This window comes from Canis aureus, chromosome 11, assembly GCF_053574225.1.
Source record: "Canis aureus isolate CA01 chromosome 11, VMU_Caureus_v.1.0, whole genome shotgun sequence".
NCBI lineage: Eukaryota > Metazoa > Chordata > Mammalia > Carnivora > Canidae > Canis > Canis aureus.
Window position 1 is genome coordinate 70,140,790 of NC_135621.1, and position 111,535 is coordinate 70,252,324.

The 111,535-nt window shown below is 42.1% G+C and overlaps 3 protein-coding genes, 1 long non-coding RNA gene and 1 pseudogene across 8 annotated transcripts; 2 read left to right on the top strand and 3 right to left on the bottom strand.

Moving 5' to 3' along the window:
• Nucleotides 1–881: 881 nt before the first annotated feature.
• On the bottom strand, nt 882–22,584 carry DNAAF10 (dynein axonemal assembly factor 10). The gene is made up of 8 exons (XM_077915676.1): nt 22,363–22,584; nt 15,560–15,660; nt 13,152–13,282; nt 10,706–10,807; nt 8,233–8,348; nt 7,476–7,610; nt 4,848–4,945; nt 882–1,786 (listed from the first exon to the last, which is right to left on the bottom strand). The coding sequence occupies exons 1-8, from the start codon at nt 22,543–22,545 to the stop codon at nt 1,579–1,581; spliced, it is 1,074 nt and encodes a 357-aa protein (XP_077771802.1). The 5' UTR covers nt 22,546–22,584; the 3' UTR covers nt 882–1,578.
• LOC144324317 (uncharacterized) lies at nt 12,355–18,712 on the top strand. 3 transcript variants are annotated; one of them, XR_013389859.1, is made up of 4 exons: nt 12,355–12,634; nt 13,469–13,583; nt 16,071–16,156; nt 17,352–18,712. It is a non-coding gene; the product is annotated as an uncharacterized LOC144324317 (long non-coding RNA). The 3 variants fall into 3 exon arrangements; XR_013389860.1 differs by lacking the exon at nt 16,071–16,156 and having other exon boundaries at nt 12,365–12,634; XR_013389861.1 differs by lacking the exons at nt 16,071–16,156; nt 17,352–18,712 and adding an exon at nt 13,859–14,069 and having other exon boundaries at nt 12,365–12,634.
• A 406-nt stretch (nt 22,585–22,990) lies between the features above and the next one.
• Nucleotides 22,991–33,677, top strand: PNO1 (partner of NOB1 homolog). The gene is made up of 7 exons (XM_077915677.1): nt 22,991–23,265; nt 23,768–23,917; nt 26,486–26,569; nt 26,746–26,806; nt 27,041–27,158; nt 32,304–32,374; nt 33,230–33,677. The coding sequence occupies exons 1-7, from the start codon at nt 23,053–23,055 to the stop codon at nt 33,295–33,297; spliced, it is 765 nt and encodes a 254-aa protein (XP_077771803.1). The 5' UTR covers nt 22,991–23,052; the 3' UTR covers nt 33,298–33,677.
• A 753-nt stretch (nt 33,678–34,430) lies between these two features.
• PPP3R1 (protein phosphatase 3 regulatory subunit B, alpha) lies at nt 34,431–101,302 on the bottom strand. Of its 3 annotated transcripts, none has more exons than XM_077915678.1 (6): nt 101,163–101,302; nt 67,160–67,199; nt 48,124–48,300; nt 46,429–46,488; nt 45,323–45,507; nt 34,431–36,545 (listed from the first exon to the last, which is right to left on the bottom strand). In XM_077915678.1, the coding sequence occupies exons 1-6, from the start codon at nt 101,208–101,210 to the stop codon at nt 36,498–36,500; spliced, it is 558 nt and encodes a 185-aa protein (XP_077771804.1). In that variant the 5' UTR covers nt 101,211–101,302; the 3' UTR covers nt 34,431–36,497. The 3 variants fall into 3 exon arrangements, with proteins under 3 accessions (XP_077771804.1, XP_077771805.1, XP_077771806.1); XM_077915679.1 differs by lacking the exon at nt 101,163–101,302 and adding an exon at nt 98,911–99,023; XM_077915680.1 differs by lacking the exon at nt 101,163–101,302 and adding an exon at nt 97,424–97,638.
• On the bottom strand, nt 94,980–95,090 carry LOC144324437 (U4 spliceosomal RNA; annotated as a pseudogene).
• Nucleotides 101,303–111,535: the final 10,233 nt, after the last annotated feature.

The following is a 111,535-nucleotide window of genomic DNA, read 5'->3' on the forward strand; positions in this document are numbered from 1 at the left end:
CTCTCTGGGGCCGTCCCCCTCGGTCATTAGGCCCAGGTATCCCCGCGCCCAAGAGGGGCCCCGAGGCCCAAACTCAGAGCAGACACGTGTGCGGCATCACCAACATTTTTTATGGCACAAAGGACAATACTGCAAGGAAAACACGGAAAGGTGATTTAGGAGGCTCAGCCTCTGAATTGGGAGACATCGGAGGCACATGGTACCAAATTTATTTATGTTTTCCTTTGTAAGGATACACAAGAAAAAAACCACGTATCTAAGTTTAAAAGAACATCCAGTGAATAGTGAAGAAATGCTGAGTGATGAGAAGCGTGTATGGGCTTTGGGGGCAGCATTTGCCTTTCCCAGTGGTGGGAGATCGATCACCTTACAGTCCATGGCAGATTTAATGAAACAGAAGTAATTATTGTTCTTGACTTAAACCTAAATGCACCACCCAATACAAGTTTCCTAAAAGAGAATTCCATATTTTTTATTTTTCTTTTAAAAATGAAAAACAAAACAACCCAGCAGGTACAGGCTTTAAATTCAGTTTCAGTTTACTTCCATAATTATGACCACAGCAAAAAAACCTCTTGGGGATTTTTTTAAAAGGTCAATTTTCTGAATTTAATACTCCAAAACACTGAGTTTCCAAGCACCCATAAAGTCACAGGACTCTTACATATTAAAGTGTTTTAGGTGCTCCGACTCCTGAGTTGGGGGGGGGGACGGGAGGCTTAAGGAAGGCGTGACAAAGTGAATGCCTCTGAGCTGAGCCAAAGATCCCGTGAGCACGATGAAACCGTGGATCACAAGGTACTTACTAAGCATTCATAAAGCAAAGAAGTGATGGTGTTGGCCTTATTACTACTGTTACGTGAACAGAATCAAAGCTTCCACAGATTTCAAAAACAAATTTATTTATAAAATATATGAAAAGATTTGACAAAAAAAATAAGGCTGAAAACCCCCATAATCTTCTACATCTCAACATCACCTACCAGCCAATAAGCAAGTCTAATTTGACTCCTGTTTTTTAGGTAAAAAGAGGTCACTATAAATATTCACTTGGTAAATGATATTTCGTTTTAGGAGTCTTACAGCTGAAAACAGTTACCAAATCTAGTCTGACCATGCCATTTTGGTATTTTATAAAGTAATAGTCTGTACAGAAACTTACTGACACTGAAATATCTCAAAGTATATGAAGGTTAATTCATGGTACTTTTACTGAGACTGAACTATTTGAAACCAGGTGTTATGGTAAAATATGTAACTCTGGGGTCGAAGAACAAATTTAAAACATGTTTAAATGCAGAAAAGTACCAACTTTTTCGTAGAGATGGAGGAGAGATGAGCAGCGCCGGCTCTGGAGACAGCGGTCCCCCCACGCTGCAGCAAACCAGTCCAAGTCCAGTGGATGGAACACACCTCTCGGGGTTTCACACCCGGAGGGAGGCGGGTCTGGACGTTTGCATCTGGGGACTGTTTTCATCCGTCAAATCCAACTCTGCTAGTGAGGGCCAGAGGATCCCCGGGCACGTCCTAAATACTCTGAGCGTTCCTCCGGAAGGTTTCAGGTCCTAAGTCTTCGGATCAAATTTTATGGAGTTTTGTAACGATCAGTACTCTTACCATTTGATCAAAAGAACTGCAGATGCAGAGACCCCTTTTATCTGGACTCCAGTCGAGACTGGAAATGGGCTGGGTAGACAAGGTGACGTTCTGCAGGAGGCTGACCGAGCCCGCAACTCCCATCTCGACTCCCTCAGAATCTTTCTTTGACCGCTGAATAGGGTACTCGCTGCAAACAAGACCGGAGTGGTAAGGACAGAGATCCTAGCGTTCTCCACACCGTATTTATACACATACAGTCCAGTAGCTCCATTTTTACTTCTCTGCTGGGTACTCAAGCTGATAAGGACTTAAAGAATCTCTCCATGTTGCGTTTTATACAAATAGACACTATTTCAGCCTCAGCCTCATCCCCCAAAATATAGCTTTAAAAAAGAAATAAAGGGCTCGGTTCTACTAAAAACTTTTAAACATCATCTCTGCTCAGCTTGAGCCTGTATTCTCTTTTATTATAAAGTTCTAGGTTGACCTAGCCTTATTTATTAAACTTGCTTGGTGTTCCTGATAATCTTTTACGCAGTCCTTCTCTAGATCCGGCTTCCTGGACACCACAGGCAGCGCAAGTGCAAAGGCAAAAGCTGTAAGTAACACTTGCGGAACGTCGCCTAAGCACTTCCAGAATGAGCAGCAGACTCTGTTCCTAACTGTCGAGCTCTATGACACAGACCCAAGCCCACAGACCTTGTGTGTACCATTGCCATGGAAACGTGCTGCTAGGAGACTTTAGATCTTAAAAAAAAATCATTGCTTTAAAAAAAAAAAAAGCAATTCTAAGAACATTTTTTTTTTCAGCTGAAGAAAAATTCATAAAATAAGTAGAGCTGAAGGTTAACAACTATAAATACTATTTGGTCTAGATTTGAGAAGGGGGAAAAGAAGTTCCTAGTGAAAAACAGGAATAATCTTCCTCAGAGGGGCTCTAAAGCCTGTTTGGTACCGACCATGACATTACCTTCATTTCCTCAATGCTCATAGAGGCCAAGAGTGTGAGAGGGACAAAGCAACTCAGAAGCAGAGCAGAAACACAAGTGCTAGGCAGATCCCTACTATTCTTTCTTCTTCTTGGACCATACAACCTCTTTTGATTAAAAGGAGTAAGACATTCGGATGATGACACAGTTTACAGAATTTTTTCATGTCTCTTGGCAAAGGATGCAATTATTTAGTATTTAAAACAAAGATTTTTTAAACCTTCTATATTATCTATTAAAGTTTTAAGAATGTATATGCATGTGTGAGAGTTTTAAATACACAAAAATTGGATGAAGAAGATGTAGTATATGTAAGATGTAGTACACACACACACTAGACTACTACTCAGCCATCAGAAAAAAAAAGAAATCTTCCCATTGGGAAAGACGTGGATAGAGCTAGAGGGTGTTATGCTACATGAAGTAAGTCAATCAGAGAAAGACAATTATATGATCTCACTCATGCTGAATTTAAAAAACAGAGGATCATAGGGGAAGAGAGGAAAAAATAAGATGCAATCAGTGATGGAGACAAACCTAAGAGACTCTTAACTCTAGGAAACAAACTGAGGGTTGCTGGAGGGAAGGGGGCGGGGGGTACCTGGTGATGGGCATGAAGGAGGGCACAGACTGATGAATCAGTGACCTCTACCTCTGACACTAGTAACACATTATATTAATTGAATGTAAATAAAATTTTTAAAAAACCAAATACACACAAGAAATCTGCATGTTGGAGTCCATCCACTCAAAAAACAATCTCTGATTTAACTAGATGAGATGCTCTAGGAACTCTCAGGTACTCAGTAATTGTAGAACAACTACATTACTACCGAGGGAGACTGGCAAATGGAAAGAAAGCCAAATATCATGCTAGTTAAACCGTATCTCTTCTGCTGGTGTAGTAACAACTCCGACAGCAAAGCTCCTAACCAATCTGAAGAAAGACTAGGTATCTCTTACGATGAAGATGAAAATTCCTATTGAGATAAGCTTCAAATTTCTGATTACATACAAGACCCCACTTTATACTGTCATCAAAAATTCTAGCTGCAGAAACGTTTGCACGTCGCATGGAATGTGGCTGACAAAGGAAACTGGAAGGAGTTCTTCGGGGAAGGAGTCTGAAGAGCACGGTCCCCGCAGGATACCGATGGGCCCCGCTCGGCTCACCACGGGGCCGGAGCCCTGGGCTGGAGGCAGCGGGGAGGGACGATGGGCAGCGTACCAGGCAAAGGGAAGCCACCAGTGGGCTGTCCACCGGCCGTTCTCCCGGAATTCTTACGGCTTCTCCTCTGCTTCTCACTAACAGAAACTATACAGTCTTGACCGAAAACATTCACTCTCCGGTTTTGGTCAGCTGGATCCCTAACGCTTGAACCCTTCCCACACGCAGCCCTGTTTCTCAGACTCCCTGCTAGCTCCTAACAGCAGCTGATAAACAGACGAGTATTTCGCACATGGCAAAGTCCCAGCCGTGCTGAAGAGTGTTCTTATTCGTGTGTCGTTAATCAAACGTTACTTTTGAAATATCCTTTCATTTGTGTGTTGTTGGGTTTTTTGCCTTTAGTGATGGAGAAAGAAAAACCATTAACTCTTAACTTTTATCAGGCCTTTAAATGACCGCTGACCTGGTACGTGCCACCCGAGGGCCCCGGCACGCCGAGCAGAGCGGCAGCTGTACCTCGCCCTCGCCCTGCCCGCCGCACACAGCCCACTCGACGGCCAGGCTTTCCCTGGACGCCATCAGGGGCCTCGGCACTGTGCTGTTTCCTTCACAGCAATGGTAGGTGAACTTGGGCAAGGGAATTATCAGGATCTAAAATTAAGAATTCCAACCGTCTTCCTATTCTCAAAAGGCAGTGTTCTAGCAACCAGAATGATATTTCAAAAGCCTTTGTTCAAATGTTTCATATCAAAATTACAAAGGAAAACAAACAATGGAAACCTAGCAGAAACTATGATTTTATATCTATGAAAAGAACGATTCCTACGTTACCCTGCTATACGGAAGACACAACTAAAATGACCAATATCTTTAGTGTGTCTAAAGAATGTTAGTATTTACTAAGTGTAAAATAAGTACATTAATTTTTTTTAAAACCTGGCAAAATAACACTTACGTAATACCACTTAACTTAAAATCATATCAAAATGAACGAAGTCAAAGGAGGAAGAGAGAAAACAAAGTTCACTCTACTCCTACCTTCCGCCCACCAGTGACTTAAAAAGGAGCAACGTGCGCAGGCAGAGACTTACTACTTCCAGAGGTGAAGGCTGCCGGTGCCCCCGGCCGTCAGGAAGAGCTCTCGGTTCTGTGGCAGGTGTCGGACCTGCCACACAGTTGATTTATGGGCCTAGACAGGACAAGAGGCACACAACTAGTTTTTACATTTACATGATAAAAAAGACTGTGCAAATAGAGAAACTCTGCAGGAAAAAATTGTTTTACTAGAATTCAACTGTTATAAAAGTAGTTGAAGTATTTCCGGCACATGTCTTTGTAAGGGCTACAGAGATCACTACAGAGTCCCTCACAAAAAGCATCATTTTTCTTTATTGCTTTATGAAACAAAGTTCTGGTGGATTAAAAAAATGTTATCAGATTAAAAGTCCATATAAGTTTATAGTACCATAAGTATGCAAATCGATTTCTACACATTTAAATATCTCTAGCTCACTCTGAGGGAGAAGAAAAACTCAAAATGCAAATACATATATACTTCATCCAAAGGTGAAAAAGGTACAGGGTGAATTTTTTTTTCAAAAACAGTAGACTTTATGTTTTACAGCAGCTTCAGGTTTCCAGCAAACTGAGTGAGAACCACACAGAGTTCCCATATACAGAATGAATTTTAATTTAAAGCTCCCAGAGCCTTATCTTTATTTTATACCATCTGACTTGTCCAGGCTTCAAAATAAGGACCACAAGGACTTAAAGACGGTGTTTAAGGTCATAATAAGCCAGGGTCTTTATCAGTCATATTAAACTAAAAGACAAAAATGGCACCTGGCAGGTTAAGAGCTTGTTAGCACCTCGACAACAGCTAGTAAATCAGTGTTAATGGTGTAAGAGTCACTGCAAGGAATTTGAGAGACAGCGAGATGGTGGGCGGTGGGGGAGCAGGCAGGAAAGATGGAGGGAGCGGGAGGGAGGAAGGATTTCTGCTTGAGACCAACCAGATCTAGGTAATGCTTAGACACTTCACATTTCAGTGAGCGATTAGTCTTGGCATTTGACTGAATAGTCTTGTAAAATAAAATCCCATATTCAAGTGTAAGAGTCCTCAAGTGACTGGGTTCAAGGTGCTAAAACGTATTTCAGTTTATTTCATAGTTTAAGCTTCTCTTTTCTCTTCTGAAAACTGAATAAAAACATACACGCACAAAGCAAGAGGGGATGTGACCTCTTAAAATACACTGGCTACGGGGGCACCTGGGTGGCTCAGTGGTTAAGCGTCTGCCTTTGGCTCAGGTCGTGATCCCAGGTCCTGGGATCCAGCCCTGAGTCAGGCTTCCTGCTCAGGGGGGTCTGTTTGTCCCTCTCCCTCTGCCACTCTCCCTGCTTGTGCTCGCTCACTCATGCTCTCAAATAAATAAAATCTTAAAAACAAACAAACAAACCACTGGCTGAGAAACGTGTCACAATTGTATAAGAGCCTATTTAATAAAATGCTTTAAGCTGCTGACAGGCACTTACTATATTCTGAAATAACGAGGCAAAAGATACTGCAACTTACAGCTACGTTGTTTAAGAATTTAGTTCATCAGGCAGTGACAGCAATTTATATGCAGTAATAATAATAATTAGCAGTAATAACAAAATAAGACAAGACAGGAAGGTTTGAGAAGTGCTACTGAATCCGTGATGGAGGGAGAGGGAGCGAGAGAGTAAATGTTTAATTCCTGAGCAACTTACAAGTTTTAATCTTATGGAAACCACAAACCTGTAACGGATCTTTACTTCCACATTCAAGGAAGGTCGGAGTCACATTCCCAACCTTCCGGCAAATGACAGGGCGTTTCAGCTTGAATTTTATGCAATCCCCTTACTCCAGACTTCATCATCTTGTTTTTTTCTTTAACCAGTATTTTCCCTGTGATTTGCTTTCTTGATCTATTTTTGATGTCGTAATACTGTACGTCTCCCTCTTTTTTAAGATTTTCTTTATTCACTTATTTGACAGAGAGAGAGAACAGGGGGAGGGGCAGGGGAAGAGGGAGAAGCAGGCTCCCCGCTGAGCAGGAGCCCCCATGCAGGGCTCCATCCCAGGATCCCGGGATCACCTGAGCCGAAGGCTGATGCTTAACCGACTGAGCCACCAGGTGCCGTGGATGTTTCCTTCCAAGCTACTCAAATACGTCTGGAGCAACGTTATGGTACGTATATGTGTAAATGAGTGACTGGATAAATAATTTTTCTGAATCTACTATGTGCCCATGATTAATGCTTTGAATGATTTCACTTAATATAGCAAACCGGGATATAAAATGAAAGGAAATAACATATACATGTTGATATGTTTTGAGAAGTATATAATTAGATATGAACACAAATATTATGTATTTATTAGAAAGCATAAGGCTACATTTTGTTGATGCAGTTCTTAGCATCAGCTAGATTGTCTTGCAATTGTTCTTAAACTACAATATAAGATTCTTAGCCAACTGAGAAGCCTTTATTGTAATCAAGAAATCTAAAATTGATAAACTTTGGGAAAGTACTCTCTGCACAGAAAAACTTGTCAAGTTCCTACAGGAATGCATTAAAAATAGCTCCCTTCACATAAAGACCTGGAAGGAACCTTGGTGACTAATTCTATTTATTAGTCTAAAACAAGCTATGAACATTCCTCTTCATAGAAAGACATTTCTCTCCTAACTTACCTTTTCTGAAACAGAAGCAAAACCTTTAGTTGGATGCTGTGTCCTCATATCAAAAACATGAAATTTTCCTTCCAGTGACGTAGCTACCAATTTATTCATACTTATGTCTTTTCTGTCAAACTCCAAGCTGCACACCTGAAATAGAAAATACGTATTATTGATGGTCCAATGACTGTTATTCAGGAGGTTCTTTTAAACTAAGTCAAACAGTAAAATTACCAGTTCATGTGAAAGCATTTAAATAATCACTATATCTTTTGAGATCAATCTGGAAACCCATGGGATCTTTTACTGTTTTCATGTAACTTTATTTTCTACCGCCCAGTCAAAGCTGATTTTAAAAAACAGGAAGGAACCACATTCTTCACTAAAGGTCTACAATTCACGACCCCCAAATCTGAAAGTACTTGGGGAGGCTACTACTGTTTCAGGCTTTCCAGTATTAGCAGGCACGGGGCCCGTTACCACCTCACTTCACTATCACACGGCCTCGCCCACGGGGGTCCACACACAGGCCACGGGGGCTGGTGGCCACCAGGGACTGTCACAGCACATCTCAACGTGTGCTCACTTTCTGAAGAGAGGACCCCTGATGAGAATCATTAAATTCTCAGAGGGCTGAACAGCCCTGAAGGTTCAAAGCCATGGGCAGGGGGCTGCCCGAGATGAGCCATGAGGGGCGCTCTCCTTCTAAAGTAGTTCGGAGGTGGACAAAAGCACGCTCAGACCACCCACACAGAAGCCAAGTGTACGTTACCCCATTTTTTATGTTGGTCTCCCACCGCAAGGACATATTTCTCAGATCAAACAGTTTGATGTCGCCATTGTCATAGCCAGCACAAACAACACGCTCCTCTTGATTGTAAGCATTGCCTGGAAATCAAGACGCATTGCGGGTCTTTAGGAAGGCTCGTCTGAAGGCTGCTGAAATCACGTCGTAAAACACACATATAACTGGTACCAAATCAGACCAAAAAACCCACAAGAGGCCGAATCTCGAGTTGCCAACCCCGACGGGACGTCAGGATTATTAGGCTGGCTATCTGATACTGGTTTTTGAGTTTTTGTGTTTTTTGTTTTTTTTAAAGCCTCCCTTGCTGAGGTTCTCTAGCGAAGGGCTGACCGGTGTTCACCGGAGTCTACGTGCAAGCGCCCTTCCTTCTCTGCCCGACCCGCACGCAGCCGGGTTGGTTACGTCCAAACACAGCAGCTTTGGGTAGAAGAACTACAGCTGTGCTACGGTTGCTTTCTCTGGCAGCAACTACATTTGGACGCAAATAGAAACAACCTGAAAACTCCTTCATTTTACAAAATGTCGTCTGGTGTTCTCTTTGCACGGAAATAAATCTGAACTGGTTAAGTTAACACACTGTGATCTGTGCGTAGTTGTAGGAACGATCACAGCTGCAGTAAGACTGTAACCTGAGGTTCAACTCCTCCTGCGTGGATCCGGGGGTGCTTCTGGAGGACCTCTGGCCTCCCCTCTCCCCGCCACACACCACCAATCTGATCTTCCTCAAGTTCTGGTCACATCTCATCCCCACAAAAACTCTCAAAAGTTCACCTCCGCCTCCAACCATCTAAACACTCCTGACTTTGGAAAGGCTACTCCCGCCACGGTTTCCTTCAACATACGTTCTTGGGCACATTTCAGGCTATTCCCCAGGCTTGACATTTCCTCCCAACTTCAGTGATTCAAATACTATATATACTTGGCCTGGGGTCAAAATGTTCTTCCTCCATAGCCACCTGCCCCTCGAGATGCCTTCTATATTCATCCACACCCCTTGTCACCTTTTATCATTCCCGCCCTGTACCATCAATAGCGTAGACGTCATACCCTCTTTACTAAACTATAAGCTTCTTGAGGCAAGACTGGGAATCTCTCACCTCTGCATGTTCACACTGTTCTGCATGTACCTGACATTCATAAAAGAGATCAATTGTTTTTCAAACTTTATGTCCCAAATTTAAAACTGTACTTATGTCCCTTAGATCAAAGATGAAAGGCATTAATGGACCCACAGGTAATTACATTTTAATTATTGTATCAAATTTTAGATAATGATTCTAAATACAAATTCTGAAATTTCTCCCTAGAGTGTACATGCACTAAATTTATATATTATTGCTCATAACATACAAACACAGTAATTCCCATACAATAACTTATTTTTTTAATTGGAACTCTAAGACTTTCCTCTGATTAAATAATACTGCAATTTTTAAACAACATATAAAAGTTAAATAATTCACATATACTATTAAGTCGCACTTTTAATGCCTGTTATCTACCAAGATTATGCGAAGAAACAGAAGAAAGAACATACAGATTTCCAACTAAGTATGATCCGTATCCTTTAGGAGCAAAAATTATTTTATTATTTTATTACTTTATTTTTTTAAATTTTTGTTTATTTATGATAGTCACACAGAGAGAGAGAGAGGCGGAGACACAGGCAGAGGGAGAAGCAGGCTCCATGTAAGGAGCCCGACGTGGGATTCGATCCCGGGCCTCCAGGGTCACGCCCTGGGCCAAAGGCAGGTGCTAAACCGCTGCACCACCCAGGGATCCCAAAAATTATTTTAATTATGGCTGTCAGCAAGAGAGATACTAGGGCACACATCATTTAGTCCTACAAAGTCAATGTGCATTTTAAGTAATAGTAACAGAGGAACAGAAGTTATCAAATGATAAATAATTCTGTAATGGCATAACATGTTCTAGAAAATAACATTGTCTGTGTCGAGTATAATGTAAGATTTGTTAGGTCACCATTTGATTTTGAGACTCTGCTTAGCTCCACTAATGGCATTTGGCTCCAAACCAGGTCAACATTATCTAGTTAAACAGAAGTGTGTAATAGTAGCAAATATTTTGAGCACTTAATAATTTAAGCACAAGTCTCAGCACTTTCCATGTATTAATTCACTGAATCCTCATAATGCTATTAAGTAAATTCTATTATTAGTTCTGCTTTATAAGTGAAGAAGCTAAGGAACAGAGAGAAGCTTGGTAAGTTGCCCACTTCACTCAGCCAAGAAATAACAAAGCGAGGATTCAAACCGAGGCCCCAGAGGCTGACATTAATAAGCACCGTCTCTATCTGCCTCAATACACTATCAGAACAATCCACAAAACAGACTGTAAGGAGACTATTGGGAATTTCTTGAAGCACTGAGCTTTTCACCATCTGATACCTCAAATGCAAGGTTCTTCAATAATTTACCAAATGCCACAGTCCAACAGTCCCTCTTGTTTTCTCCTTGTACAGGTTCCATATTGGCAACAGGATCATCTTTTTGTCTTGGGTCCCACACCTTCACAGTGCCTGTCGTACATACAAGTGAGTTGGCAAAATTCAATAGTGATTGATGACATTTCTGCATTCTCTTCCTATGACTTCCTGTGTCTGTGGCGATACAACAGACCATAGAACACTCGAAGAATACTCACATATTTCTGACTTCTACTTGGGCAAGTTGTATTTAATACCAGACATAACCCCTATCTTATTGTCCGACTCGATGTCTAAGTTAATAGATACAGAAAAGCCAACAGCTGTTCTGAAGTTATCAACAAGGTATGAATGACAAAGGAAACACAAAGGTTATTAATTCAGATTATATCTTACTTTCTTTGAGCCTAAACCTAATACACTGGTTATTTAGAATAATATCAGTGTCATTTCCATTTTTTTCCATACAACCCATGTAACTGTTGGCATTTTTCTTATACAGATGAATAAACTCTAATTTTTACAGTTATGATTTCTTATATGGGGTTATAGAATACTATCTCACATACAATTAAGTTTAATTTCCCTGTGGCAACAGAGATGAGGGAAATATTAAATAAAATTAACACATACGTCTTCCCAATGCTTCTCCTTTTAATGCAAATTACAGGACTACTAACTAAACTCCTCATTGCCTATGAGAAATACAAATGCATTTAATAAAATGGCTAAGAGGCAAGTACTTGAGAGACAACAGGAAAAGGGTAAAAAATCCTTAAAAGAGATAATAAACTCAGGAAAAGGAGAGATATCCCATTAGATTTATCTCCAAGGAAAAAAATAAAGTGTGTCATTAAAAAAATTTCTCACAAATGTCACCAGAGGTTATTATATTACTCTAGAGGGTTCATACAAATTATTACGCTAGAGGGCTCATACAAATTGATAAGATTCATATGGAATTTGCAATAGTTAAATGAGCAAAGAACATAAATAGACAATTCACAAAGCAAAACTAACTGACAAATACAGAAAGTTAAATACAGAAGTTAACACAAATTGGAATGGACTATGATTTTTATCTATAAAATTGCGGGGGAGGGGGGGCCAGGAAGGAAAATCAATGCCAGTAGGGTAGACTGGAAATCCACCTCATCTATTGTAGCGTGGAATGTACACGGGTACTTTGGAAAGTCTGACAGTAAATTTTAAAAATTAAGAAAATATGCTAATTCTAAGAAAGTTATATACATGATGATACTCATTCCTTCATTATTTTAAATCCACTCGCCTAAAACAATAAACAAAAACTTAACACAAACTGAATGCTTATTAACAAAGACATGGTTAAGGACGCCTGAGCTACACCCACAGTGTAGTGACTATCACATAGTCATTAGAATGGCAGTGATGGAAACGGCAACATCTGCGTATGACAAAACACAAAATTTAAAAAGACAAAAATCATACCCACACTGACAGCTATACAAAATTGTAGATGAGGCTAGAAAGGAAAACAAATCTAAGGGTTATGCTGCTGTGGAAGACTGAATGCTAATTCTCCTTCTATATTCCATATGACTTTTATGATTAAAAGGAATAACTGATTTCTAAAACAGACACTCTGAATAAACTCTCAGAAAAATATATTTCACTTTTCTTTTAAAACAATTTCCTCATAGTCTTGAGCAGCCATTAAAAACTAGCTAAACTCACTAAGGTGCCAAGTATTTTATGAGGAAGCAAATTCTGACTCCCTTTACAGGCATTCAGAACACCTCTGAACACCAACAGACCTGTCCCCTTAGTAACCGCAGGGTGGACAAGTAAAGTTGGTGCCCTCGGATCCTTCTACAACGCTCGGTGGAGGATCACAGACCTTCGATGTTCAACCGGCTGTCAACATGACAGTTTTCACAAGTACTAATTCTGCTTTTCAAAAAAAAGAAAGTGAGGGGTGCCTGGGCAGTTCAGTGGGTTGAGCATGCAACTCTTGATTTCGACTCACGTTGTGATCTCAGGGTCGTGAGATCAAGCCTGGTGTTGGGCTCTGCACTGGGCGTGGGTGGAGGCTGCTCAGATTCTCCCTCTCCTTCCCTCCGCCCCATTACAAAAATGAAAAGCTGCCTCCCATCCTATATTGTCAGCTGCCTCAAAAACCTGTGAGGAAATTTTAAATCTTCAAGGTTCATAGGAAACAGTGGTAGTAGTTGAACTAGCTCAAAACTAAAATGGTAAGGGCTATGCCTCTGTCTCAAAACACCCAGAAGTCTGAGGCAGTTGAGGGATAAGCAATTCAACTTGCCTATTAAAAAAGTGTACCATTAGATTTAAGGAGTCAAGGCTACTGAAGAGGATTTTCTAATAGAGAAGATGAACTGTTGCACAAGGATCTAAAGAAAAAGCATTTTTAAATACACAGAATACTTTAACTTACCATCTCGGCTGCCAGTCACAATTTCAGGAGCACCTTCCCCAATTCCCAGTCCACCTACGCCATCTATGGTATTTATAATTTCTTTATGGCCCTTTACGGAATATACTGGGATCTCTGGAGCTTCCAAATTCCTAGACAACAGAACACAGCCTCTTATTTACTCCACGAGGCCCACACATTTAGTCCATTACTGAAATTTAAGAATGCACATCAAATTTAGATTTTTGTTTAAAAATAAGGGTTTAAAAAAAAAAATAAGGGTTTCAAGTATGAACATAATTTATACATTTACTTCCAATATTTTGTCTCCTCTTTAGCTACTGTCAAGTCCTCAATGAGAACTGCCATCATTCAACTTGCAACTCTAAGTCCTGAGCCCACTTAGTGATTCTTGGAGATCATCATCTAGGGCCTCTGCACATGATTTACCAGGTGAGCTTGCTAATAAATGCAGATTCCTGGGCTCCTTCCCAGACGTAATGGAGGAGGAGCCCCAAATCTTCTGACCCTTTGGTCCACTGAAGTCTAATCATCACTACTTTAAACACAGAGTAAATTCAAAGTAATTCAGAATGTTTCCAAAATAGGCCTTGCTAGTCTGATCTTGAGACCTTTTGGAGGGATAAAATATGAATAGTGTTTACTTTGCATACGTTTCCTCCTTTGTAACGTACTATTTTCTCACTACATTCCATACTATTTTCCAGATGCCTGGGTGTCTCAGTGGTTGAGCATCTATCTGCCTTCGGCTCAGGGCATGATCCTGGGGGCCTGGGATGGAGTCCTGTATCGGGCTCCCGCAGGGAGCCTGCTTCTCCCTCTGCCTGTGTCTCTGCTTCTCTTCTCTTGTGTCTCTCATGAATAAATAAATTTAAAAAATAATAAATTCCGTACTATTTTCATCTAGTTACATATTTCTTAGTGTATCATCATGCTGGTCACAATAAATGTAAGTCTGTCTAAATCTAGGTTAGTTAAGAGAGAGGAATGCAGGAAAGTACCTGCTAACTATGAGCGTCTGAGTCTCCCCGAGATGGTAGGCTCAAGTAGGTTATGTTAATATACCCCTTCTCATGCCTCCCTTTTTCCCTAGAGCCTTTAATCCACATTTTTCTTTAACAAGTCAGTTTTTGACAACTTATACTTTAAAAAAATAATAATAAATGCAGCTATTCACAAAATGTAATCCTAACTTATTACTAGATTATTATCCCAAGATTTATTAGTAAAATCTCTCTAATTAAAATTTCAGATAGCTCAACCTGGTTAAGAGATGTTTACCTTTGTAGCATCACTGTGAAAGAATCAGACTAAATAGGAGTGAGGTTCTACTTAAAAGAACTGCTTTGACAGACTTTACGACACTGCTTTTTATAACATGAAATTGTAAGATTAAACAATGATAGTAAGTCAGTAATACCTATAACTATTCTAGGAGACTCTATTAGGAAGACAGTCAACAGTTATATTTTTTGCATATTCTTATACTGAAATATGTTATTTTTAAAAATAACAATCAGACTGGCCTCTCCCGATTTCTGTGAAAGTATATGACACAGCATGTAAGAACCGGTGCATTCTGCTAAGTGCTGACTAAGCAGTTAAAGCAAAAGGAAGTTAAAATAGCTTCATTCTGTTTTATATTCTAAGAGAGATATTTCAAAGTAATTCAATTAGAAAGCAGCAGATTCTGAGTGAGAATCAAGAAAGGTCACCTTAGAAAACATGAAGCAAAGAAGATGATTTCTTCTAGAACATCACTATATACTTTAAAGAGTTAAAATAAGATATTCTTGAGAAAGAATTAAAAGGAATATCAGTTCTTGCAATTTAATTTCAATATGAGAAAATAAATCCAGGTTGAACATGAAAATTACAAGCATTTGGCATAATAATGGTTTTGTTCATTAGTAACAGGTTTATACTGATTTGCTCAACAGACGCGTTCCTGAAAAGTCGTGCTTAGATATCAACTAAAGTATTTAAAAAAATTTTAATGAGAGTTCTACATTAAAAAAATCAAAACAAAATCTCTGTGTATCATTCAGTAAGGCTAATTGTCTTGCTGACATGTAAACAATATCTAACTGTTCTGCGTTACACATGTGCAGGGAAGAGCCCTTTACATACACATACAGGGTATTAAACGCCAGCACCAAACAGCATGTGTGGAAATAAATACTGGCAACATCATTCAAAATCTAAAGAAAATTTAAAGTATTTTTAAAGAGATTTTGAATATGAAATCTAGAAACATGTATTAAAAGACAATTCTCACATTTTTATAAACAGTTAAAAGTGAACAAGAAACATTTTAAAAGTAGAATTCGCCCCTTCAGAGGAAGACCGACAAGACTTAACAAAGAAAATACCCACCTCGTGTCTTAATATTGATTAAATAATCTTACCATATATGAAGGTTTCCAGCAAAATCTCCAGTCGCTAAATATCTCTGCTGTAAAGATGTTGCACCAAATGTTCCACATTTAATGGGTTTGGCCTTTTCAATCTTGACAGAAGGGAGGGAGAGAGGATACGTTATTTATGTAAGCAGCTATTTATATAATTCATGGTATTTATGGCTCTATTATAGGACTTAAATAAGACACGTAATACAAAAGCAATTAAAACATTTTCTGATCAAAATTATCATGCTTTTCCTCTAGTCGCTTTTCTATAGTTTAAAAGTATGTGACTGTCAAAGAGAAGGAGTCTTAATTTTGCCTTTCCTCTCATCTCACTAATGAGACATTCAAATGCTGACAAGTACACCGTCTCTGGCATGGTTTGCAAATATGAAACTTTCTGCCTTTAATGTGCTGTTCTTCTTTAAGATCCTCAGTAGAAATGAGAACATAATGAAGATATTATTCTTACCAGATGGCTACAGGAACAAAAATGTTTATGTGTCTCTTGCAGTTTTCCCTGCAGAACCCTATAAACCGAGAATGTTTATGTCCCTATTCTCTCCGGGACCTTATCGATGCAGAGAGATCTGTATACACGTGAGTACCAAGGGCGCTGCTACTGGTCTTGAGTAACCAATATTTTGAAGTTTCCTTAAAAAGCAACTGCTCCCCGTACCGCACACAATCGTGTTAGTAAAACCACCACACACCGATGCACTATTTAAGAAACGAGACTGTGTTAACCACGTACAGACCGTGTCACCGAGAGGGCCCTTAGGGATGAGACCGTGCGAGCCTCCTGCCGCGGGCGAGGAGCTCGAAGCATTCAGCTCCGCACACCTGTCCAACCAGGCAGTCAACACTTTGCGTGAGCTCCTGCTGGATGCAAATTAATGAACTAGGCAGATGGGACACGAACGTGGACAGGACCGGCCACGCCCGCAAGGAGTTCCCGGGCCAAACAGCAGCTCCTATGCGACTCCCCGCACCGGCTCCCCGCACCTGCTCCCCGCACCGGCTCCCACCCCTCCGCGGGGCCTCCGCTCATCTCCCCTTACTTCTGACGCTTCCCATTCTCTGCTGCCCCCGCCCACCCCAACCCCCCTGCCGCGGCCACTGAAGCCCTTCCTGGAGTCTGCCGCTGCCTTAGACCCTAGAACTCGGGCCACGTGGGGTCAGACGAGGCCGCTACGGGACGCCCAGGGCCGGGACAGCGCGGTCCAGCGGTCCTGGTCCTGGTCCTGGCCTCCCACCTGCGTCCTGCGGCGCTGGGCTGCAGCCTCCTGGGCCAACAAGCCTCCAGCCCAAAGCTGACCTCCCCTCGGGCCCTGCGGTCCGCACAGCCCTTTGAAGATTTTCCTGCTGGTAATAAAACACCGTCCTCCCCACGCGACTTTTTTTTTTTTTTTAATTTTTATTTATTTATGATAGTCACACAGAGACAGAGAGAGGCAGAGACACAGGCAGAGGGAGAAGCAGGCTCCATGCACCGGGAGCCAGATGTGGGACTCGATCCCGGGACTCCAGGATCGCGCCCTGGGCCAAAGGCAGGCGCCAAACCGCTGCGCCAAACCGCTGCGCCACCCAGGGATCCCCCTAGGCAACCTCTTTATCTGACTCTTACCTTTTGGCCCTTTGAAACAGAGAATCTCGAGCCATGCTCTTACAACACACTGATCGTCCGGCGCCAACATAAATTCACGCACACACACACACACACACACACACACAGTTTAAAGCTGTCAATTGATAATTTTTCTCAAACTTAAGTTTTCTTGGATATCTCTTTCAGCTCGTCTGTTAGAAAGTATCAGCAAATGCACACCCGTAAGAAAACCTGGAAATGAAGATTCTGTCTTTGTTTCATGAAACTTAGGTCTGGTTACTTCACATGCTACAAAGACCACATTATGATAATGCAGCCAGATTTTTCGACTGGAAAACCCCTTCTTTGTGCAGAATTAGAACCAACTATTCCATGTTTTACAGAATCCCAAAAACAGCACCGCAGCGTTCAGAGTTCTGGCACCTGAACACGTCTGACAATCCCTACCTGAGAAAGAAAGAAACCAAACTAAGAACCGCTTTACTACAATAGATCTGTAGTAGATGTGTCCACATTTGTCATTGCACAAATTCTGAAAGTCAGTCTTCACTGGAATATAATGGAATGGAACAAATGCATCTCCATCTATAGAGGCCCCGGCTTGCAGGAGTGGCACCAAGGCCTGTGGTAGACAAAACATACAAAGCTCCTTGCAATCTCGCCATGATTCTCTGATCTTATTCCCCGCTTCTCTCCTCTCTACAACACTGCAGCCACATCTCTAGCTTTCTTGTTGCTCTTTAGACACAATAAAGTCATTTCAACCTCAGGACATTTGCACTTACTATTAACTAATGCCTGAATCGCTCTTCCCTCACATCATGAGATCTTCCTTCTCGCAATTTGGATTTCAGCTTAAATGTCACCTCCTCTTAGAGGCTTTCCCTGCTCCTCCACTCTGAAGTGGAATCCCCAAAGCACTATCACTCACCCTGTTTAATCTTCTTTACTAAGCACTTACCAATAAAAGTGTTTTATTCAATTATCTATCCCAACCTTTCTAGAATGAATACCATGAGAAGGGGGCCTCGTCCCATCTGTTAGGCAACCTTGCAGGTGCTCAACGTCTGTTGAATGAAAGTATAAAAGAGCATTAACCTCTCATTCCTAGTGCTGGGGAAAGGGCAACCACTGCTGGAGTCCATATTCCCATTTCTCCCACCACGGTTTCACATGACACACAGTTTCTGGTGTCACTTATATGCCACGATGAAAACAGCATCCATATACTCAACACACATACCAGATACCATTCTAGACGGCCCTCCAGGCTATGCCATCCCTTTTCTGTTTAACACAACTGCAAGCCAAGTATTTGGAACACTCTTTTCCAGATGAGGACACAGGCTTACTCAAGGTCCCTAGGGCCAGGGACCCCGACCCCTAAACCTGAGAGTCATGAGAAGTACCAATGGGTTGGTGAGGGAGATGGTACAGTCATGAACTGAACCTACTTTCAGACTAGTGTCCTTTAGTTTTCACCTTCACTCGAATCTTTACAAGATGTAAATATATGGTACTTACGCTTTCCTCATGTTCTCTCGTCTCCTTATACCAAAGAAAAAATAAATAGGTACTCATAGTCTGCTGTGCAAGAGTCAAATTATTTCAAAATATAAAAATATTTTAAAACCTCAAATGTATAAACCTTATCTGCATGACGATGACGACTACAGTTTGCTGAGAAGAGCTGAGCTCTGCTGACAAGCGGACTTACAGAAGCAGGGGTGTTTTCTCTTTCTAAGATGTTCATGGAGGTCATAATAGCTTTAAGAAGTAGCACTGGAGCGAAGCTAAGTTTTTTTTTTTTTAAGATTTTATTTATTTGTTCATGAGAGACACAGAGAGAGGCAGAGACACAGGCAGAGGGAGAAGCAGGCTCCCTGTGGGGGCCCGATGCGGGACTCAATCCTGGGACCCCAGGGTCATGCCCCGAGCCAAAGGCAGACACCCAACCACTGAGCCACCCAGGCGTCCTGAAGCTAAGTTTTAATAGTTCATAAAAAGGCTCCTTCTCAGCCTCTGTCAAATTATTTTACCTTTGGGGGAGAAAAAAGGTTCAAAAAATCCAATGGTTACTTACATTCTTCTTATTAGGAAAAAAAATGGCTAAAAAGATTTTACAAAATTTGTTTCACAAAGAAACTGGTATATAGTAATAACGTTCGCTGTAGGACACATCATAGATGGTCATTTTTGACATATCTGTTAGTTCTCTTTGCTGCAGTAAGCTGACATGATTAAGGCAGCCCATGATGGATAATTCCCATGAGAGCTATTTTTGTTCTGTCTGTGGGTGGGTCTAGTACAGCTTGTCAGTATTTCCTCCTCCACATCCTGGTACTACTTTAATTAACATTAAAAGTTAGTCAACCAAATGGTAACAAGCAGTAAACTCAGTGGTGCCGGGGCTAAAAAAGCAGAACTTTATTAGCTTATTATTAATTTCTGCACCATAAACATCCACAACCATGACTCCATCTTTCAGGGCCAACCCTCGTCCTTTGGGCCAATTAGAGAAAAGGTGCCCTTTATAGGATGAGGAAGTCTCACACCTGTAAAGTTTGATGAGAAAGAGACAGATTCAGCTCTCACTTGAACCCCGCAACCCTGCGTGCGATGGAACAAACAGCTCAGCCGTACAGCAGGCCCTCATTCCGTCTGTCCTTCATACCAAGGTCAGGCACACACGGACAGAGACCCATCGGCATCCCTGCCACATTTTTACCTCGGATGCACGAGCTTTGGAACACGTGACCTGAGGTGGTTCCACAATGAAGAACCAAGTGTTTCAAGAATTCACCTACCCAGTGGCAGTCAACCCTGGTACCTGTTAGAATCATCTAGCTGAAGTCTTAAAAATACTGATGTCCAGGCCTCACTCTAGTGTAGATGCAAGAGTCCCACGGCATCAGAATTCCCTAAGGTGGGACCATGGCGTGAATATTTTAAAACACACACACCCACCCCACCGACCTCCAGAACGTACTCTGCTGATCCTATGCACAGTAAGGGTTGGGAATCACCAAGCCTGTATTAAACCTACAGCCTTTCCCACTGCACCATCACAGCCAAACGTAATCCAAGTTCTTAAAAGTGTTTCTGCGCTAGTTTTATCCTCTCTTTAGAAAAAGGGATTCGTCCCTTGAGTACCTCGGCCCTTCTTCAGCATAGTGTCTTGGCATAGGTTGCCAAGAGATAGAGACAAAGGGCCCTATTTCGCCTTGTAGAGCGAGTGTAGTCCTGAAATATGCACAAATCCTACCTTCAAAGCCACAAGTCTGCAAATGCTCTCTGGTTAAATGTGACGGTAGTTGGTATCTGTTCCTAATGCTTCACCTGTAAATTTCTGTCTCCTATTCCAAGGTTTCCCAGTTGTTCAAACCCTGACACCTGTTGGTTAATGATCCATAAACCAATTATTTAAATTTTCCAAGTTACATCCTTTTACAGGTATACGTACACTCGTGCTTTTAACAGGTAATTTATTGAGCGGCTGAACCTTACAAGCCGCGCTCATGAAACACACTACCCTTACTCCCCAGGAGCTTACGACCTACTTAGAGACAAAGGGGACACAACTTCTGGAGCGGACCCTAAGTACCCGAGGAATGCAGTGTCAGGATGTGCTCCTGTGGGGATCCAGTCATCCGAACCGGACCCTAAAACAGCAACGGGTGCCTGGGGGCTAACCAGTGAACCACAGAAGACAAGGCGAAGACGACTAAGCCATGCTTAGGAACTCTGACCCAAGTACTCGGCAAGAAAAGACAAACTGAACGAGAAAACCAGCACTCGGAGAAATTTACAGTTAGACGGGATCTCATGTACCTTCTAATCCAAGCCTGCAGATCCAAACTGTATTGATCCTTTAGCTGACAGTTTAACACCTGCCTCGTCCAAGCAGATGCTCTCCAGTTGTTTTTAGTTTTTTTTTTTTTTTAAGATCTAATTTATTCATGAGACACAGAGAGAGAGGCAGACCCAGGCAGAGGGAGGAGCGGGCTCCACGCAGGGAGCCCCACGTGGGACTGGATCCCAGGACCCCGGGGTCACGCCCTGGGCCAGGCAGGTGCTCCACCGCGGAGCCCCCCGAGCCCCAGTTTCTTTTACTCTCGCAGAACCGTGTTCCTTTATGGTAGAGAATTCATGTCGGTTTGTATTTATGCATCCTCGGCCTGATTATTTAACGGATCGTGGCTCCCCCGCTGGAAAGTAAACACCCGAGAGCGGGGACGCTGTCATTCACGTGCCTGCGACACCGGACACCGGGCCAGCGCCTCCGCCACCTACGCAGGCACCTCGGCTTCTGCTTCTATCAAACAGCAGTTTAGGGCAGCCGGGGACGGGGACGGGGACGGGGACGGAGACGGGACGGGACTCAGCGGTGGACCCTGACCCGGACTCAGACCCCGACCGGGACCCCGGACCCCAACCTGGAGCCTGACCTTGACCCGGACCCGGACCTGAACCCGGACCCCGACCCGGACCCCGACCCGACCCCGACCCCGACCCGGACCTTCCACCCGGCCCTGACCCGGACCCCGACCCCGACCCGGACCCCTACCCGGCCCCGACCCGGCCCCGGACCCCGACCCGGACCGGACCCCGACCCGGACCCCAACCCGGACCCCGACCCCGACCCAGACCCCGACCCGGACCCTGACCCCGACCCGGACCCCCACCCGGACCCTGACCCGGACCCGGATCCCGACCCGGACCCCAACCCGGACCCGGACCTCTACCCGGCCCCGACCCGGACCCCGACCCGGACCGGACCCCGACCCCGACCCGGACCCTGACCCCGACCCGGACCCCCACCCGGACCCTGACCCGGACCCGGATCCCGACCCGGACCCCAACCCGGACCCGGACCCCGACCCGGACCGGACCCCGACCCCGACCCCGACCCGGACCTCTACCCGGCCCCGACCCGGACCCCGACCGGGATCGGACCCCGACCCGGACCCCGACCGGGATCGGACCCCGACCCGGACCCCTACCCGGCCCCGACCCGGACCCGGACCCCGACCGGACCCCGACCCGGACGCTGACCCCGACCCGGACCCGGACCCCCCACCCGGCCCTGACCCGGACCCGGACCCCGACCCGGGCCCCAACCCGCACCCGGACCCGGACCCCGACCCGGCCCTGACCCGGACCCGGACCCCCCCGCCCCGGTCCCCGCCGCACCCACCTCCCGCAGCAGCTTCAGGTCCCCGTGCTGGATCTCGTACAGCTGGACGACGCCGGTGCCCCGCGCGAAGTTGCCCATGGTCACAAACTTGGCGCTGCAGGGCACCCACTTGCAGTCAAACACCGTGTAGTTGAGGCCCTTCTGGATGTGGGCGATGATCTGAGGCTTCTCGAAGGCCGACATGGCGCCCCCCGCCCCGGCCCCCGGCCCCCGGCCCCACGGCCCCGCCGGCGCGCCCCGAGAGCGCTAACCGGGAAACCAGACCCCAAACAGCAACGACAGCTTCCCCCTCCCGCTCGCCGTAGCCGCCCCGGGCGCCCCGGCCGGTCGGTGTAGTCGTCCGCGGCCGTGCCTGACGCGCTGCTCAAGTCGCGGAGACGTTTCCTCCCCGACGGCACGCACTCGGCTCCCGTCTTCACTTGCTGCCTCCCGTGCACACCCACGCTGGGAGGCCCAGGGCCCCGGCTGCGGCCGGCGAAGCCAGGGCGGCGCCCCGGGAATCAGGCACGTGTTGGGGCGTCCTCCCTTCCGCCGGTCCGCTTCAGGCCCCCTGCAGGACCCCGAGGGCACGGGGCGGGGCCCTGCGGCTCGTTGGCCGACGCAGCCCCACCCCCGCGACGTGCGCCTGCGCAGTGCAGCGGCGCCCGCGTCGGGGCCGGAAGCACATGTTGGCGCCGGAGCTCCGCGGGGATGGAGGCGGAGACGGAGATGGACGCCCAGAGCGCCGCGGCCGGGGACGGCTTCACCCCGGTCGCCCGCAGGGGTGCTCGGCGGGCGAAGAAACGGCGGGCTGAGCAGCTGTCGGCGGCGGGCGAGGGCGCGGACGCGGGCCGCATGGACACGGAGGAGGCCCGGCCCGCGAAGAGGCCCGTATTCCCGCCCCTCGCCGGGGATGGAGTCCTGGTACTAGCGGGGACCGCGCGGCGGGGCCGGGGCCTGCGGGTGCTGCCGGAGCTGCGGGGCTGCTCCCGAAGGAAGTCCTTAAGATTTTGCTAATTCATGAGAGAGACAGGCGGAGGGAGAAGCAGGCGCCCTGCGGGGAGCCCGACGCGGGACTCGAACCCGGGACCTGGGGTCACGCCCTGGGCGGAAGGCGGCGCCAAGCCGCTGAGCCCGCCCCGCCCCCTCCTGTCGCTCCGCCCCTCGTCTCGTGGCCCCGCCCCTTCCACACTAGTCCCGCCCCTCGCCTCGTGGCCCCGCCCCTTCCGCACTCGCCCCGCCCCCTCGCCTCGTGGCCCCGCCCCCGCATCCCCCGGGGCATCTTTAGTGAATTCCTCCAAGCTGGGGCTCTGCGCCAGGAGGTTTTAATCCGTCGAGCCCGAGCGTCCTGGGGAAGGACGGCCCGCTCAGGGTTGCACCTGCGGCCCCCGGGGCATCTCCTGACCTGCGTGTCCTTTGATCCTAGGGTGGGAAAGAAGAAACCAGGAAGATTGCCGTCCCGGCCAACAGGTACACGCCCTTAAAAGAGAACTGGATGAAGATATTCACGCCCATCGTAGAGCACCTGGGGCTTCAGATACGGTTTAACCTGAAATCGAGGAATGTGGAAATTAGGGTAAGGAGGATGTCAGCCAGTTCCCAAATGTTCCCAAATGTGTCGGGGTCTGTTGCTCTCCTGCGGGCGGGGGTGAGAAGGCGTGAATAGACTTTGTTTAACGGGGATTTGTTTTGTTAAATGGCCACACGGAGGAGTCTTCAAAATCTGCATGCATTCAACCCAAGTAGTCGTTGGATCGGGCTGGCATCCCGCCGCCTGCAGCCCAGGGCGTGACCCCGGGTCCCCGAATCGAGTCAGCATTGGGCTCCCTGCGTGCACCTGCTTCTCCCTCTGCCTGGGTCTCTGCCTCTGTGTGTGTGTGTGTGTGTGTGTGTGTGTCTCGTGAATAAGTGAATCTTAAAAAAAAAAAAAATGGGGATCCCTGGGTGGCGCAGCAGTTTGGCGCCTGCCTTTGGCCCAGGGCGTGATCCTGGAGACCCGGGATCGAATCCCATGTCGGGCTCCCGGTGCATGGAGCCTGCTTCTCCCTCTGCCTGTGTCTCTGCCTCTCTCTCTCTCTGTGACTATCATAAATAAATAAAAAAAAATTAAAAAAAAAAATACTCGTTGCATCCATCAGGTGCATCCAAGGTCCTACCAAAATACTGACGATGCCTGTGCGTGTATCTTGATGATATTCTGCGTGGAAAGGAGACCAGGCTGGGTAAAGCGGTTGTGTCCTACACAGGAAGGAGCGTGTAAGGGACACGCGCACATACCTGCTTTCCATGGCGTCAGCTCAGAAGCTAGGCAAGGTCGACTTTGGGCTTCCTTTTCTGGGCACCAGTTTTATATATCAGAATCGATGACCAAAATTATACTTTCCATTTTTTAAGATTTTATTTATTCACGAGACACACACACAGAAAGAGAGGCAGAGACACAGGCAGAGGGAGAAGCAGGCTCCACGCAGGGAGCCCAATGTGGGACTCGATCCCGGGACGCTGGGGTCACGCCCTGGGCTGAAGGTGGACACTCAACCGCTGAGCCACCCAGCATCCTCAGGACCGCTGAAGACTCCTCTCTGCTGAACTAGAATGACGGAATAAAGCAGAGGCACTGCTTTAAGTAGTTGGTAAAGTTTAAAATCTAGAGGTTGGCAGCAGAACTCCTCTTTGTTCTCACGGTCACTTCCGTGCAGGTCCTTGTCCTTTTGTGCCAGAACGGCTTGTTTCCGCAGAGGTTTCCCTTGCTTCATTGCTTTGAACCCCCCCCCCCCCGCCCCCCGTGCTGGTGCGGGTTACTTTTCCTGGACCGCGCGGCTTTCACCCCGAGTATCTTCAAAACCTCTCAAAGGTAAGAGTTGACTTTTTTAATGACCTTGCCTTTGTAAGTAGGAATCTAAGCCCCAGGTTCATGTCACCAGCTCTTTGAGCATTTCCGGGTCCCTACCTGTGGGGGACTTTGCCGCGGGGAGCAGGCCTTCTCCCCCGTACTCTATTCCTTTGCGGCCTCAACTCCTGTCATCTCAGAGTCCAGCTCCAGTGCTCTCGCCCTTGGGATGGGCCCATGTTCCAGTCACCTCTTCAGACTGTGCCTGGCTGTCTTAGGACATGTCGCAGAGGCGTCAGTCTGGATTCCACTCACACCCGTCGGTACGGCCAGCTGCCAGGCACACGGGGTGCTTCGCATGCACAGCCCTGCGGCCTCTAGATGTGAGCAAACTGAGAGTAAAAGGAGTATGTTCATCAAGGTCCGTCACTAACAAGTGAGTCTTGATGCTGGGGGACCTTCAGGACCCCCCACGCGGACCCGTTTACTTTACCAGTGAGGAAACCTAAGACCCGGAGCATCTGTGGGACTTGCCCAGGGTCACTCACAGACGGGATGGGAGCTGGGATCTGGTTTGAGGTGTGTATCACACAACCTCGGGTAGTTTGAAATTTCTCAAATATTTGGTCTCCTCAACTACATCGGAGAATGGAGATGAAGGTTTTGGAATCAGACCTGTGTCAGAATTCTGCCTTTTTCACATTTTAGTACTTTATTTTCCTCAAATAAAAAGGGGTTTATGTTACTTAATATTCAGTGTTGTCATGGAGACTAGAGCTGTTGTGCGTAAGGCACCTTTGCGGTGCGTGTCATTGTGAGTGGTGGGGACTTTACGAGTAGCAGCTATTTCTGCAGGTATCTAATAAAGCCTTTAAGGACGAGATTCCCGCTTACACCATTCATGGTAGTGGGTCCCGCAGTTAGTGCTCTGGGAAACATGGGCGTATGACGATGATTGAAGTCAGGAGAGGAGATCAGCACTCCCAGGGGGAGAAGAGAAGAGGGGGTCCCTGAGCTGTGGGCCACTGGGCTGCCAGAGGAATCCTGCCGTTGGCCCCCGAGTCCCATGGGTTGTGGGGTGTAGTCTTCAGATGGAACTACCCAACCCTGGAGCTGGGAGCATTTCATTGTGCAAAATCAACACAGTGCTTATCTCACCAAAAACTGGGTCATAGAGGATATATTGGGGAAGGATGGTGGTTAAGGAAATTTTAATAATGAGGAAAGTCTGCCCTGGTGTTTTATTGTAATATTTTCACCTCTGGTCTTAATATGTGTGGGTTTTTTTTGTTTGTTTTTTTTTTTTTTTAACAGACTTGTAAAGAAACCAAGGATGTTAGTGCTCTAACAAAAGCAGCAGATTTTGTGAAAGCCTTTATTCTTGGGTTTCAGGTGGAGGTGAGTGACTTTGTGACATTTGAATTGGGTGCTTAAAAACACTTAGTATGAACATTTCAACGGGTTTGAGCTTTTTAAAAAAATATTTTTTGAGTCTTCTAGGTCTGGTGAATTTTAACAGTTATTCTCAGGTATGTAAACAGAAGGACTTCACAGCTTTAATTTTTATGTTGTAGGACGCGCTTGCCCTCATTAGGTTGGATGATCTCTTCCTAGAGTCTTTTGAAATTACAGATGGTGAGTCTAGGGTGGTGTTTTTCCCTTAACTGTTGTACTTTTGTACTGCTGACTTTGTATTGTAGGAGACTCTTAGCTTTCTCATGGCATCAGTTGACCTGTGTTATCGGCAGGTTCAAAAAAGTTTTTTTGCGTCTTTTAGGAGGGTTAATTCAGTTAGTGATTAAATTTCATGATGGAGTGGGTGGCGTGCTGAAGTCGCTTGCCTCCTCAGGTCTTGCTTCTCTCATTTAGTGAAGCCCCTAAAGGGAGACCACCTGTCCAGGGCAATAGGAAGAATTGCTGGCAAAGGAGGAAAAACCAAGTTCACCATAGAGAATGTGACACGGACACGGATAGTTTTGGCTGATGTGTAAGTATCTGGTCTTGAGAATATTATTGTCCTGATTTATATGTGATCTTTTGCTGGCTTCAAGGAGTCATAAAAATTGGATTTCATGCATAATGTTGCCACTGACTCTTTGCCAGTGTGCAGTTCTGGATGAAATACAGTTACTTTGGAAGCAGATTAAGTGAGTTGAGAAAAATCTCAGGAATTAAGCTTTTTTTCTCAGCAATAAAGGAAATGATTAGGGGTGCCTGGGTGGCTCAGTCGGTTGATCTTCTGCCTTCTGCTCAGGTCGCCGTCCAGGGGCCCTGGGATCGAGTCTTGCTCCGGGTTCCCTGCTCAGCAGGGAGCCTGCTTCTCCTTCTGCCCCTCCCTTCTTCGTGCTCTCTCTCTCTCTCTCTCTCAAATAAATAGAATCTTCAAAAAAGCAAAGGAAATGTTTATAATTACTATTAAAAGAAGTTACTTGACAGGTGAAGATTTAAATAGTACCCGAGGGGACCGGTACATCAGTAGGAGAGAGGAAGGAGTGGGTGTTTTAAATGCCATTGTGGGGATCCCTGGGTGGCGCAGCGGTTTGGCGCCTGCCTTTGGCCCAGGGCGCGATCCTGGAGACCCGGGATCGAATCCCACGTCGGGCTCCCGGTGCATGGAGCCTGCTTCTCCTTCTGCCTATGTCTCTGCCTCTCTCTCTCTCTCTCTGTGACTATCATAAATAAAAAAAAATTAAAAAAAAAAAAATAAGCAGCAAGCTGAATGTGGCCTGTGGTTCATAACTTACCAAGCCCTGATATATATGATATATCTTTAAAAAAAAAAAAAATAAATAAATGCCATTGTGACTTTCCTTGTAAAGAAAGAAATACATGTGCATAATTTAATAAATATTTTTAAATTCTATGTAAAGGCTTTTCACGGGAGGATGGTGAGTATTGCACGTTAGGTGAAAAGCTAGAGAGCAGCTCTATGTGAACGGAAAGGAGAGGAGCCAGGCTTAAAGTCAGGGTGCAGGAAGTCAAGCTGGGATTAGCCCCGGCGGGGCTGCAGCTGCTGCGGTGCCAGGTCGGGGCTCCTGGCAGATGGTGTGGAGGTTATATAATGCCGCCAAGTTGGGGAACGAAGCAGTTGACTGACAGGAGGAGGGACCTGCCCGCTACTAAACCCAGGAATCATTTTATTTAGAATCCTCCTATCTTTGTTCTAAACTCGGGCTCACCATTTTTTAGAACTAAGTTTTGGACTCTGGTTTACAGTGGAGGGTTAACCACACCACCACGTTGATGGCCCCCTTCCTGGAAGACAGGCTTATTGCAACCTTGGTCCTTGCGAGGCGAGCCTGGAGTTGGGAGTATGCAGCCGTGAGGAGAGCTTGTTTCGAACTAGAAATTAAAATATTTTGAAATCCACACCACATTAGAAAGTATCATATGTCACCCTGGAGACTTTTGAGGATTTAAAAATGTAACTGATGCACTGATCAAATTATGGGTCCTATGAAGTTTAAAACTTTAAGTACGTTGATGAGTGTTAATGTAAAATTAACTAGTTGAACTAGCTTTTTTAATAGCTTTACTGCAGCGTGATGTACATACAAACCACATTACCTGTTTCAGTTTCAGGCAGATGTATAGGCCGGTCTGTGATCCCACCTCAACCCCAGGCCGTCACTCATCTACCTTCTGTCATGGTTTTGCCTTTTCTAGAAATGTGTATAAATGCAAGTGCACAGGAGGATGCAGTCTTTGGTGTATGGCTTGTTTTAATTAGCTTGCTGTTTGGAGTGTCTCCGTTCCTTGGGTAGGTCAGCAGTTCTTACAACCAAATACTGGCGTGAGGTCTGCATTTTGTTCATCCATTCCCAGTGGATGGAGGTTTGGGCTGTTTGCAGTTTGGGGCCGCTAAGAATAATGGTGCTATTACCGAGTTACAAACTGAGTCACATACTACTTGAAATGGAGTGTGTGGTATGAATAAGCTAATTTGAAATCCACATGTTCAGCAACTTCCTGATAACGCTGTGACCATGACACAGACTTGCAGGCACCTGTAAGAGTTGTTTTTGATGAGTTGCTGATAACCTGGTAAACTACAGTACGATGTGAGCAGGATACTATTCCAAATAAACTCAGGGCATCAGATGGGAAGTCATGTTACTTGTGGGTCCTGAGACCTCCACTCCAGCCACCGCCCCGTCCCTTTGGTGGTTTCAGCGGCACAACTACTCACACTTACGTATGCTCGCTGTTTCCTCATCTTTCCTCTGCTATTGTCAAGAATTTTTATTTTTATCGAAATGACACGTACATGTACTTAGCAAGCCCCACATTTGTACCACCTACTCCCATTTCCTCTTCCTCAAAGGAACTAATTTCAACTCTTTTAGCTAACTTTTAAAAATCATATATCCATATTTTCAAATACCTTGTTTATATACCAGCTTCTTGACTTGTTTTTTCAGATTAACTGTTGACATTCTACTATGAAACTTGAAAATTCAGGTTTTTTTCATCTGTCCTCCCACCTCTACCCCAACTACTCAGCCGTTAAAACACCCAGTGTACTTAGCCCTCCCTGCGTTCTCCAGTACCTTGTGGGTTTTGTTAAGACCGACATGGAGTATTCCCTGGGCTGTCAGTGCTCAGCATATCACCAGCTGGGCCAGGTGGTAACTGTGATCACTCTGTCCCTTACCACCTTGTTTTCACTTGAATAGATAAATCTTGGGCCGCAGGGGTGGCTCCATTGGTTAAGCGTCTGCCTTTAGCTCAGGTCATGATCTTGGAGTCCCGGGACTGAGCGCCGCATCATGCTCCCTGCTCTGGGGAGCCTGCTTCTCCCCCTGCCCAGGTTCCCTCTCTTGCACGTGCTTGCGCTCTCTCTCACTCAGATAAGTAAATAAAATCTTTAAAGAAAAATCTTCTTTATCTGTGTGCTAATTATCTATCAGTAAAACCCATTAAAAAGCTGTATGTTGTTCTATCCTCTTGGTGTTTCCAGATGCATCAAACGTTGGAGAAATCTCTCCTGGAGCCTTTTTTCTCAGAAACACTGCTGCCCTCTCTGCCTGGCACCCACTTGGCATCCTGGGTTTCCTCTCACCTTTTGCTGTTTGAATCCCTTGGTTGTTGGATTCTTTTTCCCCCGAGTGCTCCTTATGGTTTTTTTGTTTCTCTTTTCTGATTTGATATTTGTATATATTGCAAACTGAGCACCCCCATAAGTCTGGCTAACATCCATCACCACAGTTACAAATTTGTTTTTTCTTGTGTGAAAACTTTTAAGGTTTACTCTTAGCACCTTTCCATTATGTAGACTCTACTAGGCATGCTGTATACATCACATCCCCAGGGCTTCACTTGTTTTGTAACTGGAAGCTTGTGCTGTTTGACCAACCCTGCATTCCCTTTGCCCCCGCCCCCCCGACTCCTTATTTTGATGCCGTATGTAGTCGAGGAGCTAGCTCAGCTTAGGAAGATTGTGTTTTGAGAACTTCTAGTTCCAAAGATGTCCTCTCTCCTGGCCAACCATAGAGTTCTGTTATATAAATCCCATCTGTTCAGAATTTTTGAAGACGTTGCTGTAGCCCAGCTTTCAGTGTTGCTACTAAGAGGGCCAGTGCCATCTTGATATCTGATTCTTTGAGCGAACTAGCTGGCAGTTGTATTATGTCTGAAATTTCATAGTGCTGTGTGTTAGCGTGGGTCTATTTTTATTTCTCTTACTGGGCCCTTTCAAACTAGAAACTCATTTTCTATAATTCTTAGAAATTTTCTTGAACTGCTTTGGTTTCCCTTTTTCTTTCCTTATCCTGTCTCTAATTCCTTTCTGTAACTCTGTCTTCTAATCCTTTTAGTTTTCTTAACACCGTGCCCTTGATTCACATGAAAATAGCTTCTCTACCGACTGGATTTTCTGGTCTTTGCTGTTTTCATTCTTTTCTCCTCGTAGTGTCCGTTTCTCTATCTTCACCTAGCTGGTTGTAGCCTCTTTTTCTTTTCTTTTTTTTGATCCTCAGGGTGTGCCACACGTTCAGGGGTGAGGCAGCCGAGAGCAGACTAGAAGCCCTGGTCTCCGGGCATCCCGGGGGCAGGGGGAGGATGCTGGCTGAATGTAGGCTTCACTTACATACCGATCGCCAGGCTGTTCTTCAGGGAGCCCTGGTGGATCTTTCCGTGTTTATTATTGAGCAGGTCGGGTTCCCCCAGAGAAGCATTCTCCAGGCTCTTTGCTGCCAGACTTTGAAGCCCAGTTAAGGAAGATAGTTGGGAGGTCTCAATTAAGTGTGCAAATATTTGCTTGACATTGCCTGTTTGTAACGTGGCATCCGTACCTCAGCTGTACCTGGTACCCCTGGTCCAGGCACCACATCTTTTACCTTTCCCAGGGAGCAACACCTAATAGTTGGGGGACTCCCCCCATGTCGGTAATTTTGCCAGTTACAGTGGAGAAGGTCTAGGCATCATCTTGAACAGATTTTGTCATTTTTAACCCCACTTTCAGAAATGCCTGGGCCCATCTGGGTGGGAGGGTTCTGTTTGATGTTCCCACTGCCAATTTTGGTGTCCGTTTACTGACATTTTGGAAGATGGGCTCAAAATGGCAAAATACTATATTGTCCCTCTTGAGTCAGCCAGAAGTTTCCATTGGGCCTGGATGATCCTGAGTGGTGAAGAAATTTAGATGACCTTTAGAACTTTGCAGTTGAAATCCAAATGTTTTAATGAAGTACAGGGGGACTCTGCTGGGTTCTTGATGACAGCTCTGCCAGTGTAGAATGAGGCAGATCTCTTTATTTCTTGTAAATTTCTTTCCTCATTTATAAAATGGGAATACCATCTACCTTAACAACGCTCGTGCGGATTCAGCGGGAACACATAAAGCCCTGGCCCATAAAAAGCACTCACTTGATGGTAGCTATTATTAGTCAAGAATCTTAAAATTCTTGGCTTCTTAAATTTTGTGTCTCTCCTAATTCTTATTGGGATGTAAGTTACATACCACAGACTTCTCCTTCAGAGTGATTTTTAGTGTATTTAGAGTTGTGCGACCATTACCACCATCTTTTTTTTTAGGGATCTGTGTCTAATGATTTTCCAGGGTTTCTGGATTATGGGATTTAGTTAAGGAATGCTTTTTTGTTGCTCACTCATCTCACATTCTCTCTTGCAGGAAAGTTCACATCCTTGGCTCTTTCCAAAACATCAAGATGGCAAGAACTGCCATTTGCAACCTCATCCTGGGTAAGAATAATTTATTCCTTGGCGGTTTTCTCTGGAAGGAATCTAGGGGATTTAGAACTCAAACCACATTTGCAAATCAGTTCAGGTTAAGGATGATGTTAAAGATTACAAGTAGAAACGGGTTGGCAAATGTGGGTCTAAAGTATTTTTGCTTGGATTCTGTCAGTTTGCTGGAGAAAAGGTTTATTGGGTTATGTTGCTTAAATGTTTGCTGCTTTCCCGAGGTGAAAAGCATGGAATGAAAAGCCATTCCAGAATAGCAGGCAGGCATTGTGTTTTAGGTTCCAACAAAAAGGGAGCTGCTGATCACAAGTCAACCTAATAGATGCACTTTGCCCTTTTAAAAAAAAAAAAAAAGATTTGAGCGAACAAGCGTGACTCCGTGGGTGAAGGGGGTGTGGAGGGCAGTCCTAAGCAGACTCGGCACTGAGTGCAGAGACCCAACTCACGGCTCAATCTGATGACCCTGGGATTGGGGCCACGGCCAAAACCAAGTCCGATGCTCACTCAGCCAGCCGAGCCACCCGGGCGCCCTGGTCCTATTTTCAAACTGTGCAGCAAAGCCAACAACTTCTGCCTAAGAGTTACAGGATTGTAGGAGCTTGCTCGAAATGGGATTTTCCACCAGTGCCCAGATCAGACTGACCAGCTTCCTTGTGAAATATTTAGATAACTCAGTGCCTTTGACCCTTAGGATTTAAAATATTTTTAGAGTATATATTGGGTATGGTTTATGGTTCTTTTGTTAAGAACGTTCCACTGGAAAATGTGCGTTCTTAGAGTTGCAGACGGCTTTCCGTGTGTCTTCTGTATCCGTGAGTGTATTTACACAGGTGTGTTTATTTTCCTCTGCAGGAAATCCTCCATCAAAGGTTTACGGCAATATCCGAGCCGTGGCTAGCAGAGCAGCAGATCGATTCTGATTTCAAATCAGAGGCTTACCTTGTCTTTGGACTCGAGTAAATAAAAGCCCTTGCCCTCTGCCTGTGGTCACAGGAAACCACGTGAAGAACTTTTTAGTCACTTGCAGCCTTCATCGCTTCTTCCGTTCTCAGCCAGAAGCATCAGCAGAAAGCAAAGGTTTAATAATACAGCAACTTGAAGATCCTTCCCGTATCTGAATTTAATACCGTAATTATACATCATAATTTATCACTTCATTTTAAATAAAAGATTTGCATAATAATGCTCTTATTGGAGGGAACCTTGTTTAAACTGTCCTATATGAATTTATTTATGAATTTGTAACTTTTTATAAACATTTCTTGTCTATGGAGTGTAATTAAACAATCAGCTCACAAAATCGCTCTGAATCATGACCCTTAATACTAGGTGGCATGTGGGTTTTTTAGAAGCAAGTTCGGAAATCACTTGTGAACAAAGGAAGGTTGATCTGTTTTGTAGTTTACAAAATTAAAGATTACATCACAAGGTTGATACAAGAATCTTATTTTTCAAATAAGCACTTAGTGAAAGTAGCCAGACCTTAACCAATGTTTGGGTGAAGGGGAAATACGGTAAAATAATGTTTTTACCAAGAAAACCACAATGTCCTACAAACGCAAGAGCTTGCTGACCTGGGGCTGCCCATCCAAATACTCCTCTGCTCGGTAACGAGCGAGCACGGAGAGCGAGGTAGCCTCCACCATGAGGCTGCCCGTGAACAGGGGACACAACAGTCACTGCCCCTGCTGAGTTCTTATTTCAATAACCAGGGAAGACCAATGTACAGGATGCCGAGGTACGTCCTGTCACGGAGGGAAAATGTGGAGGAAGGGGAGGAGGAGAGGCGGGTGCAGGGGTGTCTGGTGGGGCGGCCCTGCTGGCGGCAGCTGTGGGCCTGGTGGGGAGACGGCAGGCGCCACAGAGGAGCAGTGGGGGGCGGCCTGGTGGGTGCTCGTAGTGCTGTGGCTTCAACCAGGGACAAAGCAGGTTCTTCTAGTCAGATACCGAACATCCATTTATCTGAAAGAAGCGCAAAACGACTACCAAGTGAACAAAGACACGATCAAATGGCTGTGGAAGCCCAGCAAAGACCACTGTGAACACACTTGAGCAAGTTTCAAATATTTTATTTTCTTATTCATACAGTATGAAGTTTTCTAAAGATCCCACAACATGATGTTTCATGCAGAAGAAAAACTAAACATTCAACATAAACCCCTCCCCCACCCACACTAAAAAAAAAAAAAAAAAGGGAAGGAAAAAAACCCTCATTCCCCAGTAAGGAAATAATGTTTGCACTATTTTTCTGTAACGCCAGCCAAGATATGCACAAGCAAGAGAAATAGAAAGCATTTGCTAAAATATCTGTAACAAATACTTATGTACAAAAAATTCACAAAAGACTAGTTCCCCCTTGAAGCAGAGCACATGGCCGTTGACACTGGAACAGATCAAACCACTGGCTGGGATTATAAGCCACGTACTGATCCAGAGGAAGAAAGTTACATGTAGTGGAGATTTTCAGTTTGAACATTAACATTTCCAAAGTTTGGCAACATTATCTTTTAAAATTATGCAAATTATGTAAACAAGAGGTACATTTTAAATTGATCTACATGCAAAACTCCATGTCATGCAAGGACACCAAGCACCGGGATTTTTCTCTCACAGACAGAGCCCATGATGTGCAGCACTCAGTTGAAGGAACAGCGATGGCAGGCAGGTGCCCAACTGAAGATTCACTCACCTTGACTGAACCTGCCCTTTTCCACTTACGATTACAAAACCGTTTTTTCTAGAAAAACTATACAGGGGAAGACTACTTTCCTAGAAAGCTAACCACAATGTTTTCTTCCAGCCAATAGTACCTTTGCAGAAAAGGGAAGGGATAATATCAAGTGGTGGGACATGATCAGCTACTTTTATATCACACGTTCAGTAAGTTAGCATCCATTACAGATATGGGCAAATCAAGAAAAAACCGTCATGCACTCTATGCCTCGTGGTAAAGAAGTTCAAGAGGTGCAAATCTGGGGAAGACTGCTGCTCTTCGGCGGCGGTTAGCTCAGTAAGACGTCTCCCGTTTAGGTCACAAATGTATGTGAGCGTTAGATACAAACATGCACACTGAGCATCACTAGTTTTTGAGGAGCTGCAAGTCTTCTGAAACAGGAGGGGGGTTTATGGTTCAAAGGGAAGTGTGGTGACAAACCGTTTACCCACGTACTAACTAACGAACGGCTATCCTAAGCCGTTCCACGATTGCTTTGGGTATCATTGAACGTCTAAGGGAAACAGTGATCGCCTCGGACGGCTTCTGGCCTTTCCACAGCTCGTGACGTACGCGGACTCAGGGACGGTCACTGAACGTGGAGATGGCTCCTAGTCAAGAAACAACAAGGAAGCAGCCACAAGCTTTGTGCAGTTCCCGGAGGACACCAGGAGGAGCTCTTGGCAGCGGCACTGCACTACCCTTTCTCCTCAAGCAGAGGTGATAGAAGCTGCTCAGCAATGAGACACAGTCCCTGGCAATATATATTCATAGGTATAAATAAAATTACAAACTCCTTTGATACAAAAATGCAATTAAGGTAAATAAGAGAGGACGTTAACAAATGCTTTGTCAATCTCTCAAAGGAGAAAGCACAGGAAAAGGAAGATAGCTGGCCTAACACCCGGCTCAAATTGTACAGTTTTCTATCTATATATAAAACTGTGTGAAATAAAAGTAAGGATGTTTTATGTTCTGCTTGGCACTTTTGTACTCTATCGTTTTGTTTCTGAATCAAGTAGATTAAATTAAAGCCAACCTACTACACATATAGAAAGCTACATATATCTATATATAAATATTTACATATGTATATATAGATACTTTCTTGTTATAAAAGATGAAGAAAAATAAATTAAAAAGCCAACCCCTTCCCTTTCTTCACCACATTGATATGCTCTTTCCATGCTGCTGTCCTTCAGACTTTAAAGTGCTACACTGAGTTATTGAGAGAACAAGAGTTCAATAACACTTAGTTGGCTTCATGAGGCTCGTGTTGGAAAATGTGGCTTCACAGAGAAAAATACTTCCATTTAAATACACAGAGAGCATTGCTGGACGTCTTGAGCAGATCTTCAGAGATGGAGAAGAAAGCAAAAGTGTTGGGTGGTACTCTTTAAAAAAGAGTCACACATCTACCACCATCTTTTTGTGGATGTCTAGGCCGCCTACAACCTGCAACAGACACGAACAAATCAAGCTTAACCGTATTTGAAAACTCCTTTTTAACTAGTCTCACCCTCTTGACCAAAAAATATACATATTAATTTATTTTCAGAAGCTTGCTTGTTTGGCTTCTTGTTTTTAAACCTGCAGTGCCTCGAGAATTCTCACGGCTTCTTCTCCCGGGAGAACAGGCATTTCCTCGTGTCCTAGGACAGCGGGTGGCAAACGTGAAGGGCCAGGCCATGCTTCAGGTTTGCAGGCCACGCACCGTTCCTCTCGCATGTTCTTCTCCCACGCTCTTAACACTTTAAAGATGTAAAACACTGTTCTAAAGCCCAAAGACCCGGAGCAGGCGTGGGACGGTCTGGCCCACTGTGCAGCCGGCCACCGCCGCTACTCTCTCAGCCTAATGTTAAGGGATACCTGGATGTGGGCACAGAAATTATCCTCCAGATCCAAATATGGGCTTAGCTGTCGGTCTATTCTAGAAAGTATTAAGAAGTACCAAATGAATACAATTTTCTGCACATGGCTTTCCCAAGGCCCTGAATCCACGGAGGACAGTCCCGAGTCACTGATCTACTCGCAGTCACCTGTGCTGTCATCTGGGGGCCACGGTTTATTAAGTACGACCTACGTAAAGAACGCACGGGGCGTCCTAAACGTTCACAGCTTGCTGAATTCTCCCGAGTAAAGCCCCAAGTAACCGGTCCCCGGGCGGTCAGCGGGCCGCCTCCGTGGCCTCCTCCGTGGCCTCCTGCGGCCTCCTCCCGCCCTAACACACACAGGCCGCCGCCCGGGACTACGTGATTAGTTTGATGAGACCTTTCCTGTCTGATCCGTGTCACCCAACGTGTTTTTGATAATCCCTGGTGCTGCATATAACTGCATCTGTATTATTTTTCAATTTAAATCTTTTTAAAAAAATTTTTATTTGAAAACGCCAGCTTAACCTGCTAGTCGGTGCCTCCGCAGGACACCGCCCGCGGCCGTCTCCTCCCCCCACTTCCCACCCCACCCTTCCGACTGCTCCGTCTTCATTCTGAATGGACAGAAATTCAGCAATTTAGTCATGTGTCACCTCTGACCTTCCCTCACCATCCTGGGCATTTCCTCCCCTAGGGCTGCACCCTCTGCCTCCTCCGCCCCACACAGTCTTTATCGATTTACAAGCGACTACAACAGGAGCACACCTTCCAGCAGTTTCCCAAGAAGCGACGCCGTCGTGCGTACAATGAAGTGTGTTCATTCTTCCACCAGCTTGAGTGTGTGGCGACCCTCGGGGTGCACCGCCCCGCCGCCTTCTAGCTGCTGGGCAGCCGCGGCCCTGATGGGAGGCAGGGGCTTCGCAGCTTCCCGAGCTCGCAGCTCCGACCTCGGCCCCGCTAGCTCACCGACCTCCAAGTCACTGAATCCGGCTGTTACCCTCCCTACTCCTAGCTCTTCTGTCCTGGGGGTTCACAGCCTTTACCGTTAAGATCCCCGGAGTTCGGAAAGCAAGCTCTTCAACACCCGCCCCCAGCAGTCAAAAATCCACGCGTAACCTCTGACTCTCCCAAAACTAAACTACTAAGAGCCTCACCAATAACATCAACAGTCAACTCGCACATTCTGGAGTTACGTGTATCACACACTGTGTCACAACAAAGTGAGAGAAAACATTATTAAAATCAAGACCAGGGATCCCTGGGTGGCGCAGCGGTTTGGCGCCTGCCTTTGGCCCAGGGCGCGATCCTGGAGACCCGGGATCAAATCCCACATCAGGCTCCCAGTGCATGGAGCCTGCTTCTCCCTCTGCCTATGTCTCTGCCTCTCTCTCTCTCTGTGTGTGACTATCATAAATAAATAAAAAATTAAAAAAAATAAAAATAAAAAAATAAAATCAAGACCAAAAGAAAGTACAATACTTCATTGAAAAAAACCTGCACAAGTGGACAAGTGTCGCTCAAACCCATGTCGTTCAAGGGTCAACTGTACGCGTTCAGTTCAACCCCAACTTTAATCCAGTCACTAATCATTTCTATTTTAAAATTTCTGAAAATTTTAAAGGAGGCAAAAAAGCATGTGATCTTTTAAAGTAACTTCCCGGCTCTTTCACTGCTATAGCTTGAGAAATCAGAATAAAAAGGACTCCATGAAGCCAGAGTAATGGGCTTGACCAATGTTCAGAAAAGTTGGATTATTTAACGCAAACATTTTTCTATACTTCTGAACTGTGCTCCTCAAAAATACAAAAGCAATTTATCACAAACACTGGAGAGGAACTCAAAGCACAGCTGTCTTCAGTGTTAAGTAGCATTTCTATACCTAAAGATGTATTTTAATTTCCACCCACTGACAAGTGACTCATATGTGACTTTAATTTACATTTTATATTTACTAAATACAAATGGAGTCTTTGTCTGTATACAGCTCTTCCACGTCACTCCGGGCGAGAGTTTTCCAATTTTTACTTCATTCCCTCAAGGCTTAGGATTTCTTTTCTTTCCTTCTTTTAAAATGGGCTACCATCTGTGCTGCCACTACCAGCCTGGTCTCACGTCACAATCGGACACCAGTCCTCGGGAGTCTTTCTGTGATCTTTGGCCCCCAAGAAACAAGGCGAGGACACCCCTTACAGCTGTTCCATCACTACAGCTCAAACTCTCAATCTCAAGCTTAACTCTCTTCATTTATTATTTAAATTCAATTAATTAACATAGAGTGTATTATTAATTTCAGAGGTAGAGGTCGGTCAGTGATTCATCACTTACACAGAACACCACCCAGTGCTCACATCACGTGCCCTTAGTGCCCATCACCCAGCTACCCCGTCCCCCCGCCCCTCCAGTGACCCTGTTTGCTTCCTATGATTAAGTCTCTTATGGTTTGTCTCCCTCTCTGATTTCATCTTTTCCCTCCCTTCCCTCATGATCCTCGGTTTTGTTTCTTAAACTTGACATATGAGTAAGGTATCATTGTTTTTCTTGATTGACTTACTCCCTCTAGTTCCAACCACATTGTTGCAAATGGCAACATTTCTTTTTTTTTTTTTTTTTTTGATGCCTGAGTAGCATTCCAGTGGGTGTGTGTGTGTGTGTGTGTGTGTGTGTGTATCACCTCCTCTATCCATTCGTCTGTTCTGGCCATCTGGGCTCTTTCCATAGTCTGGCTATTGTGGACATTGGGTTGCAGGTGCCCTTTCGGGTCACTACATCTGTATCTTTGGGGTAAATCCCTAGTGCAGCTGCTGGGTCGTAGGGAAGCTCTATGTTCAACTTCTGGAGGCCCCTCCACACCGTTGTCCAGAGTGGCTGTGCCAGCATATGTTCCCACCAACAGTGTAAGAGGCTCCCCTTCTCCACATCCTCCCCAACATCTGTCGTTTCCTGACCTGTTCATTTTAGCCATTCTGACCGCTGTGAGGTGGGATCTCATCGTGGTTTTGATCTGTATTTCCCCGATGCTGAGTGATGTGGAGCATTTTCTCATGTGCCTTTGGTCATGTGTAGGTCCCCTTTGGGGAAATGTCTGTTCATGTCTTCTGCCCATGTCTTGACTGGATTATATCTGTTCACTGGGTGTTGAGTTTGGTAAATTCTTTATAGACTTGATCACCTTTATCCGATGTCTTTTGCAACAATCTTCTCCCATTCTGTCCGTTGTCTTCTGGTTTTGTCAACTGTTTCCTTTGCTGTGCAAAAGCTTACCTTGATCAAGTCCCAATAACTCATTTTTGCCTTTGTTTCCCTTTCCTTTGGAGACATGTCCAGCAAGAAGAGTGGAGATCAAACAGGTTGCTGCCTGTTTCTCACATTTAGGTCTTTCATCCCTTTGGAGTGTAGTTTAGTGTGTGGTGTGAGGAAATGGTCCGGTTCCATTCTTCTGCGTGTGGCTGTCCAATTTTTTCAACTCCATTTATTGAAGAGACTGTCTTTTTTTTCCAGGGGATATTCATTCCTGCTTTGTTGAAGAGTAGTTGACCATAGAGTTGAGGGTCCATTTCCGGGTTCTCTTCTGTTCCACTAATCTGTGTGTCCATTTTTGTGCCAGTGCCATATTATCTTGATGATTATAGCTTTGTAAAGTCCAGAATTGTGATACCACCAGCTTTGGGTTTTTTCAACATTCCTTTGGCTACTTGGGGGCTTCTCTGGTTCCACACAAATTTTAGGATTATTTGTTCCAGCTCTGTGAAATAAGTTGATGGTATTTTGACAGGGATTGCATTGAATGTATAGATTGCCCTAAGTAGCATAGATATTTTAACAATATTTGTTCCTCCAATCCATGAGCATGGAACATTTTTCCATCTCTTTGTGTCTCCCTTAAATTCTTTGATGAGTGTTCTCTTGTTTTCTGGGTATAGATCCTTTGCCTCTTTGGTTAGGTTTATTCCTAGGTATCTTATAATTTGTGGTACAATTGTAAATGGGATCAAGTTCCTAATTTCTCTGTCTTCAGTCTCATTGTTAGTATACAGAAATGTGATTTCTTTGCATTGACTTCATATCCTGCCACTTGCTGAATTCCTGTGTGAGTTCTAGCAATTTTGTGGTGCAATTTTTTGGGTTTTCCACATAGAATATCATGTCATCTGCAAAGAATGAGAGTTTGACTTCTTTGCCAATTCAGATGCCATTTCCTTGCTGAGGCCAGGACTCCCAGTACTATGTTGAACAGCAGAGGTGAGAGTGAACACCCCTGTTGTGTTGCTGACGTTAAGGGGAAAGCTCTGTTTTCCCCCACCGAGAATGATATTCACTGTGGGCGTTTTGTACGTGGCTTTTATGATATTGAGGTATGTTTCCTCTATCCCTACACTTTGGAGAGTTTTAATCAAGAAAGAATGCTGTACTTCATCAAATGCTTTTTCTGCATCTATGGAGAGGATCATATAGTTCTTGTCCTTTCTTTTAATTAGTGTATCGCATTGATTTGCAGATGTTGAACGACTCTTGAAGCCTAGGGATGCACTTGGTCGTGGTGAGTAATCCTCTTAATGTACTATTGGATCCTACTGGCTAGAATCTTGGTGAGAATTTTTGCATCCATGTTCATCAGGGAGATTGGTCTATAATTCTCCTTTTTGGTGGGGTCTTTGGTTTTGGTTTCAAGGTAATGCTGACTTCACAGAAAGAGTCTGGAAATTTTCCTTCCATTTTTACTTTTTTGAAACAACTTCAGAAGAGTAAATATTAATTCTTTAAATGTTTGGTAGAAATCCCCTGGGAAGCCACCTAGCGCCCTGGAGGCCCCAGACTTTTGATGACTGATTCAATTTCCTTGCTGGTTATAGGTCTGTTCAGTTTTCTATTTCTTTTTTTCTCAGTTTTGATAGTTTATACATCTCTAGGAACGCATTCATTTCTTCCAGATTATCTAATTCGTTGGCATCTAATTGCTCATAATATGTTCTAATAATTGTATATATTTCTTCGATGTTAGTTGTGATCTCTCCTCTTTCATTCATGATTTTATTTGGGTCCTTTGTCTTTTTTTTTTTTTTTTTTTTTTTGTAAGTCTGGCCAGTGGTTAATTGATCTTACAAATTCTTTCAAAGAACCAGGTCCTACTTTTGTTGATCTGTTCTACTGTTATTTTGGTTTCTATTTCATTGATTTCTGCTGTAATCTTTATTTTCTCTTCTCCTGCTAGGTTTAGGCTTTATTTGCTGTTCTTTCTCCAGCTCCTTCAGGTGTAAAGTTATGTATTTAAGAACCTTTCTTGTTTCTTCAGAAAGGCTTGTGTTGCTGTATACTTTCCTCTTAGGACCACCTTTGTTACATCCCAAAGGTTTTGAACAGTTGTGTGTTCATTTTCATTTGCTTCCATGAATTTTAAGTCTTCTTTAATTTCCTGGTTGATTCATTCATTCTTTAGTAGGATGCTGCTTAGCCTTCATGTACTTGAGTTCTTTCCAAATTTCCTCTTGTGATGGAGTTCAAGTTTCAAATCACTGTGGTCTGAAAATAAGCAGGGAATTATCCCAATCTTTTGGGATCAGTTGAGATCTGATTTTAACCCAGTATGTGATCTACTCTGGAGAATGTTCCATGTGCACTCAAGAAGAATGTGTATATTCTGTTGCTTTAGGATGGATGCTCTGAATATATGTGAAGTCCATCTGATCCAGTGTGTCATCCAAAGCCCTGGTTTCCTTGTTGATCTGCAATCTATGATTGAAGTGAGTGGGGTGTTAAAGTCCCCTATTATCAATGTGTTTCTTTAATTTTGTTATTAATTGGTTTATATAATTGGCTACTCCCATGTTAGGGGAATAAAAATATGTATAATTGTTAAGATCTTTTTGTTGGCTGGACCCTTTAATTAATGATATAGTGTCCCTCTTCATCTCTTATTACAGTCTGGTTTAAAATCTAATTTGTCTCATATAAGGATTGCTACCCTAGCTTTCTTTTGATGTCCATTAGCATTATAAATGGTTTTCCACCCCCTCACTTTCAATCTGGAAGTGTCTTTGGGTCTATGATCAGTCTCTTACAGACAGCATCTCAATGGGTCTTGCTCTTTTTACCAATCTGATACCCTGTGTCTTTTTATTGGGGCATTTAGCCCATTTCCATTCAGAGTTAACTAATGAAAGAATGAATTTAGTGACACTCTATTACCTGTAAAGTCACTATTTCTATATACTGTCTCTGTTCCTTTCTATGTTACTTCAGGCTTTCTCTTCACTTATAGGATCCCCTTTAATATTTCTTGCAGGGCTGGTTTAGTGATCACAAATTCTTTTAGTTTGTTCATCCTGGAAGCTCTTTCTCTCTATTTTGAATGACAGCCTTGCTAGATATGGTATTCTTGGCTGCATGTTTTTCTCACTTAGCAACCTGAATACATCATACTAGTCCTTTCTGGCCTGCCAGGTCTCTGTGGATAAATCCACTGCCAGTCTAATGTTTCTACCCTTGTAGGTTACAAACCTGTCCTGACCGCTTTCAGAATTTTTGTCTCTGAGATGTCCAAGTTTCACTATCATATGTCGAAGTGACCGATTTTTACTGATTTTGATGGGGATTCTCTGTGCTTCCTGGACTTGAATGCCTGTTTTCCTTCCTTGGGGAAGCTTTCTGCTATAATTTGTTCCAATATATCTTCTGTGCCTCTCTCTTTTTCCTCTTCTTCTGGGATCCCAATTATTCTAATATTGTTTCGCTCTATGGTATCACATGTCTCTTGAATTCTCCCCTCATGATCCAGTAGTTACCTTTCTTCTCAGCTTCTTTATTCTCCATCACTTTGTCTTCTATATCCCTAATTCTCTCTTCTGCCTCATTTATCCTAGCAGTTAGAGCTTCCATTTCTTAACGCATCTCATTAATAACCTTTGTGATTTCGACTTGGTTAGATGTTAGTTCTTTTATTTCTCCAAGCGAGGGATTCTCTAGTGTCTTCTGTATTTTTTTCAAGCCCAGATAGTATCTTTATGATCGTTATTCGGAACTCTAATTCCAACATCTTACTTATATTCATATTGATCGGGTCCCTGGCAGTCAGTACTGACTCTTGGTTCTCTTTTTTTGCGGTGGGTTTTTCTGTCTTGTCACTCTAGCAGAGAATGGTTGCTCTTCTATTTGCAGAATTGCAGCAATCCTTTTCTTAGATCTCCAGTGGAGTTTGCAGGTGTTCAGAATGATTTGACAGCTATCTAGCTGAATTCCTGGGACCAGACAAAACAAAGGTCTCCTACTCCTCTGCCATCTTGGATTCCTAACCCCTCCTTCTCAAACTAACTCTCTTCCAAAATCATCCAGTCTGTTCTTTAAAATAGAGCACCACCCTACTTTTTGAAACAACATGCAGACAGTATTCCCTTGAGATGAAGGAATATAAAGGATAATATGAACTTCTACTTAAATGCCAAGCAGCAACCTTAGCTTACATGACGACACACAACCAGTCATTTGTTTTTCCTTGTGTGGTCTAAATAAAAGATGAAAAGGGAGGAGGGAATCTGCCTACAGAAGCATCCAATCATAACCGAAGAATTTCAAAACGTTTCTCTTTGTTATCTTGGCCTCTCCTCTGGATTCTCTAGCATCTCTAGCTTGCACTTATAACTTCCTGTAAAATATCAAAAGGCTGATATGTTTGCTTTAGGGGCAAAGTAGTGAAAGATGAGTGATTGTGTGGCTGTTGGAAGCAGTCAGTGGTGGTAAGACCCTAGATGTACTGAAGAAAGGCAACAAACTGGAAGGTCATCTGTGGCCCCCATTTCCACTTCCAGTGAGTTTTCTTAGGGCTCCTTGTAACTGCAGTCCCTGCACCTGCGGGGCCCTTCCCCTAACACACAAGAACCAGCCACTGATAGCTTGTGAGAGGGAGGAGGGCGGAATCACCACTGACACTGCCTCACTGAGGAGTCTGAGATGCATGTGGACTCCATTTCTGTTACCCTCGTGAAGCCAACCTTCTGTCCAGATTCCTCACTGAAACCCATGAACACATAGCTTCCACCAGGATTTTCAAACATACTTATTTTTAGATAAACAACCTTAAGAATATACTCTGGTTATAGTAGGGGGGCTACCAACAATAAGCAAAGTGACTAGTTCCATTCCTGTGGTGCGTTACCAAATAATCACTGAGAATATGAATTCTTGAGAGTGACAGTTGTTAGTTATTAACAGTTGCCAGGAACACAAAAATTTTGAATATGGGCCATCAGGCAAAATCAAATATGTAAATTTCTAGGGCAAAACAAGTATAAGGAATGCAACCTATGAAGTGGTTTTGTAAAGGACTTTAGAGCCTAGTGGTCAGGAGAAGCAGCCCTTTGTACTTACGGCACAGAATTCCTCGAAGGATATTCGCCCGTCTCCATCCTTATCTGCGTTTATTATGGTTTTGTCTACGATCTGCTGTAACTGTGTATCTTTCAGATTGTTCCCCACCATCATCTTCAGCACCTGGAAGAGTTCCCCATTGGAAATATAGCCATCTTTATCCATGTCATAGATACGGAAAGCAACTAAAAAGAGAGTAAGGAAAATCAGTGATAGTTATAAGGCAATCACAGGAAAATACTCGTAATGAGGAAGAAACAGTAAGTGGCAAATACGGAGAATTAGAACTATGAGGATGGCTCCTTCCCACACTGGATCTTGTCTCTAGTAGGTAAGAGTTGGGCTGAGGACAGGCTTTGGCTGTCAAGAGTGCTGGGGCCAATCAGCGTACCTCGGGGTTACGTTATTTAACCTTTAAGCTTCAGTTTCTACACATAAAATTGGGACTAACAGTTCCAACCTCCCGTGTTCTTTAGAGTACTCTCAGATGACAACTAATACATGAGAATTGCTGAGAACAGTGTCTGAAACACAGCAAAGTTCAATGAAAGACAATAATTGCTATTACTATTATTCTCATTTACATTAAGAATTCATTTACAAAGGATGTCTGCATCTATCCTGTGCCTCAGAGAACTGTGATTGAGTAAAATGTCTCTCTAGTTAAGAGCTGACTACCTTAAAAAGGTACCAGATGTCCACTTTAATAGAGGCTGCTTACATTAACCAAAACAGTGGACTTATAGCTAAATATGTATATGATAAACTAAGTTCACCTAATCACATTAGAACATTTTTTCCTCACTTTCATTAAAAAAAAAAAAAAAAATATCTTATCCAAGACGTGTAGTTTACATAGCTGTTCTCAGTAGAAGGAAACTTTTGTTTCTATCCAACTAAAAAACAACAATGACATTGTTTTTAAAAAATACTAGTTGTAAATATCCTAAAAGGATTTTCTCCAGAATTTAAAATTGCTGTTAGGTATATATTAAGGATCCAGAATAGAAGACATCTTTTATAATACTTTAAAAGGAAATTATAATGTAGTATGGGGTGGTAGTGGTATAAAAGGGAAAATGAACTCCCTGAAGAAAAATACTTACACCTCAACTTCTGTTCCTTGTCTCCTTTGACACTGAACTGAGAGACTCCCTCAATGAATTCTGAACAAGAATAAAAAGTGTTTACAAATCAGAAGTTTCTATTCTTTATACAGAAAAATACACACACACACATTCACAAAATGATGTCTCCCTGCTACAAAAGAAAAATATTACTAAGCAGTGTTTTAAACTGAAAATGCTAAATTTGAAACTTCGACAAACAAGGTTCCATATATTTTTTTTAAATCTGAACTCTAGGGTGAAATCAATTTGAACAGTATTTATTAAGCAACAGAGAGCTTACTAAAAAGAAACACATTCTTTAAGCTATTTAACTCTTTCTTTTTGGAATATACCTATTCTAGGGGGCTTTTTAAAAAAAGATCAAGCCCTGTGTTGGGCTCTATGTTCAGCGGGGAGTCTGCTTTTCCCTCTCCTGTTCTCTGTCTCTCTCTCTCTCAAGCAAATGAATATCTTTAAAAATAAAGAAATGTAAAAAATAAAAAGATCATGGTGTGCCTGGCTGTCTCAGTAGGTAGCACATGCAACTCCTGGTCTCAAGGTTTTCAGTTTCAGCCCCCATACTGGGTGTAGAGATTACTTAAAAACAAAATCTTTAAAAAAAAAAAAAAAGTATTAAAAAAAATCATATGTTGTTTTGGGATTTTAGAAATTTTTATTTATTTTAAGTAATCCCTACAACTGACATGGGGCTTGAACTCATGATGCCAAGATCAAATCCCATGCTCTTCCAACTGAGCCAGACAGGTGCCCTTCTTATACACTGTTTTGCCAGAACAAAAATAATCTGAATTTCTGGTTCCAAAATTCAGTCCCATTTAAATGAAAATGGGACTTGTGAAAATGATCATTTTTCTTCACTGCCTGCTAAACACTAAGTCATAAAATCAGCTTTAGATCCCCATTCACTGAAAATTCAGTTCTTGGAACTAAAATAACAAAATCTGTTGATTAAAATCATAGAATCAAATATAAAATTTTGTATCATGGTAATATTATCAAAAATACTACTGTTTTACATAAAAATCTAGATTAATTCAAATAATATTTTGTATAATGCCCACATCCTTATTACTACAGTTTAATTTATTGGTTAGTGCAAGTCTCATTCTTCATTTTATTTTTAAAGTCTCATTCTTTAAAAAAGGTTTCTAAATATGCAGTTCTGGGGTGCCTGGGTGGCTCAGTCGGTTAAGCGTCTGCCTTCGGTTCAGGACATGACCTCAGGATCCTGGGATGGAGCCCTGCTCAGTGGGGAGCCTGCTTCTCCCCCTCCCTCTGCCACTCCCCCTGTTTGTAATCTCTTAGTCTGTCAAGTAAATAAAATCTTTAAAAATAAGTTTAAAAAATTAAAATAATTAAAAATGCAATTCTATTATAATGTTGCCCTAGATTAAGACTGCTTTTCTAAAAACAAAGAAAATACTAAATTTCTTTTTTTTTTTTCTTAGCTTACCTTACCTTAAAGGACAATTTAATTATTTATGAAAAAAAGAGTAAAATATCTTAGTTCATTAAGGTTCATATACCACAGATTGAGAATTTAACATAATGAATTATACAATCTCCAAAAAACATAGTTTTAAAAAACTAAATGTCAGATATTTCATATACAGAACTGTAAAACTAATTATAGATTACCTAACTTGTTAAATTAAAAAAATACTTTCTTACCTTTAAAGTCTACTTCTCCATTCCCATCTGTGTCAAATATATCTATTACTCGCTGTACTAAAGGATTCTGTTGTAACTCAGGCAGAGACATGAACTCCTCCACACTCAAAGAACCCGAATTGTCCAAATCGAGCTTCTTAAATCTCTTTCCTAGCCTTTTAATTTCATCAGCATCAACTAAAAGCAAACCAAAAGAGGTAGCAAGATTTACAAATGATTTTATCAAAATTAAAGGGAAAAAATCCATCAGTTAATCAATAGTTTAATTTCTAGTTTAACTGATAGAGTTACATAAACTATTGGTTAATTCCTTGTAACAGAGAAAGTCGATGATATTTTTATTTGGTTACCTTTTTGTTTGCCTGCCCACGCCATAACCAACTGTATACCGCACCAAGATATTATAGGATTGCAATGCTAAGCTGATCATGGAAGTCAGGTGATTCCTACTAGGCAAGCTAAATCAATCTCCGTTCTGTACCAGAGTATCTTGATTTTCACTTATCTTTTTAAAGTTTATTTCTAATAGCTCATGGTTTAAACATGGTTCAGAATTCAAGGCCTCCTCCTATCCCACCCTGCAGACATCCAATTCCCTCCTTAGAGGCAATGTTGCCAGTTTCTTGAGTATTCTTCCAGAGATACTCTTAGCAAGTAAATAAAACACAAGCTTTCAACATTTTTAACCAAAAGAACCAGAGCTAACAAAATTAATTTTTCTTTAATGCCTTAAAGAAAAATAAACTTAAGAACCGTTTGTATTAGTTTGTGATTACTCTATAAAAATTCAGCATCAGGTCTCTTAGCAGCATATACTTTCTTGAAGAAGATAATTTTCTCCTAAATTACATTACTGTTTTCATTCCTTTAAGAAATCAGACTAATTCATACAAATAATTTTAATCACTGGTAACAGAATAAAATATTAAAAGCATAACTTCCTAAAAGAAACTTTTAAAAGAAAATTAACAAGTCAAATGTTATGCAGCCCATGGGTGTACATGTATTATAGCCCACAATATTAGAGAGTGAGACTACAAACTGTTCTTGAAAATTCAAATATATGGCATCCTCATTATAAGAACTTAAAAGCTAAAGAACAGATTTTTTAAATATAAAAATATTATCTTAAAATGGAATACAAACTGTAATTATCTGCACTACTGAAGTACACACTGTCCAACTACCAGATGCTGCTCTGGTATGAAGCAGTTGAGTCCTGTCAGTCCTGGAGCAGAAACGCCACTGGTACGCAGGGACTTTTCCTAGTGTGTTATGAAGGGAAAAGGACCAAGTTTTCTCAAATTAAAGAGCAAGTCTTAATAAAATAAAATCTTAAAAAAAAAAAAGGTGAAAACAAATGCCTTTAGTGAAAATAACTCCAAGTTTAGTGGCTTCAAAACCTTCAAGGCTTTTTCAACATTGTTATCGGGTGAAAAGCACAGATAACAAATGAACAAGCTGCAAATGTACTTCCTCATCTCTCCACCTCCGTGTCTCCCCGCCACCGAGCCTCGAAAAGCAATTAAAAGTGACTATAACCTGGCTCATTATTTAATTTTTACAAAATTAAGTTTCTGCTGAAGTAGATGTCTCAAGGATCGGGAAGAAAGTTCAAAATAGGAAGCACAAGTCCTAGTTTAAGGCTAATAAATGAACTGCTACAAACACCACAGGTTATTTGTGCTAAAAAATTTCAGATCTTTATAGTTTTTCTAAGTACTGTTAACAAAGCTGCAGAGTGGCCTATCCAATCCATACTTTCCCCAGATATGTGATTTTTTGCAGCATTTGAGACGTTCAAGAATACATACTAAATTTACCACAGAACAGAAATGCCTTTCACGATTCATCTAACCACTGCTTCCAACGATTAAACACACACTCCATGAACACATCAACTACAAAGAGCCTTTTATCCATTAAAGTATATTCCTTAATGAACAGATGATAAAAAACAAACTGTTCAGATAAACCTTATTTTCTGATTTTCTGAGTACCTGATTTTCTGTAATTCATGAAATTGGATACCTGTACCCTTGGAGAAAAAAACTTCACTTTAAGTCCCTCAAATGCTTTTCATTTATTTATTTACACATCTCTCCTACCCCAGACCAGAAATCACGACTTTTCATTGTTCTTCTGTACGCTGCATATAAAAGGTGCTCAATGAATGTTTTAAATTAGCACTGTGTTTCAGATTTAAAATTTACTGATCAGGGATGGCTGGGTGGCTCGGTGGTGAAGTGTCTGCCTTCGGCTCAGGTCGTGATCACCAGGTCCTGGGATCACGTCCCACATCGGGCTCCCTGCAGGGAGCCTGCCTCTCCCTGTGTCTGTGTCTCTGCGCCTTTCTATCTCGAATAAATAAATAAAATCTTTTAAAAATAAATAAATAAATAAATAAATAAATAAATAAATAAAAATAAATAAATAAATAAATAAATAAATAAATAAATAAATAAATAAAATTTGCTGATCAAAGTGCCATTAGAATTTAGAGTAAAACTCTACTTATCTAATCAGACACCAATCAGCAAATCTTTCACAAGTTTCTCCAAGTTCATAGATTTTGCTGAAAGCTACTCTCCTCTCTGTACATACCAAGGATGAGTTAACTATTTTCTGGTAATATTTAGTTTTGCCTTAGTTTACAACCAGAAACCAGAAAAGACGTCGAGGAAACGGAACACAAAGGATCACTAACGTATACTGCAAGTGGAAAAGGAGAGACCGTATGTCCACCAACAGCATGCCATGCCATTTAGCAACAGGTCTCGAGTGCGTATCAGGAACTGGAAGGAGCAAAGGCGGAAATGCAGCGCCCTAACCCAGACACTGTGAGATTCCATTTACTAAGGCTGGGACATAAATAACGGTTCATCAAGTCACATCAGGAAACTGAAACTGAGGTGAAGGATTATGTTTCAATTACCTAGAAAACCCCACTAATCCAGAAGACAGCATTCCAGTCTTGACAAATGACTAAGGAATATTAAGAATAAAGATAAATCATCAACCAACAAATTGACTTCTTTATACTGCCAACAATAATCTTTCTAAAAGACACATTCAGCCAAATCATTAACTCTCGTGCTTACCGATATGTAGTGGCTTCCTGATATAATCAGGATAAAAAAATCTAGAGCCCTCGACAATAGTTAGCCTCAATTTGAATTTCCATCCTTCTCTTCCCCCATTATCTTGACTTTAGCTACAATGCTCTTGGCACAGTTGATCAGAGAGCATAAATTTCATGCTTCCACTTCCTTATATACCCTCTATTGGAATGTCCTTCCCCGAACTCTCCATTTAGGAGACTCCTATCAATTTTTCTGATTTAAAAAAGGGAGGAGGTACTAACTCTTCTATTGTTGTACGTATCATTAACTCATTCTCTGGCAAAAGCCCTTAAAGCAACATTTAAAACCATTTTCTGGGGGCACCTGGGTGGCTCAGATGGTCAAGCATCTGCCTTGGCTCGGGTCATGATCTCTGGGTGGTCCTGAGATCGAGCCCCAAGGTGGGCCCTCAGCTCAGCAGGGAGTCTGCTTCTCCCTCTCCCCCTGCTCATGCTCTCTGTCTCAAATGAATAAGTAAAATCTTAAAATTTGTCTTTTGCTTTAAATATCTTATGAAATATTACAAGATAGTTGATACTTATTCTGGACGAGTAGTTACAACTTTCCTCAAAGGCAAAGCAATGTGCCAGCGATCACACTTTAACTGGCTTCTTAAAAAGCCCCTCAAGTAAGACCTGGAGAGAATGAGTTCTATTTAATCTCTATTCACCTCTCTCACATACCCCACGCAGCCAAAACTCACCCTGAGATTCTTTAAGAAGCCAGTTTAATTTGAAAGAAGGGAGTATCTATTCTCCAATCACCTGTTTTATTTCCTGCTTTCTGTCCCTTCCTTCCTGCGTGGATCACAATGGTAAGTTAAGACAGAGATTAGATTACCTAGTATTTATTATCTATTTGAGGCTAACTGAACAACTGGAGGAATCTGTACCTAAGTAATTACAATATATTTAAATGGTCAGCCTAGAAGGCAATGCCATAAATATTTTTTAAATCCAAGATCTAAGAAAGCTAGTTTCAAAAATAAATGGTAAAAACAGTTATTTTAGGCATGGAACAAAGTAATCTATTTGGTCTTTACTGTTACCACGAAGCAGTTATTCAGCACTTGCACTCGCCAGCACTGCAGACCACATGTGCCGCAGGATTAAACGTATGCTGGAGCATGACACAGCATCTCAATTCTTGAAATATCGGCACTTACCAATCTCCTACAAATTAGGCACAGAGCTCTGAAACAGGTAGTACCATTAAATGGTTCAGGTCTGCACTTAGTACAAGTTAAATATTAAGGATTAGATTCCAAGTTTTGGTACCAAGTTTCATCAAAGATTTTTTTCTACTGCTTGGGATCATACTCCCTTAAAACAGATGGACAAGGGGGGGGGGAAACACCTCACCCTCTTGACTCATCTTGTGACTCAGAGATACTCTTTTTCATATGTTTTGCCAAGTTAAAACATGTTATTTTTCCTCTTGTAAGGATACCTTTGGAAAAACTATCATTTTTAATGGTTGAAAATGCCTACAATATTCAATTTATATTATACAAGGTACTAATAAAATAAAGAATCTTATAAAAGTCATATACATCATTTTCTTAAATTTAACCAAGACATTAAAAAGTTGGATCTTTTCATCAGTTTATGAAATTTAAGTTGTTAATAAAGAATTGATGGATTGCTAACACAGAAAACACCAAATTAAACTGTGGAGACCTTACCCAGATCCTTGCACCTTCACTATACTCAAGGATAAAGATGAAATCTAGATAGTTACTTCATTTTAACAAGTGATTTCAGGAATCTCATTAACACATAAAATAATTAAGAATTTCCTTTGGAGAATTCATTTGGCTACAGAATTTTTTTTTTTTTTGCATTTAGATAGTGGGTTTTTTTAAGGTTTTTGTTTTTTGTTTTTTTTTAATCTATGATAGTCACAGATCGAGAAAGAGAGAGAGGCAGAGACACAGGCAGAGGGAGAAGCAGGCTCCATGCAGGGAGCCCGACGTGGGATTCGATCCCGGGTCTCCAGGATCGCGCCCTGGGCCAAAGGCAGGCGCTAAACCGCTGAGCCACCCAGGGATCCCTTAAGTTGTTAATTCCAGTATACTTAACATATAGTGTTCTATTAGTTTCAGATGTGTAATACAGTGACTCAACAATCCCATACATCACCCAGTGCTCACTCATCCCAAGTGCCCTCCTTAATCCCCATCACCTATATCCCCTATCCCTCCACCCGCCTCCTCTCTGGTAACCATTAGTTCTCTAGAGTTGAGTCTGTTTCTTGGCGCTCCTTCCATAATTCAGCTATTGCAAATAATGCTGCTATGCTATAAACACAGAGGTACACACACCCCTTTGAACTGGTGTTTTTGTTATTTTTTGGTTGGATACTCAGTAGTATGATTACTGGATTCTTGGGTTATTTTTAACCTTTCCAGGAACCTCCATGTTTCTCCTGGGGCTCCAGGAGAGCTCCTTTTTCTCCACATCTTCACCAAGGCCTGTTTCTTGTCTTTTTTTTCTTGTCTTTTTCATTTTAGCCATTCTGACAGGTACGAGGTGATATATCACTGTAATTTTGATTTGCATTTCCCTAGTGATAAGTGACGTTGAACATTTTTTGTGTGCGTCCAGTTGGCACCTGGGTATCTTCTTTAGAGAGATGTCTATTCATGTCATCTGCCCATTTTTAACTGGATTGTTTGTTTTTTGGCATTGAATTGCATCAGTTCTTCATATATTCTGGATACTAACTCTTTCTCAGATATGTCATTGCAAGTATCTTCTCCCATTCCATAGACTGCCATATAGTTTTGATTGCTTCCTTTGCTGTGCAGAAGCTTATTTTGATGAAATCTCAAGAGTTTATTTTTGCTTTTGTTTCCCTTGCCTCAAAAGACGTATCTAGAAAAATGTTGCTACAGCTGATGTCAGAGACATTACTCCCTGTGTGCTCTCTTCTAGAATGTTCATGGTTTCAGGTCTCACACTTAGGTCTTTAGTTCATTTTGAATTTATTTTTGTGTATGGTGTAAGAAAGTAGTCTAGTTTCATTATTTTGCCTGTAGCTGCCCAGTTTTCCCAACACCATTTACTGAAGAGAACTACAGTAAATTTTAATAAATACTGTCAACTGGATGTATTAATATTAGAATAATATAATACGAGATAGAAGGTTGCACACTCAATCATCACTCTCTCAGATAAACTCAACCATTTCCCTTCATAGTTCTTTCTCATTTAGAAAAAAAGGATAAAAGAGATTCCAAATAGTATTATATAGAAAACATCTAGGTCTCTAGCTGCTAAAGCATTATTCTTATTACTACATCCACACCAAGATGCTACTCCACTGTTAGGATGAATAGAAAAACTACTTTGTTTTTGTTTTTAGAAAAACTACTTTGAAGTCTAAGCTCTTTTACATGATTCTGAGATTTTTCAAAATGAACAGAAATAAGCAGAATGGTAGAGAAATAAACTTTCCTTGAACTTTAGCCAATTCCCAATAATTGCACAGTAGTTAACAGAAACAAGATTATTCCTCCTTGAGGAAATTCTTTTAAATAGCCAATTTATAAATAATTTATTATCTATTAATCATCTAACAACAAAAACAAAGTAAATCTTTTCAAATCTTGTAGCAGTAATAATATTTTGAAAGAAACAACTAAATGTAATGTGGGATCTTGTTTAGAATCTTGGAAAGCTTTTAAGATGTCACCAGTTTTTTCATTCAAACATGCAATTTAATAGTATTGTACCAATGTGAATTTTTTTATTTTGATAACTGTACTATGGTTTGGTGAGACATTAACATTTTTTAAAATAATTTCTCCTTAGTCTCCTCTAATTTGTGACAGCTTTTAATTCTTCCCTGGTCTTCCATGTTCTTGAAACTTTTAATCCGGTATTTTGCAAAATGTCCCTCAGCTTGAACCTGTTGATGTCTTCTCATGATTAGAATGAATTTGGGCATTTGGGGCAAGAATACCATAGAAATGATGATGTGTCCTCATCAGCACATTGTTATCAAAGGATTCATGATGTCATGTCTTTTTTGCTAGTGATGTTACCTTGGGTCACCCGGCCAGGGTGGTGTCTGTCAGATTTCTCCACTATAAATCTATTACCTCTCCCCTTTGTATTAAAAGTATCAGAGAAGGCGGCTGGGGGGGGGGGGGGGGCAATACTTTGAGGCTATACAAATAGCCTATTTCTCCTAAAAGTGTGACCCAACTTTAGCACCTATAGGTGAATCTTGTGGGCAAGACTTTATTACTATTTGCTTAACAATGATTTTCTTTTCCCCTCTTTCTTCCTACATTAATTGAAATGTTCCTATTTAAGAAAAAATTAAAAACTGTTCCTTCTCCTTTTATTTCCTTATTTAATTATTCATATCACAGCATGGATCACAGATATTTTCCATAGGTTAAAGTCCAATACTGTCATTACTTGTTAGTCAAATTTTTCCAGCTTTGTTTAGGTACTACCTCAAGTTGGCTCCTATGTGACTTACCAACAATCCCCATTTTGAGCACTTCCTTAATTTCTGGCACCATGAAAATTTCCAGCCTCATCCTGACTGTATGGTGATATTTCCAAGAAGAGCTTCCCCAATCTACTTTCTATGGTAAAAATTTAGAACTATATTATAGAATGAAAACTGTTAGGAAGGATTACTCTAACAAGGAATCTCAGAATCTCCACCTAGAAATATTCTAGAAAGAACTACCAAGCATAACAAAATTACTTACGAAGAAACATGAACTGAAGGACTCTTATAAAGACTGCCACAAGAATAAATCATTACAGTGTCATCAATGCGAGGTACTGGGGTAGTTTCTCAACATAAAGTTTAATTTTGACATTGTAAGGTCTTTTGTAAAATATATCTCCTTACAAAGGAAGACTGTATTTTCATGTTACCCCAAGTAAGCTGCAAAAACCACCAGAGGGCGCAGTCGAGATGGTCACAGATAAAACCATAAGAAGTTCCAAAAAAAAATCCCAAATTCTGTAATGACCTTGTGTATGATTAGCAGTTTAATATTTACATTGTGTAAGTAACTGTTTGACAACAAAGCAAAGAAACAATCTACCAATATTATGAAATAACAGAAAAAGTATTTTATGCAACACGATTATACAGTCACACAAATTTAGGGGATATCATCATTTTCTAATCCAAGAGGCAGCATGCAGTTTTGGTGTTTCTAGATTATAGTTTTCATATAATTAAAAAAAAAAAGTAGGGGCGCCTGGGTGGCTCAGTCGGTTCTGTGTTGGTCTTGGGCTCAGGTCCAGGGTCCTAGGATCAAGCCCAACATTGGGTTCCCTGCTCAGGGGACAGTCTGCTTCTCCCTCTCCCCCTAACCCTCCCCGCTGCTCATGCTCTTGCTGGCTCTCTCTCAAATGAATAAAAAAAATCTTAAAAAAAAAAATGAACTGTCAAATATGCAAAAGCTAGACATCAGCACCAAAAAAAGAATTATCAATTGTAGGATGCTAATAAGAAATTTTAAGCCAACTTTGAGAAATAACTGACACTCCAAAAATACATCATTAAATACACAGTTCTATAGGTTTTGACAAATGAATAGTGATTATATGCATCACTACAATCAAGATAAAAGCACATTTCCATCATCCCAAAATGTTCCCTTGCGCTCTTCTGCAGACAATCATGTCCCCTACCACCAAGAGCAAGTAACCACTGTTCTGCTTTCTGCAATGTCTAGAATTTCATATAATAAATGGGATCATATATGACGTACTCTTGTATCTACTTTTTCTCTAGTTTTCTATATTAATTCAAGCTGTTTTATAGGTCAGTAGTTTGTTCCTTTTTATTGCAGAGTAGTATATATAGTCCACTCTATGGATACACACGCTCCTTTTTTTATGCATTCACCGGTTACTAGACACACCTGTTTCCTGTTTGGGACTATAAGAAGTAAAGCTGCTAAGAATATTCACAAAGTCTTTTGTCAACAAATGTTTTCCTGGACTTGCTGAATCACAGGGTAAGCATATAAGGAACTTTATGAACTTTCAATAATCATCACAAACCTTTCCACAGCGGTGTACCATTTTACACTCTCCTCATCCATGTGTGAGAACTCTAGGAGGTCCCCATTTGGAGCTCCTGTCAACATGTGGTACTGTCAATCTTGTTAAGTTTAGCCATTCTAGTGGGTGGCAGCCGTCTGTATAGTTTTAAACTGTACTTCTCTGAGGACTAAGGATCTTGAGCATCTTTTTCAGGTGATTATTGTCAATTTGTCTATCTTCGTTTGTGAAGTGACCGTTCAAATCTTTTATCCTTTTATTTTTTTTAAGATTTTATTTATTCATGAGAGACACAGAGAAAAAGGCAGAGGAAGATACACAAGCAGAGGGACAAGCAGGCCCCTCAGGGAGCCTGATGCGGGACTCAATCCTGGGTCTCAGGGATCACGACCTGAGCCGAAGACAGACGCTCAACCCGAGCCACCCAGGCATCCCTCTTTTACCTTTTAAAAACTGGGTTGTCTGAAAGAGTTGTGAAATTCTGTCTATATTATATACTGACTGATGCAAGTCCTGTCAGAGAGTAGGTTTCTCAAGTATTTTCTCCCAATCTATAAGCTGCCTTTTCATAGGAGCAAAAAAGTGGGGTACATGGGTGGCTCCATCAGCTGAGTGTCAAAACTCTTAATTTTGGTTCAGGTCATGGTATCAGGCCCTATATCAGCATCAGTGCAGAGTCGGCTTGGGATTCTCTCTCCTTCTCCCGCTGCCCCTCCCCTTCACTCATGCTCAATTAATCAATATAAATAAAGCAGCAAAAATGTTCAATTATGATGAAATCCATTTTCTTCTTTTATGATTTGTATTTTATATGTATTAAAAATCTTTGACAATCCTGGGTCATGAAGATTTTCTCCTTTCTTCTATAAGTTCCATAGTTTTAGCTTTTATGTTTAAATCTATGACCCATGTAATTTTCTGTATATGGTATAAGTAAGGGTAGAGGTAAATTTTTATTCCATATAGAAATATAGTTGTATTTTATTGAAAAGTATCCCTTACAGTGGTATCTTCAATGAATTTGTGAAAAATCAGGGGCGCCTAGGTGGCTCAATTTGTTGAGCGTCCAACTCTGTATTTTGGCTCAGGTCATGATCCCAGTTATGAGATAAAGCCCTGTGTCAAGCTCCACGCTCAGCACAGAGTCTGCTTGAGATTCGCACCCCTTTCTCTCTCTCCCCCCCTCCTGCTCATGCTCTCAAATAAATAAATAAATCTTTTAAAAAATCAATTATACAAATCAACATGTTGTACATCTTAAATTTACATATTATACTGACACAATGTCAACTATATTTCAACTATATACAAATTAGAAACAAATCAAATTATGTATTTACCAGTGAAGCTACATGTGTGTGTATATGTGTATACAGGTGTATGGACCTATGCCCTCCACTCTGTTCCACTGATTCATTTCTGTCTTATGCCAATACTAGTCTTATGTTTTATAGTAAATCTTTAAATCAGGGAGCATTGTCCTAGTATTTTGTTTTTCTTTTTCAAAATTGTTCTGGCATTTCTATGACCTGGACATTCCCAAATGGAATTAACAATTAGTTTGGTAATTTTCACAAAAAGCCTGCTGAGGGGATCCCTGGGTGGCTCAGCAGTTTAGCGCCTGCCTGCCTTCAGCCCAGGGCATGATGCTGGAGTCCCGGGATCAAGTCCCACGTCAGGCTCCCTGCAGGGAGCCTGCTTCTCCCTCTGCCTGTGTCTCTGCCTCTCTCTCTCTCTGTATGTGTGTCTCTCATGAATAAATACATAAAATCTTAAGGGAAAAAAAAAAAAAAACAGCCTGCTGAGAATTTGCTAAGGATCAACATGAACCTGTACATCAGCCTGAGTAGAACCGATGCCTTACCAAGTCTTCCAAAACATGAATGTGGTTCTCTCTCTTCATTTATTGGTCTTTTTAAGTTTCTCTTAGAAATGTTTTATAGTTTCTGTATACAAATATTACATTTATTAGGTTACATGAATATGTATTTTTATTCTTTATAAATGGTATTTCTGTCAATTTCATTTTGAATTATTCATTGTGATTATATGAAATTTCCACTGATTTTTGCACACTTTTTGTATTCTACAACCTTGCCGAATTCACTTATTTCTTGTAACTCAAGATTTACTATTTATACAATGACATCGTTTGAAAATAAAAGCTCTTATTTTTTACTCCTTCCTCTCTAATCTGAACATATTATATTTCTTTTTCTGGACTTAATGTATTGACCAGGACTTCTAGTACAATTTTGACTACATTTGGTCGGAGTGGAAAAACTATATCTTTTTTCCCCAATCTTGGATGGGAAGCATTCAGTCTTTCATTATTAAGTTTGATGTTAACTATAGGGTTTTTACAGATGCTTTATCTAGGAAGTTCCCTTCTATTCCTTATTTGCTAAGAGTATTTACCACTAAACTCTGTCAAAGATTTTGCTACATCTATTGATAAGATCATTGTTTTTTTCCTCTTTTTCTAACCACATAGTGAATTATATTGTTTATTTAAAAATCCTACTCCAAGGATAAGTTTCACTCAGTCATGTTTTACTGTCCTTTCTACATATTGCTGGCTTCTATTTAAAAATATTTAAGGATGAAAAAAAAAATATATTTAAGGATGTTTGCATTACATTCATGGTGAATGTTGGTCTACAGTTTTCTATAATGTCTTTGATATTGCTAATGGTCTAATGCTAGCTTCTATTTTTTGAAGGAAATATAGATTATGATTTTTTTTTTCATTAAATGTTTGCTAGAATTTACCAGTAAAGCCACGTGGCTTGGAGTTTCTTTGTGGAAAGATTTTTAAATAAGAATTCAGTTTCAGGGCAGCCCCAGTGGTTTAGCGGTTTAGCACCGCCTTCGGTCCAGGGTGTGATCCTGGAGACCCAGGATCAAGTCCCACATCAGGCTCCCTACATGGAGCCTGCTTCTCCCTCTGCTGTGTCTCTGCCTCTCTCCTTCTGTGTGTGTGTGTGTGTCTCATGAATAAATAAAATCTTAAAAAAAAAAAAAAATACAGTTTCATTAACAGATACAATTCTATTAAGACTTTCTACTTTTGTGTCAGTTTTAGGTATTTGTTTTTACAGAAATCTTCCCATTTAATCTAAGATGCAGAACTTTTTGGCATTAAATTCTTCATAGCATTTCATTGTTATTCTTTTAACATCTGTAGGATCTGTAATGATTTCAAATTCTTTTGTTACTAATATTGGTAACTGTTTTCTTTCTTCTAGAATGTTCCTTCAAAATGTTAATGCTGCATGTTCCACTGACTGCTTTCTACCTCATATAAAAGACATGACCATAAACGATCCATCATTCTAGAAATCACTCAGGCATAGGAATGTTGTCCAAAAATGTCAAAAATAGCTGTACAGTTGTAATAATCTTAAAATTTTTTCTTAAAATTATTTCCAGAGGTAATTGAGCTTCAGAAGAAAATTTATCACAGAAAAGCCATGTAATGTAAATTGTTCAGAGAAACCTTGGAGATGAAAAACTCAAGATGAGGAAACAGACCCAGAGAGTTAAGATGCTCAATACTATAAAGCTTGATGGCAAAGCTGAGTGACAGGATTTCTTGAAATCCTTTCTGATCTGATTTCTCTTCCTATGTTAGTTCCATGTGAACAGTACAGAAGCTTAGGCTGAGAGATACTAGACACTGCTGTTCCTTTACCTGCATTTTCAGGCTAAATGTGGAGAAAAGGGAATAATAAGAATGTTCTCATTCAGGATAGATAAAAATCAAACAGTGTATTACTGAGATGTTCTCTAACTTATATATTACTGGCTTTCCTACTGAAGGTGTTTGTATTGATGCTGTTTTTCTCCTTTTGGTTTATCTATACTGTGGTTCTAATCAAAACAGGCAATAACTACCGAAAAAGCATGTATTTATAAGATCATAAAAACACAATGAATTTTCCCACTGCTATTAATAACCATGGCTTAAAAGTCACACTTTTTTAAACCCAAGTGTACACGTGAGGTCAGTAACGTATCTTATTCAAAAGACAGATCTCTTAAAGATTTCCATTGTTTTGTAAGTCAAATCCAACCACAACTCATTACATACTATATTCTCTAGGTTTTCCTCTTATTTTTTATTTGTTCCTAATATTATGCTGCATTTAAACACTTAGTTGCACTTTTCTTTAGCTTTGTACCACTCCCCATCCCAAACTCCCCCCAGAATATGGTATTTTCACTAAAGAATGGATATTTAAGAGTCTTTTTACTTGCAACACGAATTATTCAAGACTTATTTATGGCTGCTCCAGAGTTCAATCTGGTTTATCATCAATAATGTGATACTATATATCCAGGGCTTCTTTTTTTTTTTTTTTTTTTGACTTGCCTTTTACTTCAAGAAATTCCAAAAGAAGAGGATATGGAGGGAGGGAGGGAGGGAGGGAGGGAGGGAGGGAGGGAGGGAGGGAGAAGATTCCAGGACACAATTTATATTATGGCTTTTCTTTCTTCTTGAAGACACTCTTCACAGACAATTCTGGCCTCCTGCTCTAATTTGTACCAACTGTTTTCTAGGCCCACTGGCATAGCTGTTATCCTGTGATTTTCACTGATGTCTGAGAGATTTCATTTCTTAGATCTCATTTTATGTTCTTTAACTTCTATTTCATTTCTCTGGGTACATATTCAAGAACTTACGAAAGGTGCATTTTCCAAGCCCTTTAATTGCTGACAATATCTTTAATTTGGTCCCAAACCTGAATAATCATTTAAGCTGGAACCAAATTCTGGATTTAGGGATTCAGAACTCCGAATATGTTCCTCCACTTGTTTCTAATATCTATTGGGGCTGCTAAGAAATCCAATGCCAACAGATTCCTTTTCTTTTTAGGCATTTTTTTCCCTTGCCTAGCAGCATTGAGGTTTTTCTTTCTACTCCTGGGATTTTATTTATTTTTTATTTTTTTTATTTTTTATTATTTCTTTTTTTATATAATAAATTTATTTTTTATTGGTGTTCAATTTACCAACATACAGAATAACACCCAGTGCTCATCCCGTCAAGGCCGCCCTCAGTGCCCATCACCCATTCACCCCCACCCCCCGCCCTCCTCCCCCTCCACCACCCCTAGTTCGTTTCCTCCTGGGATTTTAAAATTACAAAAGTTGAGACTAAACATTAATCTTTTTTTATCTAAACTTGGTTATCAGAATGCTTTTTCAATCAGAAGATTTGATTTTTCAGGTGAGGAAATTTTTCTATTTCACTGATTAGTTTTGCTATTTTATCTATTATATCCTTTGAAATTTCCCCTAGGCAGATGCTATTACTCTCCGCATTTGTGCCCCAAATCTTTCCTTTTTTGTATATTTTTCCTTATCCTTTGCTCTAACATTTGGAAGGAGACCCAAGAATTCATCATACTTTTGCTAACTAGTTGGCTAGGCTTTTTCACCAGCTAAAGTAACTGATTTCTGCACACCAGCTACAAAATTATTCAAATCTGTAGCAGCCTATCACATTATTATACGTCATGGACTTCATTGTTAAAACCTCAGATTTGTAGGTGCTGACATACCCAAATTGGATAGCTAGCCCCTCACTTTTTCTTAAGACTACCTGCCTAAAATCTTAAAAATATTTAGAAGCTAACAGACAATCCAGGGATCTTTTTAAAAGGTTACCTATAACAGTAAAACAAGGTAACAACTCAAAACCCAGATGTTCAAGTCATACACTATAGGGAGCTTTTCATCCCTCTCTCCATTACCCAGCTCTACAGTTTGACTCAAAAGAAATCAAAATATAAGCAATTCTCAACAAACTAGGTAAAATCGAGTTCAGGATCACTAGATTAGTAAGTAAATGGTAAAGCACAGCTGGTAGATTAAGAAACATGAACTGGGATCCCTGGGTGGCGCAGTGGTTTAGCGCCTGCCTTTGGCCCAGGGCGCGATCCTGGAGACCCGGGATCGAATCCCACGTCAGGCTCCCGGTGCATGGAGCCTGCTTCTCCCTCTGCCTGTGTCTCTGCCTCTCTCTCTCTCTCTCTGTGACTATCATAAATAAATAAAAATTTAAAAAAAAATTAAAAAAAAAAAGAAACATGAACTATGTGATACATTTATAAATATCTTAATCGAAGTAATAAATCCAGAAGTCAATTTCAAAGTTAATGACAAATAAGTTTAATACTAAATAGTATTCTGGAATAAAATGGGTTTTGCTTTGTTTTTTAAGATTTTATTTCTTTGAGAGAGAGCATGTGTGCATTTGTGAGAGAGGGGAGGGAGCATGAGCATGAGTGGGGTGAGGTGTGGGGAGTGGGCTGAGAGAGAAGCTAAGCAGGGAGCCCAACGTGGAGCTCAATTCTAGGACCCTGGGATCATGACCGGATTCAAATGCAGACGCTTAACCGAGCTGAGCCACCCAGGCACCCCAAAGGAATAAAATGTTTTAACATATTTTCACCTGTACACACTCAAAATGAAATTTTTGATATTAAAAGAGTTTCCACCAAAGATTTCTGAGACAATGAATAAAGGTTTGAGGGTCAACCCTAAATCACTCTTTAAGACAGACATTATTTAAAAATTGAACGGGGGGCTGCTGGGTAGCTCAGTCGGATAAGTGTCTGACTCTTGATTTTGGCTCAGGTCATGATCTCTGGGGCTCCCCACCTGCAGGCAGGCAGTCTGCTTGAGATTCTCCCCCTGACCCCCATCCCACTTGTGCATGCTCTCTCTAAAATAAGTAAAATCTTTAAAACAAATACTGAATGGAATTAAGCTAGTCCAAATTAAGGAGGAAAAAAGAATGCAAAAATGAAAGAGGAAATTAAATTAACCGTAGATTAACTTTTTCTCTGAAAAAGTCTTGTTCTCATAACAAAGAAAAACAATGATTCTCAGGGATATGAACACGTAAACTTCCCTGTGACAGTCTGATTGAGAGCAGAAATTAACAGCACAAAGTCAAGTCTCTACACTTTCACGTCATCTGTATATTCTCAAACCAGAAACAAAATTGCCTGAATTGCCTGACTTTTTTTTACGCAAAATGAGAGCAATGTCCTAAAAGCTAATGATGTCTTCAAGGTTTCTACAGACAGCTGTTTTTGTTAAAGGACATGCCTTCAGAATCTGCCAAGATCTTCATAGGTCACCTTCTAATGAAAGAAAATTGAGAAATCTTTTCAGATAAAAGATCTCTTGGGGCACCTGGGTGGCTTAGTCGGTTGGACATCTGATTCTTGATTTCAGCTCAGGTCATGATCCTGGGGTCGTGGGATGGAGCCCTGCAACAGACTCCACTCAGTGTCGAGTCTGCTTGGAATTCTCTCTTCCCCTCTCCCTCTGTCCCCACTCCCATTAATGCTCCTTCTCTAAAATAAATTCTTAAAAAAAAAAAAAAAAAAGATTTGTTTTCATCTATATTCAGTCAGTCTACAAAATAAGCCAGACCTGTGTTTACCAATTTTATCAGAAACATTCAGAATTATACTGGTTTCATCAGCAGTAAAAACTAGCTAAAGCTGAGTTTCCACTCAAACTTCCAACTATTCCCCCATTAGTATTCTGCGTAAACTATCTAAAGTAGTATCTTGCACTCAGTCACTTTTCCAAGTTTTCAGGCCAAGTTACAACTAAGGTCTCAACTTTGAGCAAATCACCCCAGCACAGTATACATTTCCTAGCTCAGCCAGGTTAGCTAACAGACAACAAAAAGTCACAGTGGCCTACAGTAATTTAACTCAATAAGAAGTGAACACTGAATTGAGAGGCAAAAAACAAACAAACAAACAAATAAATTAATTAATTAAATAATGAGAATAATGAGAATAGCCCATCTTTGTACTGGATAAATCTTTTTTTTTTTTTTTTTTTTTTTTTTTTTAAAGATTTTATTTATTTATTCATAGACACAGAGAGAGAGAGAGAGAGGCAGAGACACAGGCAGAGGGAGAAGCAGGCTCCATGCAGGGAGCCCGATGTGGGACTCGATCCCAGGTCTCCAGGATCACACCCCAGGCTGCAGGCGGCACCAAACCGCTGCGCCACCAGGGCTGCCCTGTACTGGATAAATCTTAAACAGCTTTCAAAACAACCTCCATGAAGCTTTTCTTAACATCCATAGCCAAATTAATCTTCCCTCCTTAGAACCTTTGTTTTTATTTCTCATAATGGTTTACTTATACTGTAGTAATTCCTCTCAATAGCCAGACTGTAAGTACCGTGTGGGGCTTACTTATCTGTATATCACAGAGCCAAAGACAGTACCTTGCAGAATAAAATAAAGAACCTTCTTGCTTTTTTAAAAAGCACAATTTAAATACTAAAAGAACAAAACAGACAGTAACTACTTGAAGAGTGGAGAAGACCACTCAAGGCTATGCCAATTACATAAGGCCTCATCAAGAACATAGAATTGAGGTGGTTTTTGGAGGGATGAGGAAGCATGACATGGTTTAACCTTAACGAGGAAACAAAAACTAACTTCCTAATACCTCTTTCCTATCAGAGCTGTAATCCCAACAGCCAATCCCAACTCTATTTGCAGCCTGATGCCCATCTAATTACAGATTTCCAGACCTCCTTTTTGCTCACTGGCAACTGGAGAAATAATTATGCCACATGCTCGGGGCGCCTGGGTGGCTCAGTGGGTTAAGATCTGCCTTCAGCTCACGTCAGATCTCAGGGTTCTGGGATGAAGCCCTGCATCAATGCTCTGCGCTCAGTGGGGAACCTGCTTTTCTCTCTTCTACTGTCCCTCCCCCTGCTTCTGCTCTCTCTCTCGCCCACACTCTCCAATAAATGAAATCTAAAAAAAAAAAAAAAAAGTCACATCCTCAAACTAAACAGTAAGTGGCAAGGCACAATTCTGAGCAGAACCCTTTCAATTCTAAAGAGACTATAAAACTGACACGGGAACTTTTCCAGGGTAAGAATTACAGATCTAGGTAACACCTGGAGCACCAGTACCTAACTGCTCTAATCTTGATCGTCTTTCAAAGGTAGGTTAGACACTCCCAGAAGTGACAGTTCGCAAATCCAGAAGACCACTACAGTCTACAACAGGGTCTGGCACACTTTTTCTGTAACAGGCTAGGTAGTAAACACTTTAGGCTTAGGGTACCATATGGTCTGTGTTACAACTATTCAGTCCTGCCACTGTCACATGAAAACAGCCACAGGCAAAATATAAGTAAATGGGCAAAGCTATAGTCCAACAACACTTTATTAACAAAAACTCCCAGCAGGCAGTTTACCAACCCCTGGTCTCCAGTCATAATTAGGTTTGGTTTTGGTCAATTCTAGCAATATGCTGAGGTAACAATTTATACTTCTACCCTCTTACACAGAGACTTTATGATTTTTATTTAAGCCCCTTGATCCTGACTGATCTAGAATTTCTAAAACTGTCATTTTTCTTTCTTTACATTCTCCAGTACTGTCAGAAATGACCAGACCACCCACACTTTTTACACTCCTCATTTCCTAAGAAACCTCTTTTGCAATAGCTACTTGGTCTACGGAAGTATTGCCTTCAATAAATACTTTATGTTACCAAAGGATAAATAAATTAGCCATTTACTTGAAACTTTGTTAATCTGAGTAACTTCTGTTGGGTTACTCCACTGAGATTTGAGGGTTAATCTGTAACTACAGCATAGTGCAGATATAAAGAACAACTTTATTTTTTAAAATTTCCCAACTCTTAATAACTTATAAAGACTAAAAGTCAAATTCATTATCCATTTTAAATAGCTAAGGGCTAACTTAGCTGTATAGATATATAGACGGACCTGATATGTATACATACATATATAGAGATGTGTAAACAAAAGACATTCTTGATAACAAGAATATCTGACTTACAGTGTGAGCACATTTCCAACGGATAACTTGCCTCATTTCCCTAGAAAAAAGAAATAATAATTAGTCACAAATTTATTTAAAAGGCGATTTGTGTCCCAAAACATAGGGAAATAAGCCAAAAACCAAAGTATCCAGATCTATAAATTACAGTTTTCAGATATAAAAAATTTTTACATAGTATGACAGAAAGGGCTCTTGAATCAAACAGACCTGAGTTGTGTGACTTACACAAACATTTGAGTAAAATTTATTTTAAATATTTTAATGCCCTAAATATGCTGAATACCCAATTGTAACATACTGAAGACTATCAATGCTCTAACTGAATTCAATTTGGGACAAAGTTCAGAAAAAAACTTCTCCTGTTACCTCTATTTTATTTATTTTTTTAAAGATTTATTTATTTATTCATGAGAGACACAGAGAGAGTCAGAGACACACAGGCAGAGGGAGCCAGGCTCCCTGCGGGAAGCCCGACGTAGGACTCGATCCCAGGATCCCTGGATCACGCCCTCGGCCAAAGGCAGACGCTCAACTCTGAAGCCACCTGGGCGTCCCCTGTCACCTCTATTTTAATGAAGTTTCTCGGGACTGTAAAGCTCTTAAAAAAGAAGAGCTTCTTAGCATTTATACCTGCACTGAAACCATTTTCTATATGCTGCTCAACTAAAATAAGACAAATATTCATAAGAAAATGGGTCCAAATAAGACAGCCAATTCAAGTCTTTTTCTTGAGAAGTCTTATTTCATGAATAAAACTCCGTTGATAATTTACCTGAATTCCTAACTTATAAAATATATAAAACCAACCATCTGTTTTCTATGCAGGATTCCATTTAAATTTATAGAAGGAAAAAAGAGCTCTAAAAAAAACTACAGACCTGGCCCAGAGTCTACATTTAATGAATCTTACTGAACTGAGCCCAGGGCAGTCAAGTACCTGGTGAATGATCAGATCATTTGCTTAGTGATAAAACCAGGAGTAATTCTAAAACACTAAAAACTCCAAGTATAACAGACTCACATGATGTAAAAATCATGAAGATCTTTTAAAAGTCTATAGAATTTACGGGCACCTGAGGTGGCTCAGTTAAGCATCCAACTCTTGATTTCAGCTCAGGTCATGATCTCAGTGTCATGGGATCCAGGCCTCATCATGCTCTGCACACAGCGTGGGGTCTGTTTGTCCTCATCTCTAATATAAATAATAAAATCTTGGGGAAAAAAGTCTACGGGCACACCAGGTGGCTCAGCGGTGGAGTATCTGTCTTCGGCTCAGGTCATGATTCCAGGGTCCTGGGATCGAGTCCCACACCGGGCTCCCCGCAGGGAGCCTGCTTCTCCCTCTGCCTGTGTCTCTGCCTCTCTCTGGGTCTCATGAATAAATAAATAAATAAACTTTTTTAAAAAGTCTACAGATCCTTAAATAATTGAATTCTTAAAAGTTCAGTGATAAAATCAATACCACACATCCTATGTTCATTCCATTTACCTAATCTTGACCCTGTCTAGCAATGTGTACAATAGGATTAACATATGAATATACTTAGCAGAGCCTCAGAGGTTACTGAATACAGCCTGAAAAACATATTTTAGTCCGGTTCATTAGCTATAAGTTTGAGCTCTAAAAAAGGTTATCAGTAATTTTGCATCTTTAATTCTTCTGTTACCAATAATTAGCCTTTCCCTTGAAAATTATAGCAGATAACTGCAATTTTCCAGAATTAATTTCAGATTACTTTAAACATCAAATATATGTTAAAAATGGAAGAAATGGCAACCATTAAGAAAACTTGATAGTAATGAACAAGAGAGAGTTGTTTATTCCACCCCTTATTTAAGATTCTTACCATGATTCCTATCTTTTACTGCATCACATATTTCAGGCCTAAATTTTTTTAAAAAATATTAAAAAAAAAAACCCACACTCTATTAAAAGTATGTTTCTTGAGAGGCTCTCGAAAGAGTACAATGATACTCTGGATTGTCATTCTGAGTTGGGTTGGTCTTTTTTGTTTGGTTTGTTTTGGTTTGTGTTTTATTAACAATAATGATTAATACTGTAATTGTCTTAAAAGTGAGGGTATGGAGCAGCTGGCTCAATCAGTAGAACATGCAACTCTTGATCTCAGGGTCATGAGTTCAAGCCTCACACTGGATGTAGCGATTACTTAAATAAAACTTAAAAAAAAAAAAAAAAGAAGTGAAGGCAAAAAGAGTTCTATGGTAGTTTCAGGGAGAACTCTGAAACCAGGTCCAGGTTTCTTCAACTCACTGGCCTTTATAATGTTATCAATTCTTTATAAATGATGCCATCCCTCCTCTATCTATATCATTCCCAGCTGGCCAGCATCCACAAGCAGCAAGCACCAGCCCAGGTGGAACCCTTCAGTGCTTTTCCACTAACAGTGAGTGAATGCCTCATCTGTCTCCTAAACTTAGAACTCATACCTCAACCTGTCTGATTTTGTGCCCAGCAAAAATAGCTTTCAAAAAAATATGATTCAAAGCAAAATGCTTTCCCCCAGATAACCAAAAACTAAAAGAATTAAGCTCCAATACGCATGCACTATAAGAAATATCGCAAGAAAATCCTTCAGGCAAAAAAAAAAAAAAATGACATTAAATGGAAATGTGGACCTAGACCAAGAAATGAAGATCACCAGAAATGGCAAATGTGGCTTTTTTTTTCCTCATTTTTAAACACCTTTAAAATATAACTGACTGCTTAACACAAACACAGTAACAATGTATTCTAGAGTGTATAACGTGCTGCACAAGTAACATCTATGACAAGAGCAGCATCAATGTGAGACAGAAGAGTGATGTATGCTGTCAAGATCTTACAGTATGAGGGAAACATTCCAATGTTATTTGAAAGTACAGCATGATGTTAAAGATGTGTATTTTAAACCCTAGAGCGACCATTTCTAATAAAAAAATGAATAAAATGGTATCATGAAGAATACTCAACCCAGAGGAGGCAGATAAATAGGAAAAAAGAAACAAAAAATGTGGAAAAAATAGGAAGTAAAATAGCAGGATGGCAGATTTAAATCTAAACATTCTGAAAATAATACAATGTTAAGTAATCATTCTAAAGCTACAATTAAATAAGATGCAACTGTAGGGGCGCATGGGTGGCTTAGCTGGTTAACTATCCAACTCTTGATTTTGGCTCAGGTCATGATCGGAGTCCTGGGAAGGAGCCCCATGTCTGGATCCCTGCTCAGTGGGGAACCCACTTCTCTGTCTCTCCCTCTGCTCATACTCCCTGCTCACACAAGCACACAGGAAGTCTTATAAATAAATCTTAAACAAACAAAAAAAGATCCAATTGTATGTCATCTATAAGAAGCCTACTTTTTTTTTTAAGATTTTATTTATTTATTCAGGAGAGACACAGAGACAGAGAGGCAGAGACACAGGCAGAGGCAGAAGCAGGCTCCCTGCAGGGAGCCCGATGCAGGACTTGATCCCGGGACTCCAGGACCATGTACACCCCGGGCCGAAGGCAGCCGCTCAACTGCTGAGCCACCCAGATGTCCCAAGAAGCCTACTTTAAACAGAGGTTAGAGCTAGGTTAAAACTAAAAAGAAAGATATACCACACAGATATTAATCCAAAGAAAGATACAGTGGCTAGTAATACTAGATAATGTAGAATTCAGAACGAGTAATATTACCAGGGATAAAGAGGGCTATTTCATAATGTTAAAAGAGTGGATTCAATTAGGAGGATGTTAAAAATCCTAAATATATTGTGATTTATAATAAGAATTATATTTGGTCTTCCTCTGTTTCTAGCACAAAGGTCCTAAAACTCTTGGAATTTCTTAAATGAGAACTATATAAAAAGGTGTCTTTTCTTTTCTTTTCTTTTTTTTTTTAAAGGTGTCTTTTCTTATATTAAGGGGTGAAGCTGAGAAAGAACCTAAAGATAGGGGCTGGTTGCAGGAGAATCAGCTATGTGATTAGAGGGTTGGAACTTTAGCTCCACTACCCTCCTTTAGGGGAGGAGGGTTTAGTGGATGAATTAATCACCAAATGCCAATGATTTAATCAGTCATGCTTATGTAATGAAGCCTTTCCATAAAAACCCATGAAAATCCAAAAGGAGGGATGCCTGAGTGGCTCAGTTGCTGAGCCTCTGCCTTTGGCTCAGGTCATGATCCCAGGGTCCTGGGATCGAGTCCCACTTCGGGCTCCCCAGAGGGAGCCTGCTTCTCCCTCTGCCTCTGTTTCTGCCTCTCTCTGCGTCTGTCATAAATAAATAAATAAATCTTAAAAAACAAAAAACTAGAAAAAGAGTAAGTTAAACTTAAAGCAAGAGAAATCACAAAGAAAAAAAAAAGAGAAATAAAATAGAAGTGGACAAACAAGAAAAATCAATAAAGACAAAAACCCATTTTTTGGAAAAGGTCAATAAGTAAACCCCCCAGGCAAATCAATACAAACCCTAGAGATATTAAAATAATAATAAAGGAATTTTCTAAACAATGTTATGAAAACAAATTTTACAACTTCGATGGACAAGTTTCTTGAAAGACAGAATATGACAAAACTGACTCAAGATAAAAAAAAGAAAAGCCGAATAACTCTACAGCTATAAAAATACACTGAATTTGAGTTAAAAACTTTCTTATAAAGAAGACTACAGACCTGGCTGGCTTCACCAGTCAATTTGATCATATATTCGTAGTAAAAAACATGCCGCCTTAACTCATTTAATGAGGCCAGTATACCTTCGTACCAAAATCAGACAGAAACATTACGAAAAAGAAAACTAGGGATCCCTGGGTGGCGCAGTGGTTTGGCGCCTGCCTTTGGCCCAGGGCGCGATCCTGGAGACCCGGGATCGAATCCCACGTCGGGCTCCCGGTGCATGGAGCCTGCTTCTCCCTCTGCCTGTGTCTCTGCCTCTCTCTCTCTCTCTATGTGTGACTATCATAAATAAATAAAAATTAAAAAAAAGAAAACTATACTCTCCTACTTCTTCATGACAACCGACACAAAATCCTTAACAATATCTGAGCAAATCGAGAAAAAAATTTTAAAACATAAAATTGTTTCCTCATGACCAACTGAGGAATATCCCAGCATTGCAAGGTTGGTTTAATATTCCAAATCAATGTGATTCACTACAGTAATGGACTAAAAAGAGAAAAAATACCATATGATCATCTCAACAGATACAATAAAAGCATCTGACAAATTTCAATATCCATTCATGATAGAATAAGAACCACAATTCAGCAAGCTAAGGATCTCCCTCAATCCATGAAGTCTACCTACAAAAAGCCTACAGCTAATATACTTAATTGTGAAAGACTAAATGCCTTCTCCCTAAGATCAGGAACAAGATAAAGCTATCTGCAGCAGTGCAATAAGGCAAGCAAGAAGAAATAAAAGGCAATACAGACTGGAAAGAGGAAGTTAAACTGCCTTTACTTGCAGATAACATGATTATGTATCTAAATACCAAACAAACTACAAAAGACTATCACAACTAAAAAAATGAAGCAAAGTCACCCAATACAAGGTGTATACAAAAAGCAAATGCATTTCCATACAGACCTACGTAGTCAATTTGTAAAAGGAACAATGTCGAAGGAGTTACACTATCTGACTTTAAGAGTAAGGCTAGTCACTAATAGAGTATCAGTGTAAGACCAGACATAAAGATCAATGGAACAGAATAAAATGGAAAACACACACACAATCTTTTTGACAGAGGTGTCCAGGTTAATTCAATGGGGAAAAAAAAACCTTTGCAACAAATAATGATAAAACAAATGGATATGGGTATTTTAAAAAGGAAAAGACAAAACACGAGTAGGTATTTTATAAAAGATAAAGACAGCAAATAAGATGAAAATATGTTTCACATCATTAGACATTAGCGGAATGCAAATTACAATTAGATACAATATTTGCAACTAGTATATATATGCCCGGAATTTAGAAACTGACATACCAAATGCTCCTGAGAATGCAGCGCACATGGTTAGGTGCTAGGCAGGGTTCTCAGATGCCACCCCCCCCACCCCCCCACCCCCCCCCACCCCCGCCGCACGACACTCCCAGGCCTAGGTGTGCAAACGGCTCTTCCCGGTTACTCAAATACTAAGGCCTAGGGACTGGCTCAAAGGGACTGTGTACATGTAATTAAGGTGCCACACCCGCTGACCTTGGTACGATTATTCAGGTGGGTCTCCTCTAATCATAACAGCCTTTTAGAAGCAAAGAGTGGACGTCAGAGATTCAAACCCAGAGGAGAATTCAGGACGAGGGAGCGCACCGCATGCCACCGAACAGGCCACTGCACTCAGGCAGCTTCTAAGGGCGAGAGGCCTCCAGCGCACAGTGAACCAGGGAGCGGAGACGGCGATCATGCCACAGCTAGACACTGAGTCCCCCCAACAACCTAAACAAGCTCAGAACAGAATCTTCCCCAAACCCTCCAGACTAGAGCTCACTCTGACTCACACCTGAGCTGCAGCCTTGTGAGTCCCTGCAGAGAACTTCTGACTTACACAACTATGACACTGTCACCAGGCCCTGTTTTAAGCCGCTAAGTTAACGGTCATTTGTAACACAGCAACAGAGGTCAACACCCAGACACACTGTGTATGTGGCTAGAGGTAAAAATGTTGACATAGCGCGTGTGGGTGAAGCTACGGAGCAAATGAAATTTTTATACATTGCTGGTGGGAACCCCAAATGACAAAGCCATTTTGGAGAACAGTCTGATGGATTCCCATCAGCGAGTTTAACAGGACACTCAAAAATGAAAACATGCCCATGCAAAGATCTGTGCATGTAAGTCCACAGAAGCTTTGTTAACAGCCCAAGGAGGAAACAACCTAAGTGTCCGTCAACCGTCAAATGGATCAACTGGTATATCTGGACACTGGAGTACTACTGAGGAAGAGGGAAGACACCCGATACACACAACATAAATCGGTCTCAAAAGCAGTCAGTGAAAGAAGCTGGATACAAAAGGTTACCTGCTGCGTGATTCCGTTTGTGAGTACTTTTATTTATTTATTTTTGTTTAAAGATTTTATTTATTTGTGAGAGACACGGAGAGGGGAAGAGGGAGGGAGAGAGAGACAGACAGACAGACACAGGCAGCGGGAGAAGCAGGCTCCATGCAGGGAGCCCCACGCGGGACTCAACCCCAGGACCCCGGGGTCACACCCCGGGCCCACACCCTGGGCTGAAGGCAGGCGCTCAACCCCTGAGCCACCCAGGGATCCCGGTCTATAAGTACTTTTAAAAAAGGCGAACTACAGTTACCAAAAGATCAGGGGTTGCCAGAGGTTAAGAGGGTCAGTGAAAAGGGGTACTGGTAACATTTAAAGGTGACAGCAATGTTTACACATCTTGATTGTGGTGGTGCTTACAAAACTGTCATGACGTTAACGATACACTTAAAATTTGTTATATGTTAGTTATACCTCAATAAAGCTGATTTTTAAAAAAATTTGAGAAAAAGCATCCAAATGTGTGCATGCACAAGCAGGGAGGGGGATGGTGGGGAAGGGGAGAGAGACAGAGTGGGAACAAGCATGCGGAGCCCCACACAGGGCTCCTTGACCTTACAGCCCATGAGATCACGTCCTAAGCCAAAATCAGGAGTTGGATGCTCAACCGACTGAGCCTCCCAGGTGCCCCTAAAGCTTATTTTTTTTAAAAAACTCAATAGGAGTCTCAGATATAATGGAATTACTTTAGGACTCATAGATTTAAGTCTCTAGTTAAGAAAAAACATTGCAAATAAAAAATATAAGTTTCTCATCACTTTCTTTAAAATAATGTTTCCTATCATACTACTATTCACATATCAAGTATATGGATTTTTGTTTTTGTAACTTACAGACTCATTTCAAGGTAGCAAATTACATATTTTTAGATTAATCTTACAGTATCATGAGGAACCAGAAACTTAAGTAATCTTGATCCTTTACTTAGTCCCCTTCTCAGATATTAAATTCCATGAGGGCAGCAACGGTTTTATTATCTTTTGCAACCCCTTGCCAGATTTAACACTGTCCTAAATCTATGCAAGAAGTATTCTATAGGTGCACATAAAAATCCAGACAGCCTTCAGGAACCTCGTTTAAGTGGCATGTTACGCACCAACGTGTTACAGAACATGGTTAGATTCAGGGCATCTTAGGAGATTCTCTACGTTCTTAAAAGTTCATTTACTAAGGAACTTTGGATTTCTGCTTTCCTTGATGCTCACCTGTCATAATGAGTTCTCTATTAAGCATCTGGATGTCCGGACAGGTTAATAAATAAGCAAGCAGCACTCTGATATGTTCCCAAGAGGAGCCTATGGCCTAGTAAGGCCATGCTGTCCCCTCTTCAAGTCTACTGAAGACAAGGGTCCACGTATTCTGACAGCAGGCCCTTTGAAAATCGTCTAAACTTTACCGTATGCATCTACAAAATTTATTTTTATTCTCTCACATCAAGACATTTCAGGATCAAAGTAACTCTAAACAAAGTGAGATGAAAGAGATCCAAAAATACTTTCTTCATTTCTTTGCCAGAAAATTTCTTTAGAAATTATATTCCTATTCCTCCAATCAAATTGGTAATCATGATATGATAAGTTTTTAAAATACTAAATAATATGGACTTGAAGAAAAAGAATCCAAATGTCTTCATCTGCTTAAAGACAGAGTTTGCCAACTTCCCACAGTTATGGGAATTATTATAAAGAAATCTATTAATTTCTTGGGTAAAATCACTGACCATCTTAATACTTGTTCTAGAACAGACATCCACCCTTTGCTCTCAGGAGTACAAAGCAAGGGGCACCTGGATGGTTCAGTGGTTGAGGGTCTGCCTTCAGCTCAGGTCGTGACCCCGTAGTCCCGGGATGGAGTCCTACATCGGGCTCCCTGCAGGGAGCCTGCTTCTCCCTCTGCCTCGGTCTCTGCCTGTGTCTTTCATGAATAAATAAAATCTTAAAAAAAAAAAAAAAGTACAAAACAATGTGTGAAACTGCGGATGGATAAACTGGGGGGAAAGAAGTGAACAGATCAAAGGATAGAAGCAAGAGATAAAAATCACTGATACCAGCAGATTCCAAGGCCAAGTCTCCCTCCCTATCAAGGGAGTTCACAAGTATCCCTTGCTCTAGACATGGACTTCTCCATAAAGGAAGTAAGAAAGTTTGACTAGACGAGTTCAAAGGGTCCTTCCAGCTGTACCGTTTCCGACGACGAGCAAAGATGCTAGATATATTTAAATATAGAGGAGGATAGTAAAGGAAGGAGGACAGGGGAGATCAAGAAGCCCTTTACAGCATCCTGTGGACTCAGGAGACCAAAGTTTACCAAACAGAGGATGCTTCACTTCTATTCCGTTCCTTTGTGGGCAGTACAGCAATCGGCACAAGACAAGAAATGGCAGAGGCACCTGGGTGGCTCAGTCAGTTCGGCGTCTGCCTTCCCGCCTTCGGCTCAGGCCAAGCTCACAGCGCCCTGGGACCGGCCCCCACATCGGGGTCTGCTTCTCCCTCTTCCCCTGCCCCTCACTCATGCGCTCTCGCCCTCTCATACACAGGCTCACATGAAACTTTTTTTTTAAGGCAGTAAATCTCAGAAGCAGAAATAGTTAGCAATACAAATCAAACATGACCTTGGTTATGGCAACAAATCTGGTACCAGGGATACTGTGGACACTCTATAAAAATTAGTTATGATGTCACCATACGGGAAAAATGTTAACACAGAATACCACTGTCAAACAGTGACGAGTTTTCCAAAAGAAGTAACATCTGTACCTGTCAAATTATTTCAGGAGGAAAACAAAACCCCGAAGTTTCCTAGCCTGATAAATGCTGTCAAAATTATACTCTGTACCTTTACCTAGCAAATGTTTGAAGGTACATAATACGTTAACTAGCTTAAAGCTCCTACTGCATAAAAATATAAAGATCCTACTGCCTGATGGGACCTGAAATAGCAGTGTCTATTACTCAATCTCACAGTTTAAAATTTATCTTTTAAATAATATCTAACCTAACCAATCCTACTCTTTTCTACCCAAGATCAACCTCGGTTTTTGTATTTTTATCTTGTCTCCTTTGATCTTGAGGATTTATTCTAGTTTTTGGCTGTTGTAGATTTCCCACTATTTTCTATGTGGACAATCATATCATCCGCAAATAGGGAGTTTTTCTTCCTTTACAATCTGTATACCTTTTTTTTCTTGCTTTATTCCACTGGGTAAAACTTTCATCACTATGTTTAAAGAGCCGTTTAAGAGCAGGTATTTACTTGTTACTGATCTGATAGGAAAAGCATTTGGTCTTTGCCATTAAGTATAATGGCACCTACAGATTTGTATAGTCTTTATCCAACTGAGTTACAGTTGGATAAATATCTATTTTTATCTTTTTTTTAAGAAACTATGAATTGGTCCTGAATTTTATTAAATGTCTTTTCCATCAAATTATGTGATCACGTGATTTTTATACTGAGTTTCAAATAGTGAAACAGCTGTGCGTTTCATCAGTGACAGGACAGTGCAAGAACTGATACTAGTTATTATTAGTATAAATACTACTCGGTAGTAGTATTCCAACTTTTTTCCCCATAGTGCTTAATTTCCTTAAAATTTTTGGATATACACTGATGTGGGAAAATTGATAGTTTTTGCATTATTTTCCAGGGGGGTATCAAGGTAATAGAGACTATTCAAATTATCTATTACATATTGGGTGAAGGGTGGTAGTTTGTATTTTTCAAGAAACTAGTCCATTACATCACAGTTGTCAAAATTATGTCTTTAGAACCGGCTCTTTATTTCATGGATTTTCTGGTTTTTGTCTTCAATTCCACTGATTTGTTATCTCTATTTGCTGCTTTTTTTTTTCTTTAAAGATTTTTATTTATTCATGAGAGAGAAAGAGAGAGACAGACAGGCAGAGGGAGAAGCAGGCCCCATGCAGGGAGCCCGATGTGGGACTCGATCCCGGGTCTCCAGGATCATGCCCTGGGCCGAAGGCAGGCGATAGACCGCTGAGCCACCCAGGGTTCCCCTGCTTCTTTGCTTTGGGTAGATTGTGCTTCTCTTTTTAATTTTTCTTCTTCAGGTTTCTGAGATGGGAGCTCAAGATTATCTACACCTTTTTCTAAAATATAGTTGCATTTAGTACTTTAAGTTTCCTTCTCAGCACTGCTTTACCCACATCCCACAAACTTCAGTGGTTGCAGTCTTCTGGTTTTATTCACTACAGTTATTCTATGAGACATACAAAATACTAATATTTTTAAATTATCACCAAAATATCCTTTTTTATATTTATAAAGTAAATCCCCTTTTGTAATTTCTTTGAAAAAATGTATTAATTTCTAAACAACTGTTATATAAATTGTAAACATAGTCCATTCGCCAATTAACCTTCCAAACCAGAATTTTTCCAGGACTGACTCAGTGTATGTCCAAAAAGTTAAAAATACCTTACAAAGTGTTGGATACACTGTAAGCAATTAATAAAAGGAAGGATTTAAGAATAAGATCTCATTCCCAAAAGCTGTAAGACACCTCTCAAGTAGCAACAGACACATGACAAAAGCTTTATTTTTTAAAATATTTTATTTTAGTTTTTTTTTTATTTTGTTTATTCATGAGAGACAGAGAGAGAGAGAGGCAGAGACACAGGCAGAGGGAGAAGCAGGCTCCATGCAGGGAGCCCGACGCGGGACTCGATCGGGGGTCTCCAGGATCACGCCCTGGGCCAAAGGCAGGCAATAAACTGCTGAGCTACCTGGGCTGCCGACAAAAGCTTTATTAAAGTAGAGATCTTTCTGAAAGTCTGGGTTGGCAAAAACAAAAACTTTACTTCTAACAATGACATTATTTTCATCAAATTAAGACAATTTTTAAAAAGAATTTATTTGACAGAGAAAGCACAAGCAGGCAGAGTGACAGAGGGAGAGGGAGAAGCAGACTCTGAGCTGAGCAGGGAGCCAGACACAGGGCTTGATCCCAGGACCCTGGGATTACAGTAGATCTTATTAACGTCAGTAACCAGAACAATCATAATTTTTTTTCTTGTGATGACAACTTTTAACGTCTACTCTTAACAACTTTCAAATAATATAGCATTAACTGTAAGTCACCATGCTGTATTATTTCATGAGTTCCTTTATAACTAAGGTTGTATCTCTTGACCACCTTCACCCATTTCACCCACCCATCTCCTGCCTCTGGCAACTACCAATCTATTTTCTGTATTAAATTCAGTTTTGGGGTTTTTTTTGTTAAGATTCCAGAAGTGAGATACAGTATTTGTCCTTCTCTCTTATTTCACTTAGCATAATGCCCTGAAGATCTAACCCCATTGCTGCATATGGCAAGATTTCCTTTTTTATGACTAATATCCCATGACATATATACACACTGTATTTTCTTCATTCATATCCATCCACTGATGGACACTTAGTTTGCTTCCATGTCTTGGCTATTGTAAATAAAGCTACAATGAACAGGACAGTGCAAACATCTTTTAGTGTTTGAATTTCCTTCAAATTCCAGAAGTGGAATTCCTGGATCATATAGCAATTCTATTTCTAATTTTTTAAAGAAACTTCATACTGTTTTCTATAGTGGCTGCACCAATTTATATCCCCACCAAGAGTGCACAAGGGTTCCCTTTTCTCCACATCCTTGCCAGTACTTGTCATTTGACATTTGATAACAGCCATTCTAACAGGTGGGAGGTGGTATCTAACTATGGTTTTAATTTGCATTTTCCTGATGATTAGTGATGCTAAGGATCTTTTGATCTACCTGTTAGCCATCTGTATGTCTTCTTTGGAAAAATGTCTATACAGATCCTTTTTTTATAAAACTGGACTGTCATTTTGCTATTGAGCTGTAGAGCTCTTTATATATTGCAGGCAATAACCCCTTATCAGATACAGGATTTATAAATATTTTTCCCATTCAGTAGGTTTCTTTTTCATTTTGTTGACTCTCCTTTGCTGTGCAGAAGCTTTTTATTTTTATGTAATACCAATGGTTTATTTTTCCTTTCTTGCCTTTGCTTTTGGTGTTTAATCCAAAAAACCATCAACACAGATGATGTCAAAGAACTACTGCCTCAATTTTCTTCTAATTGTATGGTGTTAGGTCTTATGTTCAAGTCTTTAATCTATTTTGAGTTGATTTTATATCTGGTGTAAGACAGTGGTCCAGCCTCATCCTTTTTCATGTGTCTGTCTAGTTTTCTGAACATCATTTATTGAAGAGGCCATCCTCTCCACACCCTCTGCCATAAACTGACTACATATGTGCAGGTTTATTTCTGGGCTCTCTATTCTATTCCACTGGTTTATGTGTTTTTATGCCAATACCATATTACTTTGATTACTATAGCTTTGTAAGGGTTTGGTTTTTAAAATAAGAGCTTTATTGAAATGCAATTCACAACCTATACAATTTATCCATCTGAAGTAGATGGTTTTTAGTACATTTACAGTTGTGCAGCCATTACCAGAATCAAATTCCTCACACCAAAAAGCAAGCCCATATCCACTGAGGCATTCCTCATCTCCCTCACTCATCTCACCATTCTACTTTCTGTTTCTTCATATTTATCTATTCTGGATATCATATAAAATACAACCATACAGTATGTGTTCCTCAGTAACCAGCTTCTTTTACCTAGAATATTTTCAAGGGTCATCCACATAGTACAGCAAGAATCAATACTTCTGTTTTAATGCCATAAAATATTTTGTTGTATGTATATACCACATTTTATTTAATCTGTGCACATTTGGACTATTTCCCTTTTTTTAAATATTTTATTTATTTATTCGTAAGAGACAGAGAGAGAGGGACAGCGATAGAGAGGCAGAGACACAGGCAGAGGAAGAAGCAGGCTCCCTGCGGGGAGCCCAATGTGGGACTTGATCCTGGGACTCTGGGACACAACCACTGAGCCAACCAGGTGTCCCCTCTTTTTTGGCTATTATAAATAATACTGCATAAACATTCATGTACAAGTCTTTCATTTCATTTCTTACAGGTATACACTAGAAATGGTTATATAGTTTAGGTTCTGTAACTTAAGTTATATAGCAACTCTATGTTTAACATGCTGAAGAACTGTTTTCTAAAGCAGCTACAATATTTACATCGCCACAAGCAATGTTCAGAAGATTCTGATTTCTCCATATCTTCACCAACACTTACCTGGTCTTTTTGGTTATAGCCATGCTAGTGGGTATGAAGTGGTAGCTCTTTGTGGTTTTGATTTGCATTTCCCTAATGATACGGAGCATCTTTTCATGTGTTTATGGACAATTAATTGTTGACCTTCTCTGGAAAAATGCTCAGATCTTTTGCTCATTTTTTCATTGGTTGTTTTTTATTGCTGAATTGTAGGAATTCTTTAAACATTCTGGACAGAAGTTTCTTATAGAACCTATGATTCATAAAAATTTTATCCCAGAGGCATATGGGTGGCTCAGTGGTTGAGTGTCTGCCCTGCCGGGGTCCTGGGATTGAGTCTCTGCATCAGGCTCCCTGCAGGGAGCCTGCTTCTCTCTCTGATTATGTCCCTCCCTCTCTGTGTGTGCCTCTGATGAGTAATAAAAATCTTAAAGGAAAAAAAAAAAACCTAATTTTCATTACCTACAATCACACCATCCTCACCGACTTTTGTTCAGAATACCAAATAAAATACTGAAGTTGTTTTTACTACATAAGGCCTAGCCTCTGGTGATAGAAGGTAACCTTGGGACAATTTCTAAGAGCTGCCTTGAAGGAAGGTGGTCAGAAAGTACAAACTTCCAGTAACAAGAGAAATACATATTAGAGATATAATGATGACCAGAGCTAATGCTGCTATTTGAAATATAGGAAAATTGTTAAGAGTTCTCATCACAAGGAGAAAAAAATTATTTTTCTTCTCTTTTTACTGTATCTATAGGAGATGATGGATGTTAAATGAACCTATTGTGTCAATCATTTCATAACATACGTGAATCAAACATCACACTGTAAGCCTTAAACTTACACTGATGTATGACAATTATTTCTCAATCAACAGAGGGCAAGTGGGGGAGGAGAATGCACTTAACTGCCAGAGTGAGAAATTTGCTCTTTTTCTGGTATGCAAGAAATACAGACAATACAATGGACCTTAAGAAAAAATCTGTAATGAGACTTGCAATCTAATAAAAAGAGACACTTGAAGAAGTGCTCCCCGCTTTTCTGCAGGCAGATGTTGGTGTCTAAAATTGCAGTGGCCCTCTTCAGACAAGTGGAGCTTTAATGTAAAGTGGATCTATGCCCCTGATGAAACTGGGTCAACTGCTGAACCACCCTGTAACTCTGATTCTAGGCTTCTCAGTTTGTGAAATAATACATTCCTTATTATTTAGGCCACATTTAGTTGGGTGGGTATTGTGTTACTTATAGCCCAACACTCAGATACATGTGCTACTTTGTTAAAAATTACTGGATAGAAAGCTACACAGAAATCAGCATGAAATGATTATGAAACTCAGATCATCCAAAAATACAAATACTAGTTTTTACTACATTAATTTTTAAAAATTTAAACAGCAGGGCACCTGAGTGGCTCAGCTGATTAAGCATCCAACTCTTGGTTTCAGCTCAGGTCATGATCTCAGGATTGTAAAATCCAGCCCCACATCAGGTTCTGCACCAGGTATGGAGCCTGCTTAAGATTCTCTGTATTCTTCTCCCCCTCCACTACTCCTCATGCACGCTCTAAAATAAATAAAATTATAGTATTCTCTCAGCATTCAATTGTTTGACACGGTCTATGAGTAGCGTGACCCAAACGAGTAATAGGATGTCCAAACAGCCGCTACATGTCAAGTTCAAACTAGGCAAGCAGAGTGATCAGAAGAAATTTAGCACCTTATAATAGCTCTACTGAAACATATTCACGTGTATGTGTGTGTGTATATATATAGAGAGAGCACATATACTGTATTCTAATTTTATATATACATGTATATGTACACATACACTATATTGTATTACAATATTTTCTTCCTCATGCTTGACTCAGTCTATGCTGTGAAGTCTTTGGGAGCTATGTCTTTTTTTCTTTCATCTTTGTAACGCTAAGTTTTATAGCTGTAGTAGGCAAATATAAGTGTTTGGTAAATTAAGAAATCAAAGATTTAGAGTAACAGTTTCACTTTATCAGCTGTTCTATAATATATCTAGTACAAAAATGTTATGTTAGATCAGCCTAAGTAAATAAAAATGTTATTTATAAATTAAGTCTCCTTTATTTATGAAAAAGTCTACTTAACTCCTTAATGAATAACATTCTCACATGCAACTGATAATTTACTCAGATACATAAAAATATCTCCAAGCATAAAAGAAGTCCTTTTACTTTTAGAATCAATACTTTCCTTTCCAATAGCTTTCCCATTGTGCTAATGCACTTGAGCTTTGTAACTGTTTATTCATAAGACTTTCAAAGACCTCCCTAGCCCTAGACGATAAATATAACTAACCTAGTTGCATTTTGCTGGCTTCCCAAGCCAGCAGAAAAAACAATGTCTACTTATACCTATCCATTATTTACATTCATATTCCATGAGAGATATTACAATGGGAACTAGCTTTACAAAAATGAGTAAAAATGCATCCCTTACTTTAGAGGATCCCACAGGTAAGGGGAGGCAACTAAACACAATGAAATATGGTATGTACTATCATGAAAGCTATCTATGAATGGCCATTAATTGTTGGAGGGAGTTGGGAAAGTTTTCATAGAATGCCACTAGAATAGGATCTTAACGTTTGTGGAACAAAGGAGGATGACAGTGCAGATGGAAGAAAGAGTACATACAAAAGCACTTACACATTAAAAAAAAAAAAGAAGAAGAAGAAAAAAGAGGAGGCACTTGAGAACCAAGTAGTCTGACTTGGTTAAACACAAGGATGGCCAGAAATAAGGATCAGAACACGAGTGTTATACAAAGGAATTAAAATTTTTAATATAAGAAGATATAGCACTAACTTTTAAGTAAGGCAGTGACACTGGATTTCCTTTTCAGAAGAAAAACTCTAGTGGCAATATGAAAGACAGAATGAAGAAGAAACTGGAGGCAAAAAGAGCAAAGCATTAAGTAGGCTATGGAAATAGTCCCCGTAAGATCTTTTTTGTTTTTTGTTTTGTTTTTAGTCCCAGTAAGATCTAAATGAAATTCCAACAATGCCAGTGGCAATAAGGATAAAGAAGCCGATTCATTTGTGGGATCTATAACATGATACTTATATTCCTGAAAAAAACATGCTCTTAAAACTACATATTAAAAATAGCATGGCTTGGGACCCCGGGCTGGCTCAGTCTGTAGAGCATACAATTCTTGATCTCCTTGATCTCGGAGTCATGAGTTCAAGCCCCATAATGGGCATAAAGCTTACTTAAAAAAAAATAACACGGCTTAAGGAAAACAGAGTTGGAAGCAGACACTCAAAACTTAGGCAATTAGAGTACTAACAAAACCAACAAAAATCCTAATTAAGCATAGGTAAAGATGTGTTAGCTAACAAATAAGTATGGGACTTTTAAAAGGTACACGAGAGTAAAAGAAAAAGGGATATCTGAAACTAAATTATAGAAACACGAGAAAAATACACAAATATCTGAGGGAATTATGCAATAAATTCTTCCAATATAGGTAAATGGCCAAACTGAGTCAAGAGAAAGAATGTGGGCTACATGGATAGTATAAAATGCTATTATTCTTGCTACTTTTAGTTGCTAGTGTGTTTTGGATTCAGTTGCTACTACCTAACAGCATGAAGCATTAATATGCTGAGAACATTATAAATATACTTTCCTCTTTATCAATAGTTACATGAACCAAATTGAAATTCCTCAGAAGTCCCTCAGGTAAGTGACTGAGCCTCCCACCCCTACGCCAGGTCAGGCCACATATTCCTACATTACACTGTTTTAGGACAGGATGTAACTGATGATTGATTACTTAAGACTTAAATAGTAGGGGGGCACCTGGGTGGCTCAGCAGTTGATCATCTGCCTTCAGCTCAGGGAGTGATCCAGAAGTCCTGGGATCAAGTCCCACATCTTGCTCCCTGCAGGGAGACTGCTTCTCCCTCTGCCTGTGTCTCCCTGCCTCTCTCTCTGTATCTCTCATGAATAAATAAGTTAAAAAAAGAATTTAAAAAAAAAAAGACTTAAATAGTAGTAAAGGGGAGAAAAAGGCATATCAGGTTTCCAGATAGGAGTGAATGAATAGATACTGTTTCTAGGAAGAAAAATTAGGGAATAACTGAAACATGCATTGGAAGACAATAATGAATGTGGTTTTAGTTCTGATGAGTTGAGGTGACTTATAGACACCCTCATTTAGATAAATATCCTGTTAAGTGGTCAGATCCACAGACTGGAGCAGAAAAGAATGATGCAGGCTGAAAATACGAACCATCAGTACACAGGAGACGATGAAAATAAACAAAGAGTATATGTATTCACTCAATTCACTCATTCAACAAATGTTTATTAAGCTCCTGTAATATGGAGGGGTCTACGCTGGCAGCTGGCAAAACAGAGGAACACGGTCTGACCTGGCATGGGGGTAGGAGACTCCGTTACTTACTTGAGGGACTTCTGAACCATTCCAAACATAGCCTATGCAAAAGGCTCAGATGATAGATTAAACAGACGGCAGAAGAAATCTAGCATCCGATACAGAATAAAATGCTAACAAGCCCACGTTGCTAGAATATAGAGAAAAAGCAAGGACATGGGTAAAGAAGCCGAAGTAAACACGTAGAAGCTACAGAGTCCATGGGCTATGCGAAGGCTATGTTAATACCATAATATACAGGATTTTAAATGGAAAAGTGATGCAATCAATACTTAAGAGAGCCTTGGACCAAACCCAGATGAGAAGCTAGGAACTAAGATTAAAAATGGTCAGAGATGGAGAACAGCAACTAGCAGAAAATGTCACAGAAGCCAAAAAAGGAAAGAACTCCAAGAGTCTCCAAGAAGTTCCAACATTACAAAGAAGTCAAGTAAGAATGAAGAACCAAGGAGATTTAATGAGTACCAAATGGATTTCCAGACACTACTGTCACCACGATCTGAGGTAGTTTTATCCCCCTTTTACACGACTAAATAAGGTCAAGAGTTTATGGTATTTGTTCAAGGTCACACAGCTAATGAATGGCAGAACCAGAATCTAAATTCAAATCTTTCCAACTCCAAAGCTCCTGCTGGTATTAGAGGATTACTGCCAACACAGTAACTTTCAGTGAATTGCAGATACATAATCATTCTAGACCAGTGCTATCTAATAAAAATTTCTGCTCTGCAAGGACAGAAACATTCTGTATCTGCACAAATGCAGGAATCACTAGCCACAAGTAGCCACTAAGCACTTGTAAGGTAGCTATTGTGGCTGAAGAACTGAATTTATCATTTTACGTAAGTTAAAGTCATTTTAATTAAAATTAAACCACATGTGGGCTACGGAATTATACATCACAGATCTAGACTGTAGTAGATTGAAAAGCAAGAAAATGAGCAAATAGAACCAAGAAGTATGATGGTAAAGATAGAAAGTGACAGATAGGAAGGCAGAGCTTAAGTAATCTGATTATTCATAAATTTGTTATTTACTTGAAAAAGATTATGAGTTTGTTTATAACTCATAAATTCTATTTGTTAAGAAAACAGTTGCAAGACCGACACAAAGTCACAGACTTCTCTTATTACCCATTACACTTGTTTTTCGTGACATTCCAATTTTTATTAAAGACTGCCTTACAAGTAATACTACAGGATGCCAGCTTATTGCACGTCCTTGTGGCATCACACTCCGGCAGATACAATAAAAAAATCAGCTCTGAAACTAGACAGATTAAGGATTAAAAAATAAAACTGCTAACAGCTTCATTAGGGCCAATGGTAAAGATCTGATCTTTTCTGTAGGTTGCTATGCTTCACTGTCTTGTACTTAGGTTTTAAAATGCATACCTAACTCTCACACAAATTAAAATGAATATTATTTACAAGGGACAAAAGAGACCCGGTTAGAGTACAGAAAAGTTTAATAATGCTACCAAAACAAGTCAAAGTGTCATCTCACTTTCAGAAATGTTTTTTAGGATAGCAATAGATTATCACATGGCCCTCCTTATGATAATCATAATAAAGGGCTTTAACTGACAAAACAAAACTCCGAGGAAGGAACTTCTAAGAACCTATGGCCTGTTGAACTTTCAGTGCAAAACTTTAAAACATTTGCAATAAAAATCTTCAAGAGTCTAAAAAAAATTTATAGCACAAGATTATAAAAATCAAAGAAAAACCCAAAAACATATATTAGTCATCTCTCATTCCTGTGCCAGATATATGCTTTACGCTGTCAACTCATTATCACAAAAAAGGTATGAGAGTTCAAGGAAAAGATTCAGAAAAGGAAAGTAGATGCGCGCTGTTAAATAAAAGCTTTATTTGGAAAGTATAAAAGTGAGGAAGTAAATTTAATCTGAAATAAGCTTGAAATAAAATAGATGCTTTATAGGACTACACTTTGGAGATTACTTTTTCTCAGAAATTGTTATCCAGGGATCCCTGGGTGGCGCAGCGGTTTGGCGCCTGCCTTTGGCCCAGGGCGCGATCCTGGAGACCCGGGATCAAATCCCACATCGGGCTCCTGGTGCATGGAGCCTGCTTCTCCCTCTGCCTATGTCTCTGCCTTTCTCTCTCTGTGACTATCATAAAAAAAAAAAAAAAAAAAAAAAAAAAAAAGTGTTATCCATTTAGTTAATGCGTAATAAGGTGATAAGTGGAAAAAATAAGCACAAAAAAAATGCTCTAATAAAATATTTTCTTGGAGGCCCAGCTGGCTCAGTCAGTAGAGCACATGGCTCTTGATCGCAGGGTTATGAGCTCAAGTCCCACATTGGATGGAAAAATTACTTTAAAAAAATTTTTTTTCTAAGTAATTTTGTAAAATATTGTCATAGTTAGAACCTTGTTAAAATACCAACCTCAATAGTTACAAAATTGCTACCTGATTTTAAAAATTATGCTCAATTGTTGAGTCAGTGCTTACAATGAAATTCAGTTAAAACCCTTAGAACAGGGACGCCTTAAAAAAAAAAAAAAAAAAAAAAAAGAATAGGGACGCCTGGGTGGCTCAGCGGTTGAGCATCTGCCTTCAGCTCAGGGCGCGATCCTGGAGTCCCCGGTTTGAGTCCTGCATCAGGCTCCCTACATGGAGCCTGCTGCTCCCTCTGCCTGTGTCTCTGCCTCTCTCTCTGTGTGTCTCATGAATAAATAAATAAAATCCTTAAAAAAAAAGAAAGAAAGAAAGAAAGAAAGAAAGAAAGAAAGAAAGAAAGAAAGAAAGAAAGAAAGAAAGAAAGAAAGAAAGAAAGAAAACCCTTGGAATAAAACTAATAGTAATAAGCTAACTAGAGCATGGTATCATTAAAATCTCTTTAAACTTGACTTTCGCAATCTTTTTAAATAAAAACTAAATTATTAAAAAAGTAATATATCCATACAGTGTCAGAAGTTTAAAAAAGGAAAAAGAAGGATGAAAAAATACAAAAAACCCAAATCTGTTTTGTTATTAACGTATACAACAAAGTATGTAAGAAACTCAAAAAAGTGATCAATACGAGAGAAAGGGGTGCCCTGAAAAGGCTCACGCACCATTTTATACCTTTTGGTATAATCTGAATTTTAAGCAAATGTATTAATAGTGTCTTCAGAACCTTAAAAAAAAATTAAAGAATATCAATCTGCAACTAGATGTTCCCCTTACATAAAACCTAAACTCAGAAAATGGTTTCTTTTAAACCTATGTAATTTTATCAGAAGTTATGAAAACAAAGACTGACAAAGCATTAACCCTCTTTTCTTGTTAATACTCTTGTTTCCTATATTCATGCCCGAGGTCACTGACCCACTGGTACTCTCTCCTGGGTCCCACTTACTATTTAATAACATTTATTTAATACCCTATTATCAAATCCCCCAAAATCAGCATCATAATATCCTTTTCCATACTCCTCACCCTCCATCTCACCCCATTTGCCTCAGCCTTTAATCTCAACTTCAGATGATCTTACCTTAAACTTATCTTGAATTTACTGAGATAATTTAGGCCACCTCACATGAACTCCGTTATTATAACGTATCTGCTGCCATGGCCCACTCACCTCACTCTGATTTTTTACCCTCTCTTTAGACGTCCTTTCTTTCCCTTTATCCCTCTTCATTCTGCCACTTCTAGCACTCATTCCATTAATTATCCTTTCTTACAGCTCCCTCGCCTGGCTTCTCCACTAATTCTAAAGAATACCAACACCTGCTATCTTAAACAGAACTCACCCCAACTGTAAGCCACTGAAGTTAACCTTTCTTTGTCCCTCTTTTCCCATAAATGCCTCAAAAGAGGAACTTACACTCATTGCCTCCGCTGTGTCATCAGCACTCACTCCTTTATTCCACTTATTCAGTCACTTATTTCTTCTTCAAACTCTACTTCGTATCTGGTATATACCACGTATTTGTAACAGAAGAGTGAAAAGACAAAGGCAAGGCCTCTGCATTCTGAGTTTACATCCCCTTGCAATCTTATTTTCATTACCTAGGATTTAACTGAAGTTACTGTCTTAAAGATTATGACCTGTATAACAGTCTTCATTTTTATCTCCTTCCCTCTCATGTTAACGGATGAAAAAAAAAATCTTACTGCCTAAGAAGAGTCATATTTCCTCCTACCCCCTTGGGGAACCTCGAACTATTAATAATTCCATCTTTTCCCTTTGAATCCTCAACCACACTCTCTTTCCAGGCGATTTCTTTTAGCCCAAAATAAATCCTTCCTCAAACCTAAACTCTGTAGCTTTTTATCTTGTCTCTTTCTAGTCAAAGCTTTAAAGAGGAGTCTATACTCAATGTCTGGCCACCCATTTATTCCTCAACTCCCTGCATCCTGGCTTTCCTTGCTACCGGCACAAAATGGTGTTTTCTTGTAGTCTTGCCAGGGTCACCAGACCTCTCCTTGATGCCTCTAAGATACTTTCAAGTTCTTCTCTTTCCTGAGCTCTGCAGTATCTAGGCCCTGCTGACTCCTTCAGATGTGACATCACTCTAACTTCCCAACCCTCTCTGGCAATTTATTCTCAATTTATTCTGAGAATAAAACAGATTCCTCATCCTCTACCTACCTAAGTGAAGGGTTTAGGGTTTGCCCTCTTCTCTTCTCATTTTATATTCTTTCTCCACAGGATTTCACCCAGTTTCCTGGTTTCAACGACTTCCTAACAGATCTGCACAGACAATGCTCAAATCTTCAACCCTAGTCCAGATTTCTCTTCTGAGCTCCAGATAGCCAGTTTACCTTTTGGCCATTTCCACCTAGATGACCCGTAACTACTTAAAAAGATTTTATTTGAGAGAAAAAGAGTGAGCCAGGAAACTGGGTGAAATAAGTGCACATGAGCAGGGAGAAGGGGGAGGAGAGGGATAGGGAGAGGGAGAAACAGCTCCCCACGAGCAGGGAGCCCCACTCAGGGCTCCACCCCAGGACCATGGGTGGCATCACAACCTGAGCCAAAGGCAGATGCTTAACCAACTGAGCCGTCTAGGTGCCCCCGACCCACAACTACTTTTTTTTTTAAAAGATTTTATTTATTTATTCATGAGACACAGAGAAAGAGAGGCAGAGACACAGGCAGAAGGAGAAGCAGGCTCCCTGCGAGGAGCCCGATCCCAGGACCCCGGGGCCACAGCCTGGGCTGAAGGCAGTGCTAAACCGCTGAGCCACTCACCCGGCTGCCCCCCCACAACTACTTTAAATTCAACATGTCCAAAATAGAAATCAACATCACTCCCTCCTATCTCCTTTTCCTATACCGCCTAGGCAGAGGATGTGCAACTCCGAAACAGTCCCAGATGATGCTGATGCAGCCCGTTCAGGACCCGCATACTGAGGATCACTGCCCTAACGCGTTACCTTTGCTCCCTTCACGCCATCCGGTCTCCTCTACCCTAGGCCATGGAATCTATGCAGCAAGCAGCTTTAGTATTTCACAGCGCTCTATCTTACTGAACATACGGAATCTTGCGACACAGCATTCCAAGCATTAATATTCAGATGATAAGAGAAAGCTAAAGGGAACAGTCATCCCGGCAAACTGGAGTTTCTTGAGGAGAGGACATTTCTTCTATCCCTAGAACTGAATCTTACCCCAGCAGGTGCTCAGTAAACATTTGCTGAATGGATGGTACTACCTTCTGTCCGGTCACCCAAATCAGAAACCACACCCTTGAAAGGGTACACCCCTTTTTCTTCCCTACAATCCAACAGTCATCATCAGTCCTTTTTTTTTTTTTTTTTTTTAAGATTTTATTTATTTATTCATGATAGTCACAGAGAGAGAAAGAGAAGGGCAGAGACACAGACAGAGAGAGAAGCAGGCTCCATGCATCGGAAGCCCGATGTGGGATTCGATCCCGGGTCTCCAGGATCGCGCCCTGGGCCAAAGGCAGGCGCCAAACCGCTGCGCCACCCAGGGATCCCCAGTCCTATTCCTCTACCTCCCAAAATGCGTCTCATACTTAGTGTCTCCTCTCCATTTGCACCGTTACTAGTCTTTCAAGTCCTTATTTCTCACATGAATTACTGTGACAATTTCTTCATCGGTCCCCACACCTCTATTCATTTATTATATTTTATAATCCACATGGCCACCAGACTGATCTCTCTACAAAAGTCATTAAGACAATGTCATTCTTCTGCTTAAAAATAATGGTTTCCCACTGGCTTCAGGAGGGAAAAAAAATGTTACGTCCTCCATATGACATGCAAACCCGTCTACCTGACCACCCCCATCTCCTTTCCACCCTACCCCGCTACCTCCAGCCATGCTAAACTGCCTTGTGCGTCTCATGTCTCATGCCTCTACGGTCATAAACTAAAGCTCTCGATCTAGACCACGGTCTCACTGGCTAAATACTCCTCCTTTTAAGACTCAGCTCAGACACCATCTCTTCAGGAAGCTTTCTCTGAGTGGCATTCTTCTCCCTGCCCCATCCTCACCACAGTTCAGATTAAGCCTCTCCTCTGACATGTAATTTTTGTTTTTTTTTTAAGATTTTTAAGTAATCTCTACACCCAACCTGGGGCTTGAACCCAGAGCCCCAAGATCGAGCCGCATGCTCCACTGACTGAACCAGCCAGGCACCGGGCAACTCTTGCCTGCCACGTACTGTTCAACACCCGTCACAATGCATAATTGTCTTGTTTACTCCACTTGATTAAGTTCCTTGGAAATTACAAATGTCTCCTGCTTGTATAGTGTGAGGTGCGCTAACAGATATTCCAACTAAAATTTTAAAAAATCCATTCCTTGATACTCTCTAAATAGTGGCTCTCAAAATTCAGCACATATCAGAATTAGGGGGAAAAGCTAAAAAACCTAGACTGCTTGCCCCCCTCCCTAGAGTTCTGAATTCAGCTGGTCCAGGGTGGGACCCAACGAGTCCCCAAATGGCGCTGACTCTGCTGGTCCAAGTTATTAGTGCTCCAAATGTTTTCTCTTCCTATCTCCAGGATTTAAAAAGTCATCTTTTCCTAGATGCTCCAACTCTGCCTTCTGCAATTCTAATAACCTTTTTAAACCCAATTCAATTGTCGGCTCCTTCATCAAACTTTCCCTAATCCCAGATGAAACTAACCTTCTCTTTCCTCACTTTCTATCAGACTTTGTGTGAATTATTCATAGGATAACTCACATTAACTTTTCTTTATACCTATTGGCATTTGTCTAATGTTCTAGCCTTAAATGAAGGTGGAAACCTGCTTTAATCATTTTAATACCCTCAACACCGAAGCACAGTAACCAGTGAACAGCAGACAAAATCTACAAGTATTTGTGATACGAATGAATCCCTGTTGCTTGACCAGACTCTGGGCCCCGGTCTGACTTACTTAATCCTCCTGGCCCAAGAGGACCTCCTTCCGCTCCCTTGTACTGGTCCTTGCCTTACCACCTATGACAGATGCCTCATCTACCCACGGTTACCGGGTCCTTGCCCTGCTTTGTTGACTGACCCTTAGCTTCTCCACCTTGCAATCTACGCTTTTGTAATTTTCTCATCCATTTTGGGACATAATGAGCAGAGAAATTTTCTCATGATGACTAATGTGAATTTTAATTCTGCTGGCCATAAAGCAAGTTGCTTGCTTTGTTGTTGCTATATAGCCTTTGTCACAGAATCTAAACTAAAATATGTTGGGTGCAACTCTAAGAGTAGGTATTGACGACAGCAATAAATGTTTTAAGATCTATTTATAGATTATGGAGATAATTTTAACACAAAGCTTAAAAACACAAGGACATAAAAAGATCATTTTTAAAATTAAGGGTTTTCCTAAGGAACAATTTTTTTAAAAAAGCCAATTACTTATGCACAGTATTCATATATGCATCCAAAATAAAATCCTATTTTTGTTATCTTAAGTACGTGGTAAAAACTATCTTTGAAAAAAAAAAAAAAAACTATCTCTGATACATGAAAAGTTTCTAAAAATGCCCCTACAAAATTTACTCCTCCAAAAATCACTCAAGAGACTTTTCAATCACACACACACCTAGAGGTGTGATTTTTGTTTCATCATTTTATTTTTTCTGCATATCAGTAACACTGATATACTGAAGTACTCTAAAATACAGATGCCCACCTAGAGAAAAAAATTGTGAAGGCATATATTTTTTTTATTTCAGCAAATATACACTATTTCATCAGAGACAACTGACCGTTAGTGGTTTAAGGAGAATTCCTAGAAGCTCAGGACTCAGCTGTGGTACGTGTATGTTATATGTAAAATCTTCATCCCACCTGAATGCTCAGCAGTTTAAAATTCAAAAAGAGGTGAAAGGAGGAAAAGACTTAACTCTCAGGAAAAAAAAGAAATAAACTACTCTTACGTAGCAACTAAAATAAATACCTGTCAGAAAAGATTGTTGATAGGTTCAATCCCATCTTTTTACTTTCTCCTTACTTGAATTAATCAGCGATATTCTTAGTTTATTCATAAATTAAAACCCACTGACAAAATTGTAAATACGTCCATGATACTCAGTTGTAATAAAACTTTCCAAAGGGAATGAAAATTTTCAGAATTCTATACTCACTTAACTAGAAAAATGAACTAGATCACTCCAAAGCCCAAATTATTTGAGCTAATTAATATCCCACATAGCAGAGTTGAGCTATAGATATGGTCTCGATACTTTCAAACCAGTGTTGCGTTCAACAGACCAAAATCATTCTAAAGTTGGGAAATTACTGTCACAACAAATCCGTTAGGTCCAAAATGGTACTGAGACCATCGCAGAAGCAAGAACCCAGAAAAAATCAGAAAATACTGAAAACTGGTATGAAGGAAATAATGACCTGGGGGGGAGAAAAAAAAACAATACCGCTAAGATAAATCTTAAAACACTTTTTTCAAGATAAGGAAACACTGAGTACCAGGAAGTTAAAATTAAGAGCTGAGAAAGTATTTCCCAAATCCAATGTGTTGGGTCAAAAAGGGGGGGGGGGGGGGAGTCAAAGAGGGGACACAGCACAGGAAACAAACCAACACACACAGAGAAGGAAACCAGCTCATTCTGATATATAATCCATATGCCACAAAAGGCTGGATCTTTTGTAGCTGGGTCTTTATTGCTCACAATGTATTGTTTACAAATGCTGCAAAAACACTAGCAGCCATGGCCAAAGATCTTCAAGATCCTGACCTTCAAGGAAAATCCATGGGTGAGGAGGGGGCTTTAATTAGCAATAATCGCGCCTCGGATAAACCTCATTGGCTACGATACTGCCACTGCGCAAAGCTGAGGGGGCTTTAGAGCTCTCAGGTGCAACTCCTAACTGCAAAAAAATCTATGTCAACAAAAAAAGACAGCAGCACAGACAGCCGCGATCTAAGCCGGTTTCTGCAGCAGCCTGCAGACACCTGGGCTCCTTATCTGGGGGGGCATGTCTGAGAGCTAGGCCGGCGGCTTCCCTAACTTGGGGGGCAGGTCCCCGAGCTGGGCCTGCGAGCTCCCTAACTTGGGGGCAAGTCCCCGAGCTGGGCCTGAGAGCTCCCTAACTTGGGGGGCAGGTCCCCGAGCTGGGCCTGCGAGCTCCCTAACTTGGGGGCAAGTCCCTGAGCTGGGCCTGCGGGCTCCCTAAGTTGGGAGGCAGGTCCCTGAGCTGGGCCTGCAGGCTCCCTAAGTTGGGGGCAGGTCCCGAGCTGGGCCTGTGAGCTCCCTAACTTGGGGGCAGGTCCCCGAGCTGGGCCTGCGAGCTCCCTAACTTGGGGGGCAAGTCCCAAGCTGGGCCTGGGAGCTCCCTAACTTGGGGGCAGGTCCCCGAGCTGGGCCTGGGAGCTCCCTAAGTTGGGGGCAGGTCCCCGAGCTGGGCCTGCGGGCTCCCTAACTTGGGGGCAGGTCCCTGAGCTGGGCCTGCGAGCTTCCTAAGTTGGGAGGCAGGTCCCTGAGCTGGGCCGGCAAGCTCCCTAAGTTAGGGGGCAGGTCCCTGAGCTGGGCCTGCGGGCTCCCTAACTTGGGGGCAAGTCCCGAGCTGGGCCTGTGAGCTCCCTAACTTGGGGGCAAGTCCTGAGCTGGGCCTGGGAGCTCCCTAACTTGGGGGCAGGTCCCTGAGCTGGGCCTGGGAGCTCCCTAACTTGGGGGGGCAGGTCCCCGAGCTAGGCCTGGGAGCTCCCTAACTTGGGGGGCAGGTCCCCGAACTGGGCCTGCGGGCTCCCTAACTTGGGGGGCAAGTCCCGAGCTGGGCCTGCGGGCTCCCTATCTGGGGGGGCAGGTCCCGAGCTGGGCCTGTGAGCTCCCTAACTTGGGGGCAGGTCCCTGAGCTGGGCCTGCGAGCTCCCTAAGTTGGGAGGCAGGTCCCTGAGCTGGGCCGGCAAGCTCCCTAAGTTAGGGGGCAGGTCCCTGAGCTGGGCCTGCGGGCTCCCTAACTTGGGGCAAGTCCCGAGCTGGGCCTGTGAGCTCCCTAACTTGGGGGCAGGTCCCGAGCTGGGCCTGTGAGCTCCCTAACTTGGGGGCAGGTCCCTGAGCTGGGCCTGCGGGCTCCCTAACTTGGGGCAAGTCCTGAGCTGGGCCTGGGAGCTCCCTAACTTGGGGGCAGGTCCCTGAGCTGGGCTTGGGAGCTCCCTAACTTGGGGGGGCAGATCCCCGAGCTAGGCCTAGGAGCTCCCTAACTTGGGGGGCAGGTCCCCGAGCTGGGCCTGGGAGCTCCCCAACTTGGGGGCAGGTCCTGAGCTGGGCCTGCGGGCTCCCTATCTGGGGGGGCAGGTCCCGAGCTGGGCCAGGCTTCCTCCCCACCCCAACTCCCGAGTCCTCCGCAGCCCCTTCCCCGGGACCCCCGCGGGCGAAGCTCACAGCCCGCGCGCCGCTCGGTCCTGGAACACCGAGGGCCACGGCCGGGCGGAGCCGAACGCGAGGCGCCAGCCCAGCCGCGAGCCGCCGTCTACACCTCGGGGCCAGGGGAAGGGCCGGCGCCCGGGTCACGGCGCACCCCCGGGGCTCCGGGGAGGGGAGGGGAAGGGGCCGGGGAGGGGAGGCGGCCGGGCCCGGCGGCGCGGGCTGCGGGGCGCGGGGCCGGGGCGGGGACACACCCTAGCGTCTGCTCCCAGCACCACGGCGCGGACTCCTACCTGGGGATTAACGCAGGGGAAGGAAAGACAAATTTAAGTCGCCATGATTCCAACAAGCAGCTCGGGAGACACAGGCAGAGGACGGCGGGCGGGCAGGGGAGGCCGGGGCGGCGGGCACGCGCCGAGAGCCGGGGCCGCCGACCCGGGCACCTCCGCGGGGGGGGGGGGGGGGGGAGCCCGACGCTGCAGCCGCGGCCGCGGGGCCCGGGGGACGAGGCGGGGGCCCGGCACGGGGAGGCGGCGGGAGGCGGCGGGAGGCGGCGGGGCTTACATAAAGGCCCCCGAGCGCGTCCGCAGCTGCCCGGGGCCCGGACGAGGCCTGCCTCGGAGGAGCGAGCCCGGGGGCGGGGGCGGGGGAGGACCGGAGGGTCCACGTGGAGGCGGGGGCGGCCCGGGGCGGGGGACCGGAGGCCCGTCCGGCAGCCCCTCTGCGCCCCGGCCCCGGCCCCGGCGGCCCCGCCAGCGGAGGGGGGGAGGGGAGGGGAGGGGAGGGGGCGGCGGGCGCTCACCATGTTGCTCGGCGGTTGGCGGCTCGCGCGGCGGGAGCGGGAGGCGGCGGCGCTCGGAAGGGCTCCCGCAGGCGGCGGCGGCGGCGGCCCTCGGGGCCCGCGGGGTGGGGGAGGGGCGGCGGCCCTCGGGGCCCGCGCGGCGGGGGCGGGGGCGGGGGCGGGGAGCGGGTCCCGAGCCGAGGAGCGGGCGGGCGGGCGGGCGGCGCGGGCGGCTCGGGGGCTGCAGCCGAGCGCTCAGGCGGGGCCGCGACCGACTCTGCGGAGGCTCGCGCTGACCCGCAACCTCCAGCACGAGCGCGGGGGAGGGCGGCGGAGGGCGGGGCCAGCGGGGCGCCGCGGGGCGGCGGGGGCGGGGCTTCGGCGCGGCGCACATCCGGGAACCCGCGCGCGGCCCGGGGTGGGGAGCGCGGGGCGCGCGAGCACGTCCCCCCCCCGCCGTCCCCCCGCCGTCTGCGTGCGCCGCGCGGGGGGGCGGGGGCGGACGGCGGGGACGTCGTGACGTCGCGCGGCGGAGCCCTTCCTGTCACGTGGCTGGAGGCGGGCGGGTGGGGGAGGCTGGGGCGGGCGGAGGAAGCGCGAGGGGCGCGAGGGGCGCGCGAGCCCGGGCGGCGGCGGCGGCGGGGGGCGGGGCGGGCGGAAGGTGTCGGGGCCGCCCGGGCGCTGCGGCAGAAGCGGGAACCGAGGGGCGTGCCGGCGCCGGGGGCTCGGCCGAGGTGCAGCGGGGGCGCCCGTGCCCGCTGGGAGCTGCAGGGCGGGGGTCGGGGCGCTCCCTCCGGGCCGCCCCTTCTATTGGGGAGTCTCGCGGGTCCCGGAGGGGGGCGGTTCCCTGCCCGGGAAGCAGAGCCCGTAAAGGGAAACGGAGGGCGGAAGAGCCCGGGGGGAGGAGAGGGACGTGGGGGAGGGGACGGGGGAGTTGGGGTGGAGGGAAGGATGGGGAGGACGGGGCGGGCGGGGAGGGGAGGACCGGGGGCGGGGAGGGGGAGGAGGGGAGGGGCGGGGGGGAGGGGACGGGGGAGTTGGGGTGGAGGGAAGGATGGGGAGGACGGGGCGGGCGGGGAGGGGAGGACCGGGGGCGGGGAGGGGAGAGGAGAGGGACGTGGAGGGGGAGGAGGAGAGGGGAGGAGGAGAGGGGAGGGGGCGCTGGGAGGGAGGGGAGCGAGGCGGAGGGGCGGGGGGGGAGGGGACGGGCACGGGGAGCGGCGCCATCCGAGGGCACCGCCCGGGATGGTGGGGACGACCGTGTGCATCTGCTGTGACCACTCGCTCCTCTTCGAAGTCTTGCTAACTCGGGGATCACGTGTGAGACGCGGCCCGGGCAGGTGTGGGGAGTGTGGGGACGCCCCCGTGGGCGAATCCTCCGGAGGCTGTTAAAGGCCCTGGGCGAGTGGCCCCCACCTGAGAGTCCTGCTCGGCCGCGGGGGTCACCTGCCCTAGGGCAGGTCCGTCCCACGCCCACCCCGACCCCCGCGTCCCGCCCCTGAGCTGACCTGCCGCCGCCTCCCGCGCATCCATCCGGGAAAGGCCGAGGGGGCCGCGCTGCTCCCTCCGAGCTCCCTCCCTGCATACGTTGCTGTTTAGACCCCGGTGAGCCCTAAAACAGGGAGAGGCTCCCGAGCTAAGCTGCGTGTCCCGTGTGCTATTTTTGATGACTTTATCCTAAAATTAAGACACACCCTCTTTGTTTTTTCTTTTCTTTTCTTTAAGCAGTACATAAAAAAGATTCCCCCACCCTTGGGCAGCCCGGGTGGTGCAGCCGCCTGCAGCCCAGGGCGTGACCCTGGAGACCCGGGATCGAGTCCCACGTCGGGCTCCCTGCATGGAGCCTGCTTCTCCCTCTGCCTGGGTCTCTGCCTCTCTCTCACTCTATCTCTCTCTGAATAAATAAAATAAAATCTTAAAAAAAAAAAAAAAATCCCCCGCCCCGTGTGCAGGGCCCTGGGACGTCCTCCGTGAAAGTCGAATGATCCCTTTGAGGGATTAAGTACCGGGAAAGGATTTGACTTCTGTGGGATGCAGTAGGTTTAGAGTAACCCGCGGTCTCGTTGGCGATTTTGAGCCAGTTTAGACCACGGGCGCCCAGCAGGTGTGTGCTGTGCAGGTGAGTCCGAGGTTGGGAAGTGAGGCACCGTGAGAGGTCGCGAGCCTCGGCCCCTGACACAGCGAGACACAAGGTCTGCGCGGTCCCGGTCTACACCCGGGGGCACCACCCACACTCTCAGCCTTGTCTACACCGCACAAGATACAGGCCTGCAGCAGGTTGCATCTCTGCCCCTGACACCGGGTCGTCTATTCTGAATCCTAAAATGCACCTTTTAATTCGCGGGTTTTCGCCCTAAGGTTCAAAAAAACGAAGTATGACCTCAGTCACTCCCTTTGTCTCTTTCCACTAAGTTTTGGTGTGAAGCCTGGTATGGGAGAGGGCGGGCGCCCAGTAGTCTCCCTGCAGGTCTGCACGTCGGTGGATAACTAGGTGAGCCCAAGACCGAAGACCTGTGTGAGAAGGGGGCCTTCCTAGAAAATTGAGCGACCCAAAGGTGACTTGGGGAGTCTTATGCCCCATAAGCTGGAGGGAGATACCTTTATGACATCCCGACATGCAGGGGGTAATGGGAAGTACTAATGGCCCAGGAAAGGAAGGGGAAAGACCTGAAGCAGAGATGCCCTGAGTATGCAGCATAGCGGATGCCGGGGACAAGGAGGGAGGAAGAGGCGAAGGATGGCCAAGTTCAGTTCGGATGACAGGAAATAAGGATGTCCTTCACAGAAACCAATCAGCCAAAGTTTGGGTGCCGAGTAGGGCAAGAGGAGTTTGGATTTAAGAAGGCTGAGTTGTGGGATCCCTGGCTGGCTCAGCGGTTGAGCACCTGCCTGAGACCCAGGATCGAGTCCCACGTCGGCCTCCCTGCATGGGGCCTGCTTCTCCCTCTGCCTGTGTCTCTGCCTCTCTATCTCTCATGAATAAGTAAATAAAATATTAAAGAAAAAAAAAAAGAGTGCTGAGTTGCTAATGAGAGAGCCCAGCGGAGGCGTCCAAGTAGGAGGCCGCGATGCAGGTTAGAAGGTAGTAGAGACATGGGAATCCGCCTCAAGATGGGTCAAAAGTGAATCTTCAAATTTTCTCTTATTTAGCAGTAGAAAAAAGAAAAGATGCAAAGTTTCTCTTATTTAGCAGTAGAAAAAAGAAAAGATGCAAAGATAGTAATTAAGCTGTAAGCAGAGAGCAAGTTAAAGTTTTTAAGAAATTAATGTTTACGGTCCTATTTGACCGCAGGCAGCCTCGGGCTTCAGTGTCCCCACAATTACGGGTAAGAAGTTAGGAATGTCACAGGAAATCTTATGTATTAGAGACTCTAGATGGTTGTGAAACCCAGAAATCTGCCTTATTCTTCAAGGACTGGTCACTGTCCCTTATTCACACACACGATTTAAGGGTGGCAGAGGAAATAAAGTACCACTCCTGAGGCTGTTTAAGGTACTCCGGTGCAGCATTACCCCAGGGCTCACGCTTCTACTCGTGATTCTGCTGAGGTCAATTAGAAACCCCGTTGGCTGCACCCTCTTCTAGGAAGAAAACGCCAATTGACAAGGAGAGCCGACCGAAACGACCTGGAAGTCCTGTCCCTTCCTTTTCAGTACCTGTTTATTGTTAATGCAGATTTAAAGGAAATGTCTACCTCTCCTCCCAGATGAAACATCTATGTCCTAGTTCAAGAATCCCGGATTTAAGAATGTTTTGTACCTTTTCGCCACCTGGTTTCACACCACAGAATTCGCTTTTGATGGGCATGAGGTTGCACGGGGAATAGATCGCCTTCCTTCCCAGGATCCTTGTCTGTACCAAGGAAGGAACAGAGATGCCAGCCCCCCACCCCCACCCCGTGCCCCAGGGTGTGGTCGAGGAGAGGTTCCTAGCACCTAGATGGCAGGGAAGTGGGTCCTTCCCTTCTTGCTAAGCAGCAGAGGGTTGAGCCAAGGATTCTAAATTCCATCTTGGAAACTCATTTCTCCATAGAAACCATTTTACAAAGAGTTTTGTAAACAATGGCCTTTCTGCAAAAGCCTATTTAAATTATAATGTAGCTGGGGGACGCACGGATGGCTGAGGGCTTGAGCGCCTGCCTTTGGCTCAGGGCGTGATCCCTGGGTCCTGGGATCGAGTCCCACATCGGGCTCCCTCTGCCTTTGTCGCTGCCTCTCTCTGTGTCTCTCATGAATAATAATGTCTCTCGTGAATAAATAAATAAAATCTTCCTAAAAAATTAAAGTATAATGTAGCTGAAACAGTGTATTTGCTATTAAAAACATGATGGTAGAAAAAACAATGCTCTTAAAAAGATACAGCTTAATGAATTAATGACTTTGGGGAAAATGTTTACCAATTCCTGGATGGAATTTTAACATTTTCAAGCATTAGTACTTTATTTTTTTTTTTAAGATTTTATTTATTCATGAGAGACACAGAGAGAGAGAGAGAGGCAGAGACACAGGCAGAGGGAGAAGCAGGCTCCCTGCACGGAGCCCGACGCAGGACTCGATCCCAGGTCTCCAGGATCACACCCTGGGCCGAATGCAGGCGCCAAACCGCTGAGCCACCCAGGGATCCCCGCATTAGTACTTTAAATTATGGATTGTGTGCAACTTCTCTAATTCTCCTAACAATGAATTTGTTCAAAATAAAATACTCTGTCATTTAGTTTCCAGATGAAACACAAATCAGAAATATTTTAAAATTTGGACAAGGTTCCCCAAACTATGTGATTAATTGGTTGTATAAGTTATTTTTATATTAGATATTAGGCCAAAAAGAAAAGGGGGAAAAAAAGTCTTCCTGAAATGTGTTCCTAAACCTCTTGAATCCACATCTAAATCTGTGTGTTGGAGGAATACTCCACGGTGCTTCTAGAGGCAGCCTGTTAACACTCTTTACGTAACGAGCAATTCTTTTCCTGTGCTGATAATTTTTCCATGTGAAAAGTACTTTACAATTGGATAGTTGTCTGCATAAAGATAAATGTTGAAACATGAGATAAAGGACAGAAATCAGAGAGCATAGACGCAATAGAAAGGACTAAAGACAGGACCAAAGGTAGCATCTGCTCTTAAGTGGTGGAAGGAGAAAGAAGTAACAGAAAAATAAATAAATAAACGTGGCTCAGGGCGGGATACCCAGCAAGGATGCCCAGGAAGCTGAAGGAGGGGAGGTCAAGATGCAAAGGATGGTCCCGCAGCGTGTCGAGAGGCCCAAGACAAACGGAACAACTGGTATACACCTGGACATTTCCACCGAGATGTCCTAGATTATGTCTTGAAATAGTTTTTCTGAGTTGGAAGTCTCATTTGTCTCTTTGCTCTCTTGCACTTAAAAGTGAGTACCAAGCAAAGGCTGAGTGTTTCAGATTTGATAGTATTCCCAGTATATACATTTACTAAGAGTATTTACCATAAAGCACTAACCTGAACAGTATTTACCCAAGCATAACAAAAAATAGGATTTAACTATGAAACGGTCGTATTACGACACTAGAGAAGACCTATTTTTCGTACTTGTTAACGCATTTATATCCTTACACACTCACAAATACCTCCAGGTGCTCCACACACGAGATAGCAAAGAAGTCCAGAGCGAGACCCTAGTTTTAGTCTCACCTCTGGCTCCAGCCCATTTCTGTATGAATTTTGGGTAGTTCGTTTTAAGTCTATGTCTGCTCTGTCTAATATGGTAGCCACCAGCCACTTGTGGCTGTTTAAATTTAAACTAATTAAAAGTGAATAAAATTTGAATTCAGTTCTTCTCTCTTATTAAGCTACATTATAAATGCTGGGTAACTGCGTACCTAAGTTCTCTTGGATAACACTCATCTAAATCCTTTAACTGAAATTATTCATCACTGACCACAAACATAGTATTTGTTTATAATGAGGGTAGGCAAATTCTAAATGTAACAAACTAATTGAAACTATATTATGTGCCCTTAGCATTTCTGTGCCTCTGCATCTCTGTGTGTCTCTCATGAATAAGTAAATAAATAACATCTTTAATAAGTAAATAAAATACTTCATCTAGTTTTTTCAGCATCAAACAACATATTGCAACGAACAACACATTTTAATTTATAAAAATATTATTAGTGGCTCTATAGAATTAATAATTCATTTAGCTTTCACTAATGATTTTTTTCTTACTGTAATTTAACTTCCATATTTTACCCTCACCATTAATATAAATTTCAAGTAGCAATCAGTACACTGTAGAGAAATTCTAAAATGTAGAGAATGTAATAGGGGATAAAGTATTAATCCTGCCATCTTACAAAGATTTTTGAGAGATCTTTATTTTTTTTTTAAGATTTTATTTATTTATTCATGAGAGACACAGAGAGAGGCAGAGACACAGGCAGAGGGAGAAGCAGGCTCCTGCAGGGACCCCGGGGTCTCACCCTGGGCCGAAGGCAGACACTCAACCGCTGAGCCACCGAGGCGTCCCCTTAAGAGATCTTTAATAAATAAAGGATCAAGTTTCCAGTTTTATGGTCCATGTAAAAATAAGCATCCTTCCTCCTGGTCAGCACCTTGTGCATGCAACACATTGAATCTAGTTCTTTTGATTGTCGGGGTTTTTTTCTCAGGGGATTTTCACGGTAGACTGTGACTTCCAAAGGAATGGAAATGCACAAACTGGCAAAAGAAGATCGGTTTGGCCTACAGTAGCCATTCGTTAGTTTAACTCATCTGATATGGGGAAAGGGATGCGCTCAGAATCCAGCGAACCCCTAGAAAAGGAGAAATTCTACGGCTTCTAACCCACAGGTAGTGGGGATCCGCTGGCCTTAGACGGCAGGCCTCAGAGGCCCCCACTGACTTCTCTAGTGAATGACCAGGCGATGCAATGACCGCGCGTTGTCATTCAGTTGTGGTTGAACCCTAACTAGGCTGGGATGGCATTTTCTAGATGGGGAGAGAGTGGGGACCACTGCGGCTAAATATGAGGCATTAGTAACTGGTCGTTTACATCCCTTGTTTCCATTAGAGGCAACTACTCTGGATGTTCCCCTTTTGAACACCTTTTCTCTCCTTTTTCCTGACTCTGAGAACTGGGTAATCTTTAGTGACATAAATGGAATAGCTTAATTCTAAGGGACTCTTGGGGGGAACCACTGGCTCATTAAGATGGTTATTACAGAAAATGTTTTAAATACAGAAAAGTACAAAGAAAGGAAAATCATCTGTAATAATACCACCAAGAGATAATCATTGCTTACATTTGGACGTATAGCCTATCCTTTTTACATGTATACACAGGAAAAAATTTATATATATTTCTATTTATATATATTATTTACATAATTGGAACCTACTGTTCTATAACATACTTTTTCACTTAATGGTTGGTGACGTTTCCCACCTCTGTAAATATTCTTCAAGAATATGATTTTTTGGGCAGCCCCGGTGGCTCAGTGATTTAGCGCCGCTGTCAGCCCAGGGCGTGATCCTGGAGACCCAGAATCGAGTCCCACGTCGGGCTCCCACCATGGAGCCTGCTTCTCCCTCTGCCTGTGTCTCTGCCCCCCCCCATGTCTTTCATGAATAAATAAATAAAATCTTTTTAAAAAGAATATGATTTTTAATGTTTATATATTCATTATATAAACAATTATATATACATTAATAATATTAATGTATCCTATTATTTATTTAACAAATCTCCCATGACTTAATTTTGAATTGGGTTGTTTTCAGTTTTTTCCTATTACAGACAATAGTATATTAAACGTCTTTGCACATCTTTGTGCAAATCTCCAATTTTTTTAAAGATACATTCTTTGTACTGAAATGATAGAAACAAAGAATATAAAAATGTTAAAGATTTCTAAAATAGGGACGCCTGGGTGGCTCAGTGGTTGAGCGTCTGTCTTTGGCTCAGGGTGTGATCCTGGAGTCCTGGGATCGAGTCCCGCATCGGGCTCCGTGCAGGGAGCCTGCTTCTCCTCTCTCTGCCTGTGTCTCTGCCTCTCTCTCTCTGTGTCTCATGAATAAATAAATAAAATCTTTAAAAAAAATTTAAAAAAAAGATTTCTAAAATATATATATTGTCAGATTACTCTCAAGGAAGTTTGTACCATTGTAGACTCCCACTGGCATTGCACATTTCCCAACAACCATCTAAATTACGCATTGACATTTCTTTTAAATGTAGATTTTTTTTAAAACACTGGCACCTCATTTTAATTTGCACTCCTTGATTTACTGGTAATATTGCATGTTTTTCTTAAGTTTTGACCTTTTACCTATGTCCCTGTGACTTACTTGCTCATTGCCCACTTTGGGGAGGAGGATTTTTTTTTTTTTTTAGTGTTTTTTTGTAACAACCCCTTGTAGTTGATGGATATGATCCCCTTATCATGTGTTATATGATTTCCCCCAAGCCTCTAGTTTGACTTTTGATTCTGCTTGTATTTCCAAAGTTATTTTCCTGTTCTGTATATGGAAGAAAATATAACATGTAAATGGCAACAAAATATTTTGTATCTTTACTATATAAATATCCTTCTAGGCAACTATAAACTATTTTTTCTTATTATTAATCTCTCTTTTGTCCTGAACATTGAGTGTGTGTGTGTGTGTGTGTGTGTATGTATTTTATATAAATATTTAGTGATTAGGTTTGAAGGTAAAATATCTAGAAAATAACCACCCACTTTTTCCCTATGAAGTATAAGTTAATTAAGCCTGACTTGACAGTGGCTATTTACTCTCCTTCCTATTGAATAGCTAATCCAATTCATTCAAAACTTCATTTGACCTTAAAAAGAAGCAAAACTGGGGCACCTGGGTGATTCAGCTGGTCGAGCATCCAACTCTTGGTTTCCCCTTGAGTCATGATCCGGGGTCATGAGAGGAGTGAGATGGAGCCCCTTGTTGGGCTCTGTACTCAGTGGAGAGTCTGCTTCCCCTCTATCTCTCCCTCTGCTCTCCCTGCCCCCATGCACTGTCTCCAGAATAAACAAACAAATCTTAAAAAAAAAAAAAAAAAGGGGAAAAAGGAAACTGATCTGTCAATCATGTTCTTCACAAAGACGCAAGTAACCTATGCAAATCCTGCAACGAGACCATATAATGAACTGCATATACAACAAAAAATTCTTCAGAGCTGAAGATAATATTTTCTGAAAATGTCATATGATCTAGGATCTACTCTTTTTTTTTTTAATTTTTATTTATTTATGATAGTCACAGAGAGAGAGAGAGGCAGAGACACAGGCAGAGGGAGAAGCAGGCTCCATGCACCGGGAGCCTGATGTGGGATTCGATCCCAGGTCTCCAGGATCGCGCCCTGGGCCAAAGGCAGGCGCCAAACCGCTGCGCCACCCAGGGATCCCCAGGATCTACTCTTATTTTGTTATAATTTTGCACCAATCGCACACATAGCTCATATAATATAGTTATAAAATGTTCTCTGTGATACACATTGCTTTACAATTTTTTTCTCCATCAAAGTACCTACACTACCCACAAAATTTCACATCATATTCTTTCTCTCCATGGTATCCTAATTGATAGAAAATTAAACTAACCTATTATTTGTACATAAAGGTGATGATGGCATAGTTCTTCTAAGTCTATATTTTATGAGTATATTAAAACAATTTGCTTCAACAAAAGTCATAACTATTTTGAGTATTTAATCCTCATTCTGTTTTTCTGCTGGAATGAGTTCTTTCTTGTGCGATGTTCTAAATTCGCAATATCTTTTAAAAAATTGACTGGTTATATCAGTTTTCCTTACAATGACTAAAATTATCATAGAAAATTTGTTTTTTTTTTCGGGACAAACTTGTCGGAATCAAATTTAAAACACTCACTAGCATATTCTCTATAATGCTATTCTTCCAAGAAATATAAGAGTAACCAAAAAAGGCATATTTTGAAGAAAAATACTTGTGGAAATAAGTATATACAGTACAATGTTGTAAGTTGTGAATATTCAGTAAATGAGCCATGACTGCCTATTCAAGACTATCTCACTAAAATTAATCAGTGTGCTTTTTAAAATAATTTGCTCTTCTGAAAAGAGTTTATAAACATGTAGGAGATATGCAAAATTTATAAAGCTGTAAATAGAACTTGCTAGTTCTGCATAATTGGCAAATTGCACTTGTGCTAAAATTCTCCAGGCCACAGCTGGAAATTGCAATGTAGATAATATTTTATGCATCTTATTAGAATGAGGAAGGTGATTGTATTTCTAGGAAAATATTTTACTTACAAATCGTGTATTTTGGACTAAGGATAAAATGTTTGGTAAATGTTTTCTTCAGTGAATTATACACGTTTTGCTCCTTAACCCTGGTTTTGAGAGGCCCCAAAACAAAGCGATACTGGTATTTAAAGTGCGTGGGCTTAAGAGTAAGGATTTAAGAGTAAGAGGTTGAGAGATGAGGACAAGAGTCTCCAGTCACCTAGTACCTAGTGGTTGAGATCTGCATGCTCTTGTGACAGAGCAAACAGGCTTTGGATGTTTAGATAGTGGTGGGTGGAAGATTGAGGCACTATAAACACTGACTTTAAGAACTTTGAACCCCAGGAGAGCCCTCCCAGTACCAGCATTGGTGGAGAAGCTTGGAGGAGTCTGAGCTTGGCTGGTTAGCAGGTCGCAAAGAATCATAGGAATGGCTGGAAGAGCATGGGGAAGAGGATGCAGTTATAAAGACATATTTTTAAGCACTTTGAAATCGGTACCATATTTTTAATTCCTCTCAGTTAACTGAAAATCATTGTGTGGCTCTAAGAAGAGAGGGCAGTAAGTGCTGGGGCTGGAAGTAGAACTTAGGCCTGAGTGACTCCAAAGCTCAAGCTTTCCACCACTATGTCATACTGCCATTTGGTGCCTAACTGTGGGGCCTGTGGGTGCATGTGTGGGCATTACCCCTTATATTTTTAATTTTCTTTTTAAAATTAAAAAATGGGATGTTGACACTGTTTTGTAAAACTGTTTCCCTCACCAAGTATCATATTCATGTAAGACTTTAGGCTTCGGAGAACTCTGGTAACGATGGCTCCAGGTATGTAACCTCGAAGCTGATAACCGTATTTAAATAAAAACCAATTCCCTCCATAAGGAACAGTCCCAGAAGGCCACACCAAACCTACCACTGACTCGTGCCATTTATCTGACAGCCAGACAGCCAGCCAGCCAGCCCCGAAGACGTGATGAGGGAAAAGACGATGGTTCAATTTTTTTGTCTTTGTAAGAACAGTCCAATTATGGAGACCTCCACGACCATAGACTCACCAACTTTTTCCCACTTGGAATGATTTGCACTAGTGTGTAGAAATAGCAGGAACATAATCTTCTCCACTGTGTCCTCAATTAATGTTTCTACTCATTAGGTAATAATAAGTAACAGTGAACTTTCAAAACACTACAACTTTGTTGTTACAGTAAATAAATGCGTTTCCAAGATACACAAGAAGCAGATACATGAAGTGAGAAAGTTAATTTTTAAACTACTTTTTAACAATACCAGTTATGTTCCACTATGGAGAAACATGTAGTCCTCCATGATAATGTTCTATTATCCTTTTTTTAAATTTTTTATTTATGATAGTCACAAAGAGAGAGAGAGAGAGAGAGAGAGAGAGAGGCAGAGACACAGGCAGAGGGAGAAGCAGGCTCCATGCAGGGAGCCCGACGTGGGATTCGATCCCGGGTCTCCAGGATCGCGCCCTGGGCCAAAGGCAGGCGCCAAACTGCTGCGCCACCCAGGGATTCCCCCCCCCCCTTTTTTTTAAGAATAAATTGAGAGACAGAAAGAGGGGGGAGGCTTGGGGAAGGAAGGAGGGTAGAGGCAGATTCCCCGCGGAGCAGGGAGGTGAGGGGGGCCGTCTCAGGACCTGGAGATCATGACCTGAGCAGAAGGCAGACAGACGATCAACCAACAGAGCCACCCAGGCACCCCGATGTTTTATTATCCAATTTCCAAGTTGCAGTTCGTGATTATGTAAAGTCAGATCATTGGTTTTACTAACATGGAGGCTGGCAAATGACATCCAGGTCCTTAAGATTTGTTCCGTGTTTTGCTCTATATATTCTCGGTCCTTTTCACAGGAGCAAACTAGTCTTTCCCTCTAACTCCTGTGCTATGTGAACAGAGAAATCACAACAAATTTTGGGGTCCCTGCCCCTTAGTAGGGTATAAACATTGTTACCATGAACTTGAATTAAAAATGGATTCTTAAAAAAATAAATAAATAAAATAAAAAATAAAAATGGATTCTTGAAAAAAAGAATAAAAAAATAGAAAATGTGCCCCTCAAGCTCTCCATCCTTGTCTGGAATGCATTTTCTCATCTCTAGCATAAGGGATTTAGAATCGGTGAAGGCCAAGCACCATTTCTTTCAACTCTACAAATCTATGCTTCTATTGTTTCCAACAAACCTTATGAAACTTGCCAGAGCAAAACCAGGCAAGCTCCAACGGCAGGCAGTCTCTGAGAGGAGCACAGAGGCGCCTCTTGATTTCTTGGGTGCAGCAGCTAACTGGCTTCAGAATCTCACTTTAGTCGGCAGGCTACGGAACTGGGGCCGGCGGCGTTCAACCTGGATCATGTGGATCAAGGTCAGAGAAAATAGGACTTTCTTATTCAAAATTAGACAAGTGAAAATACAGTTTAAAAACAAAGCGAGAGGACACACTACGGTCAGAAAGCTCCCAGGACAACCTGGTTTTTTAAGGAAGAGGGGCAAGCATCATATAGAGAGATCATCCAAGGGGCGCCTGGGTGGCTCAGTAGGTTGAGCATCTGCCTTTGGCTCAGGTCATGGCCCAGGGTCCTGGGGTGGGGCTGGTGCTCCCTGCTCCGTGGGGAGCCTGCTTCTCCCTCTGCCTCTCCTTTTGCTGCCACCCCCCCACTTGTGCTTTCTCTTGTGCATGCACCCTCTCTCTCTCTCTCAAATAAATAAATAAATAAATAAATAAATAAATAAATAAATAAATAAATTCTTTTTTAAAAAGAGAGAGAGAGAGAGATCATCAAGTATTCCTCTATCACAAATCACATAACACTCCTTGGACTAACAGCAAATCACCAGACACTATTCAAAGACGCCTTTTGCAATCTTTTTTTTTTTTTTAAAGATTTTATTTATTTATTCCTGAGAGACACAGTGAGAAGCAGAGACACAGAGGGAGAAGCAGGCTCCCTGTGGGGAGCCCGATGTGGGAATTGATCTGGGACCTTGGGACCACGCCCTGAGCTGAAGGCAGTTGTTCAACTGCTGAGCCATCCAGGCATCTCTGCTTTTTGCAATCTTAAAACATCCTTATTTCTGCTCTGTTGCAGCTAATAAAATACTTTCAGGGGCTTTTTTTTTTTTTTTTTTAAGAAGGAAGTCCACTAGGAGCTTAGATGTTAGACGCTAATGTTCCAAGAGATTCTTTGGCATGGAAATCATTTATACTGCCCAGAATCGTAGAAGAATAAGTGATAAGTGGAAAAGAGAAAAAAATTTTTTTAATATTTAGGAAAAAAGAAAAAAGGTCTTCTAAAATAGCAAGCACAAAAAAAGAATTACTTAACATTCATAATCACTGAAGGTATTTAAAGGCTCTGTTGTGTGTCCTTCCTTAAGGCCGCATTTCTACTTTTTAAAAATTCCAGATACTTCATTTGTCCACGTGTTTATTTTTCCTGCATTAAACCATTATGTAACGAAAACACTTCCTGACAATTCCATAAGCAACACAAAGTGCCAGGAAATGCGTGGTACAACATGCCACAGTATCAGTCGGATTCAATCTGCACTGCAGAAACGAAATCAAATCCACCACATAACCGCTCCTCTGGAATCTAACTTCTCAGGGGTGGAATTAGGTGGGTTTCAATCCCAGGTAATCGATGAGGTCCAGTCACCAGAATGGCAAGCATCCGACTGGCCAGCAGCCCATATTGTCACTGGGGCCCGCCAGCGACCGACAGGGAGGTGAATCCCCCCTCCCGCCTGCGAGCCCGGCCTCCTCCTGAACTCCCCCACCGCGGATCTTCTGCAGGCAGAGCTCTCTTTGGAGCTGTGAGAGTTTCATGCGTGGGAAATGAGGAGAATCAAAGCTGCTT

What these genes read in the sequence shown, in the direction of transcription:
- PPP3R1 (XM_077915678.1), bottom strand. Translation starts at nt 101,210, where the DNA reads ATGCCCATCAAAAGCGAATTCTGTGGTGTGAAACCAGGTGGCGAAAAG. An exon ending in GTTGGAAATGTGCTCACACT is followed by an intron (nt 48,301 to 67,159) that starts GTAAGTCAGATA and finishes GTTTGCTTTTAG; the next exon opens with TTGATGCTGATGAAATTAAA. An exon ending in CCTTCGAGGAATTCTGTGCC is followed by an intron (nt 36,546 to 45,322) that starts GTAAGTACAAAG and finishes TGTCTGTTGCAG; the next exon opens with GTTGTAGGCGGCCTAGACAT.
- PNO1 (XM_077915677.1), top strand. Translation starts at nt 23,053, where the DNA reads ATGGAGGCGGAGACGGAGATGGACGCCCAGAGCGCCGCGGCCGGGGAC. An exon ending in TTCTTGGGTTTCAGGTGGAG is followed by an intron (nt 26,570 to 26,745) that starts GTGAGTGACTTT and finishes TTTATGTTGTAG; the next exon opens with GACGCGCTTGCCCTCATTAG. An exon ending in GTCTTTTGAAATTACAGATG is followed by an intron (nt 26,807 to 27,040) that starts GTGAGTCTAGGG and finishes TCTCTCATTTAG; the next exon opens with TGAAGCCCCTAAAGGGAGAC.
- DNAAF10 (XM_077915676.1), bottom strand. Translation starts at nt 22,545, where the DNA reads ATGTCGGCCTTCGAGAAGCCTCAGATCATCGCCCACATCCAGAAGGGC. An exon ending in ACCTGAAGCTGCTGCGGGAG is followed by an intron (nt 15,661 to 22,362) that starts GTGGGTGCGGCG and finishes CCTTCTGTCAAG; the next exon opens with ATTGAAAAGGCCAAACCCAT. An exon ending in AGCCTTCACCTCTGGAAGTA is followed by an intron (nt 1,787 to 4,847) that starts GTAAGTCTCTGC and finishes TCTTGTTTGCAG; the next exon opens with CGAGTACCCTATTCAGCGGT.